The 126,944-nt window shown below is 41.4% G+C and overlaps 14 protein-coding genes across 19 annotated transcripts; 5 read left to right on the top strand and 9 right to left on the bottom strand.

The window, feature by feature from the left end:
- Window positions 1–3,280: 3,280 nt before the first annotated feature.
- Window positions 3,281–10,805, bottom strand: prph (peripherin). Its single transcript, XM_076267936.1, has 9 exons — window positions 10,127–10,805; window positions 6,990–7,050; window positions 6,249–6,344; window positions 5,268–5,435; window positions 4,761–4,886; window positions 4,243–4,463; window positions 3,920–3,966; window positions 3,587–3,660; window positions 3,281–3,441 (listed from the first exon to the last, which is right to left on the bottom strand). The coding sequence occupies exons 1-9, from the start codon at window positions 10,657–10,659 to the stop codon at window positions 3,313–3,315; spliced, it is 1,455 nt and encodes a 484-aa protein (XP_076124051.1). The 5' UTR covers window positions 10,660–10,805; the 3' UTR covers window positions 3,281–3,312.
- An 8,972-nt stretch (window positions 10,806–19,777) lies between these two features.
- LOC143104091 (tubulin alpha-1C chain) lies at window positions 19,778–23,346 on the bottom strand. Its single transcript, XM_076268031.1, has 4 exons — window positions 23,249–23,346; window positions 21,278–21,500; window positions 21,042–21,190; window positions 19,778–20,892 (listed from the first exon to the last, which is right to left on the bottom strand). The coding sequence occupies exons 1-4, from the start codon at window positions 23,249–23,251 to the stop codon at window positions 19,918–19,920; spliced, it is 1,350 nt and encodes a 449-aa protein (XP_076124146.1). The 5' UTR covers window positions 23,252–23,346; the 3' UTR covers window positions 19,778–19,917.
- A 1,182-nt stretch (window positions 23,347–24,528) lies between these two features.
- Window positions 24,529–27,178, bottom strand: LOC143104172 (tubulin alpha chain-like). The gene is made up of 4 exons (XM_076268135.1): window positions 27,126–27,178; window positions 26,090–26,312; window positions 25,849–25,997; window positions 24,529–25,724 (listed from the first exon to the last, which is right to left on the bottom strand). The coding sequence occupies exons 1-4, from the start codon at window positions 27,126–27,128 to the stop codon at window positions 24,744–24,746; spliced, it is 1,356 nt and encodes a 451-aa protein (XP_076124250.1). The 5' UTR covers window positions 27,129–27,178; the 3' UTR covers window positions 24,529–24,743.
- A 2,395-nt stretch (window positions 27,179–29,573) lies between these two features.
- On the top strand, window positions 29,574–33,501 carry LOC143104177 (tubulin alpha-1B chain). Its single transcript, XM_076268140.1, has 4 exons — window positions 29,574–29,665; window positions 31,926–32,148; window positions 32,241–32,389; window positions 32,514–33,501. The coding sequence occupies exons 1-4, from the start codon at window positions 29,663–29,665 to the stop codon at window positions 33,492–33,494; spliced, it is 1,356 nt and encodes a 451-aa protein (XP_076124255.1). The 5' UTR covers window positions 29,574–29,662; the 3' UTR covers window positions 33,495–33,501.
- A 2,970-nt stretch (window positions 33,502–36,471) lies between these two features.
- On the bottom strand, window positions 36,472–48,219 carry suox (sulfite oxidase). The gene is made up of 4 exons (XM_076268095.1): window positions 48,109–48,219; window positions 44,531–44,601; window positions 39,005–39,203; window positions 36,472–38,783 (listed from the first exon to the last, which is right to left on the bottom strand). Exons 2-4 carry the CDS (start codon window positions 44,587–44,589, stop codon window positions 37,287–37,289), a joined length of 1,755 nt encoding a protein of 584 aa, XP_076124210.1. The 5' UTR covers window positions 44,590–44,601; window positions 48,109–48,219; the 3' UTR covers window positions 36,472–37,286.
- A 1,187-nt stretch (window positions 48,220–49,406) lies between these two features.
- Window positions 49,407–58,109, bottom strand: mcrs1 (microspherule protein 1). Its single transcript, XM_076267526.1, has 15 exons — window positions 57,970–58,109; window positions 57,520–57,599; window positions 57,113–57,284; window positions 56,775–56,913; window positions 56,277–56,441; window positions 55,300–55,409; window positions 54,921–55,029; window positions 54,039–54,177; window positions 52,853–52,928; window positions 52,531–52,559; window positions 52,271–52,363; window positions 51,684–51,766; window positions 51,204–51,291; window positions 50,580–50,707; window positions 49,407–50,263 (listed from the first exon to the last, which is right to left on the bottom strand). Exons 2-15 carry the CDS (start codon window positions 57,527–57,529, stop codon window positions 50,177–50,179), a joined length of 1,428 nt encoding a protein of 475 aa, XP_076123641.1. The 5' UTR covers window positions 57,530–57,599; window positions 57,970–58,109; the 3' UTR covers window positions 49,407–50,176.
- A 307-nt stretch (window positions 58,110–58,416) lies between these two features.
- Window positions 58,417–64,959, top strand: LOC143103731 (peroxisomal succinyl-coenzyme A thioesterase-like). Of its 2 annotated transcripts, XM_076267527.1 has the most exons (12): window positions 58,417–58,748; window positions 59,615–59,824; window positions 60,032–60,131; window positions 60,362–60,570; window positions 60,911–61,086; window positions 61,331–61,447; window positions 61,780–61,865; window positions 62,005–62,098; window positions 62,200–62,280; window positions 62,641–62,776; window positions 63,640–63,736; window positions 64,022–64,959. In XM_076267527.1, exons 1-12 carry the CDS (start codon window positions 58,661–58,663, stop codon window positions 64,023–64,025), a joined length of 1,398 nt encoding a protein of 465 aa, XP_076123642.1. In that variant the 5' UTR covers window positions 58,417–58,660; the 3' UTR covers window positions 64,026–64,959. The 2 variants fall into 2 exon arrangements, 1 of the variants encoding a protein (XP_076123642.1); XR_012982941.1 differs by lacking the exon at window positions 64,022–64,959 and having other exon boundaries at window positions 62,702–62,776; window positions 63,640–63,728.
- A 5,669-nt stretch (window positions 64,960–70,628) lies between these two features.
- On the bottom strand, window positions 70,629–72,053 carry LOC143104197 (protein S100-B-like). Its single transcript, XM_076268159.1, has 2 exons — window positions 71,645–72,053; window positions 70,629–71,271 (listed from the first exon to the last, which is right to left on the bottom strand). The coding sequence occupies exons 1-2, from the start codon at window positions 71,828–71,830 to the stop codon at window positions 71,125–71,127; spliced, it is 333 nt and encodes a 110-aa protein (XP_076124274.1). The 5' UTR covers window positions 71,831–72,053; the 3' UTR covers window positions 70,629–71,124.
- Window positions 72,054–72,993: 940 nt separating this feature from the next.
- On the top strand, window positions 72,994–79,415 carry inpp1 (inositol polyphosphate-1-phosphatase). The gene is made up of 6 exons (XM_076268483.1): window positions 72,994–73,247; window positions 74,235–74,447; window positions 74,537–74,597; window positions 74,766–74,969; window positions 77,245–77,419; window positions 78,202–79,415. The coding sequence occupies exons 2-6, from the start codon at window positions 74,244–74,246 to the stop codon at window positions 78,713–78,715; spliced, it is 1,158 nt and encodes a 385-aa protein (XP_076124598.1). The 5' UTR covers window positions 72,994–73,247; window positions 74,235–74,243; the 3' UTR covers window positions 78,716–79,415.
- Window positions 79,416–82,632: 3,217 nt separating this feature from the next.
- dnajc14 (DnaJ (Hsp40) homolog, subfamily C, member 14) lies at window positions 82,633–90,007 on the bottom strand. 2 transcript variants are annotated; one of them, XR_012982969.1, is made up of 8 exons: window positions 89,745–90,007; window positions 87,308–88,886; window positions 86,715–86,821; window positions 85,729–85,848; window positions 84,405–84,565; window positions 83,563–83,668; window positions 82,703–83,222; window positions 82,633–82,672 (listed from the first exon to the last, which is right to left on the bottom strand). XR_012982969.1 is itself a non-coding variant. In XM_076267880.1 (7 exons), exons 2-7 carry the CDS (start codon window positions 88,607–88,609, stop codon window positions 82,916–82,918), a joined length of 2,103 nt encoding a protein of 700 aa, XP_076123995.1. In that variant the 5' UTR covers window positions 88,610–88,886; window positions 89,745–90,007; the 3' UTR covers window positions 82,633–82,915. The 2 variants fall into 2 exon arrangements, 1 of the variants encoding a protein (XP_076123995.1); XM_076267880.1 differs by having other exon boundaries at window positions 82,633–83,222.
- A 295-nt stretch (window positions 90,008–90,302) lies between these two features.
- tbc1d20 (TBC1 domain family, member 20) lies at window positions 90,303–98,255 on the top strand. The gene is made up of 9 exons (XM_076268993.1): window positions 90,303–90,423; window positions 90,611–90,763; window positions 91,803–91,988; window positions 92,285–92,365; window positions 92,947–93,133; window positions 95,172–95,273; window positions 95,705–95,846; window positions 97,083–97,267; window positions 97,775–98,255. Exons 2-9 carry the CDS (start codon window positions 90,700–90,702, stop codon window positions 98,046–98,048), a joined length of 1,221 nt encoding a protein of 406 aa, XP_076125108.1. The 5' UTR covers window positions 90,303–90,423; window positions 90,611–90,699; the 3' UTR covers window positions 98,049–98,255.
- A 7,728-nt stretch (window positions 98,256–105,983) lies between these two features.
- rbck1 (RanBP-type and C3HC4-type zinc finger containing 1) lies at window positions 105,984–112,832 on the bottom strand. 3 transcript variants are annotated; one of them, XM_076268992.1, is made up of 13 exons: window positions 112,482–112,826; window positions 112,172–112,250; window positions 111,838–111,982; window positions 111,644–111,740; window positions 111,262–111,460; window positions 110,598–110,701; window positions 110,231–110,404; window positions 109,848–110,008; window positions 109,637–109,748; window positions 108,842–109,021; window positions 108,145–108,243; window positions 107,896–108,039; window positions 105,984–107,396 (listed from the first exon to the last, which is right to left on the bottom strand). In XM_076268992.1, the coding sequence occupies exons 2-13, from the start codon at window positions 112,206–112,208 to the stop codon at window positions 107,316–107,318; spliced, it is 1,533 nt and encodes a 510-aa protein (XP_076125107.1). In that variant the 5' UTR covers window positions 112,209–112,250; window positions 112,482–112,826; the 3' UTR covers window positions 105,984–107,315. The 3 variants fall into 3 exon arrangements, with proteins under 3 accessions (XP_076125107.1, XP_076125105.1, XP_076125106.1); XM_076268990.1 differs by having other exon boundaries at window positions 109,637–110,008; window positions 112,482–112,832; XM_076268991.1 differs by having other exon boundaries at window positions 109,637–110,008; window positions 112,172–112,235; window positions 112,482–112,832.
- Window positions 112,833–114,362: 1,530 nt separating this feature from the next.
- On the top strand, window positions 114,363–120,588 carry maf1a (MAF1 homolog, negative regulator of RNA polymerase III a). The gene is made up of 7 exons (XM_076267746.1): window positions 114,363–115,223; window positions 115,406–115,534; window positions 115,705–115,873; window positions 116,137–116,258; window positions 116,392–116,511; window positions 116,891–116,986; window positions 117,838–120,588. The coding sequence occupies exons 1-7, from the start codon at window positions 115,141–115,143 to the stop codon at window positions 117,860–117,862; spliced, it is 744 nt and encodes a 247-aa protein (XP_076123861.1). The 5' UTR covers window positions 114,363–115,140; the 3' UTR covers window positions 117,863–120,588.
- A 600-nt stretch (window positions 120,589–121,188) lies between these two features.
- Window positions 121,189–126,422, bottom strand: trib3 (tribbles pseudokinase 3). Of its 2 annotated transcripts, XM_076267577.1 has the most exons (4): window positions 125,499–126,422; window positions 124,581–124,868; window positions 123,666–123,958; window positions 121,189–123,233 (listed from the first exon to the last, which is right to left on the bottom strand). In XM_076267577.1, exons 2-4 carry the CDS (start codon window positions 124,866–124,868, stop codon window positions 122,756–122,758), a joined length of 1,059 nt encoding a protein of 352 aa, XP_076123692.1. In that variant the 5' UTR covers window positions 125,499–126,422; the 3' UTR covers window positions 121,189–122,755. The 2 variants fall into 2 exon arrangements, with proteins under 2 accessions (XP_076123692.1, XP_076123691.1); XM_076267576.1 differs by lacking the exon at window positions 125,499–126,422 and having other exon boundaries at window positions 124,581–125,492.
- Between the last annotated feature and the right edge of the window lie 522 nt (window positions 126,423–126,944).

Here is a 126,944-nt window from a genome sequence, read left to right as displayed (position 1 = left end):
TGAGGTAGCCCTTGCCCACTTATCCAAGGAATTGAGGAGCACTTTGATTCTCAAAACATGGTTAATAATTGATCACGCTTCATGTGGTATGTTGAAGATATTCTGATACACTATTTAATTGACGTTTTGTCAACCTGTGCAATGCGTCTTGCTTAGCCGAGGCTCCATTATAAATCCTCGTAGAACTCCTGTCTTACATTACACTTCTTCATCTGTATTAGAACGGAAACGATTACTTATTTTAGTACAGTTATTTTAGTGTCTGACACAGTGTATTTAAGTAAAGGGGATAAGCACATTAAGAGATTTCCTCCATGATGTAATATAGCCTACCCAACCTCAACATTCAGTGGAAATGTATGGGTGGTGGGTCTTTTCCCAACAATGTTTGTAGGCCCAGCGCCATGTTGTTTTGCAGACCATTAACTGCACGTATTCTCTGTCAAAATACCCTGAGTATAATAAACACAATTACAAAATACAAAAAAAGTTATTTTCAGATGGTTTTATTTAAAAATACACCGATTGGCGTTGTTTGGTCCCAAACTAAGATGTAGCCCTACTACACTGAATAGCAAAATGCCTAAGTGTTGCTAAAATATGATCTTACTTCCTGATAGAACCTTATGTCAAATCTGCTGAAATTGTTCTTGCTGATTATGTAAGGCAACTTTTTGAGCGGTTGTTGAGCTGTTTATTGCTGGGTAGTGTTCTTGAATATTGGTTCTGGCACATTCCCATTGATTTGGGATCAATAATTATTTTCTTTTCTTGAGGACTTTAATCATTATCATCCAATCCGAATACATGGAACTGATTATGGGGTTATCCAGCAGCACAGTTCAAAAAGTTGCCCCATGTAGGCTACCATCACCTTAAGGACATGTAACTCCTATCAAGTATGGAATCAGTTCTTGCACGGCACTGAGTTCTTGTGTCTTGAGGCGCCATCCAGTGGTAAATGGGACAAGGTTCTCCACACCAATTTGTGGTGTTTCATCTCCATGTTGGGTATGAAGGTCTTTCAGAAAGTGTAGCTAGCTGTACTGCTGTCACACACATCCTGACATGTGATCAATAATTTGTGAAGACCTGAGGCATTATATTATTATTTTCTGGCCATGAGAACATAGCTACATTGTAGGAATCAAACAAGAAGAAAAGGAAATTTTATATTCCAGCTTTTGATAATTTGCATTATTGAATAGGGCAAATAGCTTCCCCATTTTGTTACAATATGAATAATTCACTCATAAATGCATTTTATTTGTTAATCATGTAGGTACAAGATTATAATTGTTCATAGAGTCAGCAAAATGTAATAAAGTTCTTAGAAAAAAAAGAGAAATTGTTGGAGAGAGCAATTCCAAACAATTTTTTAGACTAAGCTATTTTCTTCTCATGGTCCTCTAGCTGTCCATTCAGTAAAATGTGTATGTGTATGTGGGGAAAAAACTAGCTCTGTAAATGGAGAACACAAATGGTTTAGGCCAAGTCATAAACATTTGCAACCAGTCCTCGTAGTTTAGGAGCATGGGGGAGGAGAACAATCATTTAATTGGCTGTTGAGCTCAAGAATTAAATCGAGGAAAATTCATTGGGTTCATACAAGTCCATCACAAACTCAAGAAGACTTTGTATGACATGCAGTGTGCAAGGCAATGCATTAGTATGCATTAGTACCTTAGCAGTTAAACGAATGCAAATTTAACTAGACAGAATAATTTTAATTTATTTCCATGTGCATGACCTTACACACAATAATGTGTGGGTCAACGCATAGATGAGGAAGTTTTTGAAGTTCTCAATTTTAAAGAGGCACTATACAATTTAAACTCTAGGGCCACCTAGTGGACTTGGTATTACCAACAGGTTACTACAGCTTTAGTGGTGGTGTTGAAGCCTATAATAGCCCATTGTTTTCTTGTCAAGTGCCCTGTTTGTGGCATTTTTTATAGTAAAGAGCACAAAAGAAATAGCTGTTATGTCCTCCATAGTAGAACTTTATGTAGGCCTACACATTTAGGAACAGATATTGGGTTCTGCCCAAAGTCGAGAAACATAAAAGTAACGCAAAAGTAACAACAAGTAGCCTAATGTAAAAAGTTACTTTCCATAGAGGGTTACTAAGTAAAGTAACAGATTATTTTCTAAGAAGTAACGAGTAATGAGCACACTGCTTTTTAAAAGTAACTTCCCCAACATTGGCCATCAGCAGTTTTTGTAGCCTCAAATTCTAAATGAAATCAAGACAACAAGCGAACATTTGTTGTTCCAGTGTTCTTTATTTGCATTTTCATTGTAATCCTATCTAGTAATGATTTTCTCTAAAGTTGCCAAACATTCCCAAAAAACAGCAAAACAAACATATCCCTGCAGTGAATGAGGAGTTCTTGTGGGGTGTGCAGTATAGTGGAATCCATCATTCCTAACTTGCTCAATTAGAGATGAGGTTGAGCTGTTACTTTTACTGAGCTTGTACCAACACAGGGCCATCTGACACAGGCTATAGTCTACTCCTTGCAAGCCCACAAATGCCATCCATCTAAATTATCCGATCAAAACCTGGCAGTGACTATACTGATAGGATACTATAAAACAGAGAAGTGGTTATTACTGTTAAAAGGTCTCCCTTTTGGGTACAGTTTTGTGGCGAGTGTTAAATTTGAGGTGTTAGGTTTAGATACAAAACGGATTACTTGAGAAAATTCTAGTCGTTTTTTTTCCCTGTAAATCAAGGCCTCAGGTGGTGTTTGACTGAAGGTGACTAGGTAGGGCTTGCTCCAACACAAACATGCACCTACCAAACTCTACCATCATCCCCATATCAATGACTATGTCAGTACATTCATCATGTTTACAGTATGTCTGTGTTAAAGTGTCTGCTTCAGTTTTTGAGTACTTGTGTCAAGTGGTTGTTTTCTATATTTGAAATGTTCCCATTGAACAATACCAAGTTTTAATTGGCAATGTTAGTGTTATTGAAGCACCATTGTCACAGTCAGTGACTGAATTTACAGTTTAGATCCGTGCATACATACACTCTGGGGAAGAGGGTTATCAGGAAGAGCAAAAATCAACTTTGCTCATTGCTCACAGTTTTGAGTCAAAAACATAAAAAGGCTCCCATGTATCCTGTCTAGCATTCATGATGTCTGTTTCTTTTTTCATTCAACAATTAGCAGTACTTATGATTCAAGCAGCTTTTTATCTCTTATTTCATGATTTTTATTCCCTTTCATTAGCTTTTTTTACCCTATCGCTCACACTATTATTGACCCTGGAACATTCAGCTGATATCAGCGAGCTCATCTACTCATCCCCATCGGAGTCTTTAGAGTCACGGCCACCACGGGAATCACGGGAATCACTCTTATCACGGGAATCACTCTTGTCACGGCTATCGTGGGCATCCTTTTCTTTCCTAGACTCCTTCACCACCTGTAAAGCAGAGGCAGATAAATCAAATGAAAAATAATTCACTGAAAGAAATAGGACAAAGGGTAAAAGGTAACATAGGATATCAATTAGACGTGCTGTAGGCTAATGCGTGCAGTAGAAGAGTATTCATTTTATCAACACACACCTCTCCATCACGGGTCTCAACAGTCTTGATCACAACTTTCTTTCCATGTCCAGGTTCTGGTTTGTCATCATAATCTAGACAAGATTAATTGAACAAAGATAAAAAAATCTATTTTTGAAGATACAATCTAAATGATTTTTACTTAATATAATTCAGTATCAGAACCCTGATACACAATCCTTTAGAACCCACCTAAATTAAATGAGTACTCAGTTCAGGGAAACATAAAGAGTGCTTGAGCAACATATTATTACATATATTACAAATATATGTAATATTTCACTAAATTCCATATTGAATGAAATGAAAGAAGCAAAAAAAAAACAGCCTTACCAGCAGCACCACCACGGATGGAGGACATGTGCATGGGCATAACGATCCTGTGACAGAAAACACCATGTAAACAAAGAGCCCACAGGGCCAACAGTTCAGCTATTCAAATGTCAATACTTTAAAATATCTTCCACACATAAGAAGAACATTGTTGGCAGAAATAAGTCACAGGACCAGGAGAGTATTGTGTATAGCTGTGAATTCCAGTTCATCGGACAACTAGAAAGAGAACTAAAGGGTTCTGAAGATTCTTTTAATTACACATGCAGGAGAGCACACCCTGGAAGTTTGGACCTTTTTGTTCCAACCTGTCAATCACAAACCTGCTCTCCTCTCCTTCGAGCAGCTTCCTGTAGGTGGCGATCTCGATGTCCAGCGCCATCTTGACATTGAGCAGGTCTTGGTACTCCCTCAGATGACGGGACATCTCGTCCTTCAGGTGGCGAATCTCCTCCTCCAGACGAACCACATTGTCCTGGTAGTTTCCAGCTTCCGCGCCAAACTGATCCTCCATCTCCCGCATCTGCCTCAGAAGAGCCTCATTCTGCAGGGACAAACATTTGTACATATGGCCCAGATATTTAAACATCATACACAACTATACAATATTTTAATTACAATCAATAATGGGGGTACAATTTCTTCCTCTGTTCTTCCACTTTTCCTAATTTTCTGAAAATAACTTAATAACAGTTATCTGTTCTGAAAATCAAACAGCAACGAGCAGAAGACAAAAGGGATTGGTGGAGAGGTTGGAAACATGAGGAGAGAAGGGCAGTGTAGAGGCAGATGGCTGAACAGGAGAGTTGAGAGGGGGGAGTGAGATAGAGATGACCCCCACCGTGCTCTTCAAAGCATCGACATCACAGTTGAGGGCCTGGATCTGCCGGCGATACTCATTGGCCTCCTGCTTGGCCTGCCTCATGGCATCATTATTACGCTTAGCCGACTCTGTCAGGTCAGTAAACTAAAATGGCAAACAGGAAGAAACGCAGGTTAAATGTATAAATATACAGCTTATACATAAATACTTATTATCTCTAAATAATACAGTAAGGTGTCAGCTTGTGATTGCTACATTGTTCATATTATCACTTGATTGTGATTTTGTGCACTCTTAAAAATGAATGTGTTGGAAACAATGCAAACTGTTGCTCTATCTGGACACAAGTTGTGTTATTTTCAACACTGTGTACACTCTTGAAACAAATAACAAAAGCAATGTGTTGGAAACAACACAAACTGTGTTGTCCCTATCTGGACATAGAGATGTGTTAAAAACAACGCAAGTTGTGTTATTTGTAACACAATCGTTTTAAGAGTGTAAGTCCATGGCTTCAGCGCTCACCTTGGACTTGTACCACTCTTCAGACTCCTGCATGTTCTTGGAGGCGATGTTCTCGTACTGAGCCCGGATGTCCCTCAGGGCGGCGGTGAGGTCTGGACGGGCCTGCTGGGTCTCCACCTCAAACTTCATCTGCTGAGTCTGGTGACTCACCTGCACGTCCTGGATCTCCTGCAGAGAGTGAGAGCACACAGCAACCACACAATCAGTAACGACATCTATGAAAATAAAATGTTTTTATCTTTCACTTAATTTAGTTAGATAATTATAAGATCTATATACTTGGGGGAACCTCGTCATCAGTAGTGCATTATCTAGGTGGTGGGGAAGTGCAAAACAAATTTACATTTGTGGGTGCAAATTTACATGACACGTTATTTTGTGCTTGTAGGCCTACATTGTAAATTTGCACCCGCAAATGTAAATTTGTTTTGCACTTTGTAAATTTGCACCCACAAATGTAAAATTGTTTTGCACTTCTCGGCCATTGTAATTATCTTCTTGAGAGACATGCAGTAGCCTAAATGTCCTTCATTAATTGAGCAAGTGTGTTGTATGTATTTTGTTTGTTGTATGTTTGTTGTAGGTATGTAATGGCATAAACAGTCACTAATGTAATGTGCAACAGTACAGTAATGTCATGTAAGCAGCCTTAATTTCATAACCTTGTGTGTTCCGACAGCAGGCAGTGTTATCTGAACCTCAACAGAACACTCAACACTGACTTTTGTTAAATGAATCTAGTCACTGATCTGAGGCTTGTCACAGTGTTCAGACACAAGCTCTTTACATAATGTCCGTCGGAAATACTAGGAGGGGAGTAGAGTAAGAGTCGGCTAAGTTCGGAATTCCAAATAGCCGGCTATGTTGTTCAGATATATGGCCCAACCTCTTGACATCCGCAGAACATGCGGACTTACACCTATAGTCTGAAAGCTTTACACACTGTTTTTGTTGTTTCCATGGTGCAGACAGGTAACTCACCTCATCATGGAGCTTCTTAAGGAACTCGATCTCATCCATCAACGATTCGATTTTCCTCTCCAGCTCCAGACGAGACAGAGTGGCGTCGTCCACATCCTTCAGAGAGATAATGCACTCCATTATTTAATCGCATTTATTGGTTTTATACCGCATTAGCAGAGGTCACTGCAGTGTACACAAAGTGTAATGATGTCATGTCTGGACATTCAGTAGACCCATTGTTAACATGTGAAGTGACACAGACATGAAAGGAGAATGTGATGGTCATATTTTCTTTTTTTAGAAGCTTAGTTTCTTTAATGTTGTGCTTCAGCAAAAAAAAATTTTGTTGTCATGTTCATGTTTCATAATTTCAGAGTTCAGTCAACAAAGTCCAGTAATATGAAGATCTTTCCTTACTACTCATTTGTTCTTTTGGCAAGCTTCCACAAGGTTACTCTTGCAAGTGTTGGCATTTTAGTTTTATATTAGTGTCAGACTGTTACTGGCCACATGGTGTCACTGTATCTCCCAGTGGAAGCTTTGGGTGTGGTTCTTTCATAGTCATCTCATTGATTACTCAGGCACAACGTTAACATGATCTCATCAGTGAGCACTAACGGGTCACGTTTAGGATCTCATTTGTGTCAGAATACTTAGCCAGAAATCTGGAATGTGTGTGGGCTTATAGACAAAGTAAGTGACAGAGAAAGGAGATCTCTAAAGCTGAAAATGGATTAGATTGGGTTTGGTTATAGTTACCTTACGGAAGAGGACCAGGTTATTTTCAGCCTCCTGCTTCTTCTGATTTTCCTCTTCATACCTAAGAGAAACAAGGAGAAAACAAAAACGTTTCTCAACGTATAATTTCCATTTTGAATGTATTGCCACTTTTATGGTGATGGTGGAATATATTTACTGTAAAATTGCAGTCCAAAATATGTTCTTTCTAACTCTAAAACATGAGTGAAATTTGACACCAAATTTGTAGGTATAAATTACTGTGAGAGAAAATTCTTAGACAATCAGTGGAAGGCCGACAGAAAGCATACATGGTTTGCTAAGGGGAAAAGGAGTAAGGTAGCCGGCATACTAAGTGCTCTGTATAAATCACTATGACAGGTGCTAACATAGGCTGAGAGCATCAGCTGGCAAAGAGCCTTGGAATCAATTAGTTAATTTGATGGTAAAAGGATTTGGGACTCAGGCCAAATGTTGCTTGGGTGTGGCAGGGGGATGGGGGGGGTCAATGTCATTGAGAGGGTTAGGGCATCCTGGGTGGAGGCTCATTCAACACTGCATGGCACATTGGCTAAAATCTCAGAGGTCATGCATGTACCCTCCCATACACTTGTCTGAGCACTTTTATTTGGTCAGAGGGACAATGCGCCATCTGGGACATTTGTCCTTCTAATCTAAACCATTGTGTCTTCCCCTGGGAAGAGGCCAAATTCTGGGCTGGAGCGAAATAATCAGATCACGGGAGAAAACTGGCTGACCCCTGATTGCATTCAACCCGGCCCCTGCTGCCTCTGTGGTACATTAGCCATAATCCAGCGACAGGGCGGCTGGGTCTGCCATGACTCAGGGAAAATCACATACACACACACACACACACACACACATACACACATTTTAATGGAGATTTGGATAATGCTCAGCAGCTACAGCTAAAGAGAGGGCAAAAAAACATGAATATATGGTTACAGTGTAATTGTTATAGTTTCTGTAATGCACTATTGATAAAGATATATTTCATGAATTATTTGTGATTTAATGAGGTACATCCTTGTAGAACATTTAAGAATCTGAGACACTGTTGTACTTCAGTCATAGCAAAATCACTTTTAGAATTACAGTATGCCAACACCTGATTTGTGAAGTGTGCTTTACCTCAAAAGGGAATCTGTAGTAAATGCGGCCTTTGTGTATGTTTGCCAGTCAGTGACTAAGGGTGTGTGTGTGTGTGTGTGTGTGTGTGTGTGTGTGTGTGTGTGTGTGTGTGTGTGTGTGTGTTTCCTCTCATCTTTAATTCATGCACCATTTCGGGGGTCTGTGGTCTGTTAATGGGGTACCTGGCTCCGTCCACCAGCTCAGGACACCCAACACCGTTTGATGCGGGCAGTCGCATTGAGCGCCATTGATTTTTCCAGCTGCTCTCTTTCTCTTCCTTCCTTTCTCTCTCTCTCTTTCTCTCTCTCTCTCTCCACACCCCTCCTCCACAGTCCATCCTTTGCTTAGCCAATTCATCCCTAGTCCTGTCATGTTAACTTCAGGGTCAGGACATTCTGTAACACATACATACTCTCTCTCTCTCTCTCTCTCTCTCTCTCTCTCTCTCTCTCTCTCTCTCTCTCTCTCTCTCTCTTTTAGACACAGTCACACGACATCAAGCACATTCACAACAGCGGCATCTCTGTTGTCCCACCATCTGGAAGAAGAGGAAGATTACATGGAAGACTGTCTTGCTGCTTCAGTGTTTAGCAGCATTTTGATTGCTTGTTTTTTGGGTCTTATCTGTAGACAGACAGCTCTTCTGTTCATAAATTTGAAAGTTTGCAGGCTTGATCTATCAATTCAGAAGTAAAGCAATTGTGTGCACTTGTTAACTGTCTTGTTTGTGAATAGCCAAGCAGGTAGTGCAATGGCCAAAAGTTGCAATGCCTTGCTCCCCTTTCTGGAATTTCAGAATATCTAAGAAGAGATGTCTGCTTAGTTCAGCATCATCTGGAGTGATGTCATATTCTATGGGAATAATAGTCAAATCCACTTGTGAGAGAGATATGTGCTTTAACTGTTGTAAAGTACTTGGAGTACTGCCCATCCTATTAACTTTATATGCACACACAACCTTCACCCCCCCCCCCCCCCAAACAGATAAACACACCCATCCATGCTGCAGTATTCTGGCTAAGGGAGGGAGGGTCTGTGTGCTGACGTCTTTGTTTCCATGTGCTTTCTTCTTCAGGTGCCACACCCAGTTCTGGACACCACCACTGGTTCAGAAACAAATAAAGAAATTGCCACACCCTCCCCTGGTACTTCGTAAAGAGATGGGTAAGAACATGTGCATGGGTGTGGCACTGCATGGGTGCTAATGCTGGTGGATGGTAGGCTACATGCACAGCTTTTATGCATGTGTGTGTGTGTGTGTGTGTGTGTTTGGATGGAAGGAGGGGCTTTGCAAACACCACAAGCAAAACACACCCCTATCCACCCAGGCCTGTAACAGACCTAACAAGTCCCTAAAGGAAGTCGGATTTTTCCAAGTAATATTTACAATTAGATTATTAGCGTAAATATTTTACTATATATTTCAGTTTAGGCCTCCATTCTTTTTCTCCAATGTTTAAATACCAACAGAATATTTTCACTAGCTTTAATGAAATGTAGTCACATCCAATTATACATTGAGGAAACAATTAACATGAAGGTATATGTCTACGTTTTAACTACAACTTGTCAACAACAGTGATTTTAGTAGCGATTTGCCAGAAGCTCCAGACATTAATGACCAATCATATACTATAGGCTACACATCCTTGTCACCTAAACTCACTGTTTATTCTCTTCTGAATATATAAGGCAGTTTTACACAAAAAATTAAATTTTAAATTATAAAATATTATTGTAAATAATTGTAAAAGTATCTGCATTTAGATGTGCTATACAATCAAGGTGGAAATTAGCTATTTCTTTGTCAAATTTAATTAAATTGGATGTTGTTATTTAACAATAAATTAAGCTTTTACCATTAAAAGGGTTAGCATTACCATACTTTTTTATCTCTACCTTACATTTGAAAATTTTGTACGATTGATCTCTCTCTCTCTCTCTCACTCTCTCTCTCTCATTCTCTCTCTCTACTCTCTCACTCATCCTGCATGCATTTGACTCACTTCTGCTTCATGAGGGCCAGGTCCTCAGCCAGGTTGTCCCTCTCCACCTGGATCTCATCGCGGTCCTTCCCCACGAGTTCCAGCTGCCTCCGGAGCTCGCGCATCTCCTGCTGGCAGAGGTCGGTGGCGCGGTTGGGCTGGCCCTGCTGCTGCTGACCCTTGTACTGGTTGAGCTCGGCCTGCAGCCCGGCGTTCTGCTGCTCCAGGTAGCGCACCTTCTCGATGAAACTGGCGAAGCGGTCGTTGAGCTCCTGCAGCTCCTGCTTCTCGTTGCTGCGCGTGGTCAGGAACTCCTGGTTGACCGCTTCGGCCAGGCTGAAGTCCACCTTGTCGTAGGAGAGGCGTTGGGTCGGGGTGCTGGAGCGCGCCCGGTAGGCCACCTGGCGCTGGGGCATAGCGCTGGGCATGGAGCTCAGGTAGCGGCTAGAGTGAGCCATCATGCGGGACGAGAGGGGCGTGTAGGAGTGCATGGCGGGGGAGGGGCTGCCGAAGGTGCGGCGGTAGGAAGTACGGGCGGTGGAGTGGCTGCTCATGGTGGCTGTTGGCTGGCTGCTTCTGGCTTTCTTTGGCTCAAAGGATGCGTTCTCTGGTTCTAAGTCTGTCTCTTGTTCTCTCGCACTCAAGCGGCGGAGTAGTTCTCAGAAGGAGGGGGCTCAGGAGCAGCTGTCCAGGCTCAGGAGGGTTTGAGAAGGAGTGAAGCAACAGGACGTCCAAGTGAGATGCAGCGCGGCTTTTATACATCTCCGAGCTGGACATCCCGTCCCACCCGCCTCCCTCTGCCCTTCCGGCACCCCCTCGTCCTCTCCTCCCCCTCCCCTCACTCGTTCTCTAGAGTCCCTGCCTCCCCCTTCACTCTGTCCATCCATCACCCTACCGTACGCAGGCACTGCGCTAGTAGCCACTCCCTCCCCACAGACCCTCCCCATGTCCTCCAAGCCCCCGCCCCCCTCCACCCTCTCTCCTCATCCCTCTCTCTCTCTGCCCCTCCCTTTTGTCCTGCACTGTTGGCAGTCATCCCAATGGTCTCCCACATTATTGCCCCATATCACTAAAGATGTCTCCATCTTTCCACCCTTCTCTCGCCATCCCTCCATCACCCCCCCCCCCCCAGGTTCCCCATCCTCCCCCCTGGCAGGACGCATGTTCTCTGCAGGCTCAGCGACTGACCTCTGTGCACACTGCAGGCACTGCTGATGGTCTCTCGGGCTCTTCCACCTGTTTCTATCTATCTATCTATCTATCTATCTATCTATCTATCTATCTATCTATCTATCTACCTATCTATCTATCTAGTGTCTATAAACCATTTTATTTGTGTCACATTGCTCAATGTCCTTATTCCTTGGTTTCACATTGAATGGCATGCTGTGCTTCCAATGTCACCTATTTCTGCATTCATTACACATTACAACCAAATCTCAGACACTGCAGTCTTTTCACATTCTTCAAAAGGAGAAAAAAAGCACTTTGCTCTCTTTTCTGCATTCTCGGTCTCCTCTTTTTCTGTCCACTGCCTCTTTTTTTCCACATGTAATGGAATATAGTATTGACGTTCTGACAGGCAGACAGTGGCTGAGTCATGACTATGCAATTCTAGCCCACAGTGGCAGATAGCTGTGCTCATATCGGGTGATCTTTGCCGTAAGCCTATTTTTGCATCACCCAGAAACATCTGACAGCCCACTGCAGGAAGAGCTCAAAAGCCGGAAGATAAGATATAAACTTGATCCGAGCTGAGATAGAGTTCATTTTCAGCTCTCAGACAAGGGATGTGACCCATGCCTGTGTGTCACAAAAACAAGACCAGAAATGAGTTTCTACTTCATTCATAGTAGACTGGAAATGCTCTGAGCTTTAACAGCATGTTACCAAGTGAAAATAAAACATAAAACATCTGTGCAGCCAGTATAAAGACTCATTTCAGTAGGGCAATGGCTAATTTTCCAATGTCTTTTTCTATATTTAACATTGTATAATTTCATTTGCATTGATTACGCCAAAGCATCCAGTATAATGCACAGTTATGGCCGATGGCTTACTCCAACAATATTAAAAGCTCTCCTCTCCACAGCGCAGAGGAGACAACGTTTGTGCTCTGATTTGACATGTATTTTAAAACCATCAATTCATTTGTTAAATGGCCTGCTCATCCATAAGTAAGAAGATGTATGGGGAGAGAGTGGGAGAGTGGCTGTGTGTGTGTGTGTGCAGTGGGCACTGCAGATCTCCTGTTTCCCTGTGCAAGTGTATGTCCAGACCACCTCTTTAGCTAATTGAGTGACTGCAGTGTGCACAGGGATGTTCAGAAACACATGGCTTCATCTGCAGAGAATGTGTGGAGAGCCTGGTGTGAAGTGGGCAGGTGTGGTCGCAGAATGCCATTTTTTTTTTTACCATTACAGAAAAAGTATTACAACCCCCATTTTCACATTAAAACAGACACTACCGGTCAAAAGTTTGAGGTCACTTAGAAATGTCCATTCCACTCTATTATAGACAGAATACTTTCTTGACTGTTGTAGAAAGAAATGGCTGATCTTTAATGCAATATCTACATTGCCAATTATCAGCAGCCATTCATCATGTTCCAAAGGCACATTACTAATCTGATATCATTTTAAAAGGCTAACTGAAAAAACATTGAAGAACCCTTTTGCAATTATTTAAGCACACAATGTAATCTGAAAACTGCTGCCCTGATTAAAAAAACAATGCAACTGATCTCAGCTGGTATTCTGTCTATAATGGAGTGGAATAGAAATATCTAAGTGACCCCAAACTTTTGACTGGTAGTGTATAAGTAGTGTAAAAGTAGATTTTTAGTAGAACATTTTAGCCTTGGCCAGACATACTGTACTCAAATCTATAGCTTCAGTGTACATTTACCAATTTTTGTCTAGAGTTATTTGAATCAAAATATCTGCAATATGGTACAGTTAAGTAATTGAGAGTACTTGGCCTATGAAAGCAGACTCAGGATAGTTAGAATTGTTTGTTTGTTGATGCAAGTAAAATCAACAAAACCTTGGCGAGTCAGCTTGCTGCTGCTGCTGCTGCTGCTGTGTGTGTGTGTGTGTGTGTGTGTGTGTGTGTGTGAGAGAGAGAGAGAGAGAGAGAGAGAGAGAAGAAAAGGACTGTGTGCATGCTTTTAGGGAGAGGTCTGCCAAGACATGCTACAGAATGAATCGAATGTCAGCTTTAATGTGGATGCAATGCTGAGCATGCATCTTGCTGTCAGCTACTGCAGCTTTTAATGTACCATGGGGATAAATACCCTCCCCATAACTGCACCCTCTCTCTCTCTCTCTTTCTATGTGTGTGTGTACTGTATTTGTCTCTCTCTCTTTAATTATATATCTGTCTAAGATCATATATACATCTGAAATTCTTTGGTAATACTATCATTCTTTATTTAGCATTATATTTATATTTCTGTTCACCTAATGTTAAACATTGTGAACTTACTCTCTGGCACCACTATTTATCTTGCCATCTGTTACATTCAGTGGCCAACTGTCAGTATGTGTTTCATTCTTTTTAACATTATCTGTCTAGTTCTCTCTCTCTCTCTCTCTCTCTAGTCTCTCTTACCCACATTTCCCTTATACTCTCATTCTCCTGTTGTTTGATATCTTCTCTCTAACTCTATCTCTTTCACAATCACTTTCTCTCTTTTAGGTAGTGCGTCTGTACTGTCCAGCTGCCTCCTGTGTCTGGCTTTTTTAGTAATTAATTTCCTCTGCGTTGGGCCTCGCACCCTAATCTAATCGTTCTACCTCGTAAATGAGTTAGCTCTCGCTCTCTCTCTCTCCCTCCCTCTCTTTCTCTCTCTCTCTCTCTCTCTCTCTCTCGCTCCCTCTCTCTCCCTCCCTCTTTCTCTCTCTCTCCCTCTTTCTCTCTGTACATCCCTCTCTCACACACTGTTTTTCTCTCTTGCCTTTCGGTCGGCCTCTTCCTAATGGAAATAACTCTCTGCAACAGCGATTCTTTACTGTCCTTTAAAGACCGGTAAAGACTAGTATTCCCATATGACTGTGGATCATGTATCATGGCTTTCTCTCTCTCTCAGGCCCTCACCACAAAAATGTCTCCCTACATCCTCTCATCCACTCTCTAAATAGATGTGTTCTCCTGTGCTTGATTCAAATTTAAACAAATGATGAGTAACCACATTATACCAACATTTACAAAGAATGATCTTCTTTTGTCAGATGCTATCATCCAGTTCTTCATTTTGAGGGTTCTTCATTCAAATGAATATGTCCCTATTGGAGGAATATTCTTGTTTTCATTTAATTTCCTGTTTTATTTCATAGCTCCTGCCGTGGACGGCTTCCTGTACAGTAAGAGCAGACTTGCCTCACTGTGCTGAGGTGTGGACAACATGTTTTTTCTGGCAGTATTGTTGTTTCTTTTGTCATCTCTTTTAAATAACTTTATCTCCCTGCCTCTTTCATACACACACACACACACACACACACACACACACACACACACACACACACACACACACACACACACACACACACACACACACACACACACACACACACACACACACACTAATTTGTTATAACTCTGCCATATCTGTTCGGTATTACTCAAATTAAACACTCCATTCAGCAGCATAGCTAACACTGTGTTATTGACTGGAGACTACTTGTCATCAGTTTTTCACTCAGCAGGAGTTGAAATGTCAGTCAACTCCAGCGTGTCAGGTCAAACTAGAGGGATAATCACTCTCTCGCATTGAAGGATGGATTAAACACCTTTGACAAGTAGACAATGCAAAACCTTCATCTTAACCTTTTATGATTTTGTATGTCTATAGACTATAGGCAAAGATTCTAGAGCGCTACTAGAATCTTTGCCTATAGTTGCTAACAGAGCTGTATAAAGGTATCTATAAGGCTCTGGGTGCTACCTGCCAATAGAGTTTGTTCTGTAGTATCTCTTGTTCCATGTGTAATACTGTCAGTAACTTCAGTGTGAGGGTGAAGTGTGAATAGACAATCACATGGGTGGTGTAGGTGGTTTAGCTTTTTGACACAAGAATGTGACTAGTTCCTCATACTAATTGGTCAAATGCATCAGAATGCCAGCACTTATCATTAGCTAATCTCAGTGCTATGCAAGCATGTGTCCCACAAGACCAGACATCCCTACTATTAGGATATTAACTGCATTTCAAGTGTCCAACTCTTCAGTAGTCATGCACTGAAATAATAGCATCAGGGTAGCTTTTCATTATTATACACACACACACACACACACACACACACACACACACACACACACACACACATACACACACACACAAACACACACACACACACACACACACACACACACACTTGGTTTTCAAACAAACAACAACCACAGTGGACATCTCTCTTGGCTTGAGTGCTCATGAGACAACCATTGTTAATTAAAAGCCATTGTCCATTCCTTCCTTATGAGACATATCACATGGTCAAGTCCACAGTCTTAATTCTATGATAAAGGGCAATATGTCACTGTTACTGATGACCCCATGTGGAAGTAACCTTCTGATGAATTAATTGGTCCAGCAGCACTGGTGAAGACCTTTTTTAATTTGTCGTCTTTGTGGCTGACATTAGACATGTTTGTGTCTTGTCAGTGAAAAGCCTTTAATGAGATCCAGGGCTGACATACCGGCCATGCATATGTTTGCATGGAATTTATATAGCTGATGAAATCTTGATGATACTAAGTTTTGCATGTACCCCCATGCTTTCTCCCTCTCTACTTCCCCCTTTTATGTTTGTGTCAGCTTTGTACATTGTATGGCGTAATTCAGAAAATAGTGTCATAGATAGACTCTCTGGTAAGCAGTTAATTGCAGAGGCACAACTCCAAGTGAAGCACTTTTTAATGACACAGAGGCCTTACACACTACAGTACCCATGAGGAGCCTAACGCTAACAGTAACTCAAAGGGCCTGCTCAGCAGTTAGGGAATGCTAGCATCAATAATTCAGGGCAGAAGCTTCTATTCCTTCCTGTGTGCAAGGCTGTTCAATACCAACAGCGATCCCCATTATGAACTGCTCTTGTCACTAATGTCCCCCTCATGTTATGATGTGCAATTTCGTAGAACATACTCAGCATTCGCTGTCAGAGTGTTGTTTCTTGCCTGATTCAATGCTATGTAACACAGCACCGTCGATTTCTGTGAAACATGGCTCTGTATACAATGATCTGTTCCTTAGAAATCAGATATCTGTCCATTAAGCATTAGGTTTTGGAGGCTGTGTATGTATATGTCCACTTGAAAGCTGTTGAAAAGCAGTATACGCAACATAAAGTATAAAAGGAGTCAAATGTGTGTTTGCTAGTTAGTGGCAGGGACTGTAAAATGTTGTTTGTGCAAGAGTAGTGGACATCGGGCAAATACAAGCTATAAACAGACTTCTGGTGGATGTTGGAAGGCAACTGTAAGTTCCACAGTGTATTGTTGTGACTACTTGGAGACCAAACAAGGTGTTGTACTCTGAGTGTGAGCACATTGCCTACTTTATTGAGATAACTATTCCCTTTGAAGATGCAATAGAGGAGGCCTAGTATGTGTATCCCAAACGGTTACACTTTACTTGACAGTATCGGCATAAGAGTGCCGTGACACTGTCATGAACGTGTCATAAACAAGTCATAAACGTTTATGACATAACACTTTTGTCATTAAGTGTTATTCGGTTTTTGTCATAACAAGTTAGGATTAGGATTAGGATTAGAGGTTAGGATTAGGGTTAGGGTTAGAGTTTATGTGTCATGTCACTCCTATGTCGATACTGTCAAAAGTGTTACCAACCAAACTCATTCACAAAGTGAATAGAGTCTGGTCACTCACGATTGGGATTCTTTTCCAACACTCGCATCAAGACAGGTGTAGACTTTGTGCTAATTTTGAAATCATTGGTCCAGCCTCACCAATCACATTGATCAGGGATTCATAACGTTAATTCCTACTTCGCCTAAACTTTACAAACTGACAATAAACAGTATTGGCAGTTAGGAAACAATGCATGTGGGCCTACCTTTGCTGTAAATAAATGTACACATTCTTCCGACTGCATCTTTTTATGTTTGCAGGTGTAGCTACTACCACAGCCACTTTTGATCTCGAAACTATAGCGTCATCCCCTCTCATCGCTGATTGTGCAGGTAATCTACCGATGGAAATGTTAGTGATCTATGGTGTTCTAGACTAGTATCTCGCTGAAAGGAGATCTAGGTGGGCATGGCCAGGCTATTATACCAGTTGCTAGTTTACAGGGACGCTGGCGAGACACGCCGCTCCGTCTGGCATTAGCCTATATTTTTGTTTGTTTTTATGTAATGTTCGTAATTTTATGTAATGTCATGTTTATTTTTTGTATTGGTTTGTCTAGTTACTGTAAATGTTTTCCCTATTTATTTACATTATTTTTGATAGTTTTCGTGTTATTCTTAGTCCTTTTTACTGCTTCTAAGTCAGCTGATGTCGTTGACGTTTGTCTATTGGGAGCTTGCTTTGGCTAGCTTTTTCCTAGCTGGGCATCGGACATCCTTCCATCCATCCGTGAGCGGTGCTGCACTTCACTGTCTGGTCGAGGGGATCTCTAGAGACAGCTGGACCTAGGCTACTCTGCGAAAGTTAACGTTAACGGTGAAGAGCTGCAATCTCACGGAGCATCAAACGGTCAAAAATCAAAAGCAACAAACGGTCACTGTTAAAAGTCCACCGAATTGTGGATCTACACGATCGCCCACTACTTCAAACTGTGCTTCCAGTGATCTCCAGACTGCAGTCTACAAGGCCTAATGTTAACGTTATCTCCAGACTGCCAGTGAATTCACCGGGTTGGTCAGTCAAAGAACTTTGTTGGCGTTGCATCGGTTGTGAAGACACAGCAGTTTTCACGGATCATCATTGCCCTTGGACATTTTCAGCTGGTCTGGAAATTGGACTAATTTTAACATCACTTTTTCCCCTTTTTAAATATATATATATATATACTTTTTATTTGTTTATTTGTTTTTTTGTCTGTCTTGTATGTCTTGGTGTCACGGGTAGGCCTATGCTGGCGACTACGCCGCTCCGTCTGGCATTTTTTGTATTTGTTTTTTTTTAAATGTATTTGTCATGTCTTGATGTCATGGGCATCTTTTGTCTTGTTATGTGTCTTGTTTGTGGAGCGCTTTATGTTGCACTCTGTGCATGTTAAATGTGCTTTAAAAATAAAACTGACTTGACTTGACTATACTAGTATGTAGTAGTGGTAGCAAAAGCAAGGGAACAAGGCTGGCAAGCTCATACAAGACCAATGGAGATAGGTGTTAGAGGCTTTGTGGCAAAGTCAGCGACAACACTTCTGTTAGATTATGGGTTTCAAGGATGATCACTGAAAAGAGCTGAAGGGAAAGAGTAATTAAAGGAACCGTATGTAAGAAATATATTTCAATTAATAATAAAATGGCCCTGATATGTTACTAGACATAGTGTTTTTGACATCCGGGTTCCCAGCTCTGCCAGTCAGGGGGAGGGGATACACCGCCCTACAGTAATTTGAAAGTGATTGCAGTACCAGTTTTGGCCACAATCTTACATACAGTTCCTTTAAAGAAAGAAAGAAGTCTAAGTGCTGCTAAAAAGGCAGGTCAATAGTTATGGCTGAGGCACTCACAGGCTACCTGGCTCATTGGCTCAGAAATATGTGCAATCATGTTGCTGTGTTCCTGGAATGATACTTGTTGATGCTCTGTTTGTAAACTGTCTCAAGCAATCATGAGTGTGGAGAGGACTGGATCCGGGAAACCAGACACCACTGCTGAGCCTTCTGTGGACACCAGACACTACTGTTAAGGTGCCATGGGTTGAATTCTTTGAAACTCTGTGGCTTATGTTGCAATGTTAAGGAGTACCTTTACGGATCCCGAGTACAATATGTAGCGCGTTTGTGACTGCCATAAGCCAATTGTAAATTGATGTTGAATCTTGCGTAATGTTGTGTAATGTGAAATGGGCTTGGTTGTTGATAGGCCCCTGTGAGAAATCCCCTTACCTATATGTAGATGTGCAAGACACATCCAATATGATATTTAACAGTTGAGTTGTTACATATAGCCTATACGTCATAATGCTGAATAAAATTGAAACTAGGTTAGCATGGTATACACTTATCTGAGGCTGACAAACGCATTTCTGTATGTAGGCATATCTCATATGCCATATTTGACAGCTGTCCTTGGAATAATTGTAATTGTTTCAATTGATATAGCAGGTTGTCAGCGCAAAGCAGGCAAAATAACACGTAGCAATTCATTTGCACCGTCTTATGATTTATAATTGTGTAAAAGATAAAGGTATACACACCATATATAAAATAAAAATGTATATATATATAGCACACTATGTGGACACTATGTGGATATTTTAGTTATTATTAGATATTTTACTGTCTTTATTGTTCAGTCTTTTTTTTTATATTTATGTACCTATATTACTTTTTCTGCTGTAAGTGCATGTTGTGCGTGATGTCTGTATGCTACTGAGACCTTGAATTTCCCCTTGGGGATCAATAAAATATCTATCTATCTATCTATCTAGAAATATTTTGACAAACATGAAGCAGAAAATGGAGCCATAAAGTTGAACTGTCACTGGGTATTTATTAAGTCAGTAAAGAATTCAGACACAGGTAAGATCAGACTGAGAAAGAAACAAAAAGAAGTGGTTGTGGAGTGTGGTCTACAAGGACTTCACCACACAGTGACATCTGGACCAGACATTCAGTATTCCTCTCCTTCTTCCTCTCCTTCCACACTATCTGCCCCGACCTCCTCGTAATCCTTCTCCAGGGCGGCCATGTCTTCTCTGGCCTCGGAGAACTCGCCTTCCTCCATGCCCTCACCTACGTACCAGTGCACGAAGGCACGCTTGGCGTACATCAGGTCAAACTTGTGGTCAAGCCTGGCCCAAGCCTCTGCAATAGCAGTGGTGTTGCTCAGCATGCACACAGCCCTCTGCACCTTGGCCAGGTCACCACCAGGCACCACAGTAGGGGGCTGGTAGTTAATGCCCACCTTGAAACCTGTGGGGCACCAGTCCACAAACTGGATGGAGCGCTTGGTCTTGATGGTGGCAATGGCAGCATTGACATCTTTGGGCACCACATCACCACGGTACAGAAGGCAGCATGCCATGTACTTGCCGTGACGGGGGTCGCATTTCACCATCTGATTGGCTGGCTCAAAGCAAGCACTAGTGATTTCAGCAACAGTTAGCTGCTCATGGTAGGCTTTCTCTGCAGAGATGACTGGGGCATATGTGGCAAGGGGGAAGTGGATACGGGGGTAGGGCACCAAGTTAGTCTGGAACTCAGTGAGATCAACATTGAGGGCACCATCAAAACGGAGGGAGGCAGTAATAGAAGACACAATCTGGCTAATCAACCTATTAAGGTTGGTGTAAGAAGGGCGCTCAATATCGAGGTTCCTACGGCAAATGTCATAGATGGCCTCATTGTCCACCATGAAGGCACAGTCAGAGTGCTCCAGGGTGGTGTGGGTGGTCAGGATGGAGTTGTAGGGCTCCACCACTGCAGTGGACACCTGGGGAGCTGGGTAGATGGAGAACTCCAGTTTGGACTTCTTGCCGTAGTCGACAGACAGGCGCTCCATCAGCAGGGAGGTGAAACCAGAACCGGTGCCACCTCCGAAGCTGTGGAAGACCAGGAAACCCTGAAGCCCAGTGCACTGGTCAGCCTAGAGGGAGAGTGATAAGAGTATGAAAATTAAATTCCTGGCAAAAGCAATATCTAATTGCATTTTGACAATTATATAAGATACCAAGTTATGTTAGGTCAGTGTCAAATATTGTCCTTTGATAACCATACTGAGACCCAAACTCTTACCAGCTTGCGGATCCTGTCCAAGACCAGATCAATGATTTCCTTGCCAATGGTGTAGTGTCCGCGGGCGTAGTTGTTGGCAGCATCCTCCTTTCCAGTGATCAGCTGCTCAGGGTGGAACAGCTGGCGGTAGGTTCCAGAGCGCACCTCATCTAAACCAAGAGAGATCTGTTACTTTTTCATGTACGATACAGTGCCAGGTCAATTCAAACCTACATCTCCATCAGTGCTCAGCTTACCAATGACTGTGGGCTCCAGATCTACAAACACAGCCCTGGGGACGTGCTTGCCGGCTCCGGTCTCACTGAAGAAGGTGTTGAAGGAGTCGTCTCCTCCTCCAATGGCCTTGTCACTGGGCATCTGCCCGTCCGGCTGGATGCCATGCTCCAGACAGTACAGCTCCCAGCAGGCATTGCCAATCTGCACGCCAGCCTGACCTACGTGGACGGAGATGCACTCACGCTGGAGATAGAAGAAATTAAAATCAATTAAGGCAAGGGCAGAGCAGGGAAGGTGGCTCTCAAGTTCAGGGTGTTGCCTTAGCGATGACATTCTTTGGGTGATTTCTTAATATTTAGGTGGGGCAAGCCTAAGTGGTCAGAGTTCTCTGCTGGCTGAATGCTTTCCTTGTTTTAAGACTTAAATTTGCTTATATTATCTACAGCGGCTATCAACATGGAAAATTACATGTTGACGACCTATATGCAGAGGTTGTAGATTGTTTGGGAAAAGAAACTATTAAACAAAAACTGGAAATAAACACTGATTCCCATTTATCCTATAGGTTTATTATTGGGTGTTAGTGAGGGAGTGTGTGTGTGACTTTAGTGTTAGAGTCTATCACATGACTCAGCATGTTTTTGATCTATGCAGCGAGAAAGACACAGCAAGCCTGTGTAATGCTGCGGCAGGGAGAGGGTCTATGACTTTAGTGTGCTTATTGCTAGTCTGATGCAGCACATCACTGTCACTATGCTTCAGCCTCAACAGATGCCACCACCCCCCAACACATTTGTAAACCCACTATTTGGATTTGTGAAAATATAATAGCCATACAGTATGTGGCACAAAGCTGGTTAGACTATAAATCTATTCCTGGTTACAACATGCTTGATATTTTTCAGACAATAAGCTGCATTAATAGAGTAGCCTATATATTGCTACTATACAATAGTCAATGAGGGTTTAAATATGCCTACAGGGCCTAGTGAAACATGAGTTGCTTAAGATGTTTAGAGCATCAACTGTCACACGAAAAAGATGGGTTCGTGTCAAGATGATGTCATGCGTTTGTTAAGTCTCATTAGCCACGACCGGCTGCTCTTTCATGGGCGCAGGCGGTTTCACCGACCCCCATCACAATGGTGTCATTAACGGATGATTTATGCTCTAATCCCGCCTAAATAATGTAACTGAAAGTCAGCACGCTGAAGTCATTCTTTCAGCTAACGGTCTGCGTGTTCTCCACAGTCGACGAGGCTGTCTGATTATAGTAAACTCCACTTCACATAGCCTACTGTAAAAGGAGGCTAGGCTGACAACTAGAGGTAAAGATAAGGGTGACAAATCGGGTATATAGGTCAATGGGAACTCATATGTGCCCCAGGACAGGAGATGGATTCGGCCACTGCACATTAAGAGGGGGATGCGTTGATAAAATATAGGCTCGACTACTCCAACATCCTCAGGGACTAATAAGAGAATCTTATGACGAATGGCGAATTACAGTAATTATCGTAATGCATGAACATGTTGCGAACGGAATTCGCAGAATTGATCCGACAGTGCACTGGACAGATAGGCTAACACTTCTCCGCACTGCAACAATGTAACAAAGCAGAATTAAAGCAGTAGAGGAGGGGTGGCGAGGGGAACGTTCCGCCCAGACAAAGAAAAGTATTAATCCGTGGCGCAGTGGCAAAACACAGCTTTTCTAATAAATTTAGTTTGATTCAGTCTAACATTCTACACAAATATTAAACGATGTTTAAAATTGCACCCTCTTTTTTGCCAAGGGGTTAGTGGAATTGTGCTCAAGACATTTAGGAGATGCTATCACATTTTTAAAATGACCAATCAAATTTGTAATTACTTGATATTCTAAGACAGCTGTAACAATGTCAACTTTTTTATTGACACACTAACAGAATTAATGACACGAAAAAGAGAAAATAATGACAACTGTTGAGTTATCCCAGTCTTCCACTTACCATATTTAAGATGAAGGTATAAAATTTGAGGTAAAAATGAAAACACAAAAATTCGCTGTCTTAGCCTACTATTAACCCTCACGTAGAGACCTTTAGGAGTCTATTGTGAGAAGGTTTTGATTAATGACGGGTGGGGTGCTAAGTTATATACCGGCTATGACACGTAGAGGCGGGGTTTACACGAAAAGATACCACCCCAAGCGGAAACCGGAAGAATTGAGCCCTCCTTACTGGTCCCTTGAAAGATCGCTATCTCATAGGCCATGCATGTATTTGCATAGCCTATAGGCAGGACTTGCGGCAGACAATCAGATTTCATTAGGAAGAAGTACAGTAAGCCTATTAATAATAATGTAGGCTAATGTAACAAGATATATCATGCGTTAACTTCACATTAATACAATAGTAGGCCTATGTTGTTTGATGTTAAAGCAGGCCAACCACTTTGTTGAATAAATGCGATATTTTAACTATTTTGAAAAATAGGCCTACGTTAGGCTAACTTGTTATAATTGAAGCTTCTCTTTCTTTAGAAACACATGTAGACAAAATCGAACCTGATCTTCAGGAGACATCTAGGCTATAGTCACCATCTTCAACCACAGTGAATGCACAAAATATTCTGGAAAGAGTGCCCATTGTGTCTGCTTAACTAGGTGCAGTGGTTACCTAGTTCTCTGAAAACAGTAGCATTCTGTAAGGCACACACACAAACAGGAAATCGACAGAAAGAGAAAGTCTTCAGCACTAAATATGTGTTATGCATGCATGTTACCTGATTATCTTCTGAAACATATGTTTTTTCTAAGTGTGTATAAAAACCATTAATTGCACAAGTTCATATTGTTTTCTTTTATCATTCTCTAAATTAAGCCCAGTGGAAAAATACAATCTCTCAATCAATAATGGGCTGTCAGCTTTAGCAGAAGTAATTCATTGACAGCACTGTCTATTCATCATAACTAAGTGTTGAATTCTTTGGGGTGATCATATAGCAAAATAAAAAGAATGCTGAAATCACCATGACCAGTGGAGGGAGCCAACATTTGGGATATGCAACATCACACTGAACTATCTGTCAATACCTGTATCAGCAATATGCAGTTTGCCTAGTGTTATCCACACACCTACTAACAGAATAAAATATTATCATATTTTATTTGAATGCTATTATCTTCTTTTGTAATAAATTATTGTAAACATTTCAATGCAAAGAAATAATGCAAGTACATCAATAAAGACATCATAATCAGCAATAATATTGTTTGAGTGAGGTTTTTATTGGGTTCTAGCCACAAAAATACTTGTAACTCAAAGGCATAGCAATGGGACAAGCCAGAACACTGATAAAGGGTCTGTGGACTAGTGGAAGCCTAATACCAACTGGGGCGTGGTAGCCTAACCTGCCATCACTTAATACTTCAGGCAAAAGTCAGGATCGGGGAATGCCTTTTACTTATGCGGGAGTAGGCAACAGATGCCGTGGGGGAAGCATTTAATACTCCTCGCCCTCTTCCTCTCCCTCGCCCTCAATGGAGTCAACACCGACCTCCTCGTAATCCTTCTCCAGGGCGGCCATGTCTTCTCTGGCCTCGGAGAACTCGCCTTCCTCCATGCCCTCACCTACGTACCAGTGCACGAAGGCACGCTTGGCGTACATCAGGTCAAACTTGTGGTCAAGCCTGGCCCAAGCCTCTGCAATAGCAGTGGTGTTGCTCAGCATGCACACAGCCCTCTGCACCTTGGCCAGGTCACCACCAGGCACCACAGTAGGGGGCTGGTAGTTAATGCCCACCTTGAAACCTGTGGGGCACCAGTCCACAAACTGGATGGAGCGCTTGGTCTTGATGGTGGCAATGGCAGCATTGACATCTTTGGGCACCACATCACCACGGTACAGAAGGCAGCATGCCATGTACTTGCCGTGACGGGGGTCACATTTCACCATCTGATTGGATGGCTCAAAGCAAGCATTTGTGATCTCAGACACTGAAAGCTGCTCATGGTAGGCTTTCTCAGCAGAGATGACTGGGGCATATGTGGCAAGGGGGAAGTGGATACGGGGGTAGGGCACCAAGTTGGTCTGGAACTCAGTGAGATCAACATTAAGGGCACCATCAAATCGGAGCGAGGCAGTAATGGAGGACACAATTTGGCCAATCAACCTGTTAAGGTTGGTGTAAGAAGGACGCTCGATATCGAGGTTCCTACGGCAAATGTCATAGATGGCCTCATTGTCCACCATGAAGGCACAGTCAGAGTGCTCCAGGGTGGTGTGGGTGGTCAGGATGGAGTTGTAGGGCTCCACCACTGCAGTGGACACCTGGGGAGCTGGGTAGATGGAGAACTCCAGCTTGGACTTCTTGCCGTAGTCGACAGACAGGCGCTCCATCAGCAGGGAGGTGAAACCAGAACCGGTGCCACCTCCGAAGCTGTGGAAGACCAGGAAACCCTGAAGTCCAGTGCACTGGTCAGCCTAAAAAAAGAGCATAGAGCATGAAACCAAAGTTGCAAAGTTGCAAAACACCTGAGAAAACAAGATAGTAACATTTATTATTCAATGTTTTTCTTAAATGACTTAACACTTTTCAGAGTCTTACCAGCTTGCGGATCCTGTCCAAGACCAGATCAATGATTTCCTTGCCAATGGTGTAGTGTCCGCGGGCGTAGTTGTTGGCAGCATCCTCCTTTCCAGTGATCAGCTGCTCAGGGTGGAACAGCTGGCGGTAGGTTCCAGTGCGCACCTCATCTAAACCAAGAGAGATTTGTTAGTCTTCCATGTTCAGTACCATGGTGTGCTAAGCCAATTCAAACCTAAATCTCCATCAGTGCTCAGCTTACCAATGACTGTGGGCTCCAGATCTACAAACACAGCCCTGGGGACGTGCTTGCCGGCTCCGGTCTCACTGAAGAAGGTGTTGAAGGAGTCGTCTCCTCCACCAATGGTCTTGTCACTGGGCATCTGCCCGTCCGGCTGGATGCCATGCTCCAGACAGTACAGCTCCCAGCAGGCATTGCCAATCTGCACGCCAGCCTGACCTACGTGTATGGAGATGCACTCACGCTGGAGAGAGAAAATAATCAAACAGCAATGATTTAACAAAAGACGAAAAAGCCTAGGAGGAGGAATAATGTGAAGTATAACAATAATATTCCCTAAAACATGCATAGGCTATATGTCCAACACAAATTAAACATCAATGCATCCCGATCTTTAGTGTCTGTTGTAAAGCTAGGGGTAGATTTCACAATATTATCGTTTTGACTGAATGACAGTATACTATTGTTCTGAAATATTCACAACAAGGTGTGCAAAAATGATTAAACTGCTCAATTTGTGTGACTTTCTTTTGCATGTGATGAAATATAATCCAGGTATAACGACCTGTGGTTTGTTGTTTTTAAGTTTGGTTTTAATTGGAAAATGAGTATGAGCACCACATGCTCTAGGTTAGACGCTCGTGCACACACCCAATCCAAATTTCCCCTCTGGCGGCAGCGACTGTAAAAAGCACTCTATTCATCTTGGAACAAGGGATGAATTTAGCCTAGTATATCCCATGTTAATTCTTCGCAAAATTGTTGTTTTAACAAAAACATACATTGGTACCGGTGTTAATATCTATCTGCTAGCACAACAAAGACAAAGCTCGTGCCGCTTCCCTACTATGCTTCATTTTTGTCTCGAGCCGAAATTTCCCTGCCGACATGATGTGGATGAAAGTACCATCATCACTACAAGCACAAGGTAATAGCAATCTCCGTAAAATATGAGAATTTGAACAGATGTACAGCCACATAGGCCTACTAGAATGTTAGTATGAATTTTAGGAAAATATTATCATAAGTCGGCTAACAAAGGAGGAAAATGTCTCACCATTTTGTTCTCTCTCGGAAGCGACGGGTGATGGAGGCGCTGAAGAGATGAATACTAAACTCTTCCAGATAGCTGCAGGAGGAGAGGAGAGTTGGGAGGCGGTGCCTTATCGTCGAATAGCCTACGCTAGAGCGCAGGCCAGACGAACGGACAAAGCAAAGACCATCCAGCCGTTATTGCAATTTACGAATTACAATTTACGAATTACTTATAGTTAAATATTGGTCTGATACTCTAAACATAAGATCATTTACAAAAAATGACATTGTTTATTGCATTTAAGCCTAGTAACATGGCAGTAGGAAAATTAAATAGGATAATTTGAAGCATTGAAACACACAAAATAATGCATGAGACCTATATTTAGACAGCTGCATACTTTGAGTTTAATTTTTTATAAGCCCTGAATAGAAGACATGCAAGGAGCCCCACCCAGGCCTGTGCCTCCTGTCATTCTGAATGATACTGGAGGCAACTGCCAGGGTGTGGTGAAAAATAGGACAAAGACAAGGCTATATCTTAAATATATGAATAATATGTAATGAGACAGTATGCTATTAGTAGGCTAGGCTTTCACACAGAGACCATAATATTTTTTTTTTCATGTGTAAACAGAAAACATAATACAAAACATATATTATATGTCACTCAAATGGCAAAGCTAACAGAGTCGTTTTTTATTTATTTTATTATTAAACTGCACTTGCATACAACCATGTAACAAACATCAAGGCAAAAAATAAGGGTCTGTTGATGACTTAAAATATATACAACATTTTTATTTGCAGCATCAATATTGACCTCCTCTCCAATCCTTGTCTCTCCCTATCCTCCATTCCACAGTAAGACTCCGCCCCTCTTTGTTCGAGATTTTGCTGCAGTGAAGTCATCACTGCAGTGAGTCACATGATCAGAGTGTCAGCACTGTTTCTAGGGGACGAATGCACTATCTTCCTTCCTGTCCGCATAGCCTAGTCTATCCATCCTCATTCTCCAGACATTAATTCAGCCAATATTCAGAGGAACTGTCCCTCTTTTGTTTATATGTGTATGCAGCTGTATTAATATAGAGATTTAAGAGATGCACTGTTGAAAAATTGATGAGCATTATGAAGCCCTAAATATCCTCCAGTTGGCTCTGATGGTAGAGTCTGGGCATGGCTAAAGCGGGCTGGGTCACAGCAGCTGCTTCTGAGCCCCTGCGTGCTACACCGTGCTCCTGCCTGCTTGACTGTGCATGCTGCTGGAACACACACACACACACGCACACACACACGAATTATGCATCAAAAACAATTTGGTACTTTGCCAAAGTGCAATGTTTGCAAAGCCACAGAAAGATTATCCTCCACCGCCATCTTGGTGCACTTTCATGTGGCCTAGTATTCTGCTACAATATGTCAGGTTTACAGATGGCGATAAACTATACCCCTATGAACTTCATTTAAAACAAAAACAGCACAGAATAATCACAAAGAATTTGTTAATCTACTTACAGGTATGAACATGAATCAGACATAAAACATGAATCTACCATAATACTCTAGCTGGTCCATTATACGGTTATGGTGGATAAGACAATCAAGTATGATAAAGCTGTACTATAAAACTATTTATACCTACCTCAGACAAAGCCAAATAAATTGGCTTTAGATTTGGAAGAACTATTAGTGCCTTACCTGTCAGCTTCAAATTGCTAAGCTTATGTACACACAGATTAACAATTTTGCTTTGCTTTGTCATTGATGCTTGTTTTGTGTGCTTAATGTCTTAGAAAATCACTTTAAAACATTGTGATGTAGATCTGAGAGCAAGTGCCACAATAAATTGTCAAGACTGATTTCACGGGACTGACTATGCAGATATCTGAATGCCGGGTACCATCTGGGGTTGTGTGTGAGGCTGCATTCATTCTGAACAATAGGTTCACAATCAGCATCTGTGAGAGGCTCATCCACCTCCCCATCATGAAGTCTTCAGTTCTAATTGTCATGCACTGTGCATTGCCACCACACTTACAACCCCACCCCCTGTGAATCTTGTGAATATTTTTTTTTTTAAACAAAATTATATGCATAATATTGTATTAATAAATACGTGCCTAATTGCATAGAGGGTTACAAGAGATACCATCACAATTTTCCTTGCTTAGAAGATAAGTTAATAGATTTGTTACATTCCTTGGAGTGAAAGTAAGAGTTTTAGAAGAGGTGACTTTCGGAGAGCAAGTTCTAATGTCAAAATTACGCAAAATCATGCGACTGGTTAAGCCATACTGACGCGAAGTCAGTTTGGGTGCCGTACGCCAAGCAAAGCCAAGTATCCACCCACTTCCCTTCTCTAATGTATTCATGTGGCCTCGGCCAGTGCAACCCCCTCAATGCGACTGTATAAATACTAGTGCGCCACAGTGTTGAAGGTTAGTTACTACATCGACTCTTAACTGTCGAGCAAGGTAACCTAAAAACTATCCGGGAAAAGACGGTTTCCGTTCTCTGAACTATTTTATCTTAATACTCCTCTCTCTTCTAGACAACATGGTAAGTGTCCTTGCCAAAGTCTTTACTTAACATTAATCACATTTTTGCATGATTCTTGGTATAGGCCAATAGGAATCGGAATGAAATATTGCTGACCATCTAGCCTAGAGTTCTTCATCTTTCAATGAAACTCCAAACCTCTCTGATAAGATGCTAATTAATTTAATAAGCAATTATAGGCTAGGTTATAGATATGTGGTTCAGTACTACAGCGACGTATCCAAATGTGTACTACTGTGCATGTGAAGATTATCTGGGTAGTTTTCCTATTTCATCGTAATTAATCCGAAGGGTGCAAATGCCGATTACACAACAGATCTGGACAGATTTCTCATGGTTCTGCACAATAAACTGTATTGGTGTGCCGTGGCCTAGAGCCAATTAACAGACCTTTGTTATAATATCAAGGCCATGAAATACACCTTGCCAGTGACGCTGTGACATGGTTGATTCGGCAAGTGGGAGAGGCACCTAATTGCAATTACGCGATAGTCACTCTGGATTGGAACGTTCTAGAAACTGTACAGAAAATAATTCTAACATATTGCATATGCCTGTACACAATTGTCGAAAATATTAAATTGGTCTATAAATTAAGAACCAATCGGTGGTCCGAAGATTATAGATTAAAGAGGTGCCCAGATTTCGCTTCATTCCAGTGAGGTGTCTTGGCGTCATGGCAATAAGATGATTATAGACGATAATGTTGGACAATGAAGTGCCCTGTTCTCCCATTTTAAAGGGCTACAAGGATTGTGGTTACCAAGGTTACTTCAATTCACATGGAAATGGAAGGTTATCCTGATGAGACCTGTCGCCACCTGTGGCCGGAGTCAAAGAGGCGACATTGATAACAGCTTAAAGATTAGGCCTACACTGTGTCATTGTAACTACATCCTAAAAAGAACAGTTTTGTTCCACACTCTATTACAGTAACGATTTAAAGGGGAAGTAAAATCGAGATTAGCCTATAGGCTATCCTTTGTCGCCATTGAAGCAAAGCCTTCTTATCGACCAAATGCTCTTACAGTGTGACCTATTTTGAAAGTCAATGAGAAAACCCCTCATGCTTTCACCATTTAAAAAAAATGTTGACCATATAAAACATTTTGCGCAACTAAGTGCGTGAAAAGATTTCACCAGCCGACGGGAATCGATGGCGCCGACGGGCAACGGTGTGTTCATATGGGGGATGGGTGTAGCCTTCTTAGGCCAAATAAGCCTGCACCTTTTGTCTGGTGCACCCCCTGCAGATGGTCTGCGTAAATCTCTTGAAGCTATTACACATTTTCTTCGGAGGGTAAATGTATCCTTTTGCGCAGTACACAGTGCGTAAAATGAACCACCCATTACGCATCGGCCATCAGATTTTGACAACTAATCCCTCTCTCGATTTTGAAACCATTCGTATCATTCCTGTGCTACTACCTATATTTAAATAAACGATAATGCCGTTTTGACTTATGAATTCAAATTTTTCATGTAAGCAGGTTTAGCATAGGCCTGTGATTTTAATTTTAAAAAAAAGAAAAAAGATAAAAAGAAAGAAGTTTGCGTAATAACTTATCCGAATAGCTGTCTACTAGCACACACATGAATGAAAAATGCCTTTCCAGTTTCTGCTTGGTGGAACTCCACCTTCAGAAAACCTCAAATCGTTTCCTGAAGGAGCTGGTTGCCTAGAAACAGACATCGCTTTACTGGGATATACTGTATGTGCAAATCCCTTGGTAACAGCAGGGTGGAGCTCACAGAAGGGTGCGGGAGAGCGAAAAGGAGTGGGGGCTGGTGGCATGATTTGCCTTGGCTCAGGCTCTAAGCTTCTCCCTACACTTCTCAAACTGTACTGTCAATTCTTAATTCCTTTTCATGAGGACGGCTGTTGCAAGTGCAACAATTATGAGGTCTCAGTTATGAGCTTTTTGGAGTTGTGGATGCAGGCTATAGGCCAAGGGCACAGAGATGGTGTATAAAACAAAGACGGTGGCAAGAGAACTGGAAATACAGTACCTGTTCTTTATACTGCTCACTGCAATATGGACTTGGCTATATATTAATGTGGATTGTTGCAACATTTGTGCGGTTCTCAGTTTTCTTTCATTTGTTTTTTTCCCTAAGTGGGGCCCAGATTGGTGTTCCATGAAATTCCATGAGAAGTGGTTTAGTAGGACATTGAATAGCTTCACATTGTTGCACATGCACCACTAAACAACCACAATGAACATCTAATAAACATCCCTTTTGTCTTCCCTCTCCACAGCGTGAGTGCATCTCCATACACGTAGGTCAGGCTGGCGTGCAGATTGGCAATGCCTGCTGGGAGCTGTACTGTCTGGAGCATGGCATCCAGCCGGACGGGCAGATGCCCAGTGACAAGACCATTGGAGGAGGAGACGACTCCTTCAACACCTTCTTCAGTGAGACCGGAGCTGGCAAGCACGTCCCCAGGGCTGTGTTTGTAGATCTGGAGCCCACAGTCATTGGTAAGCTGAGCACTGATGGAGATTTAGGTTTGAATTGGCTTAGCACACCATGGTACTGAACATGGAAGACTAACAAATCTCTCTTGGTTTAGATGAGGTGCGCACTGGAACCTACCGCCAGCTGTTCCACCCTGAGCAGCTGATCACTGGAAAGGAGGATGCTGCCAACAACTACGCCCGCGGACACTACACCATTGGCAAGGAAATCATTGATCTCGTCTTGGACAGGATCCGCAAGCTGGTAAGACTCTGAAAAGTGTTAAGTCATTTAAGAAAAACATTGAATAATAAATGTTACTATCTTGTTTTCTCGCGTGTTTTGCAACTTTGCAACTTTGGTTTCATGCTCTATGCTCTTTTTTTAGGCTGACCAGTGCACTGGACTTCAGGGTTTCCTGGTCTTCCACAGCTTCGGAGGTGGCACCGGTTCTGGTTTCACCTCCCTGCTGATGGAGCGCCTGTCTGTCGACTACGGCAAGAAGTCCAAGCTGGAGTTCTCCATCTACCCAGCTCCCCAGGTGTCCACTGCAGTGGTGGAGCCATACAACTCCATCCTGACCACCCACACCACCCTGGAGCACTCTGACTGTGCCTTCATGGTGGACAATGAGGCCATCTATGACATTTGCCGTAGGAATCTCGATATTGAGCGTCCTACTTACACCAACCTTAACAGATTGATTAGCCAGATTGTGTCCTCTATAACCGCTTCCCTCCGATTTGATGGTGCCCTCAATGTTGATCTCACTGAGTTCCAGACCAACTTGGTGCCCTACCCCCGTATCCACTTCCCCCTTGCCACATATGCCCCAGTCATCTCTGCTGAGAAAGCCTACCATGAGCAGCTCTCAGTGGCTGAGATCACAAATGCTTGCTTTGAGCCAGCCAACCAGATGGTGAAATGTGACCCCCGTCACGGCAAGTACATGGCATGCTGCCTTCTGTACCGTGGTGATGTGGTGCCCAAAGATGTCAATGCTGCCATTGCCACCATCAAGACCAAGCGCACCATCCAGTTTGTGGACTGGTGCCCCACAGGTTTCAAGGTGGGCATTAACTACCAGCCCCCTACTGTGGTGCCTGGTGGTGACCTGGCCAAGGTGCAGAGGGCTGTGTGCATGCTGAGCAACACCACTGCTATTGCAGAGGCTTGGGCCAGGCTTGACCACAAGTTTGACCTGATGTACGCCAAGCGTGCCTTCGTGCACTGGTACGTAGGTGAGGGCATGGAGGAAGGCGAGTTCTCCGAGGCCAGAGAAGACATGGCCGCCCTGGAGAAGGATTACGAGGAGGTCGGTGTTGACTCCATTGAGGGCGAAGGAGAGGAAGAGGGCGAGGAGTATTAAAATGAAATCAGTCAATCATTAGAATGCATATCACTGGTCAGAATTTACATGACTGTTTTCCTTAGATTAGGAAAAGAGCAAGTACTGTCACACGTCATAGGGATATACATGTTGTCCGTTGGTACTGAAAACTGGTCATTGATGTGCTGTGATTGTGTTCAGGGAATGAGATGGCGGTCTTTTTTTGATCGTTTTTTTTTTTTTAACCTTTACATGTTTTACACTTGTCTGTCCCCTTCTGACTGGGATATGCAATAAATTATTGACCTAAAATGAACTGTTCCCCTGTCTTTCCTTTACATAAACACAGGTGTTTAGATCTTTATTCTCAAGCAGTTCAACTAGTGTCCATAAGGTGGCAGTACTGTGTTGAACACCACCTGTCTCATTCCGACAAGTTGATTGGGATTTTACCGTATATTATGGATACCTTAGAACAACTCTATGCAGCAATGTACTATTTAGGTATTAGATTATGTTTTTTCTAGTATACTGTTCAAATTCATATTCAGTATAATTCAAAGTATTTGGTCTTTAGCGCCCACCAACGTAAGTTATTACATTGGTGGGAAGGTTAAAAAATGTATTACCTTAACTTCCCACCAATGTAATAAATCACTGATTTAGTGAAATGATATCTGTTTTAGCAGTTGTAAGGGTATAGTTGTTAACAATTGGCCCCATCCAAACTAATCTCATGACCATCAAGCTTTGTAACCCCACCCCCCCCCCTTTTTTTTTACTTTCTACGTAGGCCTATTATTCATCACCTTTAGTAGGAGCTAAGCAAAGCTTCATGGACAGTTGCTTTGGGATTCATTGTGTTTGTGCCTTCTCTTACCGGAGACCATAGTGTTTCCCAAACATTTTTTCTGGGGACCCACTTTTTAAAACTTTTCAGACCATCGCGACCCATTTCACTTCAAATCTACCCTGCAACCACCAATATTGTTTTAGGCCACAGGTTCTCCAACTTTTCTATGCCTTCCCCAACCATACATTGCTATAGCCTAGGACAGGGGTGGGCAAACTGCGGCACTTTCATCCGGCCCGCCGAGCATTTCATTTAGTTATCAGGCTGCTCGCTATTTTTTTCTTGCGATAGAGACGACGTTGGTTAGCTTTACTGCAAACTGCTTTTCACTCTCCTTAGATAACGTTTACAATGTCAATGTCAAAACATCATGTTAAATAGAGATAACATCATGTTAAACTAAGTTAACTCTTAGTTATCTCCTTTGCAGCAGATCTAACGTGAACATTATGCAATCCATTAATTGGGAACGTGTCTGCACTCACGAGAGGGAGAGAGAGCCGCAGGTTCCAGCTGGCTTGTGATTGTTGATAATTGATATCTCCTTCTTATAAGAAAGTTTTAAAAGGAAATCATGAAGGCAACAGTAGTTCCCACTACTGACCATTTAAAAACTGTGAGAGGGCCCAGCCGTAGGTACAGGCAGAAGATAATTGAGAAATAAACGTGAATTAAAGCGACTGTCTTAAAGCGACAGTGCACAATTTATACATTTGTTAAACAGCATTTAATTAGCAGTATTTTTAAGCAATTCATATTTTAAAGCAAATACTTTTCATACTAAATTATAGGCTATAAAAAATGTATTTTTTTATGCGCGTGTCGTGGGGGGTGGGGGTTGTTGTGTGGCCCACCGGCCAATTTTCAAAACCCAATGTGGCCCTTGAGCCAAAAAGTTTGCCCACCCCCGGCCTAGGATCTAGATAGATAGATCCTGCTTTGAACACGGTTGTGTTGCATTTTGAGCACCATCAGCGTGAAAAGTTGGAAATGACTACTGAAAAGATTGGGGAAATTCTCGCATGTTGCGCAGTCGTAATTCGTCAGTATTAAGCGGTTCCTGTATTTCTAAAAAAAATGTTGTAGGCTACGTTGCGTTGCAGACAAAATTTGTCCATAACACCGTAGACGTCAATTCCGATGTAAACAGTGAATAAATGCCTATGCAGCATACTGCTTGGAACCGTAGGGCCTAGGATGACCAATTTTTTCCGTATGTTTGCCTCCAGGGATCATGTTAACCCATTCCATGTGCACACATGTGCATAAACAGATACACACGCACACACATACATTCACAGTAATCATACGTATGACACATACTCACACAGTAGACATATGTACGCATACATGCACATGCACAAACACACATACGCAGGCAAACACACAAGCACGCACACACACACACACACACCCACACACATAAACATAAACGTGTACAGAAAACTGTCTCCGGCCACCTACAGGCCAGTTGGTGTATAGTAACATAAATGAATTTACTGTGTGGCCCCCCATGAACGGAATTCCACGAAACTTGGCGTGCATTCAGAGGGTGTCATAATGATCCTACACTTCCAATTTCGTGCAGTTTTGACTATGTTAGGTCACAGATACCTGCGATTATAACACCTCATTTTTACTTTTTTGTGTTTAACTAGGTGGCGCTATACATGAAATGAGTGGTTATGGAATGGGTTGACATGGCCCCTTGAGATCAACATACAAAAAAAAATGGTCCTCCTAAACCTTACGGTTCTCGAGATATTCACAGAAAACTGTGTCTGCCCTACCCTCCTTTTGGGGGGTGCAGTCCAGCGGGGGGGCTACAGATCAAAACGAAAAACGATGGTTCCATGCTATCCATATGGGGTTACATGCCCACCAAGTTTCACCTACCCTGGTCTTTCAGTGTCCCGGGAATCATTGACGGAAATTTGGACATGCGAAAAAAAAAAAAAAAAAAAACAAAAAAAAAAAAACTGACTAAACCTATATGACCGCCGCTTCGCTGCGCGGCGGTCATAATAAGATTCCTTGCCATTTCAGACCAAAACTCTTTTCTGTTGCTTTAAGGACTGCCTCTCTGAGGTCCTAATATCAAGGTATTCGACCATATAAAGTCTGCGAATTTAGAGATAATATAGAAAAGGAATGACCTTCACGTTTAATCATCTCTAAGCAAAGCTCCCTTTATTGTGAGTTGGAGTGGTAACTTCCAACAATATCAAACAAAAATAATTCAAACTCTGAATATGTCCACTTTTGTACAAAGAGTGCAAAACAATAATTTAACATGATACATTTATGAAAAATTACATTTGTTAATCAAATTGGTCAATAATTCTAATATAATTTCTACTCATTTGAAAGACTAGGCCTATAGTACTATATATTTTTATGATGTATACTTTAAGGACATTTAAGTGCTTTTGGTCCTAGGACTAATCCAGAGATGACAAGAAATAATTTGCATTTATGTTATTGTTTCTGCAAACAGACCTGAGGAATTAGGACAGTTTCTTTTTTCCATGAAATATACTGACACTGAGCGTTCATACATTTTCATAAGCTTCAAAGTGATTCATGTGGCTTACTGCTCCAAAAGCATTAGCATCAGCATTTTTGAAAAAGCTGAAATTACTTTTTCTTTTTTTTTGTTGTTGATCATCAACATTTGACACCATGCTGGCACACCCTATGTTTTTCACCAGATATGGAAACTAACATTTTGAAACAATGCCGGTTCAGCAAGAAGCAGTAAGAATCACTGTTACTTCTCAAAGAACAAGAGCAGACCGGTCATTTGTGCGTTAAGTTGGCAAAATCTTCATCAAACTCCTTCCCATGTGCGTAAGCCCTTATTGAGGTGACGGGCTTCTCCCTGTCCTGCTGGCCAGGAAAAGTTTGCCTTCATCACCCCAGCCTAATCAGACTGAGTCTTTCTACCGATAATCTCTCTCTCTCTCCCTGTCTCGAATTTACTCTTCTTCCTCATTGTCCTCATTTATTTTCACTTTCACTCGATGCCAGGCATTGCTGAGGACCCCCCTCAAATTCCAAATAGGTGCCACGGTGTCTGGCTGGGTGTTGTAACTGTTGTCCACAGCCTTGCACATGATCTCCAGCTCCTGGGTCTCAGTGGGCAGAGGGACGGTGACCTCCCACAGCTTCCAAGCCCAGGCCTGACCTGGTGGAGGAGACGACGCAGGCTCCTGTCCCTTCTCGCTGTTCTGGAGCTGGGCGATGTGCCAAGTCTTTCCTCCATCCGTTGTGACGTCCACCCTGACGACCTCCCTGCCCCCGCCACTCCAGGCGTAGCCTCTGACCGTCACCTCTTCCATGCTGCGGTCCACTGTAGCCCCATCTGCAGGCTGGGTGATCGCAGACTGGATGGGCAGTTCCTGGATGGCAGGGGCTGACTTAAAGTCCACCGTGTCCCAGTCTGTACTCGGGGAGAAGCCTTTGTAGTCGTTCTGCTGCCAGTGACTCTTGCTTTCTTCCTCACTGATCACAATCTTGCCCAGCCACTTGACATTGCGTGCTCCAACAGTTCCCGGGACCACCACGCGGACAGGGTATCCATGATCAGGGGGGATGTCTTCCCCATTCATCTCGTAGGCCAGGAGCACATCCCCTATTTCACTCACAGCTTTCACTAGTGGTATGGAAGCCCCGTACGTCGTACCGGTCACGTCACGATCAAGCCCTTCAAACTGCACGTGTCGTGCCTTTGCAGCCACCTCTGGACCGTAGCCTGCGTCCAGCAGGACGTCCCTTAAGCGCGCACCTGACCAGGTGGCGTTGCTTATGGCCGCTATGCCCCAGTTGAGTCCCTTCACTTGCTTGACTGTGTTCATTTCTGACCGGCGGTTACCTGCACACTGCAGAGTGGCTGTGATTGTGTGTTTGGGGTAGCGAGTCTTGAGGTCATTTAGAGTCAGGGATACCGGCCTCCCTGGAAGACCCTCGATCTCCAGCTTGTAGGTCTTTGGGTCCACCCTTGGGACAGGTAGGTGGTTGCGCTTGAAGAACAGGGCGTTGGGGGTAATGTAGTTGTCAGAGAGAAGCGCAGCTGGGGGCTCTGCGTTGAAGGGCTTCAGGCTGTTGACGTGCAGTGCCGGATGTCGCTCAGGGTCCGTGGAATACGGGTCAGATGAGTCTGCCATTTTTAGCTGTTTCATTCGATCCTCTGGACTCAGCTCTCCCACCTTGTACTCGGACAGGATCTCCAGCACGTGGTCCTGGCCGTGGACTGCATACAGAGACCAGAAGGGTTCCAAAGCTCCACCTGCAGCCAGCAGGATCTTATCTCCCCCTGGGTGCATCGAGATGAAGTCTGTGATGTCATAGACACTACCCTTGTACGTGACCCACACGCCCTCATCCAGGGTTTTGTGTTTGGTGACCTCATCCTGAGAGTAGATGGGAAAGGATGATGGGGTCACTGGCTCTATGGATGTGGCTGCCCGCTCAGCCTGGAGTAGAGAGAGAAGACAAAAACATAATCCAAATGAAATCATCTCTGCATAAAGCAATTTTCCTGGTCACTTAAATTCTACTTTTGCCCAAAGGTTTACACAATGTCAGCACTTGTCAACAACTGAGATAGGATTTGCGTTCATTAATTGCATTAACCGACTTAATCATCATCCCAATACGACATCAACACAGCAGTGTCCCATAAACACAGTCTTACTTGGTTGTTGTAGAGTCCATAGGCCAATACAGCACCAGTTCCAGCCACAAGTCCCGCTATCAAGTGTCTCCACCTGGGGCTGAGGCCAGTGTGAGCCTGTCCAGACTGACCACCATGGTTGCCATGGCTCTGCCAGCGCACAGACAGAGGACCCACGCATGTTGTCACAGCTGGTGCAGCACCCTTCACAAGGTACGTCCTAAGGGATAAAATACCAAAGTATAAGCATTCACCAAAATACCCTATATATTGTTGAGAGGAGCTACAATAGCATGTTAGTGCCAGGCAATCATGTATTGAACAATGTGATCAATGATGTGTTGTGCAAGGTGCACTGCAAATTGTTGAACATGACACCAGATAAAGCAACAGTTTGCCTAGTAACCTTATCCTAAGCAGACAAAAACAATAGTCACGATAAACAGCAATGGACATCAAAATCCAAATAATGAATAATGACCCGAGTCAGCAAGAACTACTGTATGAAAACAAAGAGCTCAGAATGCCCACCTAGATGAAAAGGAATGTTACCTCTGTTACCACAGAAACAGAACAAGAATTTCATGACTATTCTGAGTGAAACAATATCTATCTGAGTGAAACCAAAGAACCTTAATAGTGGAGCGGTTAAGCTCATTTATCACCCAGAGAGAAGAAATACTCTTTTTTGATTGGCTGGCGGGGTGGCTAGTTGGCTAGATATTTGCTGTATAATATACACATAGTTGAGGAGTAAAATATTTTTTCAAGTCATTCCAGAATTCTACTGTGAAGATCTAGAACTTACATTAACTGCCATTCAAACTGGTTGCTTGAGTTCATTATGACAGTTTCAAATGGAACCTTTAACTGGCAACATTCTAATCACATACAAATGTGGTTTCTTTTTTCACCTTTAGGCCTATAGTTTGGCAAACTAAATGAAGTGATTTTTCTGATCAATAACTATATAAAAAAAACTATTTGTAAGTTAGAATAGCAAATAATAATTCATAAATAAAAAAAAACGCAAGGTTGCCTATAGTAAGACGTAGTAGTAATAGCTACTAATAGAGGCAGTACTATTGCACTTTTTATTAATGTATTAAGCACCGTTCCTTCATTAATATTGGAAATATGCATAATCTATAAAGTTATAACAGATGTATAGATCTAGGCAAGATGTATAACCAGACTTAAGGGCTCATGGTGAGAGATTGGGGCTGGGTTATGGTTATGGTATTTAGCAGACGCTTTTGTCCAAAGCCACATACACATAACATCAATACAAAGTAACAGTAAACAATTTAAGACTACATTAAGGAGAATAGCAATAATAAACAACAATGTCAATTCAATCAATAGCCTAATGAAAATAAATAAAATACTATAATCTACAAACTATAACGCATAAGAAAGGTTTAATAAACTAAGTGCATGTTGAACAGATATGCCTTTAGACCCCTCTTGAAAGACCCAAAACCATCACAGGAACGGAGAGCTAGAATTTGACCTAGCGTTTATGGCTGGTCGACACAACAGACGCTCATCAGAAGACCACATGTGGGCGGTTATGGATATAATATCTTGATCATTGAATTAAGATAGCAGGGAGCAGATCCAGTCAGTGTCCTATAGGCCAAAGTATGAGTGAAAGATGAGACAGAATGGCAGTCTCTTACAGAGGCCTCCCATGGCTGTTATGAACTGATCCATTGTGGCTGCAAAAAAGGGTGTACTATGCGTTGCAGGTGCAAAAAGGCTGCCCTCAAGTGCACTGATCTTTGCTCTTGCTCAGGAGACTGTTAGCCTGGACACAGCCAATAGAGACATGGCATTAAAAAAGGAAAACATTGTTGAGACAAATACTTGTGTATTTTTTTGAAAGGGGTTCCTTATTAAATTGCTCTTTATCATATGATTTACTATCTACCATTCCACTATGTATCTATCTAATTGATATTATTGTGTACTACAACTATTCTCCTTACTATATTTGACCTAGATTTTAATCTGTTCCCTGTTCATTTTTAAATATTATTATGTTGTTTTGTATTTATATGTCGCTTTGGACAAAGGCGTCTGCTAAATCCATAACCATAACCATATAAGCATAGCAGTATAGGCCTAAAGGTGAAAAAATAAATCAGATTTGTATGTGATTAGAATGTTGCCAGTTAAAGGTTCCATTTGATACTGTCATAATGAACTCAAGCAACCAGTTTGAATGGCAGTTAATGTAAGTTCTAGATCTTCACAGTAGAATTCTGGAATGACTTGTAAAAATATTTTACTCCTCAAAGATGTGTATATTATACAGCAAATATCTAGCCCCAGAGGTCAGCTCTGAAGTGGCTCCACGTCTGAAATTAAACCTTAGGGGATGAAGATTATATGGTGAAACTTTCATGCTTTAGTCATAAAATGCACAATTGTTTTGCTTATCAGCCTAACTATAATATTGAAACCAACCAATGTTTATGTTGTCACAGAATGCTCACCTAGATGAAAAAGAATGTTACCACTATTTCACCACAGAAACAGAAAAAGAATTTCATGACCTTTCTGAGAGGAACAATATTTATGTTGACACAGAATGCTCACCTAGATGCTAGATGAAATAGAATGTTACCACTATGTTACCACTAGTGCTCTCCGTTCCTGTGATAGTTTTGGGTCGTTTAAGAGGGGTCTAAAGGCATATCTGTTCAACATGCACTTAGTTCTTTAGACGCTTCTTATGGTTTGTATAATATTGTTTTATTTCCATTAGGCTGTTGATTAATTTGACATTATTGTTTATTATTGATATTCTCCTCACTGTAGTCTTAACATTTTATTGTTTTTATATTATTGATTGAATTAACATTATTGTTTATTATTGCTTTCTCCTTATTATAGTCTGACCAACTTTTCAATCTGTTCCCTGTTCAATTTAAATATTATATTGTTTTGTATTTGTACGTCGCTTTGGACAAAAGCGTCTGCCAAATTCCATAACCATAACCATAACCATGTTACCACAGGAATGGAAAAATAAATGACCATTCTGAGTGTAACACTATGTCCTAACAGGATTCAAGGGAGCGACTGTTTTGTTCTATGTCTGGTTACACTGAATCCGTTAATTATGCCCTTCTGTTGCGTCATATTTCTCATTCAAAATAGCAGAGCAACGCGAGCGACAGAAAGAAAATAGAAACCGGGCGTCCAACAAAAGTTCTCTCAAAACGTTGCGCTGCGTTGACTTGCAGTCAGGACACTCCAATAAAACAATGTAATTAAACAGATTGTATCGCTAATGTTCGCTCGCATTGCGTCCGGTCAGGACATGATGTAACCGCATCAATTATTTATGGTGATGACAACCCTCTCTGGTGATGATGCTGATACCATAATCAAAGAACACAGAGCAATACCAAGTGTCACATTCTAGAATCCTTGATTACAATATAGAACCCAGTAACATTTACCCACAGTCACATTTCAGAATCAAGAAGCTAAAATGCCTGGGGTAAACATTAATGGTATGTCATTTAGATTTCACCCATTGTGGGGAAGCCGTGTCAATACTGGTATAATGGAAGCTCACTGGAAGGCTCGGTTTACAGGAGACTTGTAATGGACACTTACTGGATCTGCTCCCTGCTATTTCAATTCTATGATTCAGCTCTACATCCCCAGCTGCACACTGTGGTGTTCTAATGAGTGTCTGTTGTGTCGACCAGCCATAAACGCTAGCTCAAATTCAAAACTCTTTTCCTCAGCAGTTCCTCATTGGTGGAATGAGTGGCCCAGTGCTCTGCCTTCCTGCGAGTTTTGGCTCTTTCAAGAGGGGTCTAAAGATGTATCTGTTCAGCTTACATTTAATTAATTAAGTGGTTATTATTATGGTATGTATTTTTATGTTATTTGTTTATTTTCATTATTGATAATTGATATTGCATTGTTGTTATTATTGCTATTTTCCTTAATGTAGTCCTACCAACATTTTGACACTGTTTACTGTTAATGTTTAATTATTGTATTGTTTTTGTGTTGTTGTTGTAGTGCTACTGGACCTTAGTGCAGCATTTGACACTGTTGATCACAACATATTACTACACAGATTAGAACACTGGGTTGGATTTACAGGTATAGATATCAACTGGCTCAAATCATATCTACGAGAAAGGAGCTTCTGTATTGCCATCGGCAACTGTACCTCAACACCAACGCCCTTGACCTGTGGTGTTCGCCAGGGGTTGAACATTGGGCACTATTATTCAACCTCTATATGCTCCCACGATTCATCAAAAATAATTTGATAGCTATGCATATGACACCCACATTTACTTAGCTCTGTCACCAAATGACAATGGTCCCCCTAAATCTCTTTGTCAGTGTATTGACCAAATCAACAACTAGATGTCTCAAATTTTCTTCAGCTGAACAAATAAAAAAACTGAAGTAATAATTATATTTGATAAAAGGTAGAAAATATTAAGGGTTGCCCATCTCCTTGACACAAAAGGGTTCAAAGCAAAGGATACTGTTAAAAAAATGTTGGTGTATTAATTGACAGTGATCAACAGCTACAGGAAAGCAATAACTAAATCAGCTTTTTACCACCTCAAAAACATTGCTAAACTTAGCTGCTAAATTCCATAACCATATCCATAATGATTCAGAGAAAAGGGAATTGAAAAGTACAGGGGAAATGTTACAGAAGAGCCTTAGGGCTATGTTTTGAGACCAGGTTTGTTTTGTGCACTATAGAATGCCACATTTAAATTAATTGCTTATTTTATGTTTCACTGAGATTGGGAATTTCAAAAAGAAATTGAAGTAAGTGAATGCTGATTGCATACAATTGTGGTAGGTGAAAAACACTGTAAACTGTATGACAAAATTACTGTAACAATGACTACCTAACGCTAATAACTACCGAGTACCTAACAGATGCAGTTCTTGAAGGCTCTTCTTTAAGCCAAGTCATCATGTTGGCTTCTGGTTAGAAATTATTAACTTTATGATGGCACTTTCCAAGATATGACTATTTACTCATCAGTGCCTTGGAGTCTGACACAAACAGAAAAGCTTTCATACACAAAGTATGTTTAGTGTCAGACTCTGATTGATACAGGACTCAGTTCCTGTTGCCACACCATTAAATGTATACTTAGCAGTGATGAATACCCCGTATCCAAAACAATACAGCAACATGTTCAAACATTAAGAAGAAGAATTAGACTCTAATTAGAACATGTAAATGTTGTTATCACAATGGCAATAGAAAGAAGAGGAGAACTGATTCAGTAGAATTGAGAATCATGGGTGACTGAATTGAATAAAATAAATAAATAAATAAAAACTACTAAAGAACCAGAGAGGACAAAAACTATTTTTTAACTTGTTAACTTAATTTTTAACAAATCTGATAGATAAGGCATGAGAAGTATAAGTTTATTGATTCAGTTTTATGTCATACTTTATGAGTCTACCATAGAGTTTTATACGTTGAGCTAAGGTGGAGAGGCCTGCAAGGGAGATGTCTGGATGACATACCTTTGTGTTCCAATGAGGCTCACTCGAGCAAGGCCTTGGCAGTGTCTCAAGTGCTGCATTGCATTAGTGGTCTAAGAAGAAAGGAAGAAACACGCAATCAAATAATGGAATACATACACACATATTTTTAGATTTAGGGTTTCTTCTAATACAAATGTGCTGGCTGTTAAGTGCCGAATCATCAATTTAGCTAAACTGCAAAAGTGCCCCATCATCAATTTAGCTAAACTGCAAGTCAGCAAAGGGTCTAAACCTAAAACAAGAAAGGCATGAGGACTATGTAGCATTAGCACAATACTTTTCATCTAAAGCACAACAGAAAATCCAGATAATGCCTTGAGGTTAATTGGCAAACCTGGCAAAATATAGTGGGAATTCAGGTCTGACATCTCAGTGCTGCTACAAAGGGGTTTTGGTGAAAACCCATTCAGCTAGAGGTGATGTGACCGTCACCTCTGTCACCTCTTCACACACACATGCTCTATGCACTTTCCCAGGCTATAGGCTACTTTTAGCACTGGTAGAACATAGCCTACTTAATTTGGATAACAGCAACAACAGTCTTCTTTGAAAATGTTTTGCCAATGTCTATGGTCATGCCATTTTGGATTCAGGGGGTATCTGTTTCTTTAAAATATAAATGATGAATTGTGATATCCATCACGATTTTCATCAATTGGTGACATAGCCTAATTTTATTACCTCTCCTATGTTTTACTCTGTACAATCATTTGAGGTTTCTTTTCTGGCTTTACTGAATCCTGGTAGACTATTATGAAAATTATTTCCTGGGTGATGAGTGTTCCGTTGTTTTCCTATCTTTTGGGTGACATTAATGGGTGTTGCAAAATCTGCCATGTCTTTCCTTTTTGTTAACCAGTGTTGGTGTTCCTAGTATTCATCAACACGACAAGACATACTGCATTTTCTCACACTTCAGTACAATACTGAACAAAGTGCCACATCCAAGTAAGCATTAACCACAGACAGTCACTGGCAAGAACAAAACCACTAATGAAGAGGGTTGAAGCCAAATTTATAATTTATTTCTATAGCGCAATGCCAAGCATGTTATTGTATCCCAGCAACAGCTAAAACACATAGCTGTTTTGAAACATTTTCTGACCAATGTAGTGTACTTAGCAAAACAACACAAGTAATTCACCCCATTTGCTTCAAACTCAATTACAACTTGCCTCATGTATCTTCAGAAGCTTTCTTAGAGTGTAGACAGTGTTGGGTTCAGAACAATACAAGAGCACAGGCTTCTCACAGAATGGTAAAATGTAGGGCTATACGATGTACTGTTTCAGCCACGGCACTGTAATGTGCAAATTTGCCATGGTAATGGTACAATCGTCATAACACAGGACATATAATATCAAGGCAAATTAACCGAAACTACAACTTTTTGCTGCTTGATACAAAAGATTCCTATTTTCAATATCTAACCATTCAGTGTGAGTCATCACTACTCCTGATTTTGTGCTAGGTGCAATGACACCAATAATACAGCACAGGAGTTCAAGAAAGGGTGGCGCACACACTTAGTGCACACTTTTAAAAAATATTTTTATTTTCTATGCAGGTCCACTGCCCTACAAAACCACACCATTCTAATATGATTCATTCTTTCCATAGAACTTGGCCTACTAAACTCAGCATGAGCAAATTAATTCTTATTCTCTAAGTATTTTATATCTTGCAGAAAAAGACTTTGTACTTTGGAGTGAAATGTCAAAAACATGTAGCCTGAAAATCGGGGAAAGAGCAATAGGCTAGTACAGCCAGTCCTCTAGAAGGCTGAACACCAGCATGCTGCCACTCATGTTGAACCACTTATGACCAACACTTGAACAGTCTACCTTTATGGTTCCTTACAAGCCTGCCAACTCATGTTCCCCTTTACTGACCAATGACAATGTAGCAAACAAGTTCAACACCTCCTGCATGGACCAATCAGGCACTATGACAAAACTTCTACAGAACCAACCAAAACCTGGGGCGTGCTTCAAGGGAATTTGCTGGCGATTTGGGCCTATGTAACTATTTTCCTATCCTCAGGACCTAGATATGTTTGCCTACCTCACCTTGACAAGTAGGTTGGTAGACAAAACAAATGCTCACTATCAAGATATCCATCCTTGATTAGATTAGATTAGATTAATGCATGGTTCATCTGTTTCTTTCTGCTATTCTTGTGATATTTCTTTTTATTTCCTACTTCTTAGAATAAATAGTGGTTAGAGGCCACCTTGCAGTAGGAAACGCTACTATCTCATATCAACTCTCAAATGGTATTGGAGTGATAAAAGGTCAAGAATTTATGATTAGTTAGCTGTTCTTAAATGGTTTATTGGCCATCATAGAACTCTTACTGACACTGATAATGCAACTTCAAAGCAGTAGGCTAGACGGACATGCACACAAGAGAATTTGTATTTGTCAGCACTGGACAGTCCAAAATCTGTTGCCCATAAACAGACCTAGGCAGCTGAACTAAGTCCCTACATCGCCACTACAATCAAGGTGCTGATCAAAGTAGGATTACTAAATAGTCACAAGGGGGGCTGTCAGAAAAAATTAACCTGCATTGTTCTGATTTTCACAATAAAAATACAGGTGTTTTGTTGAAAAAAAACAGGCTACCCTGGAGGCTACAATTCAAGACAGAATTTCAATTCTGAAATATAGAAATGTGTGGCAATAATACTAGGAAATTCAACGCTTGTACAAAATGAAAAACTTCCAATGACAGGCCTCGGCAATAAAATACAATCTCAAGACAACGAGAACATTTAATAGCTGGGAGGTTGGGAGGTTACTGCAGTATAGGTTACTGGTTGATTTAGCTTCAAAGTATGTCGGTATATTTCAATAGGAAAACGTTATTAGCAAGAAGTAGGCAATTCAAAAGGCAGTCGCCACTAGAACAACGGTGTAACAAAATATTTCCGTTTCCAAAATAATTCGATCCAAATGTCTCCACTCAGACGTGTCTGCCAATACAAGCTAACTTTACACCTTATCTTACATTACATTACATTACACAGCACAAATTCGAGCCAACTATTCGCCAATAACTGATCAAAATGGCAAATAATGATGAAGGATGGGCAGAAGTCATAAGTGTAATTTTTTGAAAATGCAATTTAACAGCAATTAATAACAAATATTCAACTGTACAAATAGAACATTTTATTACTGATTCTCTGTAAACGAAAGGACAGTTTCGTGAACTTCTTTAAAAGTCAATCTGGCTAACTTAACCGCCGTGAATCACATATTGCGAAATACCAAGACCTGCATGACATCATATGAGGATGGGGCAAAATATTTATAGTAGCCTACTCGAACAATTTATAGAATCTACAATTACAGAAATGATGTGTAAACGCTAATGCATGTGAATGTCAATTAAATCGTTGCTAAAATTAGCTAACATGCTAAACCTAAAGATAGCCATTTTGGCTAACCAGTGTCCTGATTGGTTAGAATAACGTTACCAGCTGCAAAAAATAAAGCTGTTTTTTATTCAGACAATGTACAGGGAATAATCATTCATTGATAGTACTCACTTGAAGTGACTATTATTAACTTTCTTGTGTCATGAAGTCGCACCGTACTCTCCCCTGTGACAGTCTGGTAGCGTAACTCATGTGAGACTGAGGATTGGAATGAGGACTTCTCCCTCGCTCAGTTGGCACTGGCAGCACAAAACAAGGGCCTAGAACTACGTCAAAAATATCGAAGGCGGTCTATGCTAATTTTACTCAAGGAATTGTTTGTCTTAAGAATACAGTAGCCTATGAACATATAGGTTACTGGAATGACGGTACTGCAAGACAAGGCTTTCAATTGCCTTTTAAGTCTTTACGTGTGATATGGCAAGTTGTTTTTTAATAATGCTTATACACGCACAAATAATGGTCTTTTAATAACACCACCAATTTTTGCCTAATTAATGAAATATCCTGGCCTATCTGTTTATAGCAGCAGACAGAACTCCTGAAAGGTGTGAAACACCTGATAATATCTAAGACACATTGTAAAACACTTCATAAACCATCTTGAGTACCATCAGGTGTTTCCACTTGCACATATCAGCCTCAAAGGTATTAGGCTACTACAATCGGAAGATAAAAGGCGGCATTGTTGGTAATAACCCAATGAAATAGCAGACAGGTGCAACTATTCCCATTGTTCTAACGCATCACTTTTGATGATAACACATAAAGGTGTTAACTACAATTTAGTCTGTACTACGCAAATGCATATAGCAGGGTTCCCCTCTGAATGAAATGTAAAATTCCTAGACTTTTCCCTGACAAAAAAAACTAAATTTCCATGACCTACTTTATAATGAAGGGTAGGCTACAATATTTCAGAACAGTCCTGTAGCGAATTTTTTTACTTTTTTTTTAGAGTGAGAGATGAATAAATGGGTATTGAATGAACAAAGTTGGGCTAACCACAACTACAGTACTCAAGCAAGCAGTAAAGCTAATAACCAGATATACACCAATTCTGAATTCAAAATTCCCTGATATTCCATGACTTTGGCACCAAAATAATCAAATTCCCGCACTTTCCATGTCTGGAATAGACTTTCTAAAATTCCATGATATTCCAGAAATTCCATGACCCGTGGGAACCCTGATATAGATCCATTCACTGTATGGAAGGACAGAGTTGAGGCAGTGGAGGTTAAGGTGGCAATCCTAACATTAAGCTATAGACATCAGGCAAAAGTAAAAAAAATGCCTTTCCATTACTTTTACACCTTGTACCAACTAACTGAAGCTGCACCATAGTGCAAAAATGTAATAATAATAATAATAATAATAATAGTAATAATAAAAAACAGTACCATGGGTTTAGACTGGACAACATTTATTGAATGGCTACATCACACTTTATAAGGGCTTGAGAAAGAGATGCTTCCCTCTTAGGACTTTCAAGCTGATGGTGCCGATTTGAACAGACATAGTCCTGTGTACTGGACTGTTTCCTGAGCCTGGTGCTTGTGGAACTGTGGTTAGGATGTGCCTGCCTGTAACAAATACCATCAGTGACTGCCCTCTGACAATGAAATGAACAAGAATAATGGCCAAGATGTGTTATTAATCCATAACTCTGACAAACTATATGCCCGTATCAGCTATACTGTGTATGGTATCTCTACCTGGAATTTGATGGTGTGTTAGCACAGGAGCTTTATCTATGAAGTTTCCAGGAATAACAAACACTTCGCTTTTGGCTCAACTAGAAAATAGTTTTAAGTAGGTGGAGAAGACTTGAAGAACTCAAACTGAAAGTAAAAAAAACTTAACTTTGAGCTTAACTCTGATGTGTTCTGCCTGACTCAAGGTTGTGAGTTCTGAATACCAAGACAGTAAACTGTTCATATATAAGAACATCCCACTCCATACATTCTGAGTATGGCTCATTATCCCAACTCAGGATGAAAATTAATCCCCTGTGGTGTTGTGGAATTGTTCACATCGTGCCTGCAGGCAGTAGTCTATCTCTACAAACTCGTGTAGAGGAGCCAGTTGCAAGGATTCAGCCAGGGCCTCAGAGTCCATCTGCCCAGAGCACTGCTTCCTCCTGGCCCAGGATTAGGGCAGTTACTCCAGAGAAATCTCACTGCTGGTTCATCTTGGCTGCCTCTGCTTTGATGAGGGAGATGAGCTCCTGGTTGATCAGGAATACAAAGCGAAGGCCTGCAATCTAGAGGCATGACACAAGGATTACAAATCAATCTTTTAACATCAAGGAAAGTCAAAACAGAAGATATGACCCGAATTTGTAGTGACAGTCACACAACAACATAAACAAGTAATAATAGACTAATAAATGACAAATTATTTTTGATACCAAGTAATAACCAATGTTATTACCTCTTAAAAGACTAATAGGTAAAAAGTAACTCATTCCCTTTTCTGAATTACTTACTCAATACTCATCACATTTCAATTTAATTCAAGCTGAGAGTACCCCGGAACCTGGCACAGAACACATTCCACAGTGATGCCCATCTCCTTACCTCCACTACAGAGTTGTTGTTGAGTTTCCACTTGTTGCCGGACAGAACAGGTCTTCCGTCTATGTAGATGGGTCTCCGGCCTTCATTAGCAATGAAAAAGTCCCCATTGTTCTTCAGTTTAATAATGCCTAAAATAGAAGTCATATGGATACAGTCAGTTACACAGTGGCTGAGGAATTCAAATAGAGAGAAAGCAGACGACATTTATGGGAAAAACAGCAAAAGGCAAAGCCTTCTATTACTGAAAAACATTCACATGCTTTGTCACTGCATTTTAGGGTAGTAAAGACTGTCTATAGTAAAGGCTGTCTATTGAAGTTGTGCATCAACTTCAATAGACAGCCAACAGGCCACTTCAGATGACTGAACCCAAAGGAAGAACCGAAGCACACAAATAATATATTAGTGTGTTTAATAGGTGCTAACAACCAACATTTTGACGCACAGCGTCTTCATCTGTATCTATCTACAAGTTATTTGTGTGCACTGAAGTGGCCCATTAAGTGCTGCTGATTTTGCAGTCCTGTTACGTAAGCACTGATGGGCTAGAGCACTAGTGATACCCCTTTTCATTTCAGTAGACAGCTGTTACCTCCTACACTACACTTGCTTGCAACGGCCTACCTTGTTTTCTTGAAATCTTCCATGCAGGTCCTTCCAATGAGAGATCAACGTCTATCTGCTTGTCTTTGGTGGCTCGGCCCAGAGTTATCTGCAGTAGCAGAGAGACACAGTCGGTTAAGATTCCAAGACTCAGACTGTTTATACTAAACAAATCAGGCCTTCTAAGTGCTGCTCCAGAGTAGATGAACGAAGCAGCTGGAGAATTAAACCATAGGGTCAACCTGCCCTTCTGAACTAAACTAAACAAACAAACTAACACCAAAACAAAAACAAAGCAATAAACAGACAAGCCAAAGCCAACGGGAACACATAAAACCTTGGATCACATCAAGATATTCTGTCAGCCATATTTTACTTGCGCCCAAATATGTAGAAAACCTCCTTCTGCTATCACATTATCACAGCATGGAGCTTGGAGGTGGGAGCCTGCTGGTGTAAATTACTAGTTGATTTGCAACTTCGAGCTGGCCAGTCTCTTACCTCCCTTGACCTCATCAGGTAGCGGACCATGCGTCCCCGCAACGCAGCCAGGGTCTGGTTGTCAAAGTCCGGGGAGTTCATTCCTGAAAGCATGCCACAAATCATTGAACACATTCATGAGTCGACCCTCGAAGACCATTAACAACTGCACCCAAGACACACAGTATTCTATACGTCGTTATCGTTATAGTTTATGTGTGAACGTCGTCATTCATATTAATGAGAACGATATTTGTTTATAGTTATCGTTACCGTTATCGTTCTTGGTGTGAATGACCCTTTAGAGGGGTCTATATCAAGCCATTAGGTGTGAGATTCCTGTCCACAATTGTATCAAAGCTCACACTGATGTGTTCCATTCCAAAGTGAACTGATGGTTGCGTCTTTACTGTTCAGCAGAGTGTGTCCAGACTGTGTTCTCTTGCCATGTACAGTCTAGTTTCCAAAGCCACAGATGTGACTAAGCACAAATTCCTAGCCAGTACAGATATGTAAGGTATGTGCAGCTGGCTTTTGCTGAAAAGTGTGTGTGCGTTGAGATAGTGATGCAGACGGTGTGTATGAGTGTGTGTGTGTGTGTGTCTGACCTGTGATGCTGTCCACTAGCACCTGCCAGCGGGGTAACTCCTGTTCCAACTGCCTGATCTCCCTCTTCTGATGCCTGTCGGAGATCATTAGCTCTAGTGGAGGGTGGGGAGGGGTACAAAGTGAGGATTATGATAGAGCAAGAGAACAAGAGAAATACATGACAACTCGTAAAAAAAAGAAAGAAAATCAAGAAAGAGACAAGAAGTTCAACCCCGGAAAGCCCTTATTTTTTTTTTTAACCATTTAGTAAGTGACTCACCATGCTCAAGCACCTCATCCCTGCTTTCCCTGCAGGGAGACAATATGAGAACAACATGAGTGACTTTTTCTGGCAGGCCAACATGGAATGTTCTTTCCTACTGATTGTAACACCAGAACAGTCAATGATTCCAAGTAGGTGGCTTAGTGGCAAACCTAGGTAAGATAACTCAGAGGAAGTTGTAAACCTGATAACAGAACAGCCCCGTGGGTTAAATCTCTAAACTAAACACTTCTATTAGAAGGCTTACCTCTTCCTCTGGGTTAACTTACCCAGATCTGCCATTTTACCTCCTACTTGGAATACACCCCAGTACACCTACTTTAGCTTGGCATCATCTACCAGCTGCTCTGCATCGGAGAAGTTTAGGACCTGGTCTCCTTTGGGAAGGGGTTGGACTGCAACAGAGAAGGTTATTTTTAGTAACAGACAGGTACTGAGGACGAGAGCTCAGAGGCTATTTTGACACAGGCCACAGTGTGATGTCATAATTACGTTAGGTCTTTTTGGTGATCATTCAAATCCCACAGCATTTTTCTGCAAATGAGTTTATTCAAACTTAGAAAGCCTTCAAGTAACTCATTTTGAAAAGCTAATATTGCATCACGTTGAATTGGTCCAACTCAAGAAAAATTGACAAAGGGTCCTTAACATCCTTAATTATTCTCTTTGTACGGGAAACTTATTCAGTAAGCCTTGGTTTGTGTCTCCATGGGACCACATTGGAGGGCCAAAGTACACTTCACTTGACATTGCTTTGTGCAACACTGATCCGAATATTCATATTTGTGTCTCCAAGGTATACTCAATTCAGGGCTTGAAGCAATAAAAATGTCTGTGCCTGAAGTCATTAATGAGGACGTCATATTTACTGTAGTCTCATTGCCTATTTTCAAATCGTAAGCATTTGAAAATAGGCAACCAGCTCACGCCTGAATTCAGGTACGGTGTCTGAACACTTTAAAGCAACACCAAAGAACTTTCCCTCTGTCGCACGCACGCTATTTGTTTATCCAGCACCGGCTTTGCAAATAACGATGTCCACAGACAAGGTAGAATATTTTGCATGACTTATAAAAGTACGATGTATTGCGACATCAGATGCAAGTCAAATTTGTAGTTTCTTATGTCTCATTCCATCGAACTACAGATCCGCTACCCGATCTGGCAAACTTACATAGTGCGGTTATAGCCGATAGAGGGCCGCGAATGCAGAATTGCCGTTCACCCTGTTACGGGTTGATGAACCACTGAAACGATTTTGGAAACATTATTTTAAGGTATAAAAAACTCTTTGGTGTTGCTTTAAGCCCTGTCAATTTACTGTTGTGGACATGTTCGTCAGCACACAAGCTCAACCACTCAGTCACCAAGTTTGAAATAATGCTTCTAGTTGTGTGAATCTACAGCAAAAACTATAATTTACAGCTCCATAGTCTTCTCTGCACCTTCATGTCTGCACCCACACTGTGACATCGGGAGTCCCCTTTAAGCCTAACCCAGCTCACCGCTCTGGTCCTCCAGCAGGTAGTACTGCTTGAGAAGCTGCCAGTGCACCATCAGGCTCTTGGGTGTGCGGGAGGGGTAGAACACACTCGGGTGCTTACTCAGCAGCTCCTGGAACACCTCCAGCTTGGGCTGACTGTTCTGCTCATCAAGAACACACACACAGACACACACAGCACATTTCAGTCACAGTGGAGTCAAGGTATATTTAATAATGCAACACACATAAGATGATATCAGAAATCTCAAAATCTGAATTCTCAAATGCAAGAGTTACAATCGACAGACCTTATTTGGTTGGCTGTATCCTTAACTGTCTTAGAACAATTGCTACACTGGTGATGAGGATGGTTCACAAAAGTTTAGTGTGTCAACTTGAGTGTTTGTTGGTTTGTCTTTTTAATTTAAAGCCATATCAGCACCTAAGGCTATTTAATGGCCAGAACATGGTATGCTAGTAGAAGACATGGGAGATTAATATGGATCTATTACAAGTTTAGCAACAATGATATTTTAGAGAAGTTTTTTTTTAATCTATGCTAGCCAGACATTCTAAAACGTTCAAAGGTGGGACCTTACTTAAAACATCAACCACAGAATTTTGACTATAAAATTGGCGTCTTTTGGGTTTCAGAGCAGGGCAAATGAATAAAATATGTTTCACTGACGGGCATTTTACAAAATTGGTATGATGGAGGTTCTTCGTCACTTAATAGAAAGCCATGAGTAAGTCTTGAATGTCCTATACAGCATCTAGTGTAAACTGTCAACTTGTGTGAAATACAAATAATCTGGGCACATGGCCCAAGTACAAGGCTAGACTAACATCCCATTGACAAATGATGTTAAAGGGCAGTAAACAGAGCTGAATGAAAATGCCTTACCGAGCTGATCTTGGCCAGAAGGGCCTCCTCTGCCTGGCTGAAGAGTGCTTTGGCCTGAATGGCAGCAATGGCTTCCGGATGCAACTGCCTCATGGCCTGCCAGGCCAATCTGCAAAAGAGAGAGAGACAGAGAGACAGAGACAGTGAGAGAGAGACAGAGAGTAAGTGAGTGAGAGAAAGGCGAAGGAAGGGGCAAATGTTCATTTGTTTTTTAAATGTTCTAATTATGAACTTCAGGATGAAGTTGATGTGACACCTAGTTATTAGGGCAGAGTGTAGGATTTTCATTAAAAAAACATCTATTTCACTAATAATAATAAAAAATATGGTCATTGAGTAGATTGTTGAAAATGAGTTTGGTTGGAGTGGAGCATCTTACTTGGATATGACGGGGTCATAGAGCAGGGCATACCAACGCTCCTGAATCTCTCTCAGGGTGAAGCGACAGCTGAACTTCACTCCCAGGTGCACCGCTGTGAGGTCTGTGGTCTACAATCAGACCGTACACAGGCAATTACACAGTGGCCAACGTTGTACTGGCACACAAACACGGCGAGAACAGGGTCCCTGACACTTTTGCAACTCTTTTTTCCTTAGGTGTCTTTCTCAAGGTCAACAAGAGAAATTTTCTAAGTAAGAAATAGATCATGACACTCTGATGCTGCAGGGCCAACTCTTGTATAATTTTCCTCCATGTTTGACAATGAAACAGGAGGCTATAAATTCCTCTTGCACACTTGAAGATCCATGATTTTTTAAGGGAGATATTTTCATGTTGTATTTGCTATATTACTCACTCTGTCCTTATCTGCCAGTGCAAACTCTAAACATTTGAAGAACATGGCCTCCGGTAGATACTCCAGTGTTTAAAAGATACCTAAACTACTGTAACCTCTTGTTTTTGAGGAATTCTAATGCATTTGATAAATATAGAGCAGTAACTTAAGTAAAGATGAAAGGCTGCTGCAAAAATTATGTAAGATGATGGTCTTTACTGTTACAAGCATCGGCCAAAGGGAAAGCCAATAAATTACACACTAATTAGATAACAATGATGGCTACAAAAAGCTTGTATTTTCATTGTGTAGAAAATACTGGTCTAACACTGAGGTGAGGTGTTCTTCTGCCGATACCATCTATGCTCTGTGCATAGTGTGGATGACACCCATTTAGCCGCCCGCACAGACTTTCAGGATATACCCAAATCTTGTGTCTGTACATATCTTTAGGCTATGACGGTACATGTGCATGATAGGCCTAGTTTCCAAACGCAGATTCAGACGGCATCTTCAAAAGTGCACTTTGGCCTTACAAAACAGAGGTCTTTCACTGAAGTGACTCCAGTGTCCACCTTACCTGCAGGACAGCATTGATAAGAAGCAGGTCGTCCGTGGGCTTCCAGCGGCCAAGGTCCTTGGTGATCTGCAATGTTTGCTTGGTCTTCTTCACCCTTTTAGTGATGGGGGGAGGGGTGATCACCATGGTAAGAGGGGGGGTGATGGAGGAACTTGACTTTGATACCTAGAGGAAATAAACGTTATAGCGCATACCAAGGCAGTTCAAAGTGCTTTACATCATGAGTAGAAATCAGCAAGCATCAACAAATCACAACAATTAAAATATTAGCATGCATAATAGTGTGCATTCATGTGTGTGAGATGATCTGCAATGCAGCTCCGAATCCACTGTACAGACTTTGTATCACTTTACAGAAATTGTCTCATAGTTACATTCATATCAGAGGATATGTTATCTGGGAATCTCTACAGCTCCTCTGAAAATCAGCATAAGATAGCAGCAACCAAACCAACATTAAAAATAAATACATTTGATACAGTAGAGGTTGTCAATTACCTTTTTCTTTTCATTGGAGGATGGCTCACTGCCAGAGCATCGGATTGGCTCGATGACCGGTGGACCTTTCACTCTGGTGGAGGGTTTGGCCAGACTGCTCTCAACCAGCTCATCATCAAACTTCTTTCTCTTGATTGACCTGAGCGAAACATGACAGATGAAACATGAATACCTATACGAAATTGCCTACTTAAGCCAAGGCCGTAGCCATGGAGACAACATATAACATGTATTATATGTACAATTAACCCTGCTCTAGAACATGGTAAAGCATAATAAATAGTATAAAATTCGGACTCTGTACCAAACACAAGTGAGGCATGCTGCCTCTCACTAACCGTGAGGAGCTGCGGCGTTTGGGCACTCCACCGCCACCACTGAAAGCCTGTGCTGCCGTTCTCTTCACATCCTTCAGCCCGGTTGACTCTTCATCCTCTGACCTGCTGTGGCTAGCCAGGCCTCCGATGGAGGAACTCCCCACAACGGGGGTGGCAATACCAGCCTGCGAGTCTGCACACATACACAAAATTCTGATATTGTCTGCAACTCCAAATGGTCTGTGACCTAAGCTTTTGTAAAAGAGTTAGGCCTACATTGTATTCTAAGTGACCTAAAATGCAACAATCTAAAACACATTGCCGACAAGTATAGTCTAGGGATTTGCAAAAAATATGCAAAGACAATAACTGCATAGATAGACAATAACAAAATAGACAAAATAATAAAGAGAAAATAAATATCTTACCCTTTTCCATAGCCTTTTGTCAAAACCAGACGCAGTCAGTTAGGCAAGTGACATTGCTGGCGACTCAAAGGTACAGTGCGCTAAAGATAATATAAGCAGTTTAGAATAGGCAAAGGGTGCTCGTAGTATACCGACCAATTCCAATACCGACCAATTCCAATTAACATTACATGAACAATTTTACATGCATTATCTATCCACACAGCAAAATGGTCGTTAAATTAATGCTCAATCCTATTCTTAGATGTAAATATAGTGTAAAGGGAAGAGAAAACGTTGACAACATCGTCAGCAGGCTTGATAGCTGGCCCTTCTCTGTGTAACGGTAACATTAACCCATAGATTGTATACAGTCTATGCATTAACCAGCATTTGATTAGCATTGCTAGTTAGGTAACGTTAGCTAGCTACCAATTTCACACATAATTATGAAAAATAGTAACCACTCACTTATTTTGAAAAAAACCAAGGAATAACTGGTGAATGATGATCTCATTTACATCAAAATTTCCAGGAAATCCGATGTCCTGTCACCACAAAACGTTTATTTATTTACTGTCGATCGAAAACAAGAAGACAAAACATGCACATTTCCTGTGCCTACGGATGTTACGTAAAACTGTCCTTTTGCTACGAGAGATCTCCTGGGGAATTTCACATGAAAGACTAACGTCTCCACCTGGTGGGCAGGAGGTGAGAAAAAGAAACTAGGCCTACTTCACGTCCCAACTACTACAACGTTTAAAACAAGATTGTAAAAATAATAATAATAATAAAAACTTCCCATATAGTCATGCACTAACTTCATTCGGGACGTCTAAAATGTATGCAGGTAGGACCCACAGGCTTTTCTGCGCTTGTCACAGCCAACAGCAACAGTTCAAAGTTCAACAAATTCCGTATGCTTTTTTGCCATGGTTTTTGCTAGTCTTCGTCCTAATCTGTACTTCGATAATAAGTTACTATGCGTGTAACAGCGGTAAAAGGGTAACAGCCTGCATGAAAAATAACCGGATGCTCAAATTCCGTGGCTTTAGTAGCCTAATCAGATTCTCAGAGGAATTATCAATACATGATAATTTAATAAAGGCTTGTTTTTTCTTGGATCTGGGGCGTTGTGCAAGGTTGACGGAACACAGTAATGCCCTTTACACTGTACGTAGGTTGCCCGGTCAGAGCATTTGGTCAAGTTTGTGGTAACCTTCGTCGGAAAGTGTGCAGCCAACGAGGTAAGACTCGCTTGACCCATCTATCTGGCTTGACCCAATTCAAGTTTTGTAACAGGTAGTGAGCACATTTTATTGAAGCCAACCCTTACAAAAAATAACTGCATTAGCCTACTTCAAGTTTCTGAGTTTGAGTTTTGGAGGAAATGTTTGCATTTCTGCAGCCTACTGTACTTTACTGCTGAAATGCAGTATTTTGGACATGAAAATACCTATCTTTTACTGTCTATGGAAAATACCACTGTATTGAACGGCACTGTACTTCAAAAAGCATGCAGCATTCTGCAGTTATTTTTTGTGAGAGGATTGTAATGCCAACGTTTTCAACATGATACATCATGTTTGGTAACCCTTTAAATGTCATCTTAGTGCAAATTAATGTTGAGACAAAAATTGTCTGTGAAGAGTTGTAGGCTGCTCAAGAATTTTATTGTCAAACTTACAACTTATTTGTCAAGATACCCTTAAGGTGCTCACTGACTTAAACAGACAGCACAAATATCAAATTAGAGTAGCAGTTGATCTTTTCATAAAACTTAAAATTACTTAATTTTATCTTTAAAACTCAGAAATAAACATATTCATATTTTTTTTCCCTGCACTACATTTTTATGCTGGTCTGGCTTCACTTTGGATATTATTTGGTCAGAGGTATGGAATACAATATAATTTTGTTACCTGTGACCAAATCTATTAACTTGTAACAGCTTTTGAGTTCATTGATATCAGCTCATAAATGACTTAGAAGTGTCAAGTACACACTGACTCACACAGAACACAACAACATGTTTCAGAATTCAGAGCTGGAGTAGAGTGAGATGTAGGCTACACAAATCTATAATGTCTGGTGGTATTTTCTCCTCATCTAGCTCAGTTCCGATGGAGAAGCACCAGCTATCCCGCTCCCCTGTTGACAGCCAGGCCCAGACGTGCCCTGATAGATGAGCCCATCAGCATTGAGGCACGCCATCTGCCCTCCCACCGGCCCATCACAGTACGGGCACACATGACCAGTGAGGATGGAGATCTCTGGGAAGCACTGTCTCACTACCACACAGATGCACAGGGTGCAATCAACTGTAAGTCTTCTAGGTCTACATAGTAATAGTGTACCACAGCAACAGTTCTAAGGTCTAAGTTCTAATTTCTGACTCACGGAGCAGTTTTAGTCTTAGTTATGCAAACGTAAAATGAGCTGACATGTGTTTCCTTGTAGAACCGTGCTTTGAAATAGACGGGGTTGTCATAGGGTTTCAATGTAACATGTAGCTGCTGAATTCTCCTAGTGATGCGGGATGCATCGGTGGGTGGTTCCTATGTGGGCTGTGAACCAATGGGACTCTTCTGGGCTCTACAACCTGCTCTCGGAGGTAGAGAGGGACTCAGGTAGGACGCCAGCACACTGGTGTTTTAAACGTGTTATGAATATATAATAATAGATAAAGTTGTATGTATTACATGAAGTAACTACACACACCATAATCTGACTACCTAAAATTGCATGGTTATAGTACAGAATAGATCAAGTTTTAGTGTTTAAAAACCAGTATTGCCATATTTTTGGCAGTGTCTAATAGTTGCTTTTGAAAAATGATTTGTGTTTTGTCTTGCTGCAGGCTGCGTAAGAGAGACGTTGAGACTCCATATTCAGTGAATCTGTCTCTGCTAGACGGGCATGTGAACCCAGAGGACAACAGAGGGAAAGGATCCGGAGAGGGACAGGAGCTGGCGGCAGTGGTGGTGGATAGGTACTACATGGCACCAGGAGTGCGCCGGATTGAGGTTCGGCAGAATGGTGTGGTGGGCACCATGTTTCTCCCACCAGGTGAGCAAGGGGCAGATCAAAGTGCGACCTGAAAGCCATCATTGTGACTCGGCTGAAGCACAGCCGACTGTTTATTGTGACTCTTTATCATGATGGCTCATGGCATCCTTTAATCACAACCTCCGTGTAAAGGTGGAAGCATGCTTTGGCCTCACAGCTACCATAGCAGTTCAGAGTTCAACTAAATGCACCCTGCTGTTTACAAGGCTTCACATTCTCAGACACTGTGCTGGAAGTCAGGTGTGGACAGGGCTGTACAAGATTTGAAAATCGATAATCATGTTTTACGGCTTCCGAGTCTTCATCGCTGTAAGCCTGGCTCTACTGGTGTTTTCTCCAGGACCAGGCCCATTCCCTGCTGTACTGGACCTCTGGGGGATGGGAGGGGGTCTGGTAGAGTACCGCTCTGCCCTGTTTGCATCTCATGGCCTGGTTAGTTTCGCCTTGGCTTACTTTGGCCACAAAGACATCCCCGGACCCCCAAACCGTATCAATGTGGGAGATTCTTACTTCCGGGTAAGGCATTTTGCAGCAGCATTGTTTGTGAGTCATGCCCAGAAAGTCTAGGAGTGAATTCTGCTAAAATTATCAAATAGTTTCATCATCAAATTGGCCTTATGGCAAAGATGAGCCCTAGTCTGATCTGATGATGTGACTATAATAGAATAATAGTCAAAATATTATTAGTGTACTTCCATATCAAATTTTGGTTGATGCAGGGAAGTTCTTTGAAATTGTTTGGAACATTTGTTTCACCCAGGCTGCCTTCCAGCTCCTGCAGGACCACCCACAGGTGTGTGAGGACAGGATTGCATTAATGGGCCTCTCATTTGGGGTGTTTCTGTCCCTGCGTATAGCCTCTCAGCTCTCTGTCCATGTAAGTATGGAAGTGATTACTGATGAATTACAGTTGACCAAAGCCACATGTATGGCAATATGTGCATCACATCTACGATCGCCTTCCTTTTTGTTCTCAAAAGTACTTTTAAACATGATCTCAAAATGTTTGATCTTATCTGAGCATAGAACTTATAGTTTTGCAGCTATCCAAGCCGGTCTTTCATACTTTTATGTCAGAATGGGACCCATACTCATAGAGACATACACATATACATAGAGACATGACTTGAGGTATGGACAGGAGCTACTGTACTGAAATGACAATGATAATATTGTACATATGTTCCTCCACTTAAACGTCTCTCCCAGCCTAGATGTGTAGTCGGCATTAATGGTCCTTTGGGCAGTTTCAACAAATTTGCAAGTGAAGATGGACTTAAAGAAAGCTTCGAAGAGTTAAGTCATTATTGTAGCTAAATAAGTTATTTGCTTAAAGTACAGTATTCACAGCGCCTCATTTTAGGCCTAAAAATGTGTATGCTCTTCTTTCTATCATTTAATTAATTTGTGTAATCTGATTCATATTTCAATCAGAAATCAGAAGCACTGGAGTTATGATGAAGAGGGTTACGTTAGTTTCAAAGAAGTGTCTTCGCCAAGAATCATTCCTTCAGAAAATTATGTGCAGGTACGGTGATATCAAATACACCTCAAACACTGATAGACTTTTGAGGTATTGACAGGCACTGGGTTTCCTACTCACTTTTTAAATATATTTGCTGTGTGTAGGTTGAGAACATGTGCTGCCCCCTGCTGTTCATAGTGGGAGAGGACGACATGAGCTGTGCTGCTCAGGAGAATGCAGATGAGGTGGAGCATCTCTTGACTTCTCTTCATGGTGTAACCAGTTACATTATATGACATTTCTATAAGATGAAGAGATTAAGCTTTTGCTTTGATATGGCTGATGTTGCTTTTTTGTTTTGGTGATATTTCATGTTCACTCATTGGTGAATTATTCTTTGTTGGGTTCTCTACATAATTAGATTGTCAGTGTTTAGTTTATAACAGGCATCTATCAGACTTGAAATCCACTATACAGTAAAGCATTTATGGTTATGGTTATGGTTATGGATTTAGCAGACGCCTTTGTCCAAAGCAAATTTATCTTCTCTTGTGCTTCTCCTTTGTGAAAATAATGATTTCCTTGTGTTTTTGTTTTGTTCTTAGATTAAGAAGAGACTGCATGCTGCAGGTAAATCTCATCTGTTCAACCGTCTGTCCTACCCAGGTGCTGGCCACCTGATTGAACCCCCTTATGCCCCCAACGCACGCGTGTCTCTGTGGACAACACGACCCAAAAAAGGTATGTCCCTTACACGTCAGTCTGCTAATGGCAGACTTTCCCTAGGTGTCTCTCTGTGTATAAAGGATGTCACACATGGCCGGCGATGCAACAGTCAAACGCGACGGTGGAATTCTGTTAATTTTACTACACACACTACTACCACCACCACTGCCTGGATTAGAGCGATGCAACTGCAACGGTCACCCTGTCATTCCACTTGCCATGAGTGTTTCCCCATTCACTTCAATAGATTCTATTTTGCCGGTCGCCTGCCATAAATCGCAGTCACGTCTCCGGCCGCGTGTGTAGTAGACCTTAGTTTGAACTAAAATTAGAATTAGAATCATTAGAATTATAAATAGAACACCACAGAATTTTTACTGGCATTGATAGAGTGACACTGAATGAATCACATCAGAGGTGCGTTCAAATTTGCCAAACATTGGCAAAATGTTTTTTCTTAACAGATAAATTTGAACGATTTAGTGTTATGTTAGCATTCCATTGTAACGGTAATTGTTACCTTCGTCAAGCCAATGTCCAGCTCCATTATATGTTCGCGGAGAACTACCTCCTCAGACTGTTTACGAGTGTTCGCCAAAATGTTCAAAAATGTGCAAATGTTCGCCAAAAACTCAAAGCAAACAGAAACCTGTTTTCAAACGTTCGCAAATGTTCACCTATTTTTGTGAATTTGAACGCTTCCTTCTAAAGCATGTTGGGTTGTTGAGTGTGATGTGCAAGACTTCAGGTCATGCATGCTGTTTATATAATATGTGACTATCTGGCACAGATAGTATTACAAAGAATAGCCATATATGAGTTTAATCCTGTTGTGGGGTTTTTCTGCGATTATAAGTTGTTTTGTGGTTGTTTGCCAGTGATGACGATATGGGGTGGAAACCTTGCCCAACATGCTGCAGCTCAGGAGGATTCATGGCAAAGGATTCTGGAATTTCTGGAATGCCATCTGCGAGGGTAGGCTTCTTTGGTCTGACAAAATACATCAATTACTCATGGCCTCAAAGAATACTTTTTAGAACATTTGAATGGCAGTGCTTATGTATTTAATGCAACTATGGTAAAGACAAATACATGTTAAGTGAAATGGACAGTAGGTTATGGTACCTTGGATCTGTTTTACAAATATTTAATCAATTTCAAGATTAGACTGCATATTAATGCCGTAATTGCTTCTAATGAGGCTATAATGATATGCATGTTTCAAACACTATGTCTTTTTCTTTTCTTCATCATGACAAGCTGATATCACTTGGGCAATAAGTTTTAGGAACCCCTTCAGGTCCATCTCCATGTCACCATTCTGGTCAAGGCCAGAAAAAAGTTGGTCAAGTGCCGCGTCATCTTCAACTTTCTGTGATAAAGACAAAAAACTTTATATTATCGGATTATGTCTGATATGAACACACTGTAAATGTTTTTCTAGAATTTCTAATAATCAATGGCAAAAATATTGCTACAAACAGTCATGAGTTGCAGGCCAACCAGCCCAGCAGGAACAGGGCATACAGTAGTTGCCATGGAAATGTTATGCTATTGTGTCAAAGCAAAGGCATTGGGCACTCATAGCAAAGAGTATAGAAGTAACTTCTATACTCTTTGCTCATAGCAAAGATTCTCTTGGCCAAAGATTGGTTGTAGGTTCTAATGGTTTTGAAAAAAAACAAAGTTTTGAAAAAAAAAAAAATTTGATAGCTTTTGTGAGGCTTTGTCTGAATATCATCAATGCTACATTTTACGTTACCGTGCCAACTAAATAGACATCACCATTTGTCATCTGGCAAGTCCTATTACCTAACAGACAATCAGTTGTGAGAAACACATCAACACATTCAAGGATTTTGCTTATTGCAGCGCACCCCAGTGGTAAGATGACCAAGTTTGGGATCAGCACATCAAAGCTGGGATATGCCCTCACTCCTTGTTTGGAGGTGTTAACTTTTGTATATACTAGAACACAATTGGTACCTTTATAGATTCACTGCTTGGCCCCCAATTTTGGACTAATTTTTGCAACTCTGATTGTGAAGCAGCTGAACTGTCAATTGTGCATCCTCAATAGCTAATCCTCTCTATTGCTGTAATCCACAAGGAACAAGGAAAAATGTAAGGAAAAAGGAAAAACTCTTTTGCCTGAAGAAAACCCAGCAGGGTCGAAACGTTGCCTTTTGTACATTAAATATATGGGAGTCTAAACCAGTGTTGCGGACATTATATATTTTTTCACTTGAGTATGTTTTTTTGTCCTGCACCGGCCAGAAGGTGGGATGTGCATGCAATAACTTTTTGTTAAAAGGAAAAACTCACCTTGATAAAATGTCTCATCTCCCAATTAATGAGGTCCTTGAGCTCAGCCTTCTTCAGGTGGCTCTTGTGACCTGAGTACTTGTGGAAGACTTTAAGGATGGAGATCATGGAGTTTTCAAGCTCTGAGATGTCGCTCTGCACAGGGGGAGTATTGTTTGTTTAGATTGTGTCATGGAAAAACTGTCCACTATCGAATCCAATTACTATTTACTAATTAGCACTCTGGAACAAGGTGTCCGAAGGAGACAATGCAGACAGGAGATCTCTAAAGACTGTTGATCTTTATTCACTGTATTGGAGTGATAGTCCAGCCTAAACAATTACCAGACCAACCGTCAAGCAATAGGGTGAGGTGAGATGTCATCAGCTGGCGCCCCCGGATGAGATCTGACTTAGGCTGCGGCCTATCTTTTAAACCCGTTGGCCTTCGAGAAGTGCTCTCTCCTCGTGCCATTCTCGAAAGACACCTTTTGGCCAATCAGCATCTGACAGGGTTACTAATATTGGTGGAAACCATCTTCCCATCATGCATAAAAATATATGCAAAGCTGTATAGTTCTGGATCTTTCTGGTTCTATCCAGTTGGGTGTAAGCAGGGATTTCTTATCTTGTTTACTTCATAGCAGGCAATGCCCACCTATTACTTGTCCTTGCTCTTATCTTCACCAGCTGACATCATCCCCTCTCTCTTGACCATCTAATGAGAGGCCTAGTGTCACTGTATCCTCCCGCACCCCACTCCTTGACTGCTGGTCTGGGCCCAGTTTCCCGATAACGACAGAGACACGCTCTTAAGAGGGTTTTCTACGATTCATCTTATGATCGTTCGTTTGTTTTTTCCGACTGTTTCCCGAACATGCTCGTGGCGTGAACGCGCGTGCACTGCTCTTAAGATGCTCTTAAGGGGAGCTGTCCACATTAATAGTTCTGAAATATCCTCTGATTTGATGGTGATGTCAGGTGACTGCACGTCACAGCTATAGGCCTACCATTTAAACTTCGGATCTACACATTAATTCACATCAATACGAAAATAGAAACACTTTGACATCTGCATGTAAGCATCCCAAGTAGGTTATATACCACACACAGACATAAATAATTGTAATTATTTTAAGATTAGATTGTTGCACCATGCAATACTTTTTCGCTGTGTCACTTAAGAACACGTTTAAAGATAAGAAAGAAGTCGAGTAAGAAAGTGAGTAAATGTGTAGGCTTAGATTTCGATGCAGTAGGCCTACAGACTAAACCACATGTTCCTTTCTCTGCTTGTACCCTTATAGGCCTAATAAAATATAGCCCTCACTTAGCAAAGATAATGGCAAACTATTCTGGCAATGTCTCGTTTCATAACTTGATTGCATTTTTGTCCGCTTTTAATCACATTATTATGACCATTAAATGTAGGCTATGCTATTTTGATCTGATTCATCACAGGTAAACACAAAAAAGAATGGGAACGTAAGTTGGATTATGTATTCTAAGTTGTAATTCCTCTGTATGTCCTGTTGGTGACCTCAGTGAGAAGTACTGTTAAGACGCTCTTAGCCGGTAACGAGAACTCTGGAGCACTCGTAGATCTACAAGTGTTTTCACGACGCTCTTAAGCTACGATGGTTTCGGGAAACAGTCGGCAAATCTTAAGACGTTCGTAAGAGGGACTTTACGACGCTCTTAGGCTTAAGATGCTTTCGGGGAACTGGGCCCTGGCCTGTTCAAGATGTGTAATAGCCTTGAAACGCTTATAATAAGTGCAGTAATATTAAAGCTTATAAAAACCATAAATGCATCCTTTAAGTCATAGAAAAACACGACAATTGTTTCCATGTTAATGCAAATAACGGCAAGCCTTTTGGTTATCACAGTGTGACAGATATCGTAAGTTCATTCTACCATTCAAACATTTTGGGACAGAAAATCACACTTCTATGCAAATAATCTAAAATCTATCAGAAATATAATGTAGACATTTGTTGTCAAAGTTCTAACAAGGACGGAAAACAGCTGTCGGGAAGGTTCAGGCGTGTCAGACCTTTATGGAACAGTAAGATAGCCTACATTAGACTTGTGAATACTGTACAAAACACTTGTAATCTGACTCCATAATTAGTAAACAACCTACAATATTTATAAACCAAATGCTAAGCACAATGGCATGGCACACTAAGAGGTATATGTATGGGAGGAACAGTTTAATACTGCAATACATGGTAGCTTAAAGGAACCATATGTAAGATTGTGGCCAAAACTGGTACTGCAATCACTTTCAAATTACTATAGAGCGGTGTATCCCCTCCCCCTCCCCCCTGACTCGAGGTTGCCAACCCGGATGCCAAAACACTACTGACTTTGTGATTAGTAGATAGATAGAGGGTGGCGCATCAGGCCAAAACACAACACAACATGACATGACAAAACACAACATCAACATCAGTTGAGGGCTGCAACTTCACTTTTTAAATGGCAATATCCTGGCCGGACTAACTGTTGTCAGTGATATTAGTATTTAAAATGAACATGATTTCTTAATGTCTAGTGACATATCAGGGACATTTTATGATTAATTGAAATACATTTCTTACATATGGTTCCTTTAAATGTTACAAACCTGGGATGAATGAGTGAGAGAAAAGGGAAAGGGAAGACAGAGACAAAGAGTGTGAAAGAGATGAGCAGGGCGGAGAAGAGAAGCCAAGCTCCCGAACACTCTCAGGTGTTTGGTTTTCTACACTAGCCATATACCAACCATTAATCAAAACCCAGCAGAGATCACATTGGACTAGTTATCCTTCTTAAAATGTCAAAGTAGGCCCATTACCAACACTGATGTAACTCAATGGCACATTTTATATTAGGTTTATCCTTAATGACCAAGTTTGAATGGATAATTGATTAGAAAGCTATTTTGCAGTTATGTTTGTGTGGCTAAAGACTTTAATGTTTAGGGAAACAATAGAGCTGGTCTTTTTGACTATTTGCAGCAACAGAACTTGTAATTGTAATTAATTATGTTCTAAAACATAAGTAACCAGAATACAAAGAGAAGCAGATGGACTGCTTGGCACCATCTCTCGAACTCAGACGAGGAAATGTGATCGTCTTTGGTGCTTGTAAATGATTTTATTTAGAGTATTAGTATATATACTCTTTGATCCCGTGAGGGAAATTTGGTCTCTGCATTTATCCCAATCTGTGAATTAGTGAAACACACTCAGCACACAGTGAACACAGTGAGGTGAAGCACACTAATCCCGGCGCAGTGAGCTGCCTGCAACAACAGCGGCGCTTGGGGAGCAGTGAGGGGTTAGGTGTCTTGCTCAACGGCACTTCAGCCGTGCCTACTGGTCGGGGTTCGAACTGGCAACCCTCCAGTTACAAGTCCGAAGCGCCAATCAGTAGGCCACGGCTGCACCCCAGGTAGACCTGGTAATTGCTGCAAATGGAGGATTCTTTGATGAAAGCACATTATCAAGGCCATATTTGCCACATTATGAGATGGCAATGTCTTTTCCTGGGAAACATTTACAAGCTTTTGAACAGTAATATATGTATATATTAATATGTCCTGTTGAATGAATTAATATAATATTTGACTATTTCTCAATTTCATAATTTTAAAGAACAAGTGCATTTAATGTGCTTGATTTAAATATGTGACGATTATAATATTAAAAATATTAAAACAATACATCAATTCCACATGAACAAATTAAGGTGGTTCAACACAGCATATCCAGTCAAGTCTTCATTATGTCAAAGTACAACAAGAACTGCACATAGGCTATGTGTACATGTTCATACATTGTTCATACTAGCCATATGTATTCTGTTCTTATAAGGTTACTGCTAATACACTGCACATATTTATATTTAATTTATACTACTGTAAACCACCTTCTGTAAACCAACTGTATACTATATATCTTGTCCTGTTTATGCACCACCTGTCTATACTTTGTATATCAAATTGCACTTTTCCAGGTTTTTTGGCACTTCTGGTTAGGTGCAAAATGCATCTGTTGTCTTTGTACTTGTACTCTGACAATGACAATACAGTTTAATCTAATCTAATATAGAACTCTGTAACCTACAAATCAGTTTAAATAAAAAATAAAAAAAGCAAAATGAATTCCTTAGTTACCTGCACTGTAGAAGAGCTTGCGCCAGAGAAGAGCATTTTGTCTGTATGTCTGACGCCTCAGAGCTGGTTCCGGTCATTGACACCAATGGATTTATTAGCCACATAATAATGCCTCATGTAGTCATGTGATGTATTAATGGATGTTGTGGTTAGAGAATGGGTAGGCCTAATTAGTTTATAATGCACTGTGCCCAGAAAAGGTTGGCAAATGGCTCAGATAGAAGGGAACTCTGCTTTCAAAAACTCCTTAACCCTCCACTTCTGCCATCAGCTTCCTCACTGCTAAAACCCAGCTAGATCTGCTATTCCTCATCTCAACTTCGCTTTCCTGATGAGCGTCTGTTGTCTCTGTCTTCCCTTAGCACCATGAGATCAAAAGAAAGACTTTTTGTGTGTGTGGTATCTTGGAGTGCGTTCTATCAACTGTGTGTCCGTTCTAGCCACAGCCCATGATACATCCAATAAGCATTTTCAAAACATCATCTGTCTAATTAGTTAATTCAATTAAGTCATGCCTTGTAAATATGATCATGTAGTTAAGGTATTGTTGTCATTGTGATATATGTTATTATTATGTTATTAATGTTATTTCTAAATGGGTAATGGTGCTATAAATTGGTAGTATTGTTATGCTAATGAAACAGCGGGACACCGAAACACTGGGGCACATAAAACTTGGCGGGCATGTTGCCCCACTTTTACGGAAAAAAAATCCTTAGGTCCCTGGGGGCCACTCCCCCCCCAACCCAGCAGAAAAACGAATATTGATCCTCCATTTAGGCTGTATTTCCAGTATTGGCGTCACGTAGTTTGTCCACCAGCTAGTGCAGTGACTTGCTGCAAGACACGCATGCTGCAAGGCACACTTGACTTGGTTTCAGCTGTCAAAGAGGCTACATAACCATCACTGCAAGCTAATTAAGCTGCTCTGACTGTAGGTAGCCTAATGTTAGCGCATACAGTAGTTGCAGTTAAAATACCTTCTAGCACTGTGAATCGAAACACTCCCAACACCGGCACACATGTATGTTTAAAACATGTTTAAAAACTGACTAAGGGGGAAGACATCAAATGTATTGAAGCATTTGGGAACAAACTGTATAACCTTTGAAGCAGTCCCTCCGAATTAGATTAGGCTGCAATTGCCGTTGTCCATGACCAGCATATGACCTGGCAGGGTCATGGCAAGCCGTTTTAACATTTAAAGTTATGGCAAGCCATCTGCATGTACGGAACCCTTAACCCTAAACGGACTTATTGCAAGATATTTTTTGGTATATATCCAGAAAACGTGCACTCATTTTACTAAATTGTGTGCTCATTTTACTAAATTGTACTCTCATTTTAATTGTTGTAAATTGAGCGCACAATTTACTAAAACGTGCGCACAATATGCAACCCCAAATCAGAAAAAGGACATTTTCGCTTAGGGGTATACTCACTTTTGTTGCCAGTGTAATTTCTTCAGTGTTGTCCCATGAAAAGATATAATCAAATATTTGCAGAAATGTGAGGGGTGTACTCACTTTTGTGTGATACTGTACAAGCATACACAAAAGTTGCCACAGTAGGGGATGGAGTAGGAGATGGAGACAAATTGACAAGCGTGATTTATTTTCGTGGAGAGGATGTACAGGACTGAACGGCGGTCATATTTTGTACCGCTAACTGTTGTAAACTGACATAGTTTTGATTTTTATTTAGTTTTACACTGTTTATTTCAATCTAATACTTCTGAGTGTTACAAAGCTTTATTGTGTCTCGTATACATACATGGTTCCAAACAATGTTGAAGTTAGTCTGTACAACATCCTTTTTATTCATGGTATTTTACATTTTTTATATTCCACAATCACACTATTTGTTATGTTCCTACACATGCACTTCTTCATTCTTAGCGATGCTCAGGGCGGTCGAGGTCATGGCATGCTGATGTCACCATGGCGATAAGGGCTATGAACTCTTGGAAGTCGATCTCTAAGTCTCCATTCTGATCGAGGTCAGTGAAAATCTGGTCAAGCGTCTCGCTGTCCTGGACTTTCTGTTAAGACAGTAATTGAAACCTGTGTTAGAACTTCAAGTTGAGGGTGAGGGACGTCAACCGCAGCTATCATCACACATAACTTTGTCACCTTGATATAAGCAAGGACAATATATAAAGAACTGTCTTCCAAAATGCTATCCACTATTTTAATACATTTTCATATATCATTTTTTATTTTGTTTTCAGTAATTTCAGTGGAACTCTAATTGGGTTATTGTTATTTTATTTATCTTTACTCAATCAAAACACCGCAACTGCACTTTTATTGATATTACCTGAAATACACAATAAAATAAATGATTTATTAATGTTTTCAGAAATGGATTTATAGTATTTTAGAAAAGAGCTCTTCATATGTAGGACATCCTACTTTCATAAAATGCGACATCTCATTGTTGATGAGGTCCTTGAGATCAGCCTTCTTCAGGTGGCACTTGTGTCCTGAGTACTTGTGGAAGACGTTAATGATGGAGACCATTGAGTTTTCAAGATCTGACATTTCGCTCTGCAGAGGGAATGTATTTAACATTTTGTCAAATAACAGCATGTTTGTCATGAGTCAAAACAAAAGTGTCATTTGTTAGACATCCCTCCCCCTATTTTTCTCGATTGCCATTGAAAATAACTTGACACAGAAAATTGACACAGAAAAATTATATTTGAACGTATTTACTAATCTATAAAAAGCCTTTGGCCTGCAAATATGAACAACTTTGATTTTATAGATAATGTTGAATATTTTATTCACGCCAGTACATAAGCTCTCTTGACATAGATTTTAATATAAAAGAAGAAATGGAAAAGAAAAAGGGTTGACTGATGATCATTTAAATAGCAGTTGAGTCAGGTACACCAGAACATGAACAATATGCAGAGAACACTTCAGGCAAAAAGTATTAGGATATAGGATAATAATTAATATAAGGATATAATAAGGATATAATTAGGATATAATGAAATTATATAATTAGGATATAATAAGATTATATAATTAGGATATAATAAAAGAATATAATTAGGATTTAATATAAGGATATAATGCACTTGCCTGCATGTTGGAAGTAGAAGAAGCAATGTAGAGGTAGAGAGTGGTGGCTGGGTCTGCAGAGGAAGCGAGGCTACTGAACCACTCCTTGTGAGTGGGATGGATGCACTGATCAACCACATTTGGATACCTCATGTTCCCATGTGATGCATTAATGGATGCTCTGCACTGCATCTCTGGTCATTTCCTGAGTCTTTTTCAATTTTCTTTTTTATGGGAAGAGGAAGAATTGCATGCGTGACCTAATGCTCCTTGTGGACTCTGTGCAGACATAACTTTGGGTGAAATGGCATTTAAAATGTTTATGTATTTTGCAGCCACAGTGGGGAAACAGAGCATCGCATAGGATTACATTTTTATATGTTGAACAGTCCTTAATTACTGATATCTCTCTGGCCGCTCTGTAGGCTAAGGCCCATTTCCTTGTGTGAATAAATTCTGTAATCTTATCAAAACTGTGTTTTATCAATCAATCATGTCATATGTCAGAATATAATACACTTAATGAGCGTGTTTGCCTGGATTGTCTATAAAGTATTGGACATAGCCTATAATTAGATTTTTATTGACTAGGACGTCTAGCAATATGTTTAAATAAAGTAGGTAGGCCTAGATATCAATAAATAAAACTGTAACCCCGCCTGGTTTCGTGACGTCAAGAGGCGGTCGCTCTTTAGCTTCAATGGAAAATCTCTTTCAAACATCTGCACTGACGTAGCCTGTCAGATACGAGGCGACTTGAAGACTTGAAAGAAGAGTCTACAACTCTACCTCCATTAAATCAACATACATTGTAGCGTTTTAGATAGTATCTATTGACACGGCCAGTCGCTACATTCTTGGGCTACCGTTTGTTCAGGAATCGTTTTCAGCAAAAGCAGCCTACCACAGGGCGCCATTCGAGAGGAGATCAGCTACAGTTAACTCGGTAAGATTTAGGACTGTGTAGGCTATAGACTTAGTCAGTCTATGTGTTGTCAGTTGCATGAGCGAAAGTCAGGAGTGTTTCACAATTGGACGAACACAGGTGTGTGTGACTGTGTGTGTGCGTGCGTGCTTGCGTGCGTGTGTGTGTGTGTGCGCGCGAAGTCGACGTAGTCACGCTCTTCTGACTGAAATGCATATTTTAGCTTGGTCTGTGAACTCACATCCTATTCGAAACAAATGTATTCGGGTGGGGGGGGGGGGGGTCACTGCAATGACTGTAGTAGGCCTACATATTTGGCTTATTAGTCAGTCAATGGGTGGGCTGGGCAATTTATTCAATAGCAATAACGCGTTCAGGTCTAATTGCATTATTATAATTTTTGAACAGAGAAAGTGTCGATTCTGGACAGGGGTGTACTTCCACATGAAATTACTCATCCGTTTTAGACTTCCACAATTCCTCTCACTGTTCCGCCCCCCCCCCCCCTACATTTTCCATCCACAGGATGCCCTAGTTTTATTAGGCCAGAATTAGAGCATCTGGGGTGTTTGGCTTTCTATTAATAACTGCTAGTCTGACATCTCTCTGAATCTCCTGCAGTGTTTCTGTCATACTTTCGAGCATTGCCTCAGATGTGCTGTGTCCTGTTATATCTGTTGTATTTGCGGTTAGCCTATTGCATTATAATAGTGTCAAAATTACAGTGCATGATGACTGTTGCAGTTTTCATCTACTTCCCCATGCTATTCCTATAATCTGAATGAAGACAAAAAATTAAACCCCAAACCCTAAGCTTAACCCTAACCTTTAGAATGAGAAAGAAGTGGGCCAGGAAGTGGTCCCACTGAGATACAGCCCCCTCCTTCCTGAAGAACTTGGCCTACTTTAAAGTCATCTCAATTCTTTAGGGGAACCCTTGAACAGATTTTTATCTTGTGTGGTGACTTGGCAGGAATGTGAGGAATTGTGGGACTTGTCGTCCCTTAGGTCTCAGATATGGCGGAGCTGCTGCAACTTCTCCTGAACGTGTCAGAGAAGGCTGCCAACGTGGCCCGAGTGTGTAGACGGGAGGCCCCGCTCTTCGAGCTGCTGGTCCAGGAGAAGAAAGGAGATGACAAGAACAAGAAATTTGTTCAGGACTTCAAGACTTTGGCAGATGTGGTCATTCAGGAGATGATCAGACATGACGTTGGAGCTGTGGTAGAGAGCACACTGAATTGTATCAATACACAACTCTACCGGTGGAATCTTTGACAGTGTTTTAAGATTGCAGTCTTGTGTTCTTGCAGTTTCCCGAGCTGATTGACTTCATCCAAGGGGAGGAATCGAACAAGTTTGAGAATGGGCTCGGTGAGTGGACTATTTTATCATCACACGTTACAGTGCATCTCTCTAAACACGGTGATCCAAATCAGTGTGAAAATTCAAGCGCTCCTGGGCCTCAGAGTAGCCACAGAAATCCGGTTGATGGGTCTCTCTCCCCCCCCCCTTCTCCTTCCCTCTGTCTCTTTCCCTCAGGAGAGAGCGTGATTGTCACAGTGTGTGCCAAAGAGCAGGAGACGGCCGCCCTGCTGGCCACAGTACTGGACGGCGACCAGACCGCGGCGGCGCTTTTGGCCAAAGCCATCCACCAGGACCTCCAGTTCAGGGATGAGGCGGCCGAGAGACTGAAGCCGTTCCCACTGAGCCCTGCAGAAGTGGGCATCTGGATAGATCCAATCGGTGAGTCCAGGAGCTTGAGCCCTCTGTTGTCGAGATCTCATCAAGAAAGGAAAGAAATGCTCAGAAATATGTTGACATGGTTGGAATAGATGTCATGTATCCTACATGCATAGATTCTGTCTGTTTATCCCATCTGTCTATCCAGCCTTAGGTTGTGTCCTTCACTTTACATCAACTCAATAGCTAGACATAGTACCATATTAAATACCTTTACAGAATGATTTTATCACACCAAAATCAATACAATCAGTCACATAGTCTTGTTGGGAGTAACGAGTTACAAAAGTAATGTAATTACTGTAATATATTGCTTTTTGCTGTAACGCGGTAATGTAAGGCATTACAAAAAACCTAGCATATATCGTCACAGGTGACAAGCTAACCATCGCAAAGTGTTCTAATGCTGGGAACAGGCAGGGATGGGCAAAAATACATCAGAATGTATTTCAAAATAAAATACCTAATACCCTCATTTTTAATGTATCAAAATAAACTACAAAATACAGTAACCATATTATATAGGCCTGTCAAAATAAAATACTGTATTTTTGTATTTAGAAAATACTCAAAATACTTTTTTCAAGGAAGTATGGAAGCACTGCAAAAAAAGCTTTTTAGTATCCCAAACATTTAGCCTATTAAAACTATATAGTAAAAAACAATACAATTTGGCCCGTCATACCAAATAGTATACCGTATGCAAGTTCATGTAGTGTGATCAGAAGAATAATTCAAGAATTTACATTTACATTTAGTCATTTAGCTGATGCTTATCCAAAACGACTGACAGAGCTTTCAATTAACCACATTATAGGCCAAAATCATAATTCTGTATCTGTGCCGAATTTCGTAATTCAAGTCCAGTGCAGAACTGAATAAGAAAATCATAAGGCTATGTATCTTGAAGTTCCAGTATGTGAGAAACTTGATATGCCTTAATATCTCCAACCTCAAGTATGCAGCTTATAAGGACATCGAATTGTTATTTAATTAAACAAGGTGAACTTGTCCCCACTGTAGAATGCAGAAAAGGATGGTACAAGGAAGGGAATTCAAACACACTCAACACCTTACCATCTATTGATGTCATTGTGGTTCATTGAGATATCTGACATTTTTTCTGTTAAATATTGGCATGGAGACAATAGGACATGGTTACCTTTGTCAGTGTCCTTATGTGAACTTGCACAGGTAAACTTGCTCATCTTTACTTGCGTACGACTTCACACCAGTGCTTCAGACCAGAGCTGATGCTTCAACAATAGCCGTCACTGAAAAGCTGTGTGTCTTTGAACACAGCTGTTCTCACATTAGCTGATTGCAATAAAAATAAACCATTGTTGCCTAATTACCAATTATTCATTACACCTGTGTAGTATCTACTTTTTTTAGTGTTTTTCACATATAGTATTTTGCAGTATTTCTAAAATACAAAAATACACACCAATAAAGTATTTTGATACAAAATACAGAGCCATTACCTTCAACCCAATAAAATACAAATGACAAAATACTATTTTGTATTTGAAATACATATTACATGTTTCAGAAATACCCATCCCTGGGAACAGGCAGATTACATCTTTATAGTTGACCATATGATGACATACTTGGGTTAATACTGTATTTCACCAGTTAGGGCACCAAAATGGCCAGCAGCGGCACTGTGTAGCCTATCTTGACAAATATACAGGTAGTGGGCTCTCTGTTGATTTTAATGAGTAGGCCTAAGCCTAAAGTTACAGCATTTCTATCACAGTTGACCAGACTTCGACCTTTATCTGCTTTTAACAAAATTATGGCTATGATTGTTTCTTGTATTGCATCATGAGCCATCACTGCGCTTATTGCATTCTACTGTTGTTAGCCTTAAGCCTAGCTCAGTCATTATGTTATACCACATCGCCCTCCATTAGAAGTGCAATGAGCTGCATTGAGCATAATAAACTGCATTTAGAATTCCAATTCATCCATCCATATTTCTAGATATTTTGGTAAAAATAACTTAAAAGTAATACAATAGTAATGTAATGCCTTACAATTCAGAGACAGTAATATTATAATGTAACAAATTACTTTGAAATGACAGTAATAAGTAATACATAATACATTACGATTTTGAAGTAACTTGCCCAACACTGCTTGTCACACTGTTATTTAGTCATTACAAAGGCCGACAATGTAACATTGTACTGTAAGAGGATTTTAGCAGTCAAACATCTTTTTTAAATCTGTTTTGTATTTCCACAACTTAGTGTGTATGTCTGTTTTGTAGATGGCACGAGTCAGTACATAGAGGGAAAGGAGGAGCTGGTTCCAGAGGGAGATTTCTGCTCATTTGGACTTCCATGTGCTTTGGTTTTGATTGGGGTCTACCTGCGAGCCACGGGGGAACCTGTGATGGGTGTCATAAACCAGCCATTCCATCAAAGAGACGAGACAGGGCATGGGTGAGAAACATACTGTACCCTCTATGTCACAATTCACATACATCATTAAGATGAGCATAGGCCTACACCAAGCTGACCTCAAAAGCACAAGCTGACTATTGGACATCCTACTGTCGACTTGGTATGCGCTTAGCTTTAAGCAGACACTGTGTGTTTCTTAGCTTTTACCAATAGTATCAGTACTGAAGTATTGGTAATACTGAAACTGTAAATAATTACATTTTGAAGATTATTGTACAGAGACAGGGAGCAAGTCTGTACAAGTTTGTTCAAGTCTGATGAAGAGCTGATGTGCTCGAAACATCACTGTGGGGATCGAATAAATACAAAGCAAACTGAGAGCAAGTGTGCAGACCTTCTTTTTTACTTTGGATCTTTGACTTTTGGCTCCTGCACCTTAATTTGGAAGTGTGCACGTTCCCAAACTTAATACAGAGACAGGGAGCCAAATTATTGTTAATCTCTTAATCTAATGTGGGACTTGTTTAGTGCTTGTAAGACAGTTTTATTTTTCTGAACATCTCAATTAACAATGTCACCAGTTTTGGATGTGGTGTGGAAATGTCGGTCCTTGGACACCATTGTGAAGCCTTGTTGGGATTCCTTATCTTATTACTTGCATCATACAGTACAAGTTCATCACTGATTCTCATGAATATGAATGTCAAAACAGTGTATACTTACACAGCGTGACTTTGACCTGTTGACAGTTTGACAATGTGAAAATTTGTACAGCTCAGTATTCCCCTGCCGCCCTTCTCATGACATTGTTGTTGTTTCAGCTGGAAGGGCCAGCACTTCTGGGGAGTGTCCCACGGAGACTTCCACGCGTGCTCCGTGCCCAGGTCAAAGCGTCTGTCGTCGAGTGAGGACGGGGCGTGTCTCTCAGCCGTGCTGAGCTCCAGCGAAAAGGCGGCGGTCAAGGAGGCCCTCGCTCCCCTGTGCCCCGGGAAGTGCCTGAAGTACGCCTCTGGGGCTGGCTACAAGATCCTGTGTGTCATTCTCGGCCTGGCGGATGTGTACGTTCTCTCCGAGGGCTCCACTTTCAAATGGGACTCCTGTGCCCCGCATGCCCTGCTCCGAGCGCTCGGGGGCGGGGTGGTCGAACTGGGGACTCGGCCTCCTGGTGGGAACAAGGGCCAGGTGGAGGTGCAACGTGGTGCTGAACTGACCTATCACAAGCCCAATGCTGGTTGCCGTGGTGCGGACCAGTGGGCCAATCAGGGAGGACTGGTGGCCTATCTTGATTCCAAAGTGCTTTCAAGGGTGTTGGGGGAACTCGCAGGGAAGATCTAAGGAGGTTTTATGTATTGATTTGAGGATTCTGTGAGCAGGGAGGTGCTGAATTAGGGGCCATATTTTAATTCAGTGCCAGTGGGGGGTTTTATTTTTGTAAGTTACTCACTTGTGTGCAGTTTCACTCAAGTGCACAGTGCAATTTTGTTAATGATGTTTTTAAAACTATGAAGCTATGCTATATTCATATGCAACATATAGATTGTTTTTATGTTTAACTGGTTGGTTTGTACTTCCAACTCTAACCACGGAAGTTAAAGTACATGTTTAGTGTTCACATTGAAAAGATGCTGTTTATTCCCAAGTGCATCAAATAAGTGCATAAAGAATGTGTAATGGAACTAAGGCTTAATTGCAGATTATGTAACCTCAGTTTTGTATGCAGTTTGTCACTGTTGGTTATAACTGGTGTTGGATGCATCTTTTGTAATTTGGTTTCAATCCATATGGATTATTTGGGCTGTGTCATTGGAAACATTTTAAACACAGGTCACAATAGGTCAATAGAAACCAGGGTGCATACGGTTAGAGGAAACTCAAACTCTAAATGTACTGGTTACATTAAATATATTTTAAAATACACAAAGCTTACTGTTGTAATAAAAGTTTACTACTCTGGTAGTAGCAACCCACCTGTCTGCCAAATTGTCATGTTATATTTTTAGTGCTTTATTTTTGTGCAGATTTAATAACAAACAACTGTTTTAAGTGCAATGTTTTCCTAAATCCTTTGCATGTCTTTGCCAAATTGACACACTCCATTGGAGCAGGCAGCTTAAAATGAGTCTCTGTGTTGCTGGGCCTGATGTCTGCAAATGACCTTTTATGGTAGAGAGGAGTGAGAATCAACACCACCAGGCACCAATTCCACATAAATGAATCCCAATGGAAAAAATGGTGGCATTAAGGTCAGAGAATGGAAAATTAAAAAAAGCTTTTCTATCCTTGGGCTTGCTTTAACATAACTTGTGACTGAGCCTCCATGTTTTCACAAGGAAATTAATTATAATTTACAAAAAGATTATGTATGAAGCATTTTTGTGTTTATATTAAACTCAATGTCAGCTTTTAGGCTTAGTTCTCATATGGTTGTAACAGACCTCCAAATAATTGTGTGGTAACGTATATTTTGAGAATGATGTGTATTTTTGCGCAAGCCAAGGTACACATTATTCTGATCTTGTACCAAAGTTAAAGATGAGGTGAACTTTCCAGTTCAAAATTATCATGTGGGGAACAGTGTTTGGAAATTGAAAACAAAAAACAAGACTACCTAGTGTGGAAACATATTGTGATCATGAGACAGGCAGCACGGCTTCATTACTTCCCACTGTGGATACGCACTGAGAGAGAAACTGCTTGGTGCATGTTTCATTCCTGCCTAAGCCCAAGTTCGTCTGGGTATCAGTGGACCTGCATAACCGTGCAGCCTATTCAATTTGTGTGAATATTTTCTGTTAGCAAAAAGTCATACACAGACTCAAATGTGTAGGAAATCAACTTTACTATGAAAACAAAAAGGCAAAAAAAAAAAAATTTAAATAAAACTGAGATTCTTTTTTTCAATAGCAACTGTAGTAAAACGCATCCCATGTCATGCCAAACAAAAGACAAATGAACCAGTGTCCTGCACATTGTAATCCTAATGATTGTCAAAACAGATTTTTTGCGATGTATTTCTTTTTTGCATATAACATTACCTAAAAAAATCAGGTTTTCTGGGAGGTTCTCTCCTACACAAGCCTAACTCACTTCACCATCTAGACAAATAGTTACATTCTTCAGTCAACATGAGCATCCAAACCGCTTAGCATTGCAACTCCTGCAACTGGAAATAATCCATAATAATCATATTCAAAGGAAAATTAAATTGCAAACACCCTTTGACTTCAAAGCACAAATTAACATGTTTAACAAAACAAAACCATCTTCCTGCTCAAACAAGGCCCAACCACAACTGTTTAACAACTAATAACTCAACAATTAAGAGAAGAAACCATCAATCAACATGAGTTAAACAAACAAAAAAAAAAACTCTAAAGTGAGGCTCAATAAAAAGAAATCTGTTCAAGATCTGAGGATTAACCATTGCTTAATACTGAGGCTTTGCAGTAGGACCATCCATCTCTCTTGGTCTCTTTTCAGGCAATGCAAACAAGCGCAGAAGAGTTTGCCTTGTGTGGGCCGCGTGAGACGTGACTGTGATATTTGGTGATAAAGGAAGAGACGAAGGCAGTAATGCAGCGTAGCTTGGCTTGGAAATACCACTGAATGAATGACAAGAATGTTTTCTGGAGGATATTTATCCCATTTATCATACTGTCCACTCCTGCAATCAGGGAGCACTGTGTTGTTAACAAGACATTTTTTCTTATTAGATTACCACGGAAAACGTACTGTACTTGTAGTCATTCCTTGGACTAATAGTTAACCCAAGAGTTAGCTCTTAAAATGTAGAAGACTGGAAAGCTGGCGTGCTAGTGCTTGCAAAAAGAGGATTATTTTGAATATGGGGATGGAAAATGGGACCATAAGTTTTGCATGAGAACCATGAGACACGCCAGAAATTAAACCAAGCTCCACACAACAGGAAGCCACTCGACTCTCCATCAAAATGACTAATGCTGATCAGTGCACAACAACCAAATCCCCATCAAAGTGTTAAGTGCCACATCAGACTCTCACTGTACTGCTCTTAGTGATACCATCACTGTTGGCTGGAAACATCATATCTCCATTTTCACATAAATGGTGCAATGCATCATTTACTATCGAGACTCTTCTGTTGTTTGTAGATCACTATGGTGAAATTATTAGTCTAACATTTATTGGCTCTGTTACTCCTGACGCCACTTTGCCAGCCTTTGGAAATCTTTTTTTCCCTCCTGCCACAAAAAGACGCATTTAAAAACCAATATAGCTTTGTTGTCTGACAACACATCAGAATCTCGTCTGGCTCGTCTACCCTCTTCACTCATAAAGTGTGTCATGTCTGATATGATAAGTATGTAATACCTGGTTCACAGTGGTTCCACTGTATACCAGCTAAAATCATTTCTCAAAATATTATTTCTGCCAAAGCTTAACAACTGGGGGGTGATGGATGATAATATGGAACTGTGCTTGCAGAAATAAATAGAAAACTAAATCTAGACATAAAAACGATCAAAGCAAAAAAATATACATATTTTCTGGTTTAAGCAACACTTTCAAGAAAGTGACAGAAAAAAAGTAGTGCAAAACAATGACCAACAATGATCTTGACAGGTTACAAGCAAAGAGTGAATCTGATACTGTGTTAGAAATCTGTAATGTAAGGTAATGTTATTGTTCATCTGGAGATATGAGCCTTTCTTCCAACAGTGATGATACATTATTTAAAAAAATATAATATGGAACCATCAAGACAAGCTTTTATGACTAAACTTCTTTTTGTCCATAAGAAGCAGGCGCAGATTCTCAAGAATGGCTTTATGAGAAAGAGTAGGGGAGTCTTTAGGGCTATGAAAGATGCAAACCATCCTCAGGCCAATTCTACACTCTTCAGAATTCCATAAAGTTCTAAAGACCTTCCAAGAATTCACACATCTTCCCCCTGTCACCCAACCCAATAATGGTCTGGATCCACATCTACCATCCCTGAGGCTGCAGCAGCTAGCGTTCTTACTATACTAAAAAGTATATATATATATATATTTTTTTTAAATTAACCCAAAATATTACAAAATCAGCTTCATTATGAACTGTGAAATGGCAAACTACATGTGAGGAAAACCAATGGCGTTATCAAAATCAACCTTCATCTTTGCAACAGAAAAAAAATTTTTCTCACAGCAGTGATATATGTTTTGTGACTGAGAATAAAACCAAAACAAAGCACATCACTTCAGATTTGATAAAATTACACTTGAGCATCATCATCTTCATACCCACAACAGCCTCTTTATTTTCAACTGGCTTTTGATCCATCTCTGCATCACCATCAACGTCAACAACCCCAAAGCTCCACACATGCTTTGCAGAGTTCATCCTTTGACCCCAAACAGGGGGAGGTGGGATCGTTTGTGAGTGTGTATGTGTGTGTGTGCATGTTGGTAAGGTTGGTGGGGTTACCAGAAACACAAACCCAACCCCCGGACGCAAACAACATGGCCATTATCGGAAAGCGGTCCCCCCCGGTGGATTGTGAGTCTGGGCCCCTCAGCGCTGGAAGGGCTTGCGGACTTTCTTCCGGCGGCGCGGGTGTTTGCCCGCCTCGGTCCAGTGTTCGCTGGGCTCGGCTCGATGTGGCCCGTGGGGGAAGAAGCCGCTCTGGGGAGATGGTCCTGGAAATGGTCCACTAGCACCCATGCCTGGCCCAGCAGCAGGGTTTGGGGGTGGCGATCCGGTGGGGAAGAACCCGCCGTTGGCCGCCATGTCGCTGGGGGAACCCCCTCCCTGGAAGATGCGATTGAAGAGGTCCTGCAGGTCCGCAGGTGAGCTAGGGCCGGGGGGATGCTCTGAGGGTCTGTGAGACACAATGAACAAATCAGGACAACAGTGTTTGTTTTTTTTGCTTTACATTGTTTTGCTTTATCACAGTGCCTTCACATCACAGTGGCCTTTACAAAACAAATGTTCCATTTCCAAAGTATGTTTCACTTTTACTAGTGCTATGAGATGATTTATTTTATTCCATTTATTTAAATATTTTATATGCTGTGACCCTCCTGTGCTGTCTGAAATAAAGATTGAATGGAATTGAATTGAATCAAAATGATTTTGCGATGAACACAGACAATAACTTGTTGAACATTTCCCTGCAGTCTGTACTGGATGCACAGTATGTACAGGATGGGGATGGCTACCTCTGGCGGGCGGCGCTGCTGCTGTTGGTCTTGGAGCCAAAGGAGATGTGGTAGGGCACTCTGTGTGTGTCAGGGGAGATCCCTATGCGCTGGCAGCCTGCCCACTCTGGGGAGAGAAAGTAATCGGTCAGAGAACAAAACCAGAAGAAAACTACTGCTTTGGATAACCTGCAGGGTGTGACATGAACAAAATCTGAGAGGGGAATTTTGTTTTAGTTCTGGGGAGAAGATGGAAAAGACTGAGCAGATCAACTGAAGACAAAGTATTGTGGGAAGAGAGGCTGAACAATAGATGCAGTGATTGTAGTTATTATGCTGGCGCAGGCCTCTAACACTGTGAACACCCAAAACTCATTTAATGCTGGGTAAAGTGCAAAGTCTAAAAGCAAAGTTCTTGTGCATGAACTAACGGCATCATATGGCGGGAGATAGCTTTTAGCTGACCCACCACTGTTTATGCTTAGGATCTTTCTTGTGGTATTACATTTGCAAATAGATTTTGCATAGTTATTAAGCAAGCTTTAGACTATAGACGTTGCACTTTGCATATCATTCAAGTAGGGCCCCATATCTTTTTAACCTTTTAACCTAAATGCATAGTGTGTAGGCTTGATGAACATTGACTGCCATATTTAAAATGCTGCAAAAACATACATATGCATCTCTTAATAGAGTAAGGTCAGACATGTTATTTTTTTGTGTTGTATCAGGCATAAAAGTAAAGATACTACCCATGTGTACCACTAAAATTAGAGGACCCCATATACACTGTTCAAAAGCAAGATCAGTGAACAGAATACAGTGACTAGTAAGAGGCCATCTTGTGCCTTCAGACATCTTACCGGTGATATCGTACACCTTTCCATCCATGAAGGCAAAGTAGGTGATGCGTAGTCCCAGCATGCTGGACTCGGCCCACAGGTCTCCCTCCTCCGCACCGTGGCGCCGGTTACATTCAGCACAGAAGCGGGCCTCGGTGGGCTCCCGGTCCATCTCAAAGCGCCTGCACAGACCATGACAAAGACCGACAGGAAGAAATTAGACATGTGCACCTACAGTACAGCTTGTAGGGAGAGTGATGGAAGAAATGTTGATAGATGGAGGAGACCGACAAAGTAAACAGGGGTACTGCCATCACGGTGAACCATAATGGCACAAAATGGTACAGTCACTGTTTACAAAAGCATATTGTTCTTTTTTCTGAGAAAGAGATGAGGAGATAACTGGAATGTCAACATGTGCCTTCAGTAGACTTTATAACTTTGTAACAGTGACACAAGAACAAGAGGCCATTAGTAGTCAGGACTAAATGGGTTTCAGTCATTGATATCTGAGGCAAATTCAGAATTTTAAAAGGCTTCTTTGCAGCTTGTGCAAACACTCAGAGCTCAATTTTTTATGAGATACACAGAGAATGAGAGTACAATGAACACAGAACTGCATATGATAAAATGATCACTTGACAAGTGTTTTGCATGTCTACCGCTTAACTGACTGTAACAGCAGACACCATCTGGGCTTCTCCTCCCAGTAACTGTTCTAAATAATGGCTTTCTGTGTGCTTTGGGCTATCTGTAGCATAGTACCACACACTAAGTTCCGAAATGTAGCAATGTATCAACTCCACTGCTAGCATGCCTTAGATGCAAAGCCAAAGCAATGGATTTAATGCTCACTCAGAAGATGGAAGAGCTGTGTTCCAAAACAGAACCAAATCTACAGCCTCTGTACACTTATACAACATGTGCATGCTTCATAGCTCTACAAGATCTTCAATGGTAATATTTAGGTTTTTTCCCCTTTGAAGCACTTGTGCTTACATATAAATATTTCTCTCAATACTTCGTACTGTGACCCAAGTGTCAGTCCTTACTGAACTGCAGATATGCATTTTCAATGAAAATGTTCCCACTGTATTGTTAAATAACACTCCCTTACTATTCAGGCCTTTTAAGGTACAAAATGATTTCTGTTGTGCTGGTCGCTGGGCTCAGTGCAAATATTATTTTGCCACAGCATACCACGATCAAAGTTCAACAAGTTCAACCATTCTGAACTTTGTGCCACTGTTATGTTGTATTGGAGTTGGCAGTGTGGAAGGTCAGACAGTGGGCTTGCTGTGTGGAGTGTGTAGGGCTCCGTGCGGTCAGGGCGGTGTGGACGCACTTGTGTTTGCCTTCACACTTGGTGCACATCATGGTGTTCATGGCCTCTTTCAGGTCATCCTGCAGCTTGGTCAGGAACTCATTCATGGACTTGGAGAGCTCAGTGGCAGCCATTCGCTTCCTGTGATAAGAGAAAAGCCACAATTACCCAATTACAATTACATCAAGGGTATAGAGGGACGTGCATCGGGCATGCTAGAATCCACTGTTGAGACACATGGATGTGTCATGGGCATAGTTCAACAGAGGCCTTAAACAAGGAATAGTTGTGTGCCTAAAACAGCAACATATAACATCTGTTTTCAAATCTTAACTGACTCAGCCCATGACTGAATTCCAGCACAGTGCACTAGAACTTTAAGACCTGTGTCTCTTCATTGTTTTGTGTTTGTTGTGCTGTTGCTAAGTTTTGTTGCTCTGTTGTATATGTAGGCCAAGTTGTTGGGTATGATTGCTTTCATGTTGACATTGAGAGGGTTGGCTGCTGTAGGAAGTCCCCAAACAATTTCACAAAGGATTTGATATCATCTGAAATGCAAGTGTTACAGAGGCTACACCAGGCACATAACCGAAGCGCTCCGTTCAGGGAGCGTCTGCTTCAACTATTAGTTTCCACTATTATCAATTGAACAGGTTATACCAGATGTGATAGCAGCGTGTATGTTAGAAAAAAATTAGAGCAGTCTTCTAAAACTATTTTTACACTACGCGAACAGAGCGCTTCAGTTGCGGATCCGATGTAGCCCGGGCCTAAAGAAGACTAAATCTGTGACTAATAAAAGAAACAACATGCCTGCACCACTAAGATGACCAAATAAAGAGTGAAAAAGAGACAAGAGTGATCCTGATAAATGTTTAAAGGAATGGAGCCATAAAACACCCCATTTGTTCTTTTTCAATGTATGTATAAAGAAAGAACATTCCCTCTGTGGCACATTGGAGGCTCGGTATGCCGAGTAAAGAGACAAACTGAGCGGACGCACTCACAGCTCATATTCTCGTCTCGTCTCTGGGTTGCTGACGATGTCCCACGCTGCCCGAAGCACCTTGAAGGCCTCTCCTGCCCGCGGGTGCTTGTTCTTGTCTGGATGGACCTGAGCCAGGAAGTATTCGTTAACAGCATGTCTTTGCTCTACACTGCCCTGCTTACCTGCTCTGCTGATCAGATAAAATCTGATACAGAGACACACAGTTTGACATACTGAGAATGATGTAAATGACTCTATAGACTAAATATGCTATACATCAACATTTTAGAAGCTGCTCTTCACAACTTAAAATGCAGCAAAGGAGGAAAGACTTGATGGCTGCTTTTTGCATCTTTTCTCACCGGAGTTATTTAAATGGTATCCTTACAATGTTTTATTCTTTGTACAAGAACCTAGATAAACTATTATCAATAGTCTCATCTCTCAACAGTCTCAATAGTCAACAGTAATCATAGTCTCAGTTCAGTTTGTAGGGTCTTAATATTAATTCATTTCAAATAGTATATTATTTATAATGACAAGTTTCACAAATACACAAGGAGACTGAAGAACTGCAACTACACAACTACAGCTTTTTTTAGTTAAACCCACCTGTACAGCCAGCTGTCTATAGGCCCTTTTGAGCTCAGACTCTGTGGCATTTGCCTCCACCCCGAGCACAGCGAAGGGGTCCAGCTCCTCCTCTGGGATCTGAGCGAGAGACAGCAGCCTCTCCAGCTCCTGCCCCGGCTGGCCTCTCGCCTCACTGGGCGACTCTGGAGAGGACCCTGCCACCTGAGATCTCGTTCTCCGGAACAATCCGATACATCTCTCAAACAGGGCTGCGGCTTTCCTCCACACCCACGAGTTCTGCAGGGCTTCCCACCACTGCGGGGCTCGACCCCCACTGAGCCTTCCCAGAGAGCACTTGGCCCATCGTGTGGCAAGGATCACTATGGCACAGAAGAGTCTGAAACAGGAAGTGGAAGTCTGCCACACCTGACCGGTCATCTGGCTAGTCCATGCCACCAGTGCAGCGCCGGTGCACTGGGTCCAGGCGAGGGCCCGCCTGGCGTCCTGCTTCAGGCCGGGGACATCTGTGACCCGGTGCAGGAAGCGTGAACTAAAGTCATAAACGGCCAGACTCCCCGTTTCCACGGCCAGTCCACAGTGATGGGCCACGGACACGATGAGCTCCACCACCATGTGTATGCAGGACATGCACCAGGGGCTGATGGACTCTGACATGATGTCCTTGATGGCCATGATGAACTGCGAGCCGGTCTGCCTGCGAGGCCGACCCTGATGGTGGTGATGGTTCCTCCGCCGGGCCTGCTTGTGCCTCCCACCCCCAGAGGAGGAGAGGGACGGCTTATTGAGGGAAGAGGAGGGCGTCACAAAGGCTTGGTCACCTGCTGTGGAAGAGGATCCGCTGTTCCTGGACCGCGCTCTCTTTCCAGACCCTGAATTTCGGGAGCCAGACTCTCCGTTCATCCTAGGCTCCTTCCCTGCCTCTTTCCTCTGATGCTCGTCATCAGCATCCCCTTCCATCTCGCCAGTCTCATCTTTTTCAGAATCCTCCTCCCCTTCTTCATCCTTTAGCGGGGAGTCTCCTCCATCTCTTGGCTCACTGTTCTCCTCGGTGTCATCAGCATCATCCAGATGGACCTGCACCGGAGGAGCCTCAGTGACTGAGCTGTCCAATGGCTCAGTCTCTTTCCTCTCTACCTCCACCTCCTCAAACTCCTCTCCGGATCCCATTTCCTCACTGGGCAGGGACTCGGACAAGATGGAGCTAGCGAGTGCCTCCTTGGGCGCCAAGTCATTTCTCAACCTCGGGTCCCCTGACTCTCCTGCAGTGAACGCAGACGTAGGATGTAATGGCTTTTTATAATCGCCTGCGTTGTCATCCATCACGGTCAAAAGTCTTCCACCAGGTCTCTTATTTCTTTTTTTTAAATTACGAAACACTTCAGGGATCCACCATTACCACCAGTTCCCCTTCATCTATAGCAGACAATCAGGTCAAATAGACATCTTGGTTGAGGCCCATGGCACTGGCCTTAAACCTGTGCTCTCTGTCTGCAGTGAAAAGTGTACAGCTCTTCTTCTTAATCCTTGTCACTATTTCTAACATGGCAAAGTGTCACCTTCAAGCAGACTATTCTTCTGGCCTCATCTTATGGTTTACCTGCCATGAATAAAGATTACATTATAGATATTAGACATCTGAAATTTTATTGTTTACCTGATGTTAACCTTCACGGTTTAATCAGTCATCAGTCAAATTAATCATAATGATAAGCTGGTGAATAGTTTGGTTCATCACAAATAACGTATAATCGACTACTCAAACTGTAGCAGTGCCTAATCATCCAGAATTGTCCAAGACACATGCATCCATAATGTTGTATAATAGCAGAATGATGCCCTACACATAAAAGACACTATGCAGCCTATACCAGAACATTTAAATAAGAACAGCTATCATGACCAGTAGGGAAAAAACTCTAAGAAAAAGTATCCAACAACAGATAGGATGGAGCAAGTGAAGGTCCTGAACATAGCCTAGCTAATCTGTACAAACGAGTAGTCTAATTGCTCAGCTGCCAAGCCAACTGCAACATACAACATTTACACGCGGATGAAGTTCCTAAATTTTAATATACGAGATGTCAATTTAATTGAATGGGCCCTTGATTTATTCCGACATTTTGAGGAATGTTCGTATGGCTAGCTACTAGCCTTTTACAACAGAGAAGAGTTATTTTAATCGTGAGTTGCAAATTAAAATGCTCACGATTATGATGTCTGTTTTTGGACATTGTGGAGCAGCATTTCATTGCATGAAAGCGAAGAGGAACAAGCAAGCATACAATTAGCACGACAAAACTCGCACCGTGAACTTAGCTTGACGGCGGACTTGGCCAACGCGACAGGAGCAGACTATTCTTTCCAAAGAAACGCCATATACGCACAGACAACATTAAGTTTTGCGTAACAGAAATAGCAATGCGTGCTAAAGTGCACCCAACATCAGGCAACTCACTTTTTTCCTTATGTGGAGATGAGAAATGATACAATGTATCTTTCCCTTCCGCTTCTACTGGAGGTTCAGATATCCACCTCAACAGATGACATAAAATGTAGCCATTTCAGTAAGATCACATAACAATACGACGTAAACTACGGGTGAGGGGAGACTTGCGTTAGAATGACATGCAATGATATCCTTCTTACAAAAAAGATTTTTTAAAACGTATTTTATTCTAAGCTGTCGTGCCTGCCCTTGTTTTTTGTCACCAACGTCAAATAAGCAACTAGCATTCCCCAAAACTACTTCCGGGTAATGAAAAATGGTAAAACTATCACCTTAAAAGTCTTGAGCTATGTCTTAAAAGTCCTATCTCACAACCTCTGTACAAATTACACATCGAAATTAGTCGACCTATCTCAATGAATAAAACATTTATTTGGAAGACTTACTATAATAGTATATATTTGAGTTGGGGTAAAAGCAAGGCTGATTTTTGACCTAAAATGTTCATAGCTGATCACATATTCCCTAATAAAACTCAATGTCCCAGAATACAACGGTTTTATTTTTTACTTCTGCATCATCAGTCAGGGCAACTGAACAGAATTACAACCATCCACTATTATTTGAACCATGTAGGACAGATGTGGACATTTTGAATGCAGTTATAATTTTGTGGCACCAGGTTCTTGTAGGTATCATTTCAAGCCTCCAACCAACATAATTGGATTTATTCTGCATGAAGAATAGCTAGTTTCAATGACGTAGCTCGCTACCTAGCTAACATTAGCTCATGTAGGTAGGCACCTCCGATGTGGCCTATTATCATCATCTCATAGACAGACGATGATGCTAACACATTGTGTCTTCTAATCAAGGTTGCTGGTTCGAGATGGTCTGTTTCTAATGTCACTCAGTTCTGGAGGAAGTGAACGAAATATGCCAGACCAGCTGCAATGACGACAATATGAACTTGAAAAAATCCAGAAGTGTCGGCGCGTCCTCTCCCTTGAATGGAATAGATAAACAAGGTGGGGATGTTTTAACGCTAGCCCTAATAACGGTAAGGTTATGGTTTTGGCAAGCAAATAGTTCGGGTACTTAGGTTCTCCCAGTCCTATTTACAGTTATATTTGGAAAGTTACATTTGAAATAAGTTACGAACAAGCTAAGATCTCGCTAAACGGTCTGTGTAGCCCTCTCATGTAAATAGCTAACGCTGATTGTACGAAGCTGCTGCTGCTGTTGCCAACACAGTGTTTATTGTGTCTTAAGCAGCTTTTAATTTCTGTTGTGTACCAACATATTTGACAGTTGACTAGATAATGATATTATTAGAGAAGTGAACATTGCGTGGAAAGGGTGACAACATATATTCTCAAGCTACTGAAATATGAAAGTCGGATATGGACTTTTGACATGACATCAGTCCACAACTGGTTACATCTGATTAACCTCAATCAGTCAAATAATGGTCGGTCCCATATTTTTGTTGGGCCCCATTGCAAAGCTTGTAGCTTAATCTTGCCGTGTGTGTGGGTGGGTGTGTAAGTGTGAGTGACTGACTGACTCAAAGGATCAGGTCGTGAGTTCCTGCAGATTGCCAGAGCAACCAGAGCAAAGCAATGCTTTTTTAATTCTTGGATTTTACAATGCATGATTCACAGTCAAAATTGTATTCCTAATGGAATATAATGTTTTGTTGTTAATGTTGAATTCTATTATACAATACAGTGTGGGTATAGAATGTGTGTGTGTTTTAAAAAAAAATAGGAACAGCTGTAGACTACTTGAACTTTTCTCTCATTTCCCTAGTTGGAAAGCCAATTGCTAACACAGTGTGAAGGAATTGCTCCAGCAATTGTGGGATAAAGGTTAAGGATTAGCCACATTTCTGAAAGGCTGTTGTAACTTTTCTTTAGCAATCGACTGAGTCGCAAAAAGCAACCTGTGTAGCACCATTGGAGGATGACAGATGAGCCAGCACCACCTTCTTGGTGTTTGGCAAAGCTGATAATGACCACAGTGCTGCAGTGCTGTGAGTATAAACAATTGTGATGGTTTGGATAGATGCGGAGTCGAAGAGGAAGAAAAAGGTGGCCGAGATCACCCAGGCGTTGAGCGTGACGCCAGTGGACGTGGCAGCCCTGCGGCGGATGGCCATCAGTGAAGGGGGTCTGCTCACAGACGAGATCCGTTGCAAAGTATGGCCCTGGCTCCTCAATGTGCACCTGGAAAACATCCCAGAGCAACTCGGTTAGTCAGGCACTTTTTCACCACACCCTATCTGTGTGCTGTTATGGTCCTTTTGCATTAGTAGGTAGAATGCAATAGCAATGTTGATTTAGTGGCATTAGATCATAAGACCTGTTAATGGACTTGAATGACTGTGTTAAACTTTTAAATCATAGATTTGAACAGGGATGGATATAATTATTTGTTCCCAGTTGATATCTATTGTTTGTCCTGTGTTGTTAATAAATAAAAGAACACAATTCAACAAATTTGATTTTAAGTTTTCTCAGTGAGTTTACTGAATTGTCTGTCTACAGAGGAAGTAGACAGAGAGAATAACAAGGACTACAACCAGGTGTTGCTGGATGTCCAACGATCCCTTCGCCGATTTCCCCCAGGTCAGTGAGTTTCATGTGAGCACAGCACTCTCAGTGTCTTGACAATGTAAGCAGGGTGCTAGAGTGGGCATTACTATTGCATGTGTAAGCAGGGTGTTAGAATGGGCATTATTGTTGTCTTGGCATGCCAAGAATTTGAAGTCTTTGAAGTTTCTCTACTGAATCTCTAATTAATCCAAAAGTGTTTGACTTGGTTTTCAGTTCTTAATTGCAAAGTCGTTTTGTGTTCTGAATTCTTTTCTTAGTACCATGATTGCATTAATTACTGAAGCCTTTATAGCGAAACTTATTTTAGCTCATTATACCAACAAACACATTCCAGCTTCCACCGGTTGGTGAGAAAACTCTGTTTTGTGAAATCTGTTGCTTTACCACTCTGCTAAAGTATAATCTGTGTAAAATGTAGATGTTGTGCTTTGTATTTCATTGTTTATGTGATTGTGCGTGGTTATGGTTGTGTGTATGTGTGTGTGCGTGTGCGTGTGCATGTGCGTGCGCGTTCGTGTGTGTGTGTATTTTGTGATGCATTTGTGACCATTAAATTGAGGTTGTTCTAACATGACCCATGTTCACCGTAACAGGTATGCCTGATGAGCAGAGGGAAGGGCTTCAGGAGGAATTGATTAACATCATCCTGCGTGTGCTTCTAAAGAACCCACAGCTGCACTACTACCAAGGTTACCATGACATCGTCGTCACCTTCTTGTTGGTCCTGGAAGAGCGGCTGGCCACTGCCCTGGTGGAGAAGCTTTCCACACACCACCTCAGGTAGAGCTCCAGGCCAGTGGGTAGGGAAGAGGGTCAGGAGACAAACATTTTGCCATATTACATTTGCTCACTGGGAGAAAGAGAAATGGAATACATAAACCCCAGAGCATTAGGAAACCACATTCTACATTCTTTTTTTTGTAATTTCAATGGGGGTAGAATGAGGGTTAAGACTGTTATAACAAACAAGTAATATATAAATGGCACAGTACTTCTGTTCATCAGAAGTTAATGGTCTTTTTCCTTTGAGGGTTTATTGGTCAAAAGTCCTCTCTTCTAAAAAAGGCATACCCTACATTGTTCTTGTTGATATTGGGGTCATTCTGTGTCGAATCAAATAATGTAATAAAATAATGCACCGTCTCAGATTTAGTTCAAACCTTGTCTGTATCACGAATGGGTCCTAAAACCAAAGCCTTTATTGATACTTTATTGATCCCAGGGGAAATTAAAGATATTTCTGTACAAATCCTCCAAGTCTTTATATTTTTTCAGGCCTTGATATGTATTTGTACACCCTAAAAACACATTATCTGGGCATTCATATTTTGAAAAGTATTATTCATAACCAATCTAAACTTTGTAGGACAGAAGACATGTTCAGACAGACACGTTCTCTCTGAACCATTGAAAACGTGAAATTAATTGAAAAATTTAAACTTAACTAAAATGGTATGTTTGGGAAGGCTAGGAATTAATGTCCGATCATAACCTCCAAGATTTTTGAGAGTGTAAAGCGCTCTGCATGCGCCAACATGAGTGCACCAACAATTTCTGTCGCTTGCCCACGCACATCGGCGCCAAACTTATGAACTAACAAGCATCTGATAAACAATGGATTTCATGGAGTGGTGCAAAAATAGAACTGAATTGTAATCAACATGTTGATGCTGGCAGAATTTGATGCTGTAATAATATAAAATGTAATAAAATGTGGAAAGGGGCATGTACAACACTCATGTCCACACCTTGGTGTGGAGGCTGCAAAAATGTAATCAAGATTGAAAAAATTAATGAAAACATTAGAATATAATGAAAATAATTGAGACCTAAACATTATGTAAAAAGCACTTTGCACAAAATGTGAGATGGTGTGACAACCAATTTCCTTGATTCTGTCTGATTTGACACAGAATGACCCATTGGTAATTAGGTAGTCATGAAGTAGTTACTAATTAGGAGTATGGTCACTGTGGCGAAGGCAGAGAGCCATCACCCAACCAGCAGGTGTGGGGAATTACTTTCCCCAGAGGGCCATACTGACTTTGATAAAGTAAGCCACAGGCTACACATTACAATTGAATGAAACACAAAACCTGCACAAAATACATTGTGCTGTGTGCTGGATGTGAACTGACAGGAAGGTAGCCTATACAGGGTACTATACCTGCACTCTGACTGCATTGCCAAACAAGCAGGCTTGTTGGTATGGCAATCCAAGCGCATTCTCATCTGTAGTCACGACACTCTGTCACATTGCCCTGTCTATTTGGAAGCACAGTCATGTACTTCACACACACACAGGCATCCCTCACGCATCCCTCAGCCGTACGTCTCCCATTCCAGTGTCCCACATACTAGTGCTTCCCCCATCTGGGGTCCCTCACACAGGGGTTAATCCAACCTTAGGGTCTCATACAACTTACACACTGATCTCACATAACGAGGGCCTCCCACCTCAGACACCATATGTACCAAAGAGAGCGTAGTCACCCCAACAGCCTCAGAGCTGGGTCTACGGGGTCCCAAGCCTGAACCATGACTGTAACGTACAAGGGCCTGACTCGTAGTTATTGCAGTGAAAGTATTGACTGACGTTGCATGCTGTTGAAATGGTGATGTCTCAGGTACTTTGTTTTCTTAACACTACTGTAAGTAAATGAATCTCTTTAGTTGTGTTAGATCTATATGCATTTAGTTTGTGTTTTCCATGTTTTTGGCAGCTGGAGAGCACTGAGGTGGAACAGTTAATCTACCCAGTACCACAAACAGCAGAACAACAGACTGATTAATTCATCTTTATTATTTACTCACACAGGGATTTTATGGACCCCACCATGGATAACACTAAACACATACTGAACTACCTGATGCCAATAATAGACAGAGTCAATCCTGAGGTGCACGACTTCATGGAACAGTAAGTGCATTTAGTCCAGTCTATTGATTTGAATGATGTTAAATCTGCCTCATAAGTGGAACATGATGTTGGAGCAGAAATAGCCCTTGGATTTAAAATGCAGAGGCTGCAAAACGCTTTGGTCTTGATGACTGTGCTTTGTGTGTAATGTGTCGAAACTGTGAAGAATCAGAGTGAATGATTGGTATTGGGGGCAGCACACTGCAGTTTACCAATTTTGTGCCACATGATGTCTGAACGAAGTTAGCCATCCTTACGTAATGACCCAGGGGTTTGTTGTCTAATCACATTTCCCCCTGCTGAGCATGTTTAATAGAGAATGTTGTGTCTGACCACTATTGGGTACTAAGTTTGGTGTTCTCTCTCTGTCTCTGTGTGTGTGTGTGTGTGTGTGTGTGTGTGTATGTGCGCGTCTTCCTGTTTCTCTCTAGGGCGGAGGTGGGCACCATATTTGCCCTGAGCTGGCTCATCACCTGGTTTGGTCATGTCTTGTCTGACTTCCGCCATGTTGTGCGGTTGTACGACTTCTTCTTGGCCTGCCACCCTTTAATGCCAATATATTTTGCTGCTGTGGTAAGTGCAGTTTGCTGTAATGTCATTTAGAGGTCCAGCTAAACCCTAACCTGACTCTCGCCAGATGAATTTCGTTCCGCCTTGCTCCACTCATCCATCTGGGATGGATCCATTGGAGTGGTGCTTCAGAATGCTGGGCCTTATCAAAAATCCTTGCATATGATTGGATAAGCCACTTGTCAGTCATCTATTGACGTGCTACTTCAACCACTCACATCGAAGCCAACCCGTGACGCTGACAACAGTCTAACAGTCGCTTCTACGATACGTCACATTTATGAAACTCCCGCCCTGCGTCCTGATTGGCTCTACCATAAAATCTGGGGCCGAAATCACTCTCAACGGAAGAGGTCCCAGATGGATGTGAGTGGAGCTAGGCGGAGCTAGCCGGAACGAAATTCACCTGGCGAGAGTAAGGTTAGCTAAACCCCCCTTGGATCCTTTGATTCACAAGATTCATATTGTCTTGTTTTGATCTAAAATAGTTAAGACATAGATGCTATTTTAAGACATTTGCCTTAAACTCAGGATGGGACCACATTAGCATTATCTTAAGATTTTTCTTAAGTATTTGACAGGTCACGCAACTGCCGTGTCACTGATAGGATGACCTTTTGCTCCGTCATATGGGTGGGAGCATTACTAAGGCAGATTGAGACCCAGTGGTCAGCTGACCAATGTCTTAACAGGGATCAGAACTGGTGGGATTTACTTAACAAGAATCAGGACGGTGGCGACTGATGGCCAGCTGTCCATCACTGCCCCTGACCCCTGTAACCTGTCCAACAGTCCAACAACAGCACGCTGGGTCAGTCAACACACTCGTTGTTTAGACCAGTTGTTACTCCTGGTGACAGCACTGGTCATTCTCAAGAGTACACTGGGACAGTGAATGCAAGTTGATTGTTTTGTCAGTTAGTGCCCTTCTTTGCATTACTGATTTCTATAATTTCAACCTTCACCATTTCTGTTTTCAACATATATAATATAGAATTTGATTAGGAGATCATGTAACATTTTATGTGTATAAGCCCCCTTGGAAGGATGCAACACAGATCCACCCCTCCTCCTTCTCCACCTGATTAGACATCTACTACCCAGCGTGCTGCTGTTTGACAGTTGGACAGGTTACATGGATAATCTGAAATAAGTTGTTCTCGTAAGAGTTCTTTTTTTTATTTCCATTTCCGGTTCTGTTGATGAACAGCGTTCCCTCTCTCCTTGTGTGCCCTGTAGATTGTGCTGTACCGTGAGGAGGAGGTTCTGGACTGTGAGTGCGACATGGCGTCTCTGCACCACCTGCTGTCCCAGATCCCTCAGGATCTGCCCTACGAGATCCTCATCAGCCGCGCCGGAGACCTCTTTGTCCAATTCCCGCCGTCTGAGCTGGCCCGCGAGGCCACCCAGCAGCAGAGCCAACAGTGAGCGCCCCCCCCCCCCCCCGCACACACCTTAACCTCCGTCTCCACAGACCACACAGAGCACCTGATTAAGCCCACCACACACTGGCGCCAATATGGAAGCAGAACACTCCGCTACCGATGTTTGATTTCTCTTCCATTGTTTCCTATTTTTACTATCTCACACACTAGCGCTTATATTAAGCTGCCGTGCCGTTTCGCTGCCGTGACAGAGTTACAATTCAGTTCTATTTTTGGCCACTCTACCTCCTAATTATGAGAGATTTTCTAAAAATGTTATTTGAAATAGGTTCTACGAGCCAAACGTATACCAAGTAAGTTCCTGTAGTGGAAAATGCAAAAGTTCCTGACTTTCCTTAAATATCTTGTTTACTCCATTGACTGGTGTCACTTTTATCTACAGTTGACTAATACAGTACATACTGTACAATACTGTACTGTACACTGTACAACACCACACGCTTTTTATCTAAACACTCTGCTGTGGTTTTATCTCCCTCTCTTCAGGACGGCGTCCTCCACCTTTAAGGACTTTGAGCTGGCGTCCACTCAGCAGCGTCCGGACTCCGTGTTGAGGCGACGGCGGCGGGAGCAGCAGCAGCAGAGTCCGCCCGCTATGGACGCCAAGCAGGGAGCGCTGGTGGCCGTGCGGCCCTCGGCCCGTCGCTTCGTCCGGCTCGCGGTCATGGGCCTCACGGTGGCTCTCGGCGCCGCTGCCCTGGCTGTGGTGAACTCTGCCCTGGAGTGGGCCCCTAAGCTAGACTTACAGTTCTTTCCCTGAAAGAAGGCAAAAAGAACAGACAGAACAGAGTGGATGGATCGATTGTTTAGAGGATGGATGGATAGATGGATGAATGAAGAAAAAATGAAAGGAGGGAACAGTTCATAGAGGTTCCACAGCACCACCTGAAACCAAGAACGATGAGTGGATGGATTGATTGTGTGAAGGATGGGTACATGGACGGATGGAAGGATGGATGGATGGATGGGAGGAGTGAGCAGCCCATAGAAGTTCCACAGCACCATTTTTGCCTGCCCTTATGTTATAAAAGACTATCATGGATTAATTTGAAGAGTATGAAAGACAAAAAAAATTAACCACATTTCGTCTTTTTATTTATATATTTGTAAATATATACAGCAAGTATAGACATGATTAATATCATGCTTACAGAGATTAAAGATGTGTGCGCTTTCTGTTTTTGTTTTGTTTTGGTATTATTTACAGTGTCATTTAAAACACCGTGGTCATTTCTACAGCTCAGAAGTTGAGGGTAAAGACTAAAATAGTTGGTGACATGAGAGTTGGTCACATGAGAGATGGGAAAAGATAATGAGGTAAAACTTGAGGGCTAGGGTCTAGCTGAAAAGGTAACTATAATGTCTTATGGGATTGTTAAAAGACCTAGTTTGTCATATGGTTCAGTAATTGGGTCATCTCCTGATCTCAAAAATCATCATTCTTTAGTTATAAGTCTATATCATCAAAAATATGTTGAAGTCAAGAATCCCCATTTCACTATACAAATAACACTATTCTGAGACCAAAAACATGTCTGAGAACATTTTTTCCTGTTTAAATGCCATCCTTTTTAAGTAACTTACTTTTATATATTTTGTACAGGTTAACCCCTGTAATGGATAATAGATAAATATGTATGTATAGGAATGATAATTAATGCTGAGCCTTGTTTATGTTCTGTTAAGATAAAACCAATGAATATAGGATTCGTCTGTATCAAGCTGTTTGTAGGTAAATACAGGGTAGTTTGGTTAAATGCTTTTTTTTGGCACACCATTTTCTTTCTCAGACATTTGTAACAAACCTTGGTCTTAGTAGAACACAGTTGAACACTTTACGGTGTTCTGGTGTTTCAAATACACACTCCTCACAGAAGTGACTTGATGTAATAGGTCTTCGAACAAGCTAGCCTGTTTTGAGTTATTGGAACTTTGGAGTTTTTGACTATTTTGTTGGTTTATTTGCACTAAAACACGCCTCATGCTTCGCTCATTGCACTATGTGGCTTGCAGAGGAGTGGTACCTCTCATATTAACCACTGTCATAGTTTAATCCTTAATATATGGACAATAAAGTTGATATAAAATGAAAACAAGCAAAGTATATATATTTGGATGTCTATAATGTTATTTCTGTAAATGGGTTTATTGTACTTTACTGGTGCTGTGCTGGTTGTAATGTATGAAATCTCATAAAATTACTCAAGGGCTGAAATGGAGGATAACGAGTTTATAGCTGATATCAGTTAAGTTCACTATAGTGGTCTCTCTAGTGCTTAACCATTTAAATATTTTAAGTCAAGTTCTTGGACATTTTTGGGAAATGTTCTGATGCCAACAAATCTGAAAGTCAAGGCATTTCACAATAACAACATCAGCACATCAGAAAAAAAATATCTTCTTTAATTTAACAAAGTGCAAACAGCTGTCCAATGAGAATAAGTTATACAATAAAGGGACAGTATACATTAGGTCACCTTTAGTATTTGGTTGTATGTTTTGTTGTTGCATGAAACAAATGCTGTATTCACTTCAAACTAATTAAGGTAATGGAATGATTATAAGAAGCCTAGCTAAATTCTAACTTTACTGCCATTCAGAGGTCATTTCCAGGTTCTGTGGCCCTTAGTATGAAAATAAATACCAAGAAAACCTTAGATGATCAGGATCTGTTTTCTTTCCTTCACTTGAGTCTGGATGTTTGTGATATGCAATTGCTGCCACACTGAAACGCTAAAATATACTTGTACCATTTGTATGCACTTTCATTACTGTGAATAGCAAAATGTATTGGGGTATACTTTGATGCATTTTCCCCTGATTGTTCAGTTTCAGTTTTTTGTTCACTGCTTTGTTCACTGCTTAAGAGCCTGGTGGTTTACACTCTATCAGAAATGCATCACTCTCATGATGCATTTTAAGAATACCTTTAAAACTTCTTTCTCCTCTTGGGAAAAAGAAGAGTTCTCTTAAAGTAACATATTGTAAGAATTCCCTTTTTTGTCAGTTTTCGATATACTGGGCACCCATTTAGTGCTAAGGGGGTACTCAGTTACGAACAACCAACGAAATCACGAAAAGGTCAAAAGGCCACGAAGCTGAAGTTGGCCGCACATTCAGAATGCGGTGTAGTTAAGTTTCGATTCCACCTTAAATATTACAATTTTCTACCGACAGGGGGCAGCGCTGACTGCAAATACGCGATGACACTGGCATTTGCCTAGTAGCAGACGAACATAGGCTACTCCTCACAGACGAATAAAAGCCTTTTTTCTGGTGACTCCATTGTCGACCAATCTTTAAGTAAATGATACAACATGCTTTCTGTCAAATAAATCGGTTCATATTGCACTTGTTTTGGGGGGGCTTTTCTGTTCTTTCTTTACATGAGCTATATTTCATATTTTACAATTTATGCACTAGATTTCATACCCATTGCTCACACATGATTTGCCGTGAGATATTACACCACATCCCGATACTACCGTCTCACAGCGTTCATATGACACCCAGCATGCCAAATTTCGTCGTGGAAAATGCCCATTTTTTTACATTTAAATGACTATATTTCATATTCCACAGTATATGCACTAGATATGATACCTATGGTCCATACATCATTTGCCGTGAAATATTACACCACATCCCGAAACTACAGTCTCTGTGCTTTCATTTGACACCATGCATGGCCAATTTCGTCATGGAAAATGGCCATATTTCATAGATTTAATTTACATGAGCTATATTTCATATTCCACAATTGATGCACTAGATTTGATACCTATAGCCCATACATCATTTGCCGTGAAATATTACACCACATCCCGAAACTACAGTCTCTGAGCTTTCATTTGACACCATGCGTGGCCAATTTCGTCGTGGAAATTCACCCTTTTATTACAATTGAAATTACATGAGCTGTTTTTCATATTCCACAAATGTATGCACTAGATTTGATGCCTATTGCCCAAACATCATTTGCCGTAAAATATTACACCACATCCCGATACTACCATCTCACATCGTTCCTATGACACCCTGCATGCCAAATTTCGTCGTGGAAAATGGCCATTTTCCTTACATTTAAGTTACATGAGCTATATTTCATATTTGACAAATTATGCACTAGATTTGATGCCTATTGCCCACACATCATTTGCCGTGAAATATTACACCCTATCCCGATACTACCGTCTCACAGCGTTCCTATGACACCCTGCATGCCAAATTCCATCGTGGAAAATGACCCTTTTTCATAGATTTAATTTACATGAGCTATATTTCATATTTGACAAATTATGCACTAGATTTGATGCCTATTGCCCACACATCATTTGCCGTGAAATATTACACCACATCCCGAAACTACAGTCTCTGAGCTTTCATATGACACCTTGCATGCCAAATTCCATCGTGGAAAATGGCCATTTTCCTTACATTTAAGTTAAATGAGCTATATTTCATATTTTACAATTTATGCACTAGATTTGATACCTATTGCCCACACATCATTTGCCGTGAAATATTACACCACATCCCGAAACTACAGTCTCTGAGCTTTCATTTGACACCATGCATGGCCAATTTCGTCGTGGAAATTCACCCTTTTATTACAATTGAAATTACATGAGCTGTTTTTCATATTCCACAAATGTATGCACTAGATATGATGCCTATTGCCCAAACATCATTTGCCGTAAAATATTACACCACATCCCGATACTACCATCTCACAGCGTTCCTATGACACCCTGCATGCCAAATTTCGTCGTGGAAAATGGCCATTTTCCTTACATTTAAGTTACATGAGCTATATTTCATATTTGACAAATTATGCACTAGATTTGATGCCTATTGCCCACACATCATTTGCCGTGAAATATTACACCCTATCCCGATACTACCGTCTCACAGCGTTCCTATGACACCCTGCATGGCAAATTCCATCATGGAAAATGACCCTTTTTCATAGATTTAATTTACATGAGCTATATTTCATATTTGACAAATTATGCACTAGATTTGATACCTATGGCCCAAACATAATTTGCCGTGAAATATTACATCACATCCCGATACTGCAGTCTCTGAGCTTTTATATGACACCATGCATGGCCAATTTCGTTGTGGAAAATGGACATATTTCATAGATTTAATTTACATGAGCTATATTTCATATTTTACCATACTTAATACCTATTGCCCACACATCATTTGCCCTGAAATATTACACCTCATCCCGATACAGTCTTTGAGCTTTCATATGACACCCTGCATGCCAAATTCTATCGTGGAAAATGGCCATTTTTCATACATGTAATTTATATGAGCTATATTTCATATTTTACAATTTATTCACTAGATTTGATACCTATTGCCCATACATCAATTACACCATATCCCGATACTACAGTCTCTCAGCTTTCATTTGCCACCATGCATGGCCAATTTTGTCATGGAAAATCCCCATTTCATTACAATTGAAATTCTATGAGCTATATTTCATGTTTTACGATTTATGCAGATTTGATCCCTATTTGGCGTGACATACAGCACATCCAGATACAACAGACTTTGCACTACTTAAAAAATCTCACAAATTCTATGTGTGCTCATGTATAGCATAAATGAGAATTGCTCTCTTATTTCACACTTCTACTGTCAGTCATAACTGTTGAAATCTGACAATGATCACGAGGAGCGTGTAATTACATCCATTGTGCAGTTATTCTTTTTTTCTGAAATATAGCTCATGTAACTTAAATGTAAGGAAAATGGCCATTTTCCACGATGGAATTTGGCATGCAAGGTGTCATATGAAAGCTCAGAGACTGTAGTTTCGGGATGTGGCGTAATATTTTACGGCAAATGATGTTTGGGCAATAGGCATCAAATCAAGTGCACAAATGGTAAAATATGAAATAAGTAAATCTATAAAATATGGCCATTTTCCACGACGAAAGTTGGCATGCAGGGTGTCATATGAAAGCTCAGAGACTGTAGTTTCGGGATGTGGTGTAATATTTTACGGCAAATGATGTTTGGGTAATAGGCATCAAATCAAGTGCACAAATGGTAAAATATGAAATAAGTAAATCTATAAAATATGGCCATTTTCCACGACGAAAGTTGGCATGCAGGGTGTCATATGAAAGCTCAGAGACTGTAGTTTCGGGATGTGGTGTAATATTTTACGGCAAATGATGTTTGGGTAATAGGCATCAAATCAAGTGCACAAATGGTAAAATATGAAATAAGTAAATCTATAAAATATGGCCATTTTCCACGACGAAAGTTGGCATGCAGGGTGTCATATGAAAGCTCAGAGACTGTAGTTTCGGGATGTGGTGTAATATTTTACGGCAAATGATGTTTGGGCAATAGGCATCAAATCAAGTGCACAAATGGTAAAATATGAAATAAGTAAATCTATAAAATATGGCCATTTTCCACAACGAAAGTTGGCATGCAGGGTGTCATATGAAAGCTCAGAGACTGTAGTATCGGGATGTGGTGTAATATTTCACGGCAAATGATGTGTGGGCAATGGGTATCAAATCTAGTGCATAAATTGTAAAATATGAAATATAGCTCATGTAACTTAAATGTAAGGAAAATGGCCATTTTCCACGATGGAATTTGGCATGCAAGGTGTCATATGAAAGCTCAGAGACTGTAGTTTCGGGATGTGGTGTAATATTTCACGGCAAATGATGTATGGGCCATAGGTATCAAATCTAGTGCATATACTGTGGAATATGAAATATAGTTCATGTAATTAAAATGTAAGAAAAATGGCCATTTTCCACGACGAAGTTTGGCATGCAGGGTGTCATATGAACGCTGTGAGACGGTAGTATCGGGATGTGGTGTAATATTTTACGGCAAATGTTGTGTGGGCAATAGGTATCAAGTCCAGTGCATACATTGTGGAATATGAAAAACAGCTCATGTAATTTCAATTGTAATAAAAGGGTAAATTTCCACGACAAAATTGGCCATGCATGGTGTCAAATGAAAGCTCAGAGACTGTAGTATCGGGATGTGGTGTAATATCTCACGGCAAATGATGTGTGAGCAATAGGTATCAAATCTAGTGCATAAATTGTGGAATATGAAATATAGCTCATGTAAATTAAATGTAAGGAAAATGGCCATTTTCCACGATGGAATTTGGCATGCAAGGTGTCATATGAAAGCTCAGAGACTGTAGTTTCGGGATGTGGTGTAATATTTCACGGCAAATGATGTATGGGCCATAGGTATCAAATCTAGTGCATATACTGTGGAATATGAAATATAGTTCATGTAATTAAAATGTAAGAAAAATGGCCATTTTCCACGACGAAGTTTGGCATGCAGGGTGTCATATGAACGCTGTGAGACGGTAGTATCGGGATGTGGTGTAATATTTTACGGCAAATGTTGTGTGGGCAATAGGTATCAAGTCCAGTGCATACATTGTGGAATATGAAAAACAGCTCATGTAATTTCAATTGTAATAAAAGGGTAAATTTCCACGACAAAATTGGCCATGCATGGTGTCAAATGAAAGCTCAGAGACTGTAGTATCGGGATGTGGTGTAATATCTCACGGCAAATGATGTGTGAGCAATAGGTATCAAATCTAGTGCATAAATTGTGGAATATGAAATATAGCTCATGTAAATTAAATCTATGAAATAGGCCCATTTTCCACTACTAAATTGGCCATGCATGGTGTCAAATGAAAGCTCAGAGACTGTAGTATCGGGATGTGGTGTAATTTTTCACGGCAAATGATGTGTGGGCAATGGGTATCAAATCTAGTGCATAAATTGTAAAATATGAAATATAGCTCATGTAACTTAAATGTAAGGAAAATGGCCATTTTCCACGATGGAATTTGGCATGCAAGGTGTCATATGAAAGCTCAGAGACTGTAGTCTCGGGATGTGGTGTAATATTTCACGGCAAATGATGTATGGACCATAGGTATCAAATCTAGTGCATATACTGTGGAATATAAAATATAGTTCATGTAATTTAAATGTAACAAAAATGGCAATTTTCCACGACGAAGTTTGGCATGCTGGGTGTCATATGAACGCTGTGAGACGGTAGTATCGGGATGTGGTGTAATATTTCACGGCAAATGTTGTGTGGGCAATAGGTATCAAGTCTAGTGCATACATTGTGGAATATGAAAAACAGCTCATGGAATTTCAATTGTAATAAAAGGGTGAATTTTCACGACGAAATTGGCCATACATGGTGTCAAATGAAAGCTCAGAGACTGTTGTATCGGGATGTGGTGTAATATCTCACGGCAAATCATGTGTGAGCAATGGGTATCAAATCTAGTGCATAAATGGTAAAATATGAAATATAGCTCATGTAAAGAAGAAACAGAAAACTTGCAAAACAAGTGCAATATGAACCGATTTATTTGACAGAAAGCATGTATCATTTACTTAAAGATTGGTCGACAATGGAGTCACCAGAAAAAAAGGCTTTTATTCGTCTGTGAGGAGTAGCCTATGTTCGTCTGCTACTAGGCAAATGCCAGTGTCATCGCGTATTTGCAGTCAGCACTGCCCCCTGTCGGTAGAAAATTGCAATATTTAAGGTGGAACGGAAACTTGACTACACCGCATTCTGAATGTGCGGCCAACTTCAGCTTCGTAAAAGGCCGCTACCTGCACCAACAACGTTACACAGTGCAATACCAGGTTTTTTTCTGCACACTGGTATTGTCAGAAACTTCTTATTTTAAGTCAGTGAGGCAATAAAATGAGTTTGAAGCCATTACTTTAAGGTAAAATAAAATACATTGTGTTGGTTTAAAGAATTATAAGACCCTATCTTATTTACATTTCACAGGATTAAACTTGATAGAGCAATCACTGTCTCCTGTTCCCTTTTTCATTCACAAACACCTCACAATTACAAAGACATCAAGATTATCCAGGCCCTTAGGCAAATATGCACAGAAAACACCACAACAGCAGAATCTCTTCATAAATGCTACAATGCTTCTGCCTGTAGAATTAAAGGAATTATCCGGAGTAAAATACACTTTAGATCAATTTACGGATGATTGGGAGTACATACGTTGAGTTGACATCAAAATCATGTCATTCGGATGTGTTTTGAGAAAGTTCGATTTTACCGTTTTTAGTCAAAACTTGTTAGCCGGGAAGTGACCAGGGCAAGTCATTTCGCCGCTACAAAACGCTATTTTTATACCTCTTCTACAGTTCCAAACAACATTACACTTACGTGGTAGTGAGTAGAGGGTCCCTAAAGCCAAACCGAAGTATCCCGAGGTCTTTATGGGGTCGGATAGAGTCCAGAATGAATTTCATCAAGCCAGTACCTTTCCGGAAATGTTGTTGCTGCAGCTGGCGTCTTTAGGGGAAAGTCCGTAGGAGTCGATTGCCGAGTGTGGAGTAAATTGATCTAAAGTGCATTTTACTCCGGATAATTCCTTTAAATGAAACCTATTCTCATCGCTAAAAGTCACACTCATTTGAATCCCATAAAAGTGGAGTGGAAGTGTTTAAAGAAAGGGCACTTATGTGTCTTTCAATGTGTCGAAATATTCTCTTGCTAAAGGTAAACGTTTCTTTGGTGTCATGGCACTGAAAGTGTTGTAAGTCTCCGAGGTGTTGTACAACGACAGCCCTTTACCAAGTCCTGTAGTGTTCTTATTGGGACAGTCTTCTTAGAGTAGTTGATACTGTAATGCACTATGTGTCAGCACTTTGTGCACCCTATGCTCTCTCGGTTCTCAGAAACCTCGTTCAACTCTTCATCGCTGAATCACTGTTTGGTTGGATCCGATTTCGACCAAAGAATCATTCTGTATTCCTGAGGAGTCACAACTGGAGGTTGTGGTTTCCCTTGATTAAAAAATAAGTCACAGTCACAGATTTTGGGGATGCTACGTACAGTAGGCTAATTGAGGGAAGGTAAAATGGCCCGCTTCCACCTAACCCCTTGCTACGGCCCTGCAGTAGTGTGCATGGAGATGAGCGCGGGTGGATTAATGGCAGTTGTTGCAGTTGGGATGGCAGAGCACAGCATTCACTCTGCACCTGCAGCCTCCTGTTGTGTCCCCGGAGCCCTGCGGATGAAGGGACAGAAGCATACAACTGACTCATGTTTACATGTCTACAGTAGTTATTGATTCATCAAAGCGGTCAAAACGGCACAGAATACCTCCCATGAATTGGAATCACTGGAATATGCTGTAGGGCCCATATTTCATTGATGGGCAACGACAAGCAAAGTCAGGCAATGAGAAAAAATTAATTAAGGTTTATGTACCGGTAATAACTTTGCCAAATCGTTTTGCTAATTTAATACCATGAGCAAGATCCTAACTTTTCCCGCCTTTGCTTATCAATGAAAACAGGGCCCTTAGAGATTGTGGGTATGTATATGTATATTCATACAGTATATGTGTTTGTGTGTGTGTGTGTGTGTGTGTGTGTGTGTGTGTGTGTATGTGTGTGTGCGTTTGTGTGTGTATGTGTGTATGTGAGTGTGTCTGTGTGTGTGCATGTGTGTTTGTGTGCGTGAGTGTGTGTGTGTGTGTGTGTGTGTGTGTGTCCATCTCTTACGTTTGGACCCCAGCGCGCCTGCTTTGTGACCCAGCAGATCTCAGTTTTGCACATGATACAACATATCCAGTCACAGCCATCCTTCTTCTGCACAATCACTTTGCATTTGGGGCAGTGCATGGCTTCCCCATTCTGTAGCATGGCCTGGAAAAGGAAAACATGTCTACCTTATAACATTAACACAGACAAGATAAAGATGTGGATTTCCTTACTGATCACCTATAGCCCAGGATATGGTGTGCTTCATACCTCAAGAGTGTCAGCTGTCTGTTTGGCTGCAATGTCATTTTCAGCTCGAATGCGAAGATCATCTTGATACTGCTTGCAGTCCATGTCTTTGTGAATGGCCTGAGTCAAGACCAACTCGTGTTATCAACACTTATCACACTATATTTACGATAAACACCAGATCACTATTGAAACATCAAAAGAATGTCAAAAAGAATGCACTCATGGAGTGCTCCTAAAAATCTTTCCATTGAACATTAGGACTTCCAAAGTCCAAAGTCTTGCAAAGCAGATATCCCCATTCCATCAAGCTTGAGATAAATAATGATGCCAAACAGGAGCAAACAAAGGGGTTTATACCACAGCAGTTGATGTCAGGGTTGAAAACATTGTATATTTGTTACTTGGTAAGTAACAAAAACACTGATATCTTCTTTATCTAAACAAGGCACGTCTCGGACTTAATCAAAAATGATTGAATGGTTTAGTGGCTGATTGAATGGCCCATCTGACAGTCTTACACAAGGTACATCTTGCAGGTGTTCTGGTAACAGGGAGTCACAGATGTCTAGAAGAAGGCTATCTCCTCTCAGATCAGAGAGAAAAGATAAAGAAAACTCCTAAGACCCAAGCCTACAAGCCAACAAACCCTGGAATGGCTCTAGATCCCACTCAGCCAGATAAAGTGATCATACAGTGGATGGAACAGTGAGCAAACCTTGCAGAGGAGGCAGTTGGTCTCCTCACAGAGCTGACACGGAAACTCGTTGATGTCATCCTCGTAGATGCACCAGCCGGCGCAGTCAGGAGTTTTGCAGTGGTAGCTGTTCTCACTGCGTGACTCCGCAATGCTAAGCCTCAGCTCCAAGAACTTCTGGTACTCCTCCTGTGACAGCAGCTGGAACACCATACTCACACATCAGCAACATGACTAGATAAACAGCAAGCCCTTAATGTGGGCAGTGGCCACCCCCAAATAATCTTTAGGAAGTTTTACAGCTACATCAAAAGGGTCCTTCCCACTCAGTTATTAATGTGAATTGTCCTTATTAATGCCAATTGTGGGCAGCCATGGCCTACTGGTTAGGGCTTCGGGCTTGTAGCCCTAGGGTTGCCGTTTTGATCCCTGACCAGTAGGAAAAATTGTGGGAAGCACTGCTCTCCCATGCCCACATCCACGTCTGAAGTGCCCTTGAGCAAGGCACCTAACCCCTCACTGCTCCCCGAGCGCCGCTGTAGCAGGCAGCTCACTGCGCCGGGATTAGTGTGTGCTTCACCTTCACTGTGTGCTGTGTGTGTTTCACTAATTCACAGATTGGGATAAATGCAGAGACCAAATTTCCCTCACAGGATCAAAATAGTATATATATTTACTTACTTATACTTATTTACACAAATACTTTCAGGAGTGTCATTATCAAACTGACAATCTAATACAATCTATTACCCCCTCAAAATTACCTGTGAGAAGTAACTTAATTGATTTGAATATAGTGTGAAAAATAAAGCTTACCGAAAGTATCTCTCTGTCTTGTAGTTTGTAGTCACATGAGTAGTCGTTACATACGTAAGGGCACTTCACCTCAGCATCCATGTTGTTGATGATGGTTCCTTTCAGACAGTCTCTGTGGAGCAAGAAAGACAGCAGTCTCAAAGAAATGCCTCTTGAAGACGTGGGAAGGCCCGCATTTTTCACAATAACAATGGCTTCAGATTTTCCATACTTGCAGAAGCCATGCAGGCACTCTCTCAACACAGCACCCTCTCCTGGTTCTATGGTGGTGAAGCAGATAGGACACTCTAGTTTCTCATTGTTGTCTATGAGATTACGCGCATCTGTTTCAACGTAAATGCCAAAGTTCCTTGCTCGCTGCTCCTCCATGACCTGTCCCATAGAGGCATATAAAACAACTCATACACTCTGAAACTGATGATGAAAGAAATTGGAATTTTTTGTCATCCAGGGCTCAGCGCTGGAATCGCACACACAGACACACAAACATACAGAGACAGACAGACAGACAGACGCAACAACAACAACCAATTCTGCAGTAGAGTGACACAGAAGAGTACATTGAATGTGTATCGAAAAGCTTTGTTTGTTTACCTTCTGGTATTGCAGATTGGCCTCCTGTTCTAACTGTATTCGGAGAAGCTCATCCTGGTCAGGCTTATACGAGGCTGGCACTTCGTAGCCTGCAGGTCTTTCACAACCACACATTTCACAGCCAGGCCGGGTGGGCTTGTTCACAAGTGTGCACATTGGACACGACCAGCCAATCTGTTCAATCACACACATGCACAGATGGAAGTCAGTCAAATCAGTGGTGGTCAAATGACTAATACCGTATCTCATTAGACATATATTTCCTAATGAATTTCCTAATATATGAAAGTTCAGTGTGTGTGTGTGTGTGTGTGTGTGTGTGTGTGTGTGTGTAGTGTGCTTGTGTGTGTATGCATGTGTGCCATACCTGTGGCTTCGGAAGCAGGGGTGGGCGTGGCTTGGCTTTGGTGGCCACAGGAGGACCTGTTCCCCTGGGTTCCAGTGAGCTCATTGCCATGGTTACAATGATATCTACGAAAGCATAGCACAGGCATTTAACACATGCCACACATAACTCTGATATTGCCCTTCTTTTTTTCTCTATTGGTTTATATCATTGAGAGACAACACATAATGAGTATTCTTTTTAGATGTGTGTTAATAATCTACAATGAAGAACAATCCCACGCTAACCTTAACTGAAATCATAGATCACAGAATGTGCATCCACTTTCATGCATGCATTGTTATTACACTGTGGTAGTGGCTCAGGAGGGAGAGGAGTCGTCCAGTAACCGGCTGCCTGTTTGTGTCCGACTCCTCCTGACCCTGCCGTACAGAGGTGTCCTTGAGTAAGACACTGAACCCCAAACTGCTCCCAATGTGGAGGTTGGTGCCTTGCATGGCAGCTTCCACCATCAGTGTGTGAGTGTGTGAGTAAATGGGTGAATGTGTGGCATGAAATTGAACAGCGCTATGAATGCTCGCCTTGGAGGAGCAGAAAGCGCTATATAAATGCAGTTCATGTACACATTCATTGTCGTTACATATCAATTATTATGAAATGATCAAAACTAACACAGGAGTCTCACCATCTATTTGTTGGTGCTGCTCCTCTTGTTTTTGCTGCTCGCGGCTGAGATTGGCAGCCTTAGCATCCTTGATGAAGAGGAAGGCTTGGTCTCCATCCTTGCTCACCCCATGACTGTATAGTGTGTCTGTGTCCTTCGCCAGTCGCTTTCCGATGACCCAGATTTGAAGAGAGGGGTGGAAACCAAAGTCATTTTTCACCTGGAATGCAACACAATATGAGATTCATGTCCCCAATTAGGTATCTATTCATACTGTATTGCCTGCTGTGGATGATCCAGCTCACTAAACTATATTTTCAAATAAACAAAGTTGCGGTGTCTGTGTCTGTACTGTTCTATCACAACAGAGATCTCTAATAAACAAGCAATAGACACAATTCACCTTTGTTTTCAGCTCCTCTATAGTCATGCCAACTGTTATCATCATTGTAATAGGGATGTAGGAGTCCAACTGGGCATCCTCCACTCCCACTCTCAGACTAAGGGTCAACAACAGAACAAGTAGGATCAGTAAAGAGTTGGTTTTAAAACTTTGAAGTAAAAACTTGATAAATACTTGTGACATGCGCTTCATACCGGATCGTGTCTTGGGGGTAAGCCTTCTGGTCTACCTTGATGGACACAGGTAGGGATAAAGCGGCGAGTTTCTCGGCACATTGCTTGGCTTCATCTTTCTCACCACAACTAATGGCCTCACTCAGCAGAACAGCCAAGTTCTCCGCTGGATGAGACAACACAGGAAATTCATAATTCACTTTCTCTTTGAGATCATCAGACACTAGCACCCCTGGACAATACGCAACATAATCTTCTCATGCATAGTCGGCTTAGGCTACTGTATTTTGTTTCTAGTACACATGTCAAAATGTAGCCTGGTTCTACATTACACACACGCTGGTTGTTCTCTTACCCTCTTTCAAGTCGTCTGTCACTCCAGGGGCTGCCATTCACATGAATAATAATACTGTAGTAACCTAAAAAAAAAAAAACTACAGTGGAGTTAGAGAAACATCCTTTCAACAGAGAAAAGGTTTAAGGCAGATACTACTGAAAATGTTGATCACAGAAAGGTCTGTAGCAATAAGGCTAGCCTACGACACATAGCCTTTAGCCTCCAATGACAGTCGCTCGAAACTGTTTTTGGGTATTCCCCATGGTACAATAAGGAAATACAAGATATATTCTTCAGTGAACAACAAAGTTCCAAAGGTTACCCTCACCTGTGAAACTGGTGCAGATGTGGATAGACGGCACAATCCTTACAGTTAGGCTACCTATTCATGGTCTCAAGAAGTTCAACTGAGCAACCAAAATAAAAAGTGAAACAAGTTCATCAGGAAGTATTTGCTCTCTCGCGTTTGGAGCTCGTGGCGTGTTCGTGCTAGATTCTCAGTCCGTTTTAATCAGGCCTAGCTACATAATAAAATATTAGATATATCAGAGCAATAATGGGATTAACATTTTGTGATAAAACCGGGTAATACACTGACAGACACTCTAATTCTCATGTAGCCTAATTTGCATTTATCAACAAACATAATGACGATCATAATTATAATCAGGCAATGTTCTTCTAGGAAGATAATAGCCTATAAAACAAACTTTAGAATTATTACATTTTTTGGGGGTTTTTTTTGGGGGGGGGAGAGGCGTGCTGTTAAGGCGCCACCCTGTGGCGAATATAATATCTCTTCGATCAGGAAGTGTCAAGCGATAAACAAAACAACAACGTGACATCATACACAATAATGACCAGAAACGGATGTCGTGATAGTTTTAGTAACTTTTTTCATAACTAAAGTTGTTTTCAGCTGGAGGAAGTTAGAAATGACTCATCTACATAAACAAAATTGATAGGCTACCTATCAATAATTGACACACTAACTTATTTTTTAGAATGAATGCACTTTCATGCACTTATTTGTCATTAGGCTACCTTAATCACTATAATCATAGTCTTGTAACACATGAAAACGTTTGAAGTTTCTCATGTTATTTAGGTTCACAAAACATATTGTGTGGATCATTTGTATTCCATTAATCGCTATACAGTTTTTTCACATTTTCAATTTCAAAAGATAGGCAGATAGATAAATAGATAGATAAAAAGATAGATAGATAGAAAAATAGATTAGGTTTCCTAAAGGAAATTCAAGCATCCAGTAGGCCTAGCTTATATGACACACACAAAAAACAGGAAAACACACACAGACACACACACACACACACACACCCATACAACAATAATTTAAACTGCAACCGTATGCTATGATAATCCACTAGAGCAGTGGTTCTCAAACTTTTCCCGCCATTCCCCACTTTGGAGGTGGAATATTATTGTCACATTTTGGTTCCATGTTACATTTCCTGCCTCAGTCCCATGTAGTGCAGGCTAAACGCAAGTAAAAGCAGTTTATCCACCTCTGATATTTCAGAAATAGAGTTTCACCTCTTATTAGAGTTTACTCTCAAAAGAGTTTATTTACCAATTGCAACTCTTAACATTCAAAAATCACACTGTATTATCCACATTCACACTATGTACACTCTAGGAACCTTTTAATACCACTGATATTGTTATAAACATTGGACAATAACCTCCACCATCAATAAACATGTTCTGAATTTTTTTTTTTTTTTAAACCATACCGCATGGCACAGTAGGCTACCTGAAATGTCTGTTCTGTGATCACAGAAATCATAGTTTACCCACCTCTTATTTTACCACTACATCCCTGTCCATGAGCTGCATCTGTTTTAGTTATTGTTCTTGTCAGTCACTCAAAAAGTGAATGCTCAGTAGAAAGATTTGGAACTCCTGCTCTGACCATAAATGCAAGATATCAGTGCTAGGCCTAAACTGCATGAAACAAGTAGCCTAAACCATCCACATATCAAGAGATGAAAGAGAATATTAGGCTACCTGGGTTTTGGGTACTTGCTGTTCTTTCAACCTTTTCAACCTGCTGTCAACTACAAAATATATAGAGATTGATCATGGAGCATCAATTGGGTCTTTGAAAAAATCCTTTTCCATAAGAACACCTAAGTAGCTTTTATTTTGATAGCAATGTTGTGAAGTTGCTTCCGGAAATGAACGACGTTGTGTTGCAGTAGTGTTTCTCACGATAAAAGTCAGATAGATCGCTGTTTAGGCTAAGACAATTTCTAACAATCTGCGAATACAAAGACTCAGAGAAGTATCGAAGTTCTTTTTAAGTACTGATTTTAAAAGCTGGGATGAAGAATTTTCCAATTAACTTTAGCTTATTTAATGGCAGGTATTGGAAATTCCACAGTAAAAAGGAAGACATATTTATTAGACATCGAAGTGCAATAAGCGGTAGACAAATACATTTAAATTGTCCTTAATTTAACAGGTTTTGAATAATTCTATGTGTATCTGAATTTAATCGCCTTGCAAAGAGATTTGCATTTTGCACTGCTTCGCGTCGTTGAAGGTTGAGTTTCGGATTGTGACGGGCCGCTGTGTTCGCGGCCGAAGGGGAGGGTTTGTTTGTTGGGGTAGGGCTAGTTCTAACTTAGCTAGCAGCTAGATAACTGTTTATTCAAGTTCCATAAAGGTTGATACGTCTGGAAAGCGTAACTTCTATGCTTCCTTGAAATTGTCTGTGCGATGTTGCTAGCTGGTTAGATTTATCCTGTGAGATAGTTACTGTGCCTATTATGTTGATGGTGTAACCAAAAGGTCAGTAGGCCAATTATTTAGCTAACGTTACCGCCAACCAACGTAAACCTTCATTGTTTGGGGTCTGACAGTTAGCTAGGTCGTGTTAGCTAAGTTATCTAGTCACATCAGGTAACTAAGGACTGTTGAGTTTCACTCCAACGTTGTCTTTTGACGGGTTGAAAAGAAAAATGAAACTTTTAGAGAATTCAAGTTTTGAAGCCATCAATTCCCAGCTCACAATTGAGACAGGAGACTGTCAGATCATTGGAAGGTGAGTTGAGTTCACAGATATGTCACTGGTGTTAAATAACGCCGATTTTTAGCTAGATCCAACTCAGCTTGGTATACCTGTTGAGCTATTAGAATAAAATATCACACTTAACGGCTGAATTGTATCACCCTTTGACTTATGATGGACTATTTCCTTCACACAAATATGTGTATGCTCTGCAGGATCGAGAGCTACTCCTGTAAAATGGCAGGAGAGGACAAGCAGATGTTCAAGCAATTCTGTCAGGAGGGCCTTCCTCACGTTTTGGAGGCCCTGTCACCTCCTCAAACCGCAGGCATTAGTCCCAATAAGTGAGTGGATTAAAATATATTGTTATAATAGCATAACAACGCATCAATGAACCATACATTACATTGGTTTTGGCTTAGAGTAGAGTTATTCTGTTAAGTAGACTTATTCTATTTGTGAAGTGAAGTTATAAACGATATTTTAATTTCAGTAACGTTTTGTGTCCTTACAGGCTGAGCCACAGTCAGAGCGGAGATGAAGGTGAAGGTCCACTGTCTGACAAGTGCAGTAGGAAAACCCTCTTTTACCTGATTGCCACCCTTAATGAGTCCTTCCGCCCAGACTATGATTTTAGCCGGACCAAAGGGCACGACTTCAGCAGAGAGCCCAGCCTGAACTGGGTATGATTACCACTCAATAAGTAAAATACTGAGGCCTATTTCTATGGCATGCCAATGTATCACAGTAACATTACACATTCTTTACAGGTTGAATTGTAGCTTATTATTTATACCATTGTAGTAACAAATAGCAATGCTCAGACATCTCACTGTCTCACTGAGGTGATGTGTTTGTTTCGCAGGGAGCACACAATTCAGATTAAGGTGTAAGCGTGTGCTTGGTGAATGTGAAATAACATAAAAAGACGTGTTTGTACTTTCAGGTGTTTAATGCTGTGAATAGCAGTCTGTCTGCAGCAGCAGGAGAGGCCTATAGCAGACTGCAGCCTCTCCTCTGGGAGGCCATCGATACAGAGATCTGCCTCTCTGAGTGTGACATTTACAGGTATGGTTTATGCAGTTGTATTGAAAGGACGAATTTGAATGCATTTTTAGCCTTCAGAATAGCCATTATTTTCCTTTGCATTTCTTTACATGACACTGTTAAGGACTCAGTCTGTTTATCTGTGTCCTGACAGCTATAACCCAGACTTGGACTCGGACCCTTACGGTGAAGAGGGCAACCTGTGGTCCTTCAACTACTTCTTCTACAACAAGAAACTGAAGAGGATTGTGTTCTTCACCTGCCGCTCAGTCAGGTACACGCTGCTTTTCGGTAAAATGATGCTCAGTTTAGGCTTTGTCTTCAAGAGACATGCAAGTGCTAACCAGAGTAAAAATATATGGACCAGTAGTAGTTATTGTTATACACAATGTTTGACCAAAAACCTGTATGTTACTGTCAAAGTCAGTAGTGGCATTATACCGTAAATACAATGTTGTAACAGAGCGTTCTGTGAAAGGGCATTGGTCTCACATGGCTATTTTATGACCAGGGAAATTCAAGCTTCAATAATGATGCTCTGCAATATTCAGTTTATGCACTTACACTTATTGTGGTAATACAACATAAACTCATGACGGTGTCAGTTTCTGACTTTAACCCTGACTCTCTTCCCGTGTGTTTGTGTCCTGCAGTCTCTTCATGGCTCCACGAGATTCTGGGATCGGGAACGATCTTGATCTAGAGCTGGACGAAGACTATGAGGAGGAGGAGAACATGGATGAGGAGAGGTGAGACGCCCACTAATGTTCACCACATTCCTCCCAAGTCTACTGGAATCCTCACTTTCTCTGTGAAAGCAAATCTCCTCTTTTGTCTGGATGTGAAACGTGTGGTGTAGTACAATTGTTGAAATATAAAAGCATAAACTTTCCGGTTTGATTTGACTGAAGTGAGTGTCACATCCAGTCTCCTGCTTGAGTTGGTACCAGAGATACCAGCTGTGGAGGACCTCAAAACACTGCTTCACCATGTTTTCTTATGATCTTCTTACAATGCTTATAATCTACATGGTGATCCACTCAGAAATGTATTTTGACCCACGGACATTCTGAAGCATTAGTACCCTAGAAATCAATTCAGAAACGGATTAGGAGGAGCCATTTAAAATACCTCAGAACAGTTCTATAGCTCATCCCAATAGACAGGGGGACACACCCATCTTACTGGCATCTTTCAATAAGTGCATGAAGGGAACATGTGTGGCTGTATGAATGCAAGCTCTCACTGTAGTTGTCTTGTAAATTGTTTGAGACATGGTGGGCGAGTGGTTTGCATGCTTGTAAAGGGCCTCAATTCTTGTGCATTCATAGACCGAGCCCTTCTATTGCTGAGCTCTTTATCAGTCTGTCCCATGTGGTAAGCTGTGGGTAGTCAGAGGACCATCTTGAGCCTGTGGGATGTGTGCCAGTATGGTCACTGTGAAGTCTGAACATGCTGTCAGAGATAGGAGAGGGTTGTTTTTTTGTATTTGTTTGCTTGACTGGAACTAATCACAGTGCCTGAGTAATATTTGAGCATATAGTTGAAACAGCCTGTGTTGTCTCGGTGGTGGGGTTAACTACAGTCCTGTGTTTTGCAGGTGTGGAGCCGTGTGTGCACAGTGAGGATGAGGATGAGGCTGAAGCCGCCTTCTGCCTCCGCAGATAAAGTCTAGAGTTGGGAATGACGGTCCCCCATCCCATTCCTCTGCACTTCCACAACTCAGGATTTGGGTCACAACCCTGAGTGCCACCCTCATGATTTCGTTCGTCCTTGTGATTCCTCTGTAAGCCAGATGGCAAGCAGCTCTTGACTTGGTGTGTGTGTGTGTGTGTGAGAAGGGGGGGGGGGTCTCTCTGGGGTACTGATTACTGACCCCCTTCTGTTTTATCACCATTCTGCATACACACAGCTGTTTGCTGTGTGTTATTTTTTATGTTTATATCTGACATGTATGTAGACAAAACATCTACGAGGGTATTTTGGAAGAAAGGGGAAATTGTCTCCACACTGACTTCTCACCTAGACTCCCATGTTTAATAGCATAGTGTAATTAAAACATGTAGTATCGTAAGTCAGGGTGAGGACATTCTATGTTTGCTCTCTCTGATAGCCTCTTGTTTTTATGTCCTGCACTCGACCCCAGTCTTGGGTGGGATGTGCACATTCCTCTTAAAGAAATGGATTTGGACGCTACATTACTCCTTTATCCCATCTGTGTTAGACAGACTTCAGCACTATTGTTTTTGTTTTGTATGTCATCCAAACATAATATTTTTGCCATTCCAAAGATTTATGGATGGGGTGGAACAGGCGGTGTAGTTTTATTGGACACCACAAGGGGGCACAATCTACCAGCAACTGAATTTGATGATCAAGCGATGCTTTGAGTTGACTGATCAGTGTTCTTTTCGAGCACCAGTACTGTTTTTTTTTTTTTTTTCAACTAGTGTTATTTTCTTTCATGTCCGTTGTTCTTATACATGCATGTTCTGTTTCAAATGTTACTGCAGTAATATCATGTTGGATATGTTGTCTTTAATGACATTATTTTCAGCACACTCGATCATGGAAAAACAACAAACAAACAGGTGCTGTCTAGAATTGCTAACGGATATTCAGCTTATCCATACAGGAGAACCTGTAAAGGATAGCCTGTTAAAACCTGTCGGAGTTCTCCTTCTAGGACAAACTAAAAAAACCTTAAGGGTTCCACGTAGCGTCTTGTTTACATCATATGCTTTCCACCTTGTGGCAGTGCTCAACACACCAAAGCCTCCTGCGTGCAATTCATATAACCTAATTCACATATCTTTTTAAATAAGGTGTTTTGCTTTTAGATGTGTTGCTTTTAGCTATTATGTTAAACTTATAAATGGTATTCACAAGAAGGTGGTGTTTGCATACAATGCTTCTATGTTAAGCGTTTGTAGTAAGAGAGAGCTCCTGTAGCTGTGTGAGTGGTATTTATTGTTCTGTATTTAAAGTGTCTCACTTGATGAGAATCTCTTGATGCCCTTAATTCCTGATATGTTTTCATGTTTTCTTTTATTCTGTTCCAAGAAAAAGGATACATAGAGGGTATTTGTCTTTTTTATTTGTTTTGTTTTGATTTGTTTTTAATCCCTACCCCCTGTGTCAGGTTGTGAAAAAGTTTGTTTTGAGCTGTATACAGCTTATGGTTGTTTTTCCCCCCATAATGTTAATTCCATTGAGACACAAACAAGAGGGATTTTCTGATGTTTGAGACTGTTTGTCCAGTATAGCTGCAAAACTGTGTTTTTTCTCATATTGGAAAAGTGTTTCATCATCTCCTTGTTTTGTTGTTTTTGCGTGTCTGTTTATCAATAGCCATTATTTTTTTTATTATTATTATATTTAGCAAACAGATGCTTTAGGCAACTGTTACATCACAACATGAAAACTTGGTTGTGTGCGTGTGTGGGAGTCATCATCTTTGTTGATGCCTCTGAAAGGTTGTGGCTGGAGCTGCGTGCTGTCAGCATCTTATCCCCTTCTTGTCAGCATTTTATCTTGATCTGCGTTGCAAACAGCACGGCTCTCCGCATAGCTAGCCTCTGTTTTAACAACCCTGTCAAGTAGTGTGAATTGGGCAGTCTGTGGGCTGCAAGTTCCACCCTGATAAAAAAATAAGGCCAGCTTTGTAGGTTAGTGTAGGTGCTGGTCTCTTCAGTATTTGAGTTCTGTGGTGTGGACATACATTCCCCCCGCGTTAATTGAGCACCGTTGGTGTTTCGTTTTTAGTCACTCAGGCTCTGTGGCACCAAGTGGGTGTTTGTGGAACAATCGACCGTTGTCGCCCACCTCTCTCTGGAGAATTGTCTGAAACGCTTCCTGACAGAATGAAAATAGCTATGGCTGTTTTTTTTTTTCTTTTTCTTATTTTGTTACTTCCAAAATGTCCAAAAACAAGAGGTTGGCAGCGTATTTTTCACTGACATGATTTGGTGCTTTGGAATTCCTCTGTTGTCATCTGCAGTGATGAGTGTTGGCATCCCACTGAGCTTCTTGTGATCTAGCAGGTATTTGTGGAAGTGGGGGTTCTTTTTTAAACGCTACTGACAGACGTGTTCTGTTTGATGTTATCTATGACTAACAGGTGAGTGTGAAGAAGTCAGAAAGTACTCAGAGTATGAACGTTGATTTTATTTTAGTGACACTGCCTAATAACTTATAATAAACTGACTCCAGAGGAGTACAGGGCAGACCTCCCTCCTCGAACAAAAGGGTGAAAAAGAGAAGAACAACACTGAACACCTCATGATACTGGCAGCTTTTGGGAAGTCTTAAGGATTGTATATTTTTGTTCTGTAATAAAAAATTAAATTAATTTGCTTGGCCGTGTGTTGATTCAGTAGGCACTTGTGTCCTAAACACGTCTTTTAAGGTCTTGACCCAAGGCAAACGCATCCTCTCGACAAGGTGTAAAGTATTGCCATGTATTTAGGCATTTGTCCACGCCAGAAGCGAGAGCGCTTTGTAAAGGATTATGAGGCAACATTTGCCATTTCAACTCCCTGATGAGGTCATCTTTCCCATCTCTGGGTCTGGGTCCCTCTCTCACCAATACAATATTAACAACTCACTGGCCTCTGGTTGAACCCAATATTGGGCCAAGTCTAGGGTCCTCCACTACGGTCCACATCTGAAACAGTGTGCACTTCCAAATCTTTTTGGCAACTATAAGGCATAATCATGTATGTAACGGATGTTACATAATCCATGGCAATTATGTGTTTTTTTGTGCCAAAAAGAACTACATATTCTTCCTATGTGATCATGGAATGGTTTGATAACTATTGATCCTGTTTGATCCCGTTTTGATCTTACAGGAAATTTCAAATATCTGGTCAGTCTTGCCACACTACACCACTTTATTTAGATTACTCAAGAACACACTTGCCAAAGAAAATGAGAATGAAACTTTTGTACTGCATTTGATTTTTTATTTTTTTTATTTTTACTGGCACTAATGAAATACCTTTCTTCCTAAAAATACATCCACTTGAAGAAACATCGGGAACAAAAGTATGTAGTGTTTTTGTGATTTTAGAAAACAAAACAAAAGTATTTACAGTTTCAAAAAAAGGTTTATGGTTTCAATGGACATCTTAAGGGCTCAAGAGTTGCATGCTGGCATCACCACAGACAACAAATGTACTGTAATGCCTTTGTTCTGCTGAACAGATTCTAGTTACACCATTTTACCATCCAATGGAAAGTTGCTGTAATGGGGAAAACTAGAGCACTGTATCCTTGAGGGATGAAACCCTTTTTCCACTATGCATACATAATAGACAGTGTAAGTCCCAAGTCATTGCTGAATTGAACAGCAAATCTGAGAGCAAGTCATCATGCGCACCAAAATGGCTACAACATCACAAAGTCTTCAGATAAAAAAAAAGGTTTTGTTTTGTACAGAATACAGAATTATATTAACTTTCAAAAGAATACAGAACTATAATTAAACCCTTCACAAGGAAAAACAAAGACAGATCTTCAAAAGAGCTACACTGAAGTCAGTCTGAGTTGGGACTGAGGAGAGTGATCAGTCTTTGGTTAAGTATTTCACTCCATTCATCAAGACAGGTGAATGGGAGGAAAAATAAATGTCAACTATCCAACTGAAAAAGGCACTTTGACTGGTCAGATACGGATACTTGTATCCACTGCAAATTATGTAAACTGTAAAACAACGCAAACAATAATAACAAAAAAAAGGCACAAATTGTGCATCAAGTATTCCAGGATTCAAGTTTAAAGAGGTATCTGACAGCTGTCTCAGATTTTGCAAGTTCTTTTTAACAGCTGAGTCAAACTGAGACTAACTAACAATTCAGTGTGTTTAACAACCAATGAAATCAAAGCTGAAAATCAAATACTGCCGAACGTAATGCATTTTCACAAAACATCTGTGGATTACGACTGAAGTCTGGAAAACCTGCTTCTGTGGCTGCTCATGCACCATAACACCAGCCAAGTGACTTTTTTGTTTTCGTTTTGTTCCGAAGCCTTTTTTGGCTACCCTATTCTGACTAGCACACAGACGTCATAAAAAGTGAAATATTGAACTACTTTTTTTAGTGGTGTGGGGGGTGGGTGGGGGATGCATGGGTCAGGCAGCCTCGAGTCAGGAACACTTTTCTTTTCTCTGCTGCAGATGCTGCCTGCAATCACCCCCCCCCCAAAAAAAAAGCTTTAGTACCTGACAGGCCAGCTCACACATCACTCACGGCCTGACACGGAGCGATGTGCAGCAGTGGCTGAGCTGAGGAATCCACTCTCCTCCTCCTCCTCTCTCTCTAGCCCTGACCTTCACATAGCCTCTGATGCAATCCCCCACCACTCTTGTTCCCTCTCGGGAGGGGAAGCACCAGAGGAGACCGATGCCGAGGGGGGAGAACACTACAAAGTCATTCTCCTCTGAGGCTAGGGGAGAGCAGCAGGGACAGGACTGTCTTTTGTGTTTTTTTTTTAAGTCATTTCAAGTTCTTTCTTCAAAGGTAGTCTCCGCTGTCCTCGCCGCACCCCGAGTCGGGGACCACCTGGTCAACGCAGTTCCTGGAGCTGAGGTGCGGAGGCACCGAGGGCGCTGCGCCACCGCCCCCGCACAGCAGCCACGGGTGCACGAGGATGTCGGAGGCCTCCAGCCTCTCGGCGGGCGCCTTGCGGAGCATGCAGCAGACGAGCGAGCGGGCGCGTGCCGAGAGCGCCTCTGGGATGGTGAAGGCGCCGCGGCGGATCTTGCTGAAGAGCGCGGCCGGCTCCACGTCCTGGAAGGGGTAGCGGCCCACCAGCATGGTGTAGAGGACCACGCCCAGGCTCCACACGTCGGCCGCCTTCCCTGAGTACGAGTGGCGCGAGTTGAGGATCTCCGGTCCCACGTAGGCCGGGCAGCCGTGTTTGTCCGTCAGGGAGTCGTCCTCGCCCTGCAGCAGGCACGAGTCCTCCAGGTTCTGCAGGACCAGCTTGGTTCTGAAGAGAGGGGAAAAAGGGAGAGGGATGGTTATTAAAACTTCTGTTTAAAGTGGTCACTCGGAACTGATGAAAAAGCTTTTCGGCCCACTCTCTTGGACTGAGACTAATCTCTCTCAAACACTGAACTTGCAGAATGTGTAACTAAAGTACAGTGAGTGTTTTGAACCCTACATAATATATTCTAAGAAATGTCCAAGCATTCAGTGGAACAAATTGTTTCAAGTGTTTTTTTTTATTTTTTTATAAAATAGTTAAAAATACTCTTTTCAAGTACAGACAAAATGACAAGCACTTCCTGCACCTTCAGGTAAGGATTATCTACTACAAGAACTACTATATGTCGTTATGACAGACACTAAAAGTTATTGTGAACTAGCAAATACTTGATAACTTGTTTACAAATAATCAGCAGACAAATCTCAAACCAACCTTTGGGGGTCAGTGAAGACAAACTTGCGCAGCTTGAGGTCTCTGAGCACTACGCCGTGTTCGTGACAGTGTGAGACCGCCGTGGCCATCTGGGAGAACAGACGCACTGCCTCGTCCTCCGGCAGCCGCTTGCACGTGCGCACGTACGAGTGCATGTCGCCATAGTTACGCTCAAAGAAGACGTAGACGTTGTGCTCACCGGTGATGATCTCTGAGATGCGGCAGATGTTGTCGTGGGGACACAGCCGCGTGTATGGTGCAATAAGCTCCTGATATTTCTTCATACAGAACACCTACAGAGAAAAAATACATTTGCTTTATGGTCAATATGGAAATGCTATATATGGAGCAAGACACTTGTGGTGCTACAGTCATGGGTTTAATTCTATAGTAACAATAGCACTGGTACTAATATGCAATGTGCATAACTGAATAAAGTGCTGAAAGACTAATAAGGCAAGACACTCCTCTGTTGACAGTGAATGTGCGCAGAGACATTATGTGCTGTTGAGACTATGACCGGAATGACAAGGTGCAGATTGATGGCTGTAGGCAGTTTGTGCCACTTCTACATTTAAGGGAGTGTTCCGCATCCTTTCCATTGTTTGTGCCATGTTTAGAAACTCTAATAAACATACAGCTTTTGGTGACGGCAAGCCTTGGTTGTTGTAGGTCTATACAGAGACCACAGGCACAGCTATAGTGACTATCCACTGCAACAGCTGTGGGCATTCTTGGCGGTGCACAGGTGTTAGGAAAGTTTCTCTACTTAAGTCTTGGTCATGTGGTCCCTTTGATTGATTGTTTTTTTTTATATATGAAATATATGAGGCAGTGCATCCATCAACTCTCTCTCTCTCTGACTAACAAGTAACAAGCAGCAAATAGTTGCTGAGAGTTGTGCCGTCTGCTCACCTTGCAGGTGTACTCCTGCTCTGTGACGCGATGCACAGCTCTGTAGGTCTGAGTGCCTTCTGTTAACTCCAGCAGGACGTAGGGACCGATGTGGGAGACGCAGTGCTTTTCGGGGCCTGGGGGGCCATGGCTCTGAGACAGGGGCCGGAGGCAGGGGGCAAGGCCAGGGGAGGGGGGCTGGCTCAGTCTGGGGCGCTTGCATTTGAAGGCGTCAGGGTCATGAGGTTCTTCAAAGTCCACTCGTTTCAGGCGCAAAGGGAGAGTGGGAGTTGTGAGGTTTACGCTCATCTGCAGAAAGCACACATCCATACATTTATAAACTGACCCTTGCTTATCTTCATCACACTTCACCAATCTGACACATGCATTCCACCCACCCCTTGATGAACCACTGCAATTTGTAATTATTAGTGTAAGCGGTTGCAGCTGAACATAGGCTGATACATCCATTAGTCAAGTTACTCTTCATCCGTTTCGAAATGCTGCTTGGTCTGTCTGAGTCATATACACCGTCTATGAAAAGGGACGTCATAAAAATGACGCAAGACTCCGCATGACATCGTTGAGTTTGGCTAAAATGTAGCTCCTTGCAAAAAGGGGCATAAGCCATACGGGAAATTAAATCAATTATTCTTAACTATTTGATTTAATGTAGGATAAAAACATTGTTTCGAAATAATTAATATAACACAGCATTCAAGTTTGATGAAGTCGCAGCGTGACTATGAGTGGCAGGCTACGAGTCCAAACGTTTGAGAATGTTCCTGTGAAATCTAACGAATGTATTTTATAACTATATGTAAACTAAACCACAGAAAAGCCAGAAAGAACAACGATATAGATACTGGTGATAATGAAACAAAAGCCGGGCTCTCACAAGAGTGCATGACTAATGTTACAAGTGTGGACAACTCTTACCTCGCTTGAGTAGGAAGACAAAGGGATCCGCTCCTCTCCAAAACAGAGAACAATGGCAAGTCAGCTCAGTTCGGGCCAACTTGTCAAAAGCTCATTCTCTGCCAGGTACGCCAAAATATTGGAAAAAATATCCAACAAAAAGTTTTTAAGTCAGGTTGCCAGGGCCGCTCCAAAAATATAACTGATTTGTCTTAACGAAGTGATAGCTTGGGTCGTAAGTTTAAAGAGACTCCCCAATCTATCTTCATACTACTTGGCCATTTAACGTACAGTAACTTGTGGGATCACCACTGGCTGTGTATTGTTTGATGAGAACTTCAGAGTGAGCGTTTGTAGACAAACTCCGACGCCGTGTCTATTTTCTAATCCAAAACAGAAATTAGTCCTTGTCGTATACTAAACCAGTCAGGTTGGCGGCAATAAGTTACCGGTATTCACTTCTGTTCTTTCAGACGTCTTTGTTCCCCGGCTGGCTAGCACAATATTCCCGCTGAATGACTGCTTGCGTGTCCAAAACAAGTTCGAGGGGTTCTCTGCTCCGTTGCTTGAAGTCGTGGTGATTACTGAAGAGGGGTCTCTCGAAATAATACAAAGATTGTTACTTTCGGTGAAATTCGAAATGTATATGGTGACCTGTACACTGCAGTTCTGACAAGGTAATGTTGAGGCAAGAAAACGCAAACTTGTGGGTGCGAAGGTAACTGGCTAGTTTATCCAAAGTCGTGGACGCGCCAGGATCAGAATGGAGAGTCCGACAAAAAGTTGAACAAAAAAGAAATGCGCTCCCTTAGGTCACCTGTTATGAAATCCTTTGGATAACAAGTACAGTCCCTTTGGGGTTCAGAATACAAATCAGACGAGCCCCCTCCGCCTGAGACCGTCCGACTGTGTGATCTCAATTGTGGGACGACTTCTAATATCCTTTTTCTGTTACAGCCAACCAACTTGATGATGCTGTACAGAGAATGATTGCAACATCTTAGCCCCTCCTACCGGTCTGACGACATCTAAAGCTGACCGTCGCAATAGTGAGCGGCGTTGCTCCATGCGTGTCAGTAAGAAACAGCGTGCAAGACAAACAAATGATTGCATTAGAAACAGATCCGAAAAGGTGTCTTCAAAACGAACAGAACTGTTTTTTTTACAATGGAGTGCGACTTGAGCGCAAACTGTCTAACGGAGTCGGGGTTTAAAATAATATCTCCAGCGTTTTCTTGCAAGCCTGCAGCTTTGCGCAAATTTTGTCAGACAAGGCTACGTTTAAAAATAATTGCACAAAAGAATAACCCCGCCCCTTGCATGACTCGATTGCATTAGAGTAATTTCTCGGTCGAGCCACGGCCCACTAATCTGTTCATTCAACAAAGGTAGGCTACAGGTAGGTTATTAGGTAAGAGATCGAAAGTCGTTTTAAGTGAATGAGGAAATCAGAAAACACCCACGTGT

Source organism: Alosa pseudoharengus, unplaced genomic scaffold, assembly GCF_046254945.1.
Source record: "Alosa pseudoharengus isolate Yale_2024_CS ecotype anadromous, Long Island Sound unplaced genomic scaffold, YU_APseudo_1.1 YU_APseudo_1.1_scf_5, whole genome shotgun sequence".
Taxonomy (NCBI): Eukaryota; Metazoa; Chordata; class Actinopteri; order Clupeiformes; family Clupeidae; genus Alosa; species Alosa pseudoharengus.
The sequence above is the reverse complement of the archived record's forward strand: the minus strand, read 5'-3'. Positions and strand labels throughout refer to the sequence as shown.

Bases quoted from the DNA above. Each gene is read 5' to 3' on its own strand.
- prph (XM_076267936.1), bottom strand. From the start codon at position 10,659: ATGAGCAGCCACTCCACCGCCCGTACTTCCTACCGCCGCACCTTCGGC. The intron at 6,345-6,989 runs GTAACTATAACC...ATCTCTCTGAAG, and splicing joins ACCTGGTCCTCTTCCGTAAG to GATGTGGACGACGCCACTCT. The intron at 3,967-4,242 runs GTTTGTGATTGA...TTTCTGTCACAG, and splicing joins CTCGAAGGAGAGGAGAGCAG to GATCGTTATGCCCATGCACA.
- LOC143104091 (XM_076268031.1), bottom strand. The intron at 21,191-21,277 runs GTAAGCTGAGCA...CTCTTGGTTTAG, and splicing joins TCTGGAGCCCACAGTCATTG to ATGAGGTGCGCTCTGGAACC. The intron at 20,893-21,041 runs GTAAGAGTTTGG...CTCTCCCTCTAG, and splicing joins TGGACAGGATCCGCAAGCTG to GCTGACCAGTGCACTGGGCT.
- LOC143104172 (XM_076268135.1), bottom strand. The intron at 25,998-26,089 runs GTAAGCTGAGCA...CTCTTGGTTTAG, and splicing joins TCTGGAGCCCACAGTCATTG to ATGAGGTGCGCACTGGAACC. The intron at 25,725-25,848 runs GTAAGACTCTGA...CTCTTTTTTTAG, and splicing joins TGGACAGGATCCGCAAGCTG to GCTGACCAGTGCACTGGACT.
- LOC143104177 (XM_076268140.1), top strand. The intron at 32,149-32,240 runs GTAAGCTGAGCA...CTCTTGGTTTAG, and splicing joins TCTGGAGCCCACAGTCATTG to ATGAGGTGCGCACTGGAACC. The intron at 32,390-32,513 runs GTAAGACTCTGA...CTCTTTTTTTAG, and splicing joins TGGACAGGATCCGCAAGCTG to GCTGACCAGTGCACTGGACT.
- suox (XM_076268095.1), bottom strand. From the start codon at position 44,589: ATGCAGCACTTGAGACACTGCCAAGGCCTTGCTCGAGTGAGCCTCATT. The intron at 39,204-44,530 runs GTATGTCATCCA...TTTATCCCTTAG, and splicing joins AGCCTCATTGGAACACAAAG to GACGTACCTTGTGAAGGGTG. The intron at 38,784-39,004 runs GTAAGACTGTGT...TCTCTACTCCAG, and splicing joins ATGGACTCTACAACAACCAA to GCTGAGCGGGCAGCCACATC.
- mcrs1 (XM_076267526.1), bottom strand. The intron at 51,767-52,270 runs GTCAGACACACA...GCATGCTTTCAG, and splicing joins GCTAGTGGACAGCATCACAG to GAATGAACTCCCCGGACTTT. The intron at 51,292-51,683 runs GTAAGAGACTGG...CTGCTACTGCAG, and splicing joins ACCTGATGAGGTCAAGGGAG to ATAACTCTGGGCCGAGCCAC.
- LOC143103731 (XM_076267527.1), top strand. From the start codon at position 58,661: ATGCCCTTTACACTGTACGTAGGTTGCCCGGTCAGAGCATTTGGTCAA. The intron at 58,749-59,614 runs GTAAGACTCGCT...CTCCTCATCTAG, and splicing joins GAAAGTGTGCAGCCAACGAG to CTCAGTTCCGATGGAGAAGC. The intron at 62,281-62,640 runs GTGGAGCATCTC...TTTTGTTCTTAG, and splicing joins CTCAGGAGAATGCAGATGAG to ATTAAGAAGAGACTGCATGC.
- LOC143104197 (XM_076268159.1), bottom strand. From the start codon at position 71,830: ATGACAAACATGCTGTTATTTGACAAAATGTTAAATACATTCCCTCTG. The intron at 71,272-71,644 runs GTAGGATGTCCT...CTGTCTTAACAG, and splicing joins AGATGTCGCATTTTATGAAA to AAAGTCCAGGACAGCGAGAC.
- inpp1 (XM_076268483.1), top strand. From the start codon at position 74,244: ATGGCGGAGCTGCTGCAACTTCTCCTGAACGTGTCAGAGAAGGCTGCC. The intron at 74,598-74,765 runs GTGAGTGGACTA...TCTTTCCCTCAG, and splicing joins CAAGTTTGAGAATGGGCTCG to GAGAGAGCGTGATTGTCACA. The intron at 77,420-78,201 runs GTGAGAAACATA...TTGTTGTTTCAG, and splicing joins AGAGACGAGACAGGGCATGG to CTGGAAGGGCCAGCACTTCT.
- dnajc14 (XM_076267880.1), bottom strand. From the start codon at position 88,609: ATGGATGACAACGCAGGCGATTATAAAAAGCCATTACATCCTACGTCT. The intron at 85,849-86,714 runs GTGAGTGCGTCC...CTCTTATCACAG, and splicing joins ACGAGACGAGAATATGAGCT to GAAGCGAATGGCTGCCACTG. The intron at 83,223-83,562 runs GTAGCCATCCCC...TGTGTCTCACAG, and splicing joins AGCAGCGCCGCCCGCCAGAG to ACCCTCAGAGCATCCCCCCG.
- tbc1d20 (XM_076268993.1), top strand. From the start codon at position 90,700: ATGAACTTGAAAAAATCCAGAAGTGTCGGCGCGTCCTCTCCCTTGAAT. The intron at 90,764-91,802 runs GTGGGGATGTTT...TGGTTTGGATAG, and splicing joins GAATGGAATAGATAAACAAG to ATGCGGAGTCGAAGAGGAAG. The intron at 95,274-95,704 runs GTAAGTGCATTT...GTTTCTCTCTAG, and splicing joins GTGCACGACTTCATGGAACA to GGCGGAGGTGGGCACCATAT.
- rbck1 (XM_076268990.1), bottom strand. From the start codon at position 112,208: ATGGCAGCCCCTGGAGTGACAGACGACTTGAAAGAGG. The intron at 110,405-110,597 runs GTATGGCACACA...GTGATTGAACAG, and splicing joins CCCTGCTTCCGAAGCCACAG to ATTGGCTGGTCGTGTCCAAT. The intron at 109,022-109,636 runs GTAAGCTTTATT...ATGGTGTTCCAG, and splicing joins AAGACAGAGAGATACTTTCG to CTGCTGTCACAGGAGGAGTA.
- maf1a (XM_076267746.1), top strand. From the start codon at position 115,141: ATGAAACTTTTAGAGAATTCAAGTTTTGAAGCCATCAATTCCCAGCTC. The intron at 115,224-115,405 runs GTGAGTTGAGTT...TATGCTCTGCAG, and splicing joins GACTGTCAGATCATTGGAAG to GATCGAGAGCTACTCCTGTA. The intron at 116,259-116,391 runs GTATGGTTTATG...GTGTCCTGACAG, and splicing joins TCTGAGTGTGACATTTACAG to CTATAACCCAGACTTGGACT.
- trib3 (XM_076267576.1), bottom strand. From the start codon at position 125,030: ATGGATGTATCAGCCTATGTTCAGCTGCAACCGCTTACACTAATAATT. The intron at 123,959-124,580 runs GTGAGCAGACGG...TTTTCTCTGTAG, and splicing joins AGCAGGAGTACACCTGCAAG to GTGTTCTGTATGAAGAAATA. The intron at 123,234-123,665 runs GTTGGTTTGAGA...CCCTCTCTTCAG, and splicing joins GTCTTCACTGACCCCCAAAG to AACCAAGCTGGTCCTGCAGA.